The sequence below is a fragment of the Sylvia atricapilla genome, chromosome 9 (assembly GCF_009819655.1).
Source record: "Sylvia atricapilla isolate bSylAtr1 chromosome 9, bSylAtr1.pri, whole genome shotgun sequence".
In the NCBI taxonomy this organism is placed as follows: domain Eukaryota; kingdom Metazoa; phylum Chordata; class Aves; order Passeriformes; family Sylviidae; genus Sylvia; species Sylvia atricapilla.
The window spans coordinates 2,755,829-2,900,007 of NC_089148.1; the positions used below are offsets into that span (position 1 = coordinate 2,755,829).

Genomic DNA, 144,179 nt, shown 5'->3' on the forward strand with positions numbered 1-144,179 from the left:
CTCTAAAAGTAGCCAACAAATTTTGGGCCTACAGCACCTTTTAGATTATCTTCCCATGTAGTCCCTAGAGCTTTCCCTCCACACATGGCTCCTTCAGCTTTGATAGTTGATCACCTGGCACAGCTCCTTGCTGAAAAGGAAGTCCAGCTGACAGCCAAGGGCAATCCCCCTGCTCTGTGTCTGCTTGCTGCCACTTTCTGAAGCAAGAACTGCCAGCAAGCACTTGTCTGAGCTGATAATTGTCAATGATGTATTTGATCTAGGCTAACAGCACAATTAAATTAGGGTTTTAACCAAGTGTGACTGTACATGTTGTTTAGACAGCTCTCTAAGTGTTTTCAATTATGTTTTGTAATGAGAAATTAGGAATAAGCAGTGATAAACTTGGAGCACGGAATCCGTCGTGTGACTGCTCCTTTGACAGCTTCAAGCAAAATAAAATTAAGCGTCTTTCCTCTGTTCTGAGAGAGTCATGACACTAACCTGGGTACACACACTGTTTTAAAATAATTCAGTGATGTGCATTCCTACAGACATTTGTAAATTTTGTATGGGACAGCACAAGGTTTTATACATTCAGAAGTAAATTATCAGTTTTCGTAGTACCAGAAAACAAAATAACTTTCATCTTGTCAACTATTAATTATCTTTTTATTTATGTTATTTATGTTTTATTTATGTTCTGAAAACAGCAGGCTAAAATCCAGCAAGAAATAGTAAAAAATATCAGAACTTTAACATACATCATTAACAAAACATCATTATGAAAAAAAATTACCCTGTACCAATTAAAATCTACACGTTTTGAGGAAAATTATCAAAGTATTTTCCAATTCTGAAAAAAGGCTGGAGGCATTCACGGAAGTAGTCCTTTAAATAAAAGTAAGCATAAGAAAGAGACGTGCAAGTACTCAGTATTTTAAGCTCTAAGAGTAAACAGGATGTGTTTTCCAGAACTGTTGTAATTATTCAAACATCCATCTCCAAACTCCTATAGGAGTATCAGATTAATATATGTGGAGCAATAAGGACACCTTGAGGACAGTAAGAAAAATGCAAACACTTCTATTCTGCATTGATGTGGGAGGATTTACATACCCTTTGTAAGTCTGAATTCCTTGGAATTGCCACATGATGTAATTTGTAAGTTCTTAAAACTGTTCGGCAAAGTCCCACAAGTTCCAAAAGTATTATTAATGCTCTTATTAGTCCTAAAATACTGGTATATATGCTTAGCAATAAGTTCCAAAACTACTTGCTAGCAGTTTTGAGGACAGACCTGTTCTTGCAACTCAATAATCTCGTTCTGAGTTGCTTTCTTCCTTGTTACGGAAATTAAAAAATTTGCTTTGCACTGCTCAGCATAATATTACACTGTACATGTTTCTAAAAGGAAAAGTATAAAAATAGTGAAGGTTTCTGAAGAAATATTAAATGCAAATCTACACAAAAAATAAAATTCCACAGTTCTTGACAAGTTTCAAGTATTCCTTTAAATTTGTACCTTTCAAAAACTGAAATAATTCAACATAAAAAAAAAAAAAAAAAAAAAGCGGGAAGAGGAAGAAATCCTATACCTCTCATTTTGCTTAAGATTTTTGCATGTGAAAAAGTACTTTTTTTTAGTCTAGCTTTAAGTGAGAACTGCAGATGTGGGGCCATTTGTAGAGCTCTCTGTTCCCTTAGTGCTATCTGCAGCCTTAGAATCATCACATATTTCAGGTGGCTCGGTTTCCTCTGGCCGTGGTGGGCCAAGATCAGCTGTGGTCAAATCAGTTTCCTGATCTGATTTTCCTACTTCACTGCAAAATTCAACTTTATCTTCCTGCTGGCTGTTCTTCTTTATTTGTCCATTCTGTGCAGGGTAGGTACTGGCAATGGTGTCATACAGAAATTGGTATTGTCCCTTAAAAATAAAAATAAGTTAGTGTTAATGGTATGCTCAGAATTAATCCGTTCTTTCTTTGCTCTCTTACATTTTAGAAATGTAGCATGTAGTTGGACAAGCAAGACTGCACATGAAGCAGCTTCCACAGTTTTTGGCATAGTTTATGGTTTATTCTGACTTCATGTGTACATAACATCTCTGAAACTGTCTGCATCAGATATCCCACGTTGTCACTCAGTGCCCTTTTGGTTCATAAAGTACCAAACACATGGTTTTTAGAGTACCTACATTCTTAACAACACATGCAGTGAGTCTGGAAAGTCATGTAATAACCTGACAAATCGCTGAATCCAGGTCTGCTCTGTTGGTAACTGCACAGTGTGTGTCGCAAGTCTGTCAAAAGTGTGCCACAGTTCCTCTGGAGTGACTGAAACAAAACAGTCTGTGGCTGCCAGCTGCAGAAGGGATACTGCATGTACATCATGAATCAGCTGCAGAACAGCAATTAATGCAATTTGTAATTTTATACTAGACACCCTTGGCCAAAGGCAGTGCAGAATTGCAGCTCTGGACATCACAGACTCCTTCATTCCTATCAGCAAGGGCCAATGCCCAAATGGTGGTGAATGTAGATGTTCTGTTTAGAATCAGTGTTCCCTAAACAGAAATTATGCCCAAGGTTATGGGGATAGTAGTGACCATGATAAGTAATCTCATAATTTTTTTCTGTTAATTCCTAAGATTTACTTACAAAGGTGGAGACCATTCCCAGCCTGGTGCGACGAAGAGATTTTACCACTTGGAAAACATCTATTACTTCTTCTATTTCTGCACTTTCCAAAAGGGTCATTAAAGCACAAAATACACCAGTCTGCTGTGATCCATCACTAGAAGATGATGCAAAATGTACATGTAAATTTACAAAGTAAAATCAGAAGTCTTCTGACTAAATGTTTCTGACTAATATTTTAGTCTTTACACTGAATTACATTTTCAAAGCAAGTTTTACTGGACTGAAGTTGTCACGAGTATATGTGTAGGATTCACACAGGACATAGTTTATCTAGAGACTCCCTGGACCTGAAGTACCTCTTAAGGGGAAAAGGGAAATTCAAAATTTCAGACCTACAGTCTCAACTATTAGCAGGATTATCTTCTGGTTTAGCTGGCATGCAAGACTATTCCTGGAAATGGTCCTAGAAAAGTGCATTTGTATCCTGGAGTAAGATATGCTCCTAAAAACTCTAGGGAATGTTCAGTAGTGCATGCTGCAAGTGCACTCTGACCTAGCATTTCCCCACTAAATAGGTGCAGCAGCCAAGAGCAGCTGCTTAGAGCACCTGCTCTGTGCCCACACTTGCCCAAGTGTCCTTGCTTTCCATCACTACAATCCAAAAGGCCAAGCTTGAGCAATTCAAGGAATCTTCTAGCGAGAGCTGAGTCTCCAGACACACGGAAAGGCTTGTGAGAAAAGGCAGGCATCCCAAAATGATGGTCGCTGTGTACACCCAGAACTTAGAGCTAGGTGAACGTGTGTGCTGAATTCAGACCCACCAGCAGTGGACAAGGAGTGGGACGCTGCGGGTTCTCCTGTTGTCCTCAGTGACTGGTCTGGCTGGAAGTTTTTGTTTAATGTTGAGAATCATGTTGACTAAATCTTTGGGGGCTTCTGGAACATCACAGCCACTCCACTTATGGTACTGGTACTGATACACCTTCTGAGTGTCTTTATTCTGGAAAACAGCAGAGGACATGTGGTTAATGTTCAGGATAAAATACATATTCACACAGTAACGCTATTGCTGCTGATTCGCAAAGGAAGAATTATATTCCTGAGGAACTGCAGGGTGATAGTTCTGCCTAGTGAATATGAGGTAGGTAGACATCCAAGCTTTGTCCAAAGTACAAAAAACAGCTAATCTCCTGAGACTTCCCAAATACCATCTCAGCAACTCACTAAACAGAAAACCTGAGATAATTTATAGCATTTCTCATGATTGACTGCTGGTCTGGAAGAGAAAAAAAATTCCATTTCTTAGAGCAGGAGGTAACTGCAGTGGGAGATGTTTCTTCTTGTTCTTGAGGCTGTTTATAAATTTTTTTTTTACGTTTAAAAACTCCTTGAAAACTACCTTTTGGAATTTACAAAGAAACTTTTACCTTCAGATGTGTAACATCAAATGCACGTATGGTATAGCTAGGACAAGAGTTGACATCTGCCATTTGCACTTCTATGCCACCATACGTTTGCTTTCCTTCTCCCCAGTACTGTGCACAGAGTTCCTAAAATGGATAAAAGTACAAGCCAGTGATTACCACTCAAATCTCCTTTTATTTTGCCTTCCACATGCACTTAGAGACTGTACTGCCTTTAAAGAGGAGTTCCATTGTATTTTAAAATATAGCATCATACACTTTCCCCTCAGAAATTCGTTAGAAAGTAAATTAAGTAAATGTAAATAACAGAGCAAAATATATTAGAAAATGCAAATTTCTCATCCTATGGAAAACAGTTGAGTGTGGCAAGGGAATGAGAGAGTGCAGTGCAGTGTTTTGTTTGCATGTAGAGGGTATTCAATGTTTCAGTGTGCAGACAATGCCCTCACCTGATCTCCTTCCTTCAGCTCCGTCAGCATAACAATGACTTTGACTTTTCTTTGGAACACCATTTGCCAGAAGTCAGAGATAGTTTCCTGCATTGGTCCCTGTGTTGCAATCATGGCTTTTGGACCCCAGTAACCCTATAAAAGAAGGTGTTTTGTTTTTTTTTTTCTTCAATTAATTTGAAATGTGATTGTCAAACAAAAGAGCTCAGCATTTAAGGAATACCCTGTGAAATAAATTAATGAACCCATTTGTTTATAAGGAAAACATGCCTATCAGAGTAGGCATTACTCTTGGAGGAATTCTACTAACCAAACGACATTAAACCTCCATCCTCCTAAGAAGAATATCACTTCAGACTGACAACAAGACATATTGATGTGCAGTGGGCGAGACCTCGCCCTGCCATTTTTTGAAGAGCATATTTTTAAGGGGTAAAACATTCAGTTTTACACAGCCATTTAATTTTACCACTCAGAAGTTGTTTATATCACACCAAGTTGGTGGACCAGTCAGTTTATTATTTTTAAAAATAAAAATAGATTTACCCTGAATAGGTATCCTAAATGAGCAGCATTTCAAAGGATTCAGGTAAATGGAACTAGTGGTTCCATTAAAATCAGTTATTCCATTCATGACCAATAACTGTTCTTCTTCTTTGGATATATAATGATACCAAAAAAATGGTTGGCTCAAGTTTTCACTGGTAGGGCTTGGTCCATGTGAACAACTGAAGTCACATTTCATTAACAGGGACAATATTAGCCTGGTTCAACTTGTAGGGAGATGCCCACTAATGGAAATATATGTTATCATGAGGCCAGTCTGAAGGCTAATGGTTTTAAACACAGGTGGATTTGCCAATTAGCCATCAGACCCTTCTCCCTTATTCAACCCAATTCTTTTATATTGTGATGCCAACAAGAGAATATGAGTTTTATCTGAAAGCTTGTGAAATGCCTGTAGTGGATCCTCCAAATACATACAGTTATGAAGGAAGCATTGATGTATTTGCTGGATTCCTCACAGTCGCTGTCCTCATCCGAGGACTCATCTGAGTCATGCTCCCCATCCTTACTGCAGTCCTCTTCATGCCTGATGGGCACTCGGTTAAAGTCATCTGCGTGAGACAAAGTGTCACTGTCACAGCACACGGCCCCTGGGTATGGCATTTGTAGGGGGAGGGAATAGAAAAGGCCAGTCCTTTCACAATAGACTGCAGAACCAAGGCCACCTTGCTTGAAACAAACACTCCCAATAAGTCACAGTGGTAAAAACTCATCTCTTCTTTGTTCGTCACCAGAAGAAGTTTAGAATTTTAAAGTGTTGAGAACACTAATCAAATACTACTCTGTAAGGTGATTTTCTAATTTTTTCAAATTTTTTCTAATAGAAGAAAACAGATAAAATAAGGCAAAGTGGGACAAAATAAGACAATGGAAAATACTTACAAGGAATTATGTTGGAATTCCTATTTTTGCTTTTATTTTCCTCCCGAGTCGCAGTGTTCTGTGTCCGCCACCCCTTATAGGAAGGCAATCGCTGAAGAAAGAGGATGTTTGGTACAATTAAAATTAAATTAAAATGGTTCTTGAGATCATTGTCTCCTCAGGACTCTCACATCCAGTCTTCACCTTGCAGTGCCTCACTCCTTACTCTAGTTCTTTAAACTAACATTTAAAAATGTCTGCTACACCATGTGCAATGGCACAGGAAACTGTGTACACATACACAAGTAATCATTCTGTGAGCTCCATCTTTCTTAAAAATATTAACACCAAAGCAGAAATAAAACTTCATCAGTACATAGATTTATTTTTCATGAAGGTAAAGAAACTTTCTGTGCCAGAGAAATAAAATAGCACCTTAATGATCTATTTACCTGTGGTATCTCTAGCTCATGACTACTGTGCAAGTCATTTTTTAACGTAAGTGGGAAGTAAGGGCAAGTGGAATGCAATGCTAATTTACCTGGAACTCTGCCTCTAGCAGAGAAGCCTCACTCGGGTGGTCTTTTCTTTCCAGATTGTTAAGGGAGGAATGCAGTTCTGAGAGACTGACCTCCGTTTCTCCATACTGATTGTATTCCACCAGAGCTTGATGAATAAGGATGTACTGTGACTGGTGTTTCCCATTTGAAAAGTTAAAAATGAAGTTAGTAAAGAATAATAAAAAAAAAGTTATATAATTTTTTAAAATCATCATATTACTCCTGTGATAATATCGTTAGTGTTAATAATATTAAGCATTAACATTAAACAGATATTAAATACCAATGTTAAAGCTATAAAATGCTGAAATAAGTTTAAAAAATGCAATGCATCAGTCCATAATTTTTGTTGTACTTAACTCATTTGAAAATTGCACCTAGGCAGATGCATTTTAGAATTTTTAAAATCTAGTTTGACTCTGCAAGGTCAGTTTTGCACGTATGAATTACATGCCAAAAAGCTGCCCTCCTCGGCTCTCTCTTCTAAAGTCTGAACTTCAAAAGTTGAAGTTTCTAAAACTGAAAAAAATTTTGTAAGTTTTTTTCCCCGCTTAATACTTTTCAGAGCTATATTTTCGACGAGCAGCTTCAGCTGGAGTGAGCAACGCGCTTGCGAGAAATACCGCTCCAGCAGAGGAGAGCTGTGAGGGGAGTTTCAGGGAGATACCTCCACTTGGACCATGAGGCATCGCTGCCGGCGCAGTTTCACGATGTATCCATAGACATCCACTCTGCCCTCCGTGTCCAGCCCCTCCAGCATGGCATCGATCCCGATGTAGGTCCCGGTGCGCCCGACGCCGGCACTGCCGAGCACACGGGATCTGGTTATCCACAGACAGTGGCTCCTCCCTGAGGAGGGCCTTGGCACACTGATAAAGTGTAACCACAGCACTCAAAGCAGAATTAATTAGCAACGCAAACAGTGATGAGTTGGCATTTTCAGTGTCTCTTAGTGAGAGCGGGGCCACCATGGCCAAATATGGTGCTTATAGCCAGAGCAGCCCAACGTTGATCTGGCTGCTTTTCAAAAGTCTGTGTATCCTCATGTTTTATCAACCTGAATTTCCTTCATATCCTTCAGAAAACAGGCCTTGTGTATCTTTTGCTGCCTCATTTTCAGGTACTCAAGTCACAAAATCTGGGATCAAACACTTTTGCCCACTCCCTTTTCTGAATAGCTTCATTTCAGTCATTTAACATAACCAAATTTTTTAAAGAATATGCATCTACCTGCAGTGAACCACGATCGGGCCACTAAAAAAGTTGCTGAGAGCATTAACTCTGCGTCGGAGTTTGAGAAGGAGATGTGGATCCTCAGGGACTCCATGGTCTGGCCAGCTTGTGAACTGGATATGAGTGACATCTCTTCCAGCTGTCCTTTCTCTTCCCTAGGAAAAGTGAAGTGTGATTTTTTCATATATATAAATCTATATATACATAGGTATATGTACACAGATTGATACATAAGTCTGAGTGATTAGATTGAAGCCCAAAGCACGCAGAGTCTTGAGTGGACTTTGGTATGTTGCTGCTTGACTAAAAGAGAGGACATAAATTTTGATTATCATGATTATAAAACCAAAATAGAAAAACCCCTCAATTACATTCTTTTACTGGCCAAGATTTGTATGGGCTGTACAGGCATTTTTCTACTAATTAACCTCAAAATTCTTACTCATAGTTGAATTGTCCAGTTGTGGCAGAGCTATTCATACAGTTATTTGCCATTGTTTCAGTAATTCTACATCACTATTCCACCTGAACTGCACAAGTCTCCACTTTCTTGCCACGGACCACTCTTCAATTCCACAACCAATATCCATTTTATCCTTATTGATATGATGTCAGCTGAACAAAGAGCAGGCAGTTCTAAAAACATCAGCCCTCAACCCGCTGCAATCACTCATTTCTAATGTCAGATTCCTCAAGTGACAAAGCAATATCTTTGTCAGTATTTCATTCTTAACATCCTGATCTGCTCACTGATCACACAAAGTTACAGCTTTCTTTTAATCAGACCACTTCCTGAGTAAATTTTAATGCAATATGAGGCAGCAGAATAGGAATTTCCAGCTGTAATCACAAATCAAGATGGGCAGATTCTGTTACTTTGCTGAAGATCCGCCAGCAGATTTACTCTTTGAATCTGAATGCATTTAGCTATTGTTTAGGCTCCATTTATCATCATGGAAATATTTTTGCAAAAGGCCTGAGCTGAGCATTTAGCCTTTGATGGCAAATTTTGTTCTCAATTACACATATGGCAACTAGTGTAAACTTCAAATGTGTGAAAGAGAGCAATTAACCAGCCCTAATGACTTGACATGTATCTAAGTGGTGATTTAAAAACACTTATATTTATAAGCACACTTGAGATTACCAGAATTTGTAATTGTCTCACTGTACAATTATCAGAAGGGTAGGTGATGGTTATCTATGAGTCACACTGATTTTAGTTGCAGGGGGTTATGCTGAGATACACACAAAGCAGCAATTTGTTTGTATTAAAGAACAAACTAAATATATAAGGAAATCACAGTGTATATATTAAATGTATATATTAAGTGTGTATATTATTTTTTTACCACTTAGCAGCATATTAATAGTTTAATCTTAAATGTAAGTTCCAGAAGATTAAGGAAAAATACCTCATAAAGCTGGGAAATATCTATCTAACTCCTATTTCTTGCAAGGAATTACACCTACATCTAAGTTTTCCCTTAAGCTATATGATGCTTAGGAAAGACAGCAAAGCATCTTCCGTTGAGAAATGACTCTTCTCTTTAAACACAGACTCCAAATAGACACTCCAGTTCTGCCCAGTTCTCACACTTTTGAATCAACTTACATTAGTGATGTGCAGTTTCTGAATGACGTAGTCTGGACACGTTTTACTTTCATGGATCTTCACAATGATGTCCCCATACGTTGCAGTTCCATTCTCCATTGATGGCCAGTACTGGGCACATTTGTTCTAAGAAGGGATGAAGTTAAGTAAGGAGCCCAACAGTGAACTCTCAGAGAACTGAGAGCTAGGAAAGAGCCTCATTTGAAGTAGATGGCAACTCAGAGCAGCTTTTCCAACTTTTCAGTTCCAAATATCCATCAACTCAGGTCTCTGACCTGAAATTTATGGCCGTGGAATTTAACTTCAGATGTATAGGGGGAAAAAGAATCCTGTACACTATTTGAAACAATGAAGAGTGACTGCTGCTGTTGCCTGATGGCTGGAAAAATGTTTACAGCTACTTCCAGGCCTTCTTTTTCAGTCTTCAATGAGAGCTGCTGCTCCTGCCTGCCTATAACATCAGCTTGGGTGTGCTGTAAATCTGCAGGCTGTCAACATCTTTAACTGCAGCTAAAACAGCAGTTCCCCTTCTTCCTGCTGTACCTGGAATAAGGAACAAAAGCAGGCCAGAAGCACCCAACCTTCCGCTTAAATAAGGGCAACAGAGGAAAAATATTCTTTCTAGGATCTACTAAGGACACTGCCAGGATATCAAAATAGACAGGAGAAAAATAGAAACCATACCTTTTCTGACAGGTCTATGAGGAACTACAGTTCTACCTCGAGCCCTTTCTGGATTAATTAGCTGTAACTTGAAAGCTCACCCTCTGGTACTTCTGCTGTGACTAAATTTATATTTTCTGATAAGGCTAGTAATTCATAAGGCAACACTTTTGGCATGCTTTCCAATACAGATTCCAATATAATTAGAGAACAGCAAAGAATGAAAAAAAAAGTACTTAAGAAGAATATGTAATTCAGCACAGCACAGGAATCCACTCAGTTTTCAGAAAAAAGGAGGATGGAAAGATAGAAAGAGGAAAGGATGGATATTTCTCACCCTCTTTCCTTCCTCACAGCGAGTCACCATGACAATAATTGTTGCCTTCTGTTCCCAGATCATTCTCCAGAAATCATCAGTGGTTTCATCCTTGGGACCTAGAAGGAGATAATTTAAGGAACTTTTTCAGAGTTCAGCCACATGAGAAAACACCTGCCTGCTTGATATGCTCATCCACACAATCTGAAGAGCTAACCAGAGATCATGCAAGGAATGGCCCAACACTTGATTCCATTATAGCTGCTGCCATTAGGCTGCAGCATTTTGAAACTCTCACCTGTATCTTTTGTGCATAGCTATGAAATCTGAAAACTTTTGGTGTAAAATTATACAACATGAGAAATCTGCCTAATTTATTAATTGTCACAAAATTCCCTAAGCAAAAACTCATTGACAATTTTTGTCATATTGAATTTCAAAGTGTCCGATTTTCATTTTGCCTTTAGACTTACTAATAGAATTTTATTACTCTAACAAAAATGGGAGAATAAAGAAAGCTTATGCTTTTAAGATTATAAATTACCTTGTGCAGCAATGTATTTTCTTGGTTCTTTGAAGCCCTGTAAAAAGTACATTGTTATCAACTTCTAGGAAGAAAGCATGAACAATCTAAAAAGATTTGCAACTTTAAAAATAAATTCAATATGAAACAATAATACCAGATACATTACAAAGGTGAAAGCAACCCCAGTGGAAATCCTCCAAGGTGTTGATGCTTTAAATGCACAGACTACAGGATTCCTGCCATAGTGTCTAAGACTTTTTTAAAATAAAAGTCACTCACATCAATGTAACTTGCATTGATATAGTCTGATCCTGGATCTCCTGGCAGCTCTGAGAGCTCAACACGGTTATGGTCATCTGTTTGAATAATTTAAACCAAAATAATTATATTATCTCAAGGAAGTGAGAAATCAAAAATGTATAAAACGTCAAAATTATTACAAATACTCACACGGAAGAATATCGATGTAACGGTTTTTGTTCTGATTATGGCTCTTTTTGGCCTCCTTTATAGAAAATTTACTGAAAACTCTAGGAATACTCTGTAAAATACGAAGTTTATTTTATTAATTAAGTTAAGCCTAGATTTAAAATATCTTTTACTTACAGTCAAATGAATATTGAAATAATTTGGCATTACTGAATCTGGAAGGTAGCATTATATTTCATAAGATATTACTTCATATATTTCTTATATCTAAAGTTTAAAAAATTATTCTCCTTAATACAGTTAGCATATATCTCCACAATCACATAGTATTTATGTCCCCATGGCTATGTGGTAAGACAAAGTTTAAAAATATGTATTAAAAGGTACTTTAGGATGAGAGGTGTTTAGACTGCATACTATATACTTTGCTGAAGAACACTTTCAGGGAAAAAACAAAATCATCTTACAATGGGGAGAGATTGGTAGCAAAATTAACTGAGGACTATTTGACCTTAGATAAGAATTCACTCAATTTTCCAGATTTATTCATTTATTACTATAATATTTATAACTATTTATAACTATATATAGTAGATATACGTCAAACATGCCCCTGGATGGAATTCTTCCAGCCACCTGGATAAAAACCTGGAAGTTCAAACCTGAAATTCTTCCAAGAAGAGCCTTCCTTCATCTGCAATCTTCCTCTTGTAGGTGTCCAGCAATAGCTCTGAAGGTATTGGCTCTATGTTGAGAAGCTGCTTGTCATCATCTTTAACTGTGTAAATAAGTCAAGTGTTGACTGTTACTGATGTTGAAAATGTACATTACACTTCAGTAAATGTGATTCTAAAACTGCCAGATAAATTAACAAAACTAAACTCTTTCTTTTAACTTGGTGTATTTGTTTTTCTAAAACTGGTGCTGCCTGAGCCAGCTGTGAGCAAACAGGCTGTGGGAATGAGAGAACTTTTCCAGCTCTGCTGCCTGACTGGAGACATCAGTGCAGGAGGCCACATGCAGGGACACAAGGTGGTGACTGTCATATTCAGGGCACAGGAACTGCCTCAACAACCACAACAGTAACAGCCTCGCCTTCTGCTTCAGTTATGGTCAGCTATTGTCAGTGACTAAAATATAAAATATAGTTAGTATCACCTAACTTTCCACATTTTCTCTAGTTTAGATTCTGAATTGCAATAATTTGCAATATCATCTTGAATGACAAAATAACAGCTGAACAAATTTTGACACCCCTTACTAGGCATATATTAATTTTTCATTTACATTGAAAAGTTGTATTTTTTAATGAATGTGTCTCTAAGCAAATGGATTTGAATTTTAACACAGTCCTACTTCCCATTTAATGTAGTTAGTTTTTGTGAATTTTAGTGTTCTAAATTATTTTTTTTTCTTGAAGCTTTCTGGTATTGACTATCTGGTCTTTCTTCACGGGCTTTGAAATCTTATGCAAAAAGATGCACAAAATTTTCAGTCATTGGGATATGAAAGCCTTCAAAAATTTTTGGTTAAAAAAGAAACAACTGGCTAATGTTGAGTCTCTTGTTTTGGAAAAAGGTGCACAGAAAAGGGAAATTTTGTTTTAAGCTGGATTTTATTCTGAATTTATCATCAGTGTTAAACATATCACAAACGTTGCCTGGGATAATTATAACTGGGTTTTTAATTGAATAATAAATAAGAGTTTTCTAAACACTTATGAGATTTCAGTTCACTTAAGTATAAATACTTCTTCTATGTATTTACTGAAGTATTTTTGCCCTCCAAATAAGGCATCATCATGTTGATACATGTAATCTGTGTATGCAATCCAGAACGCAAATAACCAAAAGGTGGTAGCAAGAGCTGAGACTCCTTTTATTTCCATTTGCTAAATGGAAATAAATATAAATTGCTAAATATATAAAGATACTCACCTGCAACAAGGTTCACGCCTTCAGAAGAATTGCTGTAAGGAGTAAGAAGCAGAGCATGTAAATGCTTTGACTATTAAGATGTACAGGGCAGTAAGTTAACTAAAATCATTTTGTATGAGCACACCAGGGCTGTTGTTAGCCAGCATTACAAGCTGTCTGTGAAACAAGAGGGCTACACCTGGAGTTATGCAGTGGTGGTTGGGATCCTTGTCCTCCTGCCTCGAGGCACAGAAACAAGGTGGCCACATCAAAAACTTTTAGTGCCTGCATGACTTTGCCCATCTCACCTACAACAAACGTGTATTTAATTTCTTCACTGGAGTGACTGCTCACACCACCTTCTCTTCTCTGGCTAGTGATGGAAAACTAACACATATATAAAATATAATAACTTTAAATGCTAAGTAGCCAAAAACAAGTCAGGCTTTCTGGAACTGTACAAGCCAAAATTAGTTTGGCTTCCCTAAACATAAAAGTTTGCATCTGAGCAAGAGCAGCTCCCTGTCCCCCTAAAGTCTGAGTAAGGAAAGGAAAGGGGCTAGAAGAATCACCAAGTTCTGTTGCTGCCAGAGTGCTGAGAGGTTTCAGAGGAGATTGCCCCAGCTCCTGTGTCTCCCTGCAGCCAGTGCCCCTCAGGAGAGCAGCAGTGAGCAGCGCTGTGGCCATCCTCCTATTGCCATCCTCTCTCCTACACAACTGCTGAGCCATCAAGACACTACTGCAATGAGCAACACCTCCCTGAGATATTGTTTAGGGTGAACAAGCATTTAAAAGGGTTCCAGGAAAGTGTGGATTATTTTCATTACTTTTGATTTAAATCATGAAGCAAATGTTTTCCAGGGATTTCTGAAATTTTTTTCACAAAACTAGGGACATCTCATTTTGTACCTTGAACAACAGTAGAGCCAAGAGATTTTAAATCTATTTCATTATATTTGTTTTGTTAGACAAACACCAAAAACTTAGTTTCTTTTAAAAGGATTTAAAGGTAAAAGGGTATATTTTCACAGTATTAATGAAACATCAAACTTACATTTTGCCACTACCCACTGTGAAATCTTGTGGAAAAACCAAAAGCCACCCCCATCCCCCCCTTCCATTTATGTATGAGAGAGACAAACATGAAGCTTACCTGAGCTTTTTTTTGTGAAGATCATAGATTTTGTACAGAACCAGTAGTAAGGCAATTACAGTCACAATGATCAAGAATGCCAAGAATATAATCAAGGCTCTAGAATTATCTGCCAACAGAAAAAGAATACATTTAGTATTTTAAAAGTATTTTAAAACAAAACAAAACAGTACACTCCCTGGAACCGGGGTTCATCAATTTTTGGTTTGGGGTCTTTTTTGATTAAAAAAAATCCCAAACAGGTTGGAGTTTGCTATGCCAAAGTAGAGGAAGGAATTTTATGTTTTTCATTAAGAAAACTTCCTCTTAAATTCTCCATGTCCACCTGTCAAAATGCTACAATTCACTGGGTTCAGCATTACTGTGCCTGTCTCCTGCTCTCTGTGACCTGCACAGTGCAGCTCTCAGTTGCTCCTGATCTGGGAATTGGGAGCCTCTGCCAAATCACAGATGTTCAGCTCCTGAAATGCAGGATCTGAACACAGGAAAATAATCCTAAAGTGAATAATGTCAGTTAGAGAAATTAATTTCTAGTTGCATTCGAATGTTTCCTGAAGAAAGCACAGCTGTGTAATAATTCTGAGTTATGATTAATGACTTGTCAACATGATCTGTTACATTAATACTGAATGGGGATATTTTTCAAATGCAGATCAAATATTAACTATAAAACAGGAAGGTTGTATTTTTAATTAGAAGCAATTTAACTGAATTCACAATTTACATTATTTGTATTATGCTAAAATCTAAAGGTAAAGATGCTGTACATATTTACTTACATCTGGTTTTTATACTCTCCACTACTTCTGGCCCATTAGATTCTCCATTAGACATGTAGATCTGCATGAGTGGGTGACAATAATAGAAATTTTCAGATACGACAAGTAAAATATTCTGCATACAATTCTTAAATAACAAAGCACAATCAATTTTTTAAATTCGTCCATCTACTGACAACATCACTGACAGCAGTGTCTGCTGTCAATCTTTGTATTGGCATTTATAGTTCAGCTCAGGTGTCTACCCAAGTTACAGCAATATCTGGATTCAAAAATATGGAGATGACAGGAAAAAAGAATTCAGAAGAATAGAAAACACACTTTACAAAATAAAATTCAGATGCATCTCAAAGTAAAATCTATTTCATCCTTTATTAAGCCTCTCAAATCTGAAAAATAACCATGCAATATATAAAAACCTCATTTGCTGCAACAGTAAATACTAGTACACTCAATTTGATGTTTTTAGTACAAATTTATGTATGGGTAAGTAATTCAGAGTTTAATTAAACAAGGTGTTTTCTTGCATCATTAACTTTTGGGTAATTTAAATGGTGTTAAAACACTAACTTTGTTTTGCTACCTTTATGTTTTGACATATATTTAGTATTTATTCAATCTTTTAAATTTCCTTGATAGAAATTCCTATCAGATCTAAAAGATAGCTTGCAAGTCAAATATTTCACACTGAGGGTTTTTTTTTTTTCCTCTTGAATCTTCTATAACTTGATCAGAATCCTTTCATTGCCAGCTAAGCCAATAAGGCTTTCTCTGGTTTTTGTGTAAGAATTAAGCAAAATAAGTGCAAAGCAGCAGCCAGAATTTAGAGGTGCAGAAGCAAAATCATTCTGTAAGGAAAACTGCTCACTGTGGTGGATAAAAACCTTAAATGGCACAGAGGTCCTGTGCTACTGCGACAATGCAAGGATCTTTTGCTCCTACAGGTCTCCATCTTTATTTTCCAAATATGTTGCTCTCTGAGCAGAATCTGTTGGCAAAATACTGACAAAATATTGAAATGAAACTGAGACTACTCAAGTTCTCTGATATTGCATTTCTGCAGGTAAAAACAGAGAAGGAGGAAAAGACTATGGGGAATAAAAACAAAACTACTTCCTAAGATTAGCAAAGCTCTATCACTCTTACCGGTTACTTTCTTGTCTAAACTTTACTGAGAGGACCTATCAGGATATAAGAAATATTCCTGCTGGCCATATTAAGGGAATCATACAAGACCACTGGTTTTGCAGGCAACCCCAAAAGGGTGAAATGAGTGACAGAAGAGAAAATTGCAGGAAGCCTTCAGTAAAGTGAAGCGTGTCAACAGAGGATGGCGTATTTTTGTACAGATACAAGGACTGGCTTGTGAGAGGCTGATGTAAGGACATGCAAAAGGGTCTGAACTGCTTTACGCTAATTAATCCCTGAAGAACCAAAAATCTTCATTCATTAAATGGAATATGTTTTAAAAACTAAAATATCGGTCATACTCGAGAAATTATTTTAATCTTATAGAAACCCCAAACTTCCCTCTGAGCCAAGTACAGTCTATTCTGCTTGCATTTTTGTTGCTGTTAGAACCTATGTGGAATAGCACACCAGGGATTGCTTGACAGGTTAGGCACATATGCTTTTTAGTTCCAAAATACTTTTCTACACCAGAGGCCTAGAGATTACAAATTGACTCCTCTGCCACCATATGTGCCTTTTTTTCCTAAAATCAAGCATAATATGTTTAAACGATGAAAACACAGCAATATTTTATATATTTTAATACAATAAGCTAACTTACCTTAAATGTATAATTTGTCAAGTAGTTGAGGTTTTCTCTTTTAAAGTCACATTGGGTTTTGTTTTCAGCTTTTTCATCACTCCCCCAAATAAACATAAAGTCTGCACGTGGTCCAAACTCATTTTGTTTTTTGCACGTAATCTGGACAGCATTATCAGCTGTCAAGGTTTTTCTAACTTCAGCCACTTTTTCTGGTACTGTAGACAAGAAAAAGGGTTACTTGCTCTATTCTCATCATTTCAAAGCCAACATTTCAAGCTGTATGTGCTCACATCTGTTTCCTGTCTTCTCTCAATAACTTCATATATTTTCTTCCTTAAAAATTTCAGTCCCAATTTAACAAGATAAGTAGAATCAATTTTGACTTAATCATTGGCTTATCTAAGCTGGAAAAGATGTGAAGTAGAACTGAAAAGGCTCTACTGACAGTCAGACTGCAAAAATAGTATGATGGCAAATCTCCCTTCCATCTGACATCACTTTCTCATTTGAGGAACATGGAGCAACAGACAAGACAAGAGAAAAAAGAGTTCTCCATGTCAATATTCATTTCAAAACTACTTTAGATTTTCTCCAATGAGTCCCTAGTACATTCTAATACTTGGAACAGTGTCCTTACACTTAAGTCTGGCCTAAAGCCGCAAAAAAATTTAATGATACAGAATGTGTGAAATCTTATCTCTGGATTCAAACTCTAGTTTTGAATGTTGCAGTGAATGTTGCAGGTTTCATACTGAGGGGCACAGCCAAGAGACCTTTCACTGAGAGCTGATAAAACCTTTCAGAAAGTAAATGGGGTAGCCTGTGTAAGGCAGCCTCATTTCAGTAGCCACATCTCAGTCACACCACCATGGAAATTTTCTACAAAATCATGTCAAATTGCAAAACAGAAAATTGGAAAAAAAAACCCAAAACAAACCAAAACAAACCCAAAAAAAACCCCACCAACACCAACAAAACACCCACAAAAAACAGCCCAGCAGCTGCTTTTTTCTTCGTGTGAAGAGCTAAGACCTGTAAGGCTTTATAGGCAGATCAAATATCCCATGTGAGGAGCGGTGGGATATTTGACTTGGCTCAGGGTGAGGTTACAAAATAGCTGATCATTTTTATCCACAGGGCAGATCTGTGGATAAATCTGTTAGATTCCTATTCCACATGCTGCTGAAGGAGCTGTGACAAGGAGAAAGTGAACATTTCTGGAGGCAATGTGTTCACTGAAGATGAAAACATCTTTTATAAAATGTTAGAGGTTTTCCTACTTCCAAGGACTTGTGTTCTACTGATACATTCTTCAGTTCACGAAGCCATAAAACTCTCCCACTTCTGCTTGACCTATTATCAACTGTTTTGACAGTTGGAGAAGGTCTAATTAATACCATTAATTAATGACACTACTTGTTATTTTCTCAAAAAAAAGGGAAATGAGGTTGTTGGCACATTCATAAACTTCTATTGTAGACTTTAAACTTCACCTGAGTTATTAAAATGAGTGGAACTCAGAAAGTGAGGGCTTAAAAGAGAATATGTTCAAAACTAGATTTTCATAGAGAAAAAACCCATGATCATGCTCATATTAGGGCTTTCTAAAAATTAAAGCCATATTTAAATTTGTATAACAGTTAACTCTCAGATCAATCTGTTGACATTTATCATTAAATTAATTTATCACTTTTTTTTTTTTTTTTGGTGGGGCTTCAGGTGAAAATTCTGATCTCTGTAAACTTCAAACTATGCTTTTGAAAGGATAGCCCCAAAAAGATGCACATACCTTTCTGTCAGCAGAAGGGTTAGCACACATTTTTTCATCTTTAACCTAATGTTGGAAACTGTGTACAGGTACATCCAAACTGACATCCATTACAGATGGGCAGTGTTGGTGTAGCCTGGGTCTGCTTCAAGAAAACAGGTAACTACGCAACTGAAGCTACAGGCTGCATGTAGCTTTCATGCCACAAAGAAAAGAACAAACTTTTTTTATTCTCTTTTTGTTTAATTCAGTTTTTTTTCTTAATATTGGGATGTACTGCTTCGTAAAAACTTCACAAGAATTTCAAATTAATTAAATCTTCTTTTTAAAATTATATATATATATATATATATATATATATGAGAAAAATACTAATACAAACTGCATAATTAAAACATCAGCATTAAGTAATTTTAAAAGGGACACTAATGATATGAATGTCAGTACAATTATCTCAGTGTTAATCAGTTTCTTGGCTAATATTAATACCATGTATAAAATATAATGAACTACACTAGGAAAGTACAAATGCTTTGTGTTAGTATCAGCCTAGGTCATAACAGTTAGCAAACAGATTTACCTCCTGCTTTTGTTGTAAAGTGACAGCTTTTAGGGCTACTTTCAAGTATCTTCTTCTGTTTGTTGATTGTATATGTAATCACATTTACAGAACCTTTGGTATAAGGTTTAAATCCATGGCAAGTATACTCAGTATGCTGAGTTGAGTTGATTTTTTTGCAATTAAAGCCTGAAAAATGAAATTAATGAAATTAATGAAATCTATGTTAGGAGCACAGGAACTCTCAGACTTTTTTGCAGAGCTACCTGAAACCACTGTCATGTGTATTTCTATTTTAATTACGTTAACCTGGTGGCTTTGCTTTGTTTACTAATGCTAAGTAAAGGCTGAGGAAGAGGAGGAAATGCATAAATACACAGAGAGTATTTACATATAAAGAGTACATTCAGCCTGGGAAGTGGTAAGTGGGTGTCACTGCACACCCAGTAAGCCTGCCCTGGTGTGACAGCAGAGATGCTGTGGGAGTCCTGCTTTCAGGAGTGGCAAACAGCAGGAGAAAGGAATTGCATGAGAAGCAACACTGCAGCTGGGCTTTGGTGGCCTGGGGAGCCATGGCCTTTCCATGCTTCCTCCTTCCTGCCTGCCCTGTGACCTCCCTGCACCCACACATTCCTGCCTCCATCTCCTACGCTGGCCAAGACAAACCAGCACCAGGCTGGCTCATGTGGCCAGTTAATTTTGGGCTGTGGTGAAATTTGGGGCATGGAGAATGTAAGAGATTATTTGTATCAGAGGAGCACAGGAGCATGACAGTTCCTGTGGCAACCCAGGTTTACCTGCAGAATGTGAACAGAAGGGCTGAATTCAGACTAAAGGATGAATCAAACCAGGACTAACTTAAACTTGATACATATTTATTGTTATCAGGCTCTTCATATTAAAAACCTCATTTTACAGTCCTTGTTTTGAAGAAAAGCTTGCATCAGGAGAACATGATCCCAGTACAATGGATACAAATTTATTCATTAAATGTAAGGTGTCCTAGACCAGCATATCTGAAAGGAGTGGCCATTTAGCAGAAAAAAATCCCCTAGCTATACCTATCTAAACATGTTTATCCCTAACTACCATATGTTTATGCCAACTGAAGGGTGACAAGGTTATGTCCTGACATGGTAAACTGAATAATCTCAACTGAAAGTTCAACTGGAACAACCTTAAAGGAAGGAAAATTAGCATTTGCCTAAAAAAAAAATAAAATGCAGTGTTAAGAGTTTCCAGTAGGATTTGACAGTGCATTATGCTTGGTGCTCTCTCAAACATGCAATTAATTATTTAACAGTGAATATACTTACTTTGATTGTTCACATAGAATATCACAAAGTAGCCATTTATGGGACCTCTCAAAGTGTTATCAGGTTTTGTCCATGTAACTTTTACACTTGAGACATCTTCAGATGTTGCTTTTAAACTTTGTGGTGCTTCTGGAACTGTTGTAAAAGAAAAGTAACAACATTTAGCAATAAATGAAAATAAAAGTATTCGTCTTTTTGCCTACTTTGATTAATTAGATTAAATTTCATTGGATACTGAAGAAAGGTACCAACAACATGTAATATTTTTTGTACTCTATTTCAAGGAAGTATACATAAATATAAACTGAGTACATGCAAAAGTATCATATTACAGTAATTTCATACATTTCAGGACAAGGTGAAAACAGCAACATCACATTTTACTAAAACTGTCCAGTGTCTTCAAACCGAGAATTTAAGACTTGTTTCAGACTAGGTCTGCGCTTTTTTTTTGTGTGTGCGTCTTCATTCAAAATTCCATATAGTTGACCATGTTAATAGTCTCCAAAACAATAACAAAAAATAATCAGAGTCTCTGATTGAAGGAAAGAAAGGCTCAGACTGGATGACTGAGAGGCTGACTGCAATCAAAGAACAACCACGAGGGCAGGAGATCAGAAAGGAGAAACTGAAGGAGAAGATGAGTTTTTCTGAGAATGCTGCTCAAAGTGTATCTTTAACCCCAGGAAACCCAGATAATGGGTTTCATAGTAGGGGTTCCCAGAAATATGTGGAATCTAAAGCAAAAGTAAGCATTATACTCACCAGCATAGTCTGTATCTATGGTGAAGTTTTGGTCATAAACCTCCTCTCCGTTAAAATGCATGTATCCACGGCAGCGGTAGTGACGGTATGGTGATAACCCCTCCAGCATTAGACACTCTGAATTTCCACTAGAGTCTGTAGACACAAGAAGAGCTTTATCAATATTTTTCACAACTCCAAAAGTATGTGGCACCATTTTAACCAAGATTTTTCTCTACCGTATTTATTTGATATAATTTGTAATACACTATCATAATATTCCAATCAGAAATATGTACACCTTGATCCAATGCCCAGATTTCTGGTTCTTACATACCAACTTAGTTTGCATAGATCTTTACTTTTCATCAGTAAAGCTCACGATTTGACTTTCTGAGGAAACAGCTTTCCTACAGAAATCAGAACATGTCTGGCAGAACCCTGGAATGGTTTCCTGGCTCTTCAGCTCCCTGAAGCAGGAAGTCTTCAGCCCCAGACATTCATCACCCATTTCTCTGAGGCACATGAGGCCATTCAGCATCCATATCTGTCCTATCACGCTAGTTGCCACATGTTCAGGCTGGCTGGGTCCAAGAGCAGAGAGCCTGGCCTCACACCATCCAGGAGCCAAGGCCGCCTGCGAGGGGTCAGCTCACAGCACACTCACAGACTGCAGCACTTCCAAACTGCTCAGCTCCCCCTCAGAAAAACAAAAAGGGCCTCAAAGTCTTCAGAATTTGTGTGACTTGTGAAGCTGGTGAAGTCAGCAAAAGAGGTCTCTGGGTTTGAACTTTCCCGGATCCACACTGCGTGGGGATGGTAATCCTCCAACTGGCAATACCAGGGATCCTGAGCTACCCTTCCCTCAGACTGGCACTTAATTTAAATTTGCCAGTCTCTCACCAAAAGATAAATCAGATAAATAAATAACTCACGTTTGAAATAGGTCCCATTGCAGGCAACAGTCACATTAGCACAGGCAAGTGAGCTATTCCAACATAAGGCGGCAGATGTGTTAGTTATGTTGTTGACGTGAAAAGAACCATTGTTGACTGGAAAGGAAGAATTTTATACATCATTGTGACACTGGCTATACTGAGTCTTTAAATAACAGGTCACTTATGTTTTTTGACATGTTCTGCAATATGATGACACAATCCTATAGAATAATATACAAAGAATTTAATAAGTAATGGAAAGTAAAAAGCTTGAAAAGGTTTTTATGAGATAAAAACCACACAGGTATTCAGATTATAAATTAAAGTTTTAGTCCAGATATTCAGCACAAACCCCAATTTTGAAGTGGTTGGTTGGTCTTGCCATTATTTACCACACTGCATGTGGCCAGTAAGTTCCTTTTTTTTCTTTAGAATGAAAAAACTATGGTTTGTTTACATTATTCTTTAAGAAAATACTGAGAAGTTTTAATGTGCAACTTAAAAACGTCTTGCAAACCATGCACAAAATATAAAAACTTTCTGTCTGATTCTCTGAAAAGCAACAAAAAATAGAGAAAGAAACCTGGGGAAGCTGAATTACTGCATATTAAAAAAAAAAAAAAAAAAAAAAAAAAAAAAAAAAGAAGAAGAAGAAGAAAGAAAAAAGGAAACTACAAAAACCCTTTTACACCTACCTTTTGGAACAGGAAAAGAAGGAACAGTATTGTTTGAACACTTGCCATTTTTAACTTCAACAGTGTATTTTTGGCATTTTGGAAGCTCTACTGAACGGTTGCTGGAACTCACAATTATGTTTAGGCCACCACCCTTAATAAAATATTCTATGCCTCTCGTGTGAATTTTCAGAAAAACTTCAGCCGTTTCAGAAATGGTCTCATTTATGTCTCCAAAAATATCTAAAAGAAAAGACACTGTAAATGGACGTGAAAAGACCAGAATTGTTAAATAACTTTAATCTTACTTCTTCCAGAACTGGAAGACATTTTTTAAAATAACCCAAGATGCTAATTGATCAGTTTTAATTTTTAGTGCTTTATCAGCTGTACCAATTTTCTGTATTTGAGTTTATTATCTGGCCACATTTCAAGAGTGAAGGAGAATATGGGGTATGGTTCTTACCACAAGGTGCTTCAGGCATCACTGTGGTAGTTTCTGTAAGAAAAGAAAACAATATGAAGGTCTGTCTTAACAGACTGGGTATTTTTTCCACAGAGCACTGCAGAATGGTGAGCAGTATAGCCCCAAACTCTTTGTTCAATATATTCAACACAAGCAAATGTTTTTAGCACTCCTCTCGCATTTGAAAGAGGGAAGAAAACATCAACTACACATAACCCCATTCTTTAACTAGTTATTTTAGGGATCATGTGTCTTTCACAATTTTCCAATGACATCAAATGAACTAGAAATCAAACTGGTTATTAGTAACATTTCTGAGTACAAAGTTACACAACAATATTCCAAAATCACACATTCTCATAGCAGTATGATAAAGTACAGCAGTTTTCCAGGATATGTATGCTGTGGAGTGGGTAACTGAGCAGTATAAAATGTCACCAAAGAAACAAAATTTACCTGCTTTTTGCACTGCCATTCTTGCCTTTGGAAAGAGATTTATACCCCAGTACAGACTGTTTAATGACTACTTTTACACTGGAATACCCAAGAGAAATTTTTGCTGGTATTTTCTGTGCAGAAGCTTGAGCAAAGAACTTATCCTGAAAACAGTTACTTAATATATCCCAAGCTAAAAGTGTCACTAAAACACACTGAAACCTAATTTTTTTCATAGAAGGTAGCCCTAGATTTGCCTGCCTCCAGGCTGGGAGTCACCTGGCTGGATCGTGGCCATAAGGAGAGGGCAAACTGAGAAGGACCACTGGAGTCACTGAGATTGTTGGAGGAAGAACAGCCACAAGTCAAAGCTAAGCTCGGTTTGCCAAAGAGCAGACAGCAGCCTACAGCTACTCAAAGGACAGTCCCAAAAGATGGAAGTTGTCCAGCTCCTGGATGTACTTTGCACAAGCACATGCATGTATTTTACTGACCTGAGTAATTCCTTACACCCAATGGCAACTAAAATCACTATAAGTACTTGAACTACTAGGTCCCACAAAAGTAATACTGCTGTGTGAAACCAAAGGGAAGACAGTGGAAGACAGAGAGACACACAGATCTTGGAGGTATTCAGACCTTTTTGCTGCCTGGGCAAATTCCTGTGACTAACAAGAGAAGTACTGACACAATAATTGACAGATTTACCCTCCTACTATGTGTCACTGTGTGGAAATAACTTCTGTTTTGCACTTGCTCGACAAGTAACAAATCTTTAATATTCATAAACAGTAAGGTTCCTAAAAACACCCTAAAATTTAATGCCGCTCTATGTTTGGGTTTGATACATTCTAAATTAATTGCCTCATTCAAACCCATCTTCTGTGCCTGATGTATCAGAACTGTGGTAACTGTGTGCAAGTTTGTCACCTATTGTGTGAGTGGAGCTGGGAGTGGGGCTGGTCCCAGTGCTTGCTGGCGTGCTGTCTGATGAGGTGGTGTTGTGCAAGGATGTTGAATTGGAATCATCTGTAAGAAAATAAACAAATGTCAGCATTAAAAAGTGAAATTCATTTTTTCATATGGCTTTGTCGTCAGAAATGTCTTACACTGTAGCACTTCTCTGGTTTAGGTTTTTTTTTTTCCTTAGGGGATTTTTGTAATTTAGAGAAGACTGCTGAAAAAATAATCGTGTTAAGGTGGTAGATAAATAAACAAACAAAAAAGAGTAATAAATAGAAAGCAAATTTTTAGGAGTATGCCAATTACAAATAATTTTTTTACAATGTACAATGACAATTTTTTGGTCAATATTTAGTCACAATTCCAGATGAAGTCAACATAAAAAATAATGGGAAAAACTAGAACATTTTGCTATACTCTTACAGTAAAGCACAGTTATGAATAGCGCTTGTGCTGTTTCACAAACTCTAGGTAGTGCTTTTTTGCCAGATCACCTATCTTCCTCACTATATTTCTTACAATATCTCATTATTTATCTCCCTGTTTAGAAGCCACTGACAGGTTTCTATGTTCTCTTTTAGGCTCATTCCTATTGCTGTTTGCTATGGGGACAGCCTTGTTGGCTGCAGCTGGCATTTTGATGCTCCCGCGGTGAGAGCAGAACCTGGCCCTCAGACAGCAGATCCTGTACCCCTGGCAGTGCCAAAGCACGGACACCTCCTCAGTTTGATGAACACCAGCTGAAAAAGGCCCCCCCCGGTGCTGAACGACTTCGTTTTCCCCTAGAGGTGTGAGGGCAGAGCGTGGCTTCTGAAGGAAGACAGCAAACCTGCTGCAGCATTCCCGGAGGCAGAGGGGGTGAGTGCAGTGAGGCCAGCAGAGATGCTGGTGGGTGCTGGGCTGCTCGGAGCCGGGCTGGGGCTGGGCTCGGCGTGCGTGGAGAAGTGCGTGCTGTTTGCAGGGATGGTACCTGTGGTGAGAGCGACAGCAGGGTTGGTAATGCTTCATCAGTGTGTGCCCGGCCGAGGAGGGACAGAGCTGCCCACAGCACCAGGGTGCAGTGCTGGAGCACCCCCATACTGAGACACCGGGGATTTTTAACGAAGAAAAGGCACAGCAAACATTCTAAGTGCTGGGGATTCAACAGGTGTTAGATGAACAACCAGCGAGTATAGTCTTTTTTGATTATGATTGTGCCTCTGTGCCTTTCATACTAAATGCTCTATTTTAAAATGTAACTAAATACATTACTCAAAACCAGACTTGTCTGATATTCCTGACTGTTAAGACAGCATATTTCATTTTGTTGGGTGAATGAAAAGGCATTATACACTCTGTGAGATACCTGTGTGTGAGGAAAATAAAGAAGAAATTGTTGGGGGGGGGTGGGGAAATCAATGCAGTTCTGCCACGTAAATTGTTTCTTACCAGGTGCAGTCGTTGTCACCTCCCCTGAAAAAGAGAGAGAAAGAGAGAAAAAGTGTAACTTAAACTTTCAAAGAATTTACCAAAAATATAAAAAGACACATTCCTTCCTCCCAAATACCGGCTAAGCTTTCTCCAGGAAATTACACATTTTAAAGTTATATTTAGTGCATGTAGCAACAACCAGACCCCCAAAACATCAAGCATACAGTCAAAAATCACAGAATAGTCTGGGTTAGAGAGGATCTCAAAGATCATGTAGTTCAAACATCTCTGCCGTGGGCAGGGATGCCACCCAGCAGATCAGGCTGCTTGGGGCCCTATCTGACAAAATTCCATCCACCTGTTTGGCTCTTCCTTCCTCCTTTTGCTCCTTTTCTACCAGATCCTTCCCACTATGTTTGTTTCTTGGAATTTATCTCTTTTTTTGTGGCACTGTTTTTTTGGGTAGTACTTCCCTGTTTATAATTTCTCTGTTACTTCAGCTTCCCTACATGGCACTTCACAACTGCTACAGCTTTACTCTTTTGAAAATAACTTCCTTCAACCTTTAAAGCAAAAAGCCCAGTTTAAGTGAGAAATCACAATACTTGTGAGGGATACATAAGTATCCTGTTCATGTGCCAGCATCAAAACCATGTCCCTCATCTCTGACACAGAAGATCAACATAAGCAGATATCCTGGGGCTCCAGAGATTTTATGGACCTGAGAAGCAGCAGCACACGTGTTGGCTGCTCAGTGGCCACCATGGATTCTGCACCCCATATGGACAATTCAGAAGGCTGACAACAGCCAATAAAAACATACAATCAGTGATGGCAATGTCACCTGCAGGGAGAGAGAATTTCTTCGTGCTTGGAACCATCATGAAGTGTGTCTAAGCCATGACAGGAATATGAACATACACAAAAGCTAAAGTCTTGCAAATACTTTTCTAGTGAGCAGCTGAATTTGTTGTGGACATCATGCAAGATCTCTCACTACAAATTACAATTTGGAAAAAGCCAGTAGCCTGATACCTTAAAGAAAAAGTATCAATAGAAGTCAAATGAAGATTGGCTAAAAACAGTAATGCAGCATTTATTTCTTACAGAAGTGGGGAAGGGTGTTTCCTAAAATTTGGTCCATGAGATAAGGACATGGGTCTAAGAGGTTTGCCTGAAATCATATGAAACTGTCAAAATAACATTGCTCTTAATTGTAAGAATATAATCTCCAAAAATGTAGCAGACGACAACAGATTGAATAACGTGTGTAGAAACCACTATATTAGCAGGTTAATTCATTTACATCTATATAGCTTCATTAAAACACAGACCATGCATTCTTTTCAAAGCTATGGAATCTTAGCATGTGAAGTTTCTTAACCTATGAGAAGTTACAGGTAAGAAAGAAAAATATAGGTGCTCTTTTGAATTACCAACGTACCTTCAGCATCTGAAACCTCCTATCTGCAATATTTCTTTACAACAATTGCATGATCTATAACTGTGTGCATTAAACTGCCAAGGAAACCTTGTAAAAGCTAATATTCATATCCATTTATATTTGCCATAAGCAATAAACTTTCAGTGTATTTTCATGGTTTTCAATTCAGTGTTTGAAATCTGGAAGTTAGTCATGCTAAATTCCATAATGTGATTTTTCTTCTTTTCAAATGGCTTATTAGCTAAAGAAACAGTTATTACTCCTCCTTTCCCGAATCTTACTTTGGTTTAGCACATGAAATATACCTCAAGCCAAATATTAACTTCCAGTGAGCATTGACACAGATTAACTTTCACTTAGAAACTTTTCCAAGAGCAAAATAAAACAAGTTGCAGAAAAAGTCCTAAATTAAACTCTGCTCAGATTAGTGAAACACTCAGAAATATCTTCCAAGCTATTTACAGATCTTTGATGCAAACACAATAGAAACAAAAATATATACATCAAGATTGCCTCTTCCAAGTAAAGTGAGATAATAAGAGACAAGGAGCATCATAAGCTTGTTGCTGTTGTGTTTCTGGTTGCCTTAAGATTCCTGTGAAAATAATTTTCCCCATCCTCCCTTTATTAAAGTTAGGACTAATGCTAATAGCTTAAATGTAGTTTATTGCTCACTCCCAGTGAGAGATGCTAAACATTCACATAGAACTCCAGGTTAGAAGAGACCTCAAGAGATCACCTGGTCCCATTGCCTCGCTCAGAGCAGTGTCTTAAAACATTATGGTTAAATAATAGTCTGAGATTGTCCAATTTTCCCCCCTATAGCTGAGCACTGTCATTTTAACAGAATTTCATGGCAGTTTCATGCCCTTCTAGGGTCTCCTGCTCTCCTGTGATTCTATTCCCTATTCTATGCTTCATTATAGCAATGGAATAGGATGCAGTTGAAAAGAATTCAATAGGTGGCACCAGAACACTAAAAAATCCTCTCAAAAAGAAAAGCAAATGCATTTCCCCATGAAACCTATTTGAGAGATACTGAGTAAAATGAAGGAAAATCAAGAAGGATCCCAACACACCAGACTCTGTTAGTCTGAGAGTAATAGGTATATTGCTACTATTAATTCATTTTCCAAAAACTGTCCCTGCACTAACAAATGTCTGAGCTAACCTCAGGCCAACCAAGCTAATCCCAAAGAGAAAACTGTCTGCTCAGGTTTATATTTTAAAACATAACTCTAGAAATTTGATAGCTGAAATCCAAATATACCTTTAAAATGTAAGGAGGATGTCCAATCCCCCAAACACATGCTCTGCAGCATGAAAGCTTGATGATTACCAAACTAAGCGAGTCAGTCTGAGTTGAAATGGGAACTACCCCAAAACTTTTCTCAAAGCTTAAACTGCATCCAACCATAAGACATTCTTAAGATGATATGTGTAGTATAACAAGGATAAGTTCAGATAACCCAAGTGGAAGAATTAGAGCATAGAAAAAGTTTCTACTTCTGCAGTAAGTTTTTTAAGGTTCTTTTTCCCTTCTCTTGATTTGGCCATGAGTTGGTTCCTGCTGACTTACCTAAAGGATTTCAAACCCATCAGTAATGTTTGAGCAAATGTGGCCTTAATCACATGCCCTGGAAAAAGATATAACCAGCAGCTCATCCCAGGGGCAGATGGGAGCCTGGCTAATTTCTTTCATTCTCCTTCCCACCAGTTGGCAGACAGAATGCAGCTGCTGCTTCAAAGAAAGGTTTGAGATGGAATGATAGGCTGCCAACAAAATACAGCTAAAACAAATGAGTTGATCACTCTTTCTCCTGAAAGCCCAAGAAGCTGGCCCTGTGAGTGAAACATGAGAGTACTGCATTATGAAGTACTTTCAATGTTCAACAAGAAGAGCAAATGGGAAAATCGTGAGACAATACAGGCCACCAAAAAAAAGCGCAAACCTCTCAAACCCCTTGGACAGCAGTGTCTGTCTGGGTCACATCTGGAGGTACAGGAGCTGCTGCATCACCTCTGCAGTACTGACTCTGCACTCACTGTGCACAGTGGCTGCACCTGGGTAAGAAGTGCAGCTGTATAAGGAGACAGCTTTTTCCTCTCTTAGGAACATGTTTTCACTTGGCAGGACCAAGCAACTCAACTGAAGACAACTGGGACCTAGAATATGTTAAAAGATAAAAATGTGAAGTCCAGGGTATGATCTTCTCGAGCAGCAGGAAGTGTCAGCACATATTTCCTGTGTGCATGCGCTATTATTAACACAAACTACAGCTGATAAGATGGAGATCCTGTTGAATCAGCATTAAGAGCCTAAAAATGTTATCACGTTTATAGGGGCAGAAACTCATTAGCTGATGACAAGGAACACGCCTTTTAATTCCATTCTGCTGCTTAATTTGCACAGTGAGTAAAATGGACCTGGCATTGTATTTCCTGCTGGACTGGCCAGGAAGAGGCTGTGCCTGCATGGCAGCAGCTCAGGCTGTCTGCTCTGAGCCCAGGATTGCTGCAGGACTGCATTCCTCCATACACACAGCACAGAGCAATGTGGGAAGGGGGATGCCTCTTCTGCTAATAGTGCATTTGGTGTTTTATCTAGCATGGTACCACACCAGCTGGCTCTTCACATCCAGCTGCACTCCTCGTGTCTTTGCCAGAGCTGGGAGGGGGCAGAGGAAGTAATCCTTCCTCTCAGCCTCGTGTCTGTAAAACAGTTGGCGGCTGGGGTTTGCTGCCAGGAAAAATGCTCAGCGATTCTGCAGAGCTGCTGCCCTTTTCCCAGGATCTCTCCAGCCTTTAGTATATCGGACAGACCCCAGCAACCCCCACCAGGCAGCACTTTACACCAAGCAACTAAAGTCGGTCCAGATTCTGCCTCCCCTCTTTTCACAGCTGAACGGCACTGCTTCAGCAGGGTCAGAGCTCTTCGCATCTGCACAGAAAGCAACAGGATGTGGTCTACTTGCTCAGATGGAGCAAAGCTCTTAGAGGGGGTCTCCTAGCAAACAGCACAGACATTGCAGCTCCCCTGCAGGCCAACACTAAATTGCAAAAAAAAAGAACAGTTCCTGGTGGGAGGTGAAGGGTGAGTAAGGCAAGGAGCCTTACAAAATGCTGCCAGCCGCCCTTTGATTTATTTTTAAACTTCAAGTGGGATAGGATGTAATTCACACCTACTTTAAGGCTCCCTTGTGCTGCCAGAACCAGCTAAAGAGGCCTTAAAGTAAATGAGCATCAGGGCCAGAGATGTTACTGTTATTTTTGCTGAATACAAAAAACGGAGGGATCCATTGCTACTTTATAAACAAATCTGGGCAGACCTAAGAATAGACTGGCAAACACTTAAACATCTGAGTAATTCTATACCACAGAGGACTCCTCAAATTTTATAGGTGGGATCACATGTGCTGAAGTCCTTTCATAATCACATTCTACAGAATTACACTTTATTCTTTATCACTAACTCTGGGGAAGAAAAAAACTTAAGCATGTTTACAGTTTCTGGACAAACTGCTGCTTTTTGAAAACTGAGTAAAAGAATGCCATATAGAGTTCATATTAAAAATACCTGAAATTTTTCGTGCTCTGAGTCAAAAAATAAGCTACTCATTTGAGTTTACAACATAGAATTTTCACAGGAGACAGAGACATTTTTGAGGGTCCTAAAATAAAAACCTACTCTTATGGTCATTGAAGAGGAAGCCATCAAATCACTTCTAAGTTATTTATTGTCTAATTGATAAAAGTTTTCATAGCCATATAGCAATCATATGAATTAGAACTAAATAAACATTTTTCACAGGCAATATTTACAGTATTTATTTTCCCCAGAAATTAGGGATAAAATGTTCAAACTGTAAATTTTAATTTAACCAAAATTCTAAAATGTTCTGATTGAGACAGGCCAACTGTTTGCTTTTGATATCTGGATTTAATGTCCATTCCGGCTGAATGAAAGGTGAAAAATTCAAATTAGCCAGCAATCAAGCACAAGAGGAGCAACCAGAAGAAAGGGATGGAATTAAGAATTTATAACTGGCAGATACGAGGAGGAACACAACGTTACAATATACGCTGAATATTTCTGACCATTTTTAAAAAGTATTTGTCTGGTTCAGATTATGCAAAATAAACACAGTTTAATTTTTCCGGAAGGAAATAAAAACACAGAGCAAAAGAGAAATTTCCCTGAAGAAACATTGATTTAACAAAAGTAATACTTGCTACCAATGATACGTAGAATTTCTCAAAACCATAATCATGAGGTAGAACAAAGACCAAGAGCAGCAAATCAAATTCTTTTTACCAACGCCGTTCCTGCAAAGCTAAAATAGCCAGGAATATTGTGTGTAAGCAGTCAGGAGGAGGGGTTTTCCACCAATTGTATCATACATTAAATGACATTTTCAGCCTTCACAGGATAGCTTTGCAGTGACCTGCTTGTACTGCTACAGCTAACGATGCCTTTGCTGCTCTGTGGTTTCTCTCATGCTGTTTACTTCTGCCTTTCGTCTACAGAGCCCTGCTCAAAAGGAAGAGGGTGCAGCATACTGTGGTTTTGAGCTTAAGTGCTTCCAAATGCAAACGGAGTTACCATAGCACCCACATGCCCAAGCAGACTTAGTGCTAAACCACTTCTCTAGTGCACTGTGAAAAGTCCCTATGAAACTCCTTTTCATCACATTTGCATTTGTAATGATTTTCAGTTCCACAGGTTCATTAATATGATACAGGGAGGGGTGGCAATCTTTGGGATGAAGTCCAGACAGCTTTGCAGGGAGTCCTTGTCACCATGTGAATTGTCTGCAAGAGAGGCGAATATCAAACCCTGATGTAACAGTTCCTTCAGCTGTGAAATGCTGGGTACTCTCAACAGTCATTAAGAAACACCTATCCATGAGGAATGAAAGGTTGACTGTGATATTTGTTTGGCAATCTTGTCCTACACGCACAAAAAAATCTGTGTTAATATTTGCTTTGCTCTTTAAAGATTTTCAGTATTTGCGCATAGAAAATCTTGAGCCAGATTTACGTTGTTCCCATGCTAAACTTCTCTGTTCCCCAGGGGCCAGTCCCTCTAACTTCAGTCACGACTTCTCCTGCTGTACCTTCCTTGATCTACCTTGAACAGAAACACTTGCTTCCTATTGCTCTGTTCGTTGGCACTGACAGGATGGTTCAGGATTTGCTGAATGGATATTGTTTATGGCAAGCAGAAGGAGGAGAGAACTTACACCTATTATATCGTCCTCTCAATTTCTACTCCCACAGTTTTTGCAATTGCTGACTCTACTGGTCACAGGGAGCTGTGGAGAACAGCAGAAGGCAGCTCAGTTCTCAAGAGTTTTGATCAGAAACAGAGTCTACAGCTGAGAACTGACAGGCTGTTGGTGAGAGTGTGAGGCAGGGGCAAACTTCTTCATTTCAGGCCCTTCATTGGACCATGGCTTATTTAAATACCTGACTCGCTTCTCTGCTTCTCAGAGACAGATATCTTTGAGTTCCTTCAAGATTAAAGCATTATCAGGTTTTGTAGATCTTCCTGATTGCATATAACTTTTTATGTACTTTTTCCAGCAATAGAAAACGGGTCATTTGCTCTAAAAAACCAACATCAGCTTGGAAGTACTTCTCTAAACTGTCTTTAATTAGCTCGAACTTCAAACCAAAAACAGCTTAGTACCATATGAAGAGTAGGGGAGGCTGCAAGTAAATGATGTTTAAGGTATAGTCCAACCCAAGTCTTTCTGTAAGTCTGTGATTCTAAGATCAGCATTTTAGCCAATGATAATATTAATCCTGTTGAAATCAGAAATACCTTCTGCTTCTCAGAGTTCTATTAGCATGAAATCCTTGGATCAACAGCTCTATACTTACTGGGAGCATTATGTCAGTGAGGACTCTAATCAGTGATTTTCAAAAAGATTCAGCCAGTGATTTTTAAAAAGAGCATTTCTTTCAAGAACTCACATCTGTCTGTGAGTTATTCCTTTTCATAATAACACTTTTTCTCTAGGCTATGTTAAACACCCTACCAACCCATTTGTTTGATTGCTATGCACTGCAGATTTTTTACTGATAAAAGACGTATAAATGTGCTACAGGAGTGCCATGGCTTCACCTTGGCCAAGGGCTGAGGGCAGGGCAAGCAGAGCTGCATGGCAGCACATAGACTTGAGCCAGCAGGACCAGAGTGTGACAAATGACAGAGCAGCAGCCCACCAGAGAGGAACACTGAATAACTGCTGCAAAGGTGTAGCAGCACTGACAGCAGCAGCAGCAGCAGCAGCTGGGGACAGAAAGAATCCAGAGCCCTGAAAGCTGCAGTCACGGAGTACCTCTGGCCTAGTGACACAGATGAATGTAGAGCTGTAGCTGCACCATTCCCAGGGCTTTTCCCTTCACCAAGGTAATTCAGTACTGCTGCAAAAATCACACTTTTCAGACAGTGCTGTGAAAACCACATTTCTGATACTTCAGAAATGCCCGTGGTTCAAATGGGCACACTGGAGTCAGAGTGAAGATCTGAGTGAGGATGTCTTTATCTACTCACAAAATCAAACATCGAATTTTATATAAATTAGTACAAAATTGTGCAGTTCAGGCCTAAAGAAAACTAGCTGCTTTATTCCACAGCAGAAAATACACAAGCCAGTGCTCCAGACAGTGCTGGGTTTTATTGTGCCCAGTTATTCTGCCTGCATGGCCTCAGCCTTTGAAAGATTCACAAATCAGAATATAAATGTGGCACAAAAATTTCCTTTTCCAGTGATCTGTCATTTGTATTTCTGCGACTTCTTCCTCCAAGCTGAACAGGACTCTCAGCAGTCCCTGTGCTCCATGAGCTGAAGTCCCAGCCTCACATCTCCAAGCAGCAATGCTCTAAACTATCCTGCTAGTCTCAGTCATCTCCTATGACCCAGATTTCTTCCAGCATGAAGAGATCCTAACCAGCAGTGGCTGACAGACAACTAGCTTCTCTTTCTTGAAAGGATAGAGAGTACAGAGGGAAAAAAAAAATCATGCAGCTCAGTGGAGAACGGTTCCCATACCAACTCTGCCTGCTGGGCAGCTTCCTCACCCTCCCAGGGCTGCCAGCTGCAGCCAGCAAACTCTCTTCGTTTCAAAGGACAGTGATTTTACTTAGCTACTATCTTCACTTTTTCTTTTTCCCCAAGACATTCAGGCCGAAGTTTATCAGAATTGAATAGCCTTCATCAAGTATGCTACTGAATAACATTTTTATTGTTCATAAAATACTCTGACAGCCAGTATTCACTGACCAACAGCTAAATCACTTGCATACATGTTAGGGTGCAATTTAAAACACAGTAATCTATTCACACAAAATGTTGATACGAAGCATCATGTAAGGGTCAGATTCTACCAGCATTATTCATGCAAAAATAATTTGAAAAGTAAATCATTCAGTGATGCATATCATTATTTTCCAGAAAACCACCTGCTAAAATTTATCATTCATTTTTATTATTTCCCTGGAGGTGTTTAAGAAAAGGCTGGATATGGTACTTTATTCCATGGTCCAGTTGACCAGGTGGTGTTATGTCATAGGTTGGACTTGATGATCTCAAAGTTCTTATCCAACCTAGTTGATTATGGAATTCTGTGAAAAGCAGAAATTACACTATTCAAAATAATCAAAATGTCCCATATTTGATGTGTGACCTGAAATCCATCCTTTCTTAAGCTAGAAGGAGGAAAATTGAGACTGTGACCAAGTCCTATCCAGGAATTCCACTTTCTACTCATTTAACTGCATGAGTGGTTGGAAGTATCCTCCATGTCTGGGGCCTCTATTAACACACCGTGCAAAGTGAAGATAGTGGCATATTGCAATTGAAATTAATTTGAAATTAATTTAAACTTATGGAGTTCACAGACAAGGGATCTGAAAGTGCCATAAAAGATATGCTCACATCCGTCTGATGGCATAAACAGGAACAGGCTGCAAAGAAACTCCTTGAACTCGAGCTTCCCAGAATGCCATGCACACACTTACAAAAGCCTCTCACTATCTCAAAATCTGGATTGCAAAACCTGGGCTCTGTCCCTTCAGGGAAGCTGAGCAGCTGAGCAGGTCAGGAAGGGGCCCTTACTTCATGTCACGTCAGAAGCAATGACGGACAGATTTCAGAAGAGAGCAGAGTCCACACAACTCCTCTGCAACTCAATAAAAACGTTAAGTGAAAGTGATTTCCTTGATCCCCTCTTCCTTCTTTATTTTTCTTTTGAAATCAGATCATTAATTTTAGTACCCAGCGCTGGGCCTTTCACTGCATTTTAAATGTGTTCTCTTTTTTTCCTCTTTCTCCATTTGTTATTTTCATTACAACAAACTGGAGATGTGAGATCCAACTTTAATGAACTGCCTGATAATCACAAGCAAAGAGAGGTGAAAACAATTCATCAAATTTCACTTTAAATCCTGTGCTGATAATCCTTTTCTAAAAGAGTGTATGCTGAATGTTTCAGGAAATAAATATAAGGGCTCAGAACAGAAGGAATCCACTCACAGGAATCGTGATGCCCCATATTCCAGCAAAAATCTAAAGCTCATGTTCCTGAGGATTTGAACAAGACTGATTTCAGTATCTCTTTAAATAATTCAAGGCAAGAAGAACATAAATAGTCTGTGCCATCTTTTTTCCGTCTTTTGCCTGTGGCAAGCAATTCTCATTAGCGTTTCAAGTTTTGGGTTTTTTATTATAATTTTATATTTTAAAAGTATTAAATGAATGGTCTAGGAAAGAAAAGAAAAATCAAAGCCACTAGATAAGGATGCCAGGACAGGAATTTATTTAGGAAAAGAATTGTATGGACCTTTCAATGTATAGGGACCCATGGAAAGCCCTCAGGCCAAAGTTAAGAGAACATCCAATTTCATGCTCCAAATAATTTTACACTCTTTATATAGGCACAGCCATGCACAAGCCAGGAAATTCCACAGACCTGTAAACATTTCTTATGTCTAATAATAAGAAATGTGTATATAGTATCATTATACATCTTATGACAATAACAACTCCCACTTGGAGGTGGGAGGTCAGAACCCAATTTGATTTGTAACACAAGTATCAGTTTGCATACACACATCTCCATAGATGGAGCAGTTTGGAAGTAGTGTGTGTACTGTCTGCTGTGATGACAGATGGAAAAGCTGAAGCAGAAAGACACAAGTATGTGCAAATGTCTAAGTCTGTACTTTTACAGTATTTGGTTGAAATACTGGTGAATGCATGGCCATGTGAACTGGTAAAATTTACTGCTCTTTCATTTTTAATACAGAAATATATAGGGTTTTTTCAGTTGTGTAGACTTAGGCATTTAAAGATATTATTCAGCACCTATTATTTTGCATTTCATACGTATGACCCACAAAATTGATAATACAAACAAACTAAAAACCACAAAACCTTCTGGTAGGTGTTCAAGGAAGCACACAAATTTGTTATTTGTCATTTACTTCAGTAGGAACTAAGTATAGCTTGAAAAAAGATCATAGTTTGAAGAAAGATCATATGAATCAAGACTTCTAAAGAGTCTGGCATGTAACAGATCCCTTAATAACCCCCCAGCAACACACACAAGCAGGAAGTGGGCACTGACAGTGCTTAATTCAGCACTCTGCTCTGTTGGCTCACGAAGGCACATGAGCCTTCTCTGTACCTCCATTTGGTGCACAGAGATCAACACAAGTGTGGGATCATCTGGACTTCCATGGGATGCTCTGCACCAGCACGTAAACTGTTAGTGCTCGGATAAACTGAACTATGATCAAAGCCCTGTACAATCTACAGCACCCACACCCAAACTCTTTGTCAATTTTTTCAGTTTTTATAACACTTGATGCTGAAACTGAAATTTTCAAGGTAGCTTAATTAATATTAAAATTATGAAAGACCATTTTTATGGTGCCAAACATTGGCAAGGCAACTGAGAAAGACGAAGAGACTGCAGCATTTCAGTCAGGATTAACAAGAATATGTTCACGAACTTTGAAAAATCTATAAAAAGGTAAAACTCTAGCTTCTAGATTTCCATTTTGCCAAATAAGACACTTTTGTAGGAAATTCCATGGTCAAGGATGCATGATAGATGCTCTGCTCATCTGCTGCAACCCAAAAAAATTCTGCACTGTTAACACAATGTGATCTTTCTTTCCTTTTGGATATAAAATATGCTCTTTATATATATTTACATAACCAAGAGCCAAAGAAATTAAGAACAGACCAATATCATCTGCAGTGACAACAGCATAAAGCAGTCTGAAACAGTGCAATGAAAGATATGTCAGACTGTTTTTAAGGTTGGCTGGGTCAAAAGAAAGCTTTGCAAAGACTTTTAAACTTTTGGAAAAATAAGGAACACAATGATCAGGGAATGGAACCCTGTAGCAAGGATATAGTGTGCCTCTGTTAGGGTATGAATAGCCAATCCTCCAGGGCCACAGCAGATGGTGTAAAAGAGAATTGAAATAAAGGCTGTCAATTCATTTTTGGCAAATGCATGGGGCAGACAGCCACCCCAAAGGGATAGGATTCTCTGATGAATGGAAATGGACCTTATTAAAAGAATTGTCCAATGAAAGCAAGAAATGGCACTGAGGTCCACAACATCTCCAGCAAGGAGCTGAGATTCCCTCTGCTCAATCCCACATCATGAGTGACTGGGGAGCTGGCAGTAGCAGAGGAGCTGGCTCTGCAGAAATGACTGGCTGATGGTTCAGTGGGATCCCACAACACCTGGTATCATGAGCAACTTCTAATCAGAACCATTGCAATCCATTTGACCACGGCTTTGGTCTACATTACGTGAGGAATACGGTCCTCTTGCCAGAACATTGGCCCTCCAGCCAGGAGTGCAAGTGCTTTTACTTGTGCAAAGGTGCACAGTGCTAAAATGGCTTGACTGCAAGCTTGTTTTGTCTTTCAGTTTTAAGTTACTGGCAGCTGCTAATGAAAGTCATCTTTGACCTCATCAAAGTTAATGAGCTTTGGCACTATACTCCTGAATGTGGTTGTAAAAGTCCTGCTTCCGCCAGTAGCTGTGTTACTGCTTGTTCAGGGGCCTCTCTGCCTGGCTTTGCTGTACCGTGGAGTCGTGTCCTTTTTGGCTATGAGTCATCACAGTCAGCCAGCCACATGGGCTAACTCTCTTTTCAGTTCAAATCACCTTCAGGTTAGATTTGAGTGGTTGAACTATGGGAGGGCTCTCATTGTCTTGTTTCTATCTTCAGACGTTAGGGGACAAAGCCAACAGTCAATGTTGGTGTTTATCCATTAGTCAGCTCAAAGTTTTGCTTTGGCAGAGATACAGAGACATCACATAAAGCAGATAAAACTCACTGCAATCCACCACTTCAGCAGGAAGGGGCAGAGGAATTATTTCAACACCTAAAAGTAGATAAAACCCTTGGTACATGTGTTTGTTCTGTAGTAGGTTTGACAAAATGTCTGCCTCTGTTCCTTCCCAGGCTCTGCGTTAATGCTGCAACAGCTTCTGAAGCATGGCTGACACATGAATGGGCTCAGAGAGGTGCTGCAGGGCTCCACCACCTTGTGCTTATCCACCCAACACTATTCTCTGTTGTGCAGCTTAAAATTGCAAAAGCCACATGTGATTGGCTACTTTCTGCCCTTTTGTTTGCCTCCTGCCCTCCTTACCAGCCAGTGTTTAGGAGCTCCTGATGCGATGCTCCTTCAGCAGCTGACCTCTAAATTGCAATGGTCCCATGTTCCATGGGCTGGTCCCCACCTGCCTGGCTCCTCATTATCTTATCATTGTGCATCTGCTTATGACACACTCCAGGAAACTGGCCCACAACTGTGATGATGCCTCCACAGCACAAATATCCCCACCTGAAAGCTGTGCTTAGTCTCACTCAGTAGCTAGACTGACATCTTCTTGCACCAGTTTCACTAGGAACTTACAGATCCTTCAGACTTGCCACCTACATTGCCATTTAGGAAGCCTTGACAGTTTTCTGGCTCTCTGCCAACTTGATCAGAAATTCTGAAATTCAGAGGTGATAGGATCACAGGGATTAGTTCAGTCTCCTACCACGGCAGTAGTTCAGATTTGCTCACCCAGCAAGCCTGCAATGCATAACCATGTCACTGTGTTTATCTTCCTGGTCTTGATCAGTTCTCACCGGGATAATACAGTTTGACGTCAAGTAAACTAAGAAGCTTAATTAAAATTTGTGTTTCTTTTCAAATAACATACTGATTTGAAAAGAATTTCCAATTTAGACCCAGTCAGCTCCATTTAATAATTTATTGCTAAAGTTTAAATTAAAGTTGCTAACACTCGAGTAATAAAAGGAGAATGTCTACTTCCCTAGTCAGTAACTTCATCTTAGACACATATGTATTTCAAAAATAAAATACAGTTGAATTTTTCAATAATTTTAAGCCGCACATTCAACATCTTTGGTACAATGGTAAGAACAGACATAGGAACTGGGAGCAAATAATGATTACAGATGTACAAGAAGAGTTGCATGAGCTACCAGTTCTGTGAATTTACTCCTGTTCACCTGCAAACCTAATACGGCAGAGAAGTACCCAGAGCTGGTTTTGCTCCTCCTCTGCCACCATCAGGAAGAGTTGCATGAGCAGAGGGTTAAGCTCACAAGGCACGCTTTCAACTGTGCACAGTATAAGGCAAACCAAGTATAAGTTTTTTAAGTCTTTGTTGTTTTGTAACAGCGTTTGGAGTTAATGGACCTTTTTCAATTTCCCGGTAAATGGCTGCCTGCAAGAACTAAGTGGTGTGACAGGATGTGGGTGCCTGAATTTTATCTCCATTTAGCAGAACACTGGTCTTTACTTAGCAAAGCAGCTCTCAGCTTGCACTGCCAGCAAGCACCTTCCCATTCCCAGGCAAAGCTGCCTGTCAACCCACGAAGGAGTAAAGTTCCTCACTGAGGTCAGGGGAATGATGGCGATGTACAGAAGCATTAACCCTTCAGCCTGCATTGTTTGAAGACACAGAATTTTGCAAAACTAAAGAACCAGAAAGTGTTGTTGCCCTAATGACTCTTTTTTTTTTCTTTTTACAATGCTTTTTTAGCTACAAAGCACTACAAAGGCAAAGACCACAATGACACAAAAGTCATCGTACACTATGAGACACCAAATATCTAAGAAAAAAGACTGTAATTTACCTTCTGTGAGCATTGCACAGAATATCCAGAGAATATCCACTGTCCTGGGCTAGGATGATCTAAGTTGCCCAGTACAAATACCCTTCTGCTATTACTATTTCAAGTATTTTTTAACTACTGAAGCTTCATTTATCTATCCAAGGTCCAAAGAGCAACCATTAAAGTGATGATCCCCTAGCTACCTCTACTGCAGCAGCTGATGCTCAGACAGCAGTTTTGTTTTTGGTTTTTGCTTGTGTTTTTTAATTGGAATTTCATATTCATAAAAGTCCTTCAAGAAATGCTGGGTGAATTCCACAACATTCAGCTCTGAAACTTACTCCCTAAAGACAATATCCACCAGCTTCTTTTTTCTTAAGTTCATTCATAAGCTTTTCTTTCCTAAAAGAAAATCTAGAATTAATTAAAAAAAAAAAAACAGGGGGGGGGGGGGGCAAAAGGTTCAATTTCTGCTCTTCTCCAGTGCTCCTAGAAGCAAACACCTTGTGCTGGTAAAGAGTTGGGCCTCCTCCCCACACCAGAACAGTCTGTAGCCAGCCCTGCTTTCTACTGCTGCCTTACACTTTCCAGCACTGAACAGGAATCTCTCTGGGGCTGACTGCATGAAAATTTTGTAAAAAGCCACTTTAGTCTTCTGTTTTATTGCTTCTAGTACTTTTAAACAATCTAGCAGACACATCGAGTTATTCACAGGTCTTCTCATACTTTGGAACAATTTTTAATTAATTATGGTTTATGTGATTTCATTAATAATTTCTTCATTTTGGTAATAATTACTTTGAATTTTATGTACAGTAATAGATAGTATCTTTAGTTAGGATCACTTTAGATGGATTTTAATCTTCAGAAAACCACTAGTACCTACACAAACACTCACAGTCCAGCTTTTTTTTTCTCTGGTTTTACTGCTCCCTCTTCCATTTAGGCTGAGGCACACAGTTGCAGAGTGTGTTGTCATAATTTCCTTACAGGTTCTAGGATTTCAGTTTACATTTGTATACTTTCTTTCCCATACATTCTAAAATGCTTTCTCCTAGAGCTAACTTTCAAACCCTTGTCCCAGAGAAGACTACAGCTCACATTCTGCAGAAATAGTACCGGGGATTTCAAAGGAGATGTAACTTTCACTGTTTAAATTACCCCCAGAAGATAGCATATACACTTGCAATATATTGCACTTATGCAACATAATTACATCTCTCACTTTCTAATACTAAGTGTGCATATATTTTTAGAAGACTAACTCCAAATATTACTCATAATACAGAAGCTCTTTATGGTATATCTCTGCCTTAAACTGTGCAAGGAGTCCTTTGGTTATGGGAGTCAAGTCCTTTGGGAGCTTGAGAAAATGGAGTGAATTAACTGTGTTTCTTTGCCCAATTTTCAGTCTAACTTAATGGTATTTGCATTGAGAATCTACAAATATGTGCCTTGTCCTCACAAAGAAGAATGCAAACTCAATTGGTTTGCACTCACAAGTACTGGGAATGGAGGATTTTTCAGATCATTAAAACAAATCACTGCATCTGCATATTATTAGCTGTGATTTTTTAAAGTAAAATATATTCCCCGTGAAAAAGCATCTACTAAAACATGACATTAAACCAAGTCATGGCTGGTAAAAAGTGGTGGTAAAAAGTACCACATTTTTAGGTAAAAAGTGGTGACTTACTACAGCAAGAGCAAATCAATCACAGGAAAAATTACACACTGACTAACAGTATGATTGGAGGCACCCAAATGGCCTCAAGTTCCATCCTTCATGCATCAGTAGAAATGGATGAATATTACTGTACCAACAAACATGAAAATGCTTCCAAGATTGCAAGTCCAGATCAGGCACCTGGCACCAAAGGGGGGGGGCACCTCCATCTGCCACACTGTGGCTCTTCTCGAAGAAAGCCCAAATGTGCAGGAGAGATGGAAGCAGCAAGGTGTGCCAGGGTGACATCCTGGACAGCCAAAGGGCTGACAGCCAGGCAAGGATGTTTACACTTGGGCGTGTCACACCTGATTTCTCTTCTACCTTATAATTTTTATGCATTTTTTAATGTCATAGTTTTCATTATTAAGCTTTTGAAAAAGATCCCTATTAACAGTTTCTCCAATTTATATTTTTAAAAAAACCCAATAAATAATTCCGTCTGTGTAACAAAATTGAAAATATTAGAAAACAGCAAAAATCGGTTCATTTCAACAAAGCTGCCCTGACAGACAGATCATAACTGCCAGTGGAAAGGAATACAGAAAATTCATTCTGTTTAATTATTAATCTGCTGACAGAACAAAGGTAGTGCAATTGGGTGTGTCCTTGAAATGCCTCTGGCCTTTGTAAGGGGCAGGAAGGGGGTCCGAATTTGTTTTGCAGAAGATGAACAACCCCTGCATCTCCAAAGAATCCTTTGAATCTCCCAGATCTGGAAAATCTGCCTGCTGTGATGTTTAAACCTTATTTTTGTTTCTGAAGCATGCAGACAACTCCTATCCAAATTCAGAAATTGAGGAAGGAATCTTTCTGACTTCCTCTCTTTTCCTCATAGCAAGGCTTCACCTATGAAGAAGGCACAAGCTGGGGTGGTGCTTGCCAACTTGATTATTACATTAATAAATCCATCAAAAACAATATTAAAAAGACTCACCAGTAAGATTGCAAGCACTAAACACTGAAACAAGATTAAGTCTAATTGTTTTTAGCAAAGAATCATCAAAGAGCTGGAATTCAGAAAGAATTTTGGATATAAAAACAACAGCAGGAACATGAAAAGCAAATGTACCATGAGGATAATGAGTAGAAAGACCGAGCTAGGATGTATTTGCAATCAAGCTGGTTTCTCCTCCAGCAACTGCATTGTGAAGCATCTAGATGGAATCTGTGGTCAAGAAAAATCTAACATTTCAAAAGCTCAGCATCACACTCTGTCAGCCATTCCCAGGATTATTATGAGTGAAATCTCCTGTCTCTGTATGACAAGAAGTCATAGGGATTTAGGTTTGAGCTTGTTTTTGAGCTAAAAGCTTTGAAGCACTTTTAGTTCTGAAATGTGGCATCACAACGAATTTTGTGACAGATCATTTCCCTAATGATCACATTTCCTGTAGAGAGACTTTTCATCTTCCTCTATGACTGCACCAACACTGCAACCACCCACACTCCACAACACCTTCCACCTCCAGTGAAAAGGCTCTAATAGTCCCACAGATTGAAAGAGGACTCAAAGAAATGTGTCACTCTTACTTCAGTCCTGGGTCAGAACTCTGCATCACTAGCACAGCTGATCTGTTTTGATTTGGGGATTTGATTTATTTCACAAGAAACTTAGATGGTAACTTCTATAACAATCCCTTAGACTTACCATCATCATGATCATGTTAATTCTCAATTTGCATTTGTCTTCTGCAATGCCACAAAAATTCCAGATCAGAAAATAAATGGAGCTGCTAAACATACTATAAAATGCTATAAAATTACTGGGACATTACTATCATTTCTTTGCTCTTCATTTACTCTTCATCATGTTCATTAAAAAATGCCACCCTCTGACTGTCCAAGCAACCCTTTTATTTGTGCTCAATCTTACACCTCTGACTGGAATTAGGCAGAAATTTTCTGTTGAAGATGACAGCAAACCTCTCCCAGGAAGAAGGATTAATGCCCTCAGGTCTTTGTGCAGTAGTCTTTGCTGAATATCAGATTAAATTCTAGTGTCCACCCTTACTTGGATGACTAGCACTTTATGCAGAAGGTTAAGCCAGGTTTTCTACAACTGGCTGAGGTGATGTACAGGCCTCCTACCATGCTGCTGATTGACCAAGAAGGTTCATTAGATTAATGGTTCGTTTTATAGGTTAATCAGGGTCATACTCTCGATTTGAGTTGTTCAATATGGCTTTTTGCTTCAGTTTGCTGCAGAGTATGTGACTTCCTTTATGAAATTACAGTCACAAACAATCAGCTTCAATGTTTGGATTAAAAAATACTTCTTCTTTTGTCTTCATTTATGATGACTTTTTTTTTTAGCTTCCTACTCAGCAAGAGGTCCAGAGTATTTCCTTTTGTTCACCAGCTTTTCAAGTGACCTTTTGGAAATCAGCTATCTGAATGTTTCCATTTAATGGAAATAATAACTTTTACTTGCTAAAGTGTTCTGAGCTCTGTGGAACAGTAAGATGTTTAGGAATGTGCACTGAAGTCCATTTATGAAGTAGAAATATTTTATATCAGCTCTACGAGGTGACAATTTGCTATGATGAACAGGTGTCCCAAGGCTCTTTTCTTTTGCATTTCCTTTAATAAATAATGTTTACCAGCACTTACTGAAATAAATACGCGATCTGATTTCTGCAAATACATACTTTTCCCTCTAATGACACAATTATTTTGCAAGGTGACATTGTCATAAAAATGGTTTATGGGTCTTTTAAGGAAATCACATTTTTTTGTCCCACTTAAAGATGAAAATGATCATCACTAACATTGTGTTTCACTCAAAACCACTTAGACGTGTGAAATAATCAAGATTCAGGTACATTCCTGAAAGCAGGAATCTATGCTAAACCCTTTGGAAGAATCATTGTGTTTCTACTTGCACACAGAAATCCACGCACTGTAAAAACTGGCAGCCCATTCATGGTTTTTGAATCCTGAATTCAAAATCCCTGAATCTATGGGGTGGCCAAGAGATCAAGCCTTGTGTGTCTGGCCTGATAAATGATGGAGTTTAAATTCTCTATGAGGAATCCCAAGGAATTTGATAAAATTTAAACTAGTGAATAACTTTGCTTTCTTAAGGGCACAGATTTAAATAAGTTTAGACACTGAAACCTTATTAACACTGATTTCAAAGACAAGCTATGTTGTCTCAGGCGAAACTCTCACAAACATAGTTGGAAAGCTTTTCCAGGTAAGAATCTTCTGAAGAGACACTATAATCCTTCCTCTGAGCAGAATTCCTCGCCTCACACCTATAAGAATTGCCTATATTCTTTCTTAGACTGGAAGAATGACAGTGTTCTGCCTACACTTCCTGGAAACTGTGCCTAGGTCTATGTGTCTGCTTTTATCAAAATATCCATCAAAGGTCAGGTAATTTTCCATACTCATCTAGAGATAAAGATGCTACCTATCTTGATGAATCAGTTCAGGAGTGTTAGTGCATTTCCCTCAAAAGGGATCAGATATAATCACTAAGAAAATGAAGTGCATTGTTTCCATGACTGTTTCCAAGCCTGCTTAGAATTACAGTCGTAGCAGATTCCACAGCTTCTTCCACTGTGGCCTCCAACCAGCTCTTCCCTGGCTTTGGAGCTGGTGGCAGGGGACAAGAGGCTGCACAGGAAATCAGTCAGGAAGAGCTAACCAGACTTCTGCACTAGTTCTGGCAGCTGTAAGAAAGTATGAGCATGGGACACTGAGCACTAGTTTTAAAAAAGAAAGGAGACAAAAAAGAGAAAAGAGCGTAAAAAATGCTATCACTGGAGAAATTCTGGAGGATAAGCCAGTAGGTTTTCATCCACTTTAGACTAATGGCAAAAGGTGATTGTGCCTGCAGTACTAATTTACTCCTTTCATGAGAAAGAAACTCCCTGATTTACTGGGAAGGAAAAGCATGCCATTTGTTTTAGCATCAGGGCTTCAGCTGCTACTACAAGTTACCAGTAAGTCAGCACATTCATTGTAAGCCATTACAAAGGTCACAATTTCCAAAACAGGTAAGGGATTCAGGAGCCTAAGTGACCCTCAAAATATTTACTAAAAAAAAAAAAAACACCACCACCAAAATTCAAAAAAACAACAAAAAAGTCTGTTGTCTTCCTCAGCAAAGAATACAAAGACACTTCATTGAAATCAGTTTGTGCTGCAGAGATCCTAACATGACCCAAAGAAACCAATTTTTTTTTTTTACTATTAAATTCTTATCTTGGTATTACAGCAGTAACATAATATTGGCTTGACATCTTAGGAAGACCTGAAATAGTCAACAAATCAGGATGGTTTTTTTTTCTTTCTTCACACTTTTTCTTATACCTGGGCAAAAATATTCAATATTTCTATGCAATATTTTGCACTTATGCTTCCTACTAATATCCACTGTCCAAGTCCTGGAACTGATTAGTGATATAAAAATAAGGCAAACAGTTCAAAACAGATACAGTGCAGTGGTTTTTCAAAGGGATCTTTCTCCTACTTCCATTTCAATTCTATACTCCATTAAATGGGAATTACTGCCCTTTGTCCAAACTGAAACTTAACACATTCTGAAAACTATAGTTCCACATTTCCTGAAGAAACACAGATCTAGTGAAGATTGTTAAAAATATTCTCTACATTCATGTAATTTACTTTTAATGTGGCAACTACTTTTAGATATTTCACTCCTTTCTACAAGAATCAGGAGTGTTTGATAAAGCAACATTTAAAGTCTTTTGTGCAAGGGCTTTGCAAATAAACAACATCAACAAATGCAATGTTCATTTGGGCAGTAATAATTGAAAACAATACAAAAATAATGATAATCTCAACATGATACAAATCATTTTCATGGTCATAAAGACAACAGAAACAATTGTCATCCTCAGAAATAAGTAGGAAAGACAGCTACCAATGGGATGTCCTTGGTCAAGTGGTACAGGAATGTGGTAGCTTTGACTCTAACCTTCTGCAAAGAGATGAATATTTAACCAGACATTACTACATATTTTAATACAAACTAAACAAATAAATCTGCATCAACACACAAAAAATCCCAGAATTTCATTATTAGTTTTCAATTCTATTCCAAACATTGAAAGAGTAGCTCTGAAATAACTTTATGTACTTAATTTACAACATTGATAGAAGAACTTCAGCACAGAACTTCAGCCTGGAAAGTCACAGATACACATGGCTTTTACAGTACACAGAATGTACAATGACTTTTTATAATAAAATCATACACACACAGGATGCTCCAAAGTCACTGTCCAGGGAGTAAAGACGATTACTCAAGAGTGGCAAATATCTATTTGCATTGCCAGTGCAAAACCCTGGTCCTTTTCCCTTCCTAACATTGCTGAACGTTCTCAGAGATGTTTCATTACATGACCACAGAGTGGTCTTTTGGTCCAGCTTAGAACATGGCTCCAGAGCATGTGGTGAAGATATCTTTCACCTGCAGAGCTGATTCTGTGCTTGAGCCATGGAGTTAGGGAGAAAAAGAACCACAAGAACACAGAGATCTCACAGATATGTAGTAAAATGGCGGTTTAGGTAACACAATTAACATTCCAGCTCTCATCACAGAATTCTTGTACGATGTTACAAAATGTACTCACACTAAATTTTACATGCAGCAATCACTGGTCTGCATTTAACAGATTCTTAATTATACCAGTCTGATTGACAGAATTGGTGACCTTTCAAAACCATAAATTAATCTGAGACAAGCACCTCACTCCTTAAAGCACCCCTAACTTCAGTTAGTTTTTCTGATTATTAGACTGATCTTCTCTTTGGGCCATTTTATCATCGCGAGTATGAAAATATATATGTGTGTAGTGCTTAGCTAGAGAAGATGAGCAGCAGCTTCAAAAAAACTTAAAAAGAAGCAAGTATGTCTAGTTGTAGAAAGTTTTCAGTAGTAGTTCTGTGAAAATGGCCTGAACTGTACATCGAGCAACACAGATGTAAAACACTGAAAAGATTTTCATTCTCTTCACAGAAAAGAGAATCCAATAGAGGAAAAACCTCTTTTTGAAGTTCTGAAGAACTTCTTTCAGTGAAGACACTGATTGCATCCACCACCAGTGCAAAGATCTGGTATCAGCCATAAGTCAGCTTTATCACTCTATCATTACAGTGGTCTACAAAGACTACCTTAGAGATCTATTGCAATTTTTAAAAGGTGTGTAGGGTTATTGTACCTGCTTCCTCCCCCCCCTATGGTTATTCAGTATCTTGAAGAAAGGTTGTCATAATAGACAGAGCTCCAGTTTTACAGAAGGATGATATTAATAAACTGTTATTACACACATATTACACAATACAACTCCACTCAAGGCTCTGTTTATGGCTGTATCTTATGATCAACTACTGCATTTTCAAACACAACCATCCCAACTGCATAACATTTCAGAACAAAAACCTTTTCACTCAAACTTGCTGCCATCTAAAACCCAAAAGCCCTTATGACCCTGAAATCCAACACTATAAATTAAAAACAATCAAATCCACAAAAACCAACTAACCAAAACCAAACTAAAACTACTCCACCCTCTAGTGTCTGGTAGATATTTTAAAAATTATTCCATACTGTATTACAGATCCAGGTCACACTTGCATTAATTGCAGGCAATCAATCTCCAGAGCTTGAGAATTCACAGAATTCACCAGGAAACATGATTTGCTTCTTTTCAGTCTAAATAAATTAGGTCAATTATACATCAAAAGCAATTTATTATTGTTATTACTATTTATGAGCACTGAGATATGAAGGCACTGAATGCAACCTAAAATGAAGTTTTGAACCGAAGAGAACAGAATGTGGCCCCTCTCTCCCACATCCAGATGCTGTTCATGTTAGCTCACCTCCTGCAGCTAGAGGAACAGCTACAAGAATGAAGAATCAGGAGGGTGGGATTACATGCTCTCCCATACAAGACAGTAAATGTATGTGTGTGTGTGTGTGTATGTTTGTAACACATCATCTACACATTCTGTTGTTTGTTTTCTGCATTTCACTCATTGGTGGGAGAATGCAATATGTTAATGAAAGGATTAAACAGCTGGAGAAAATAATCATTGCAAATAAATACAGTGCTTTTATATGTGCCCTGATTTTTTTACTGTTTCAGAAAGAGAGGAGCTTTGGAACACCTTAAGTTTTTACCCACAGTAGTTTTATCATTAAGTGTTATCTTCCAGGAATACTTGCACCAGCTATTGACATATATAAAACTTACAGGAGCACAATGTGATGACATGTGCAATACATGGGCCTATGTAGTACAGTTTATATTGAACCCTGGGAATAATTTATTGCATGCTGCTTTGAATGAGGTGTTGTATGTCCCTTTCTCAGAAAAGGAAATAAATAGCACAGGGGATTATGCAAGTTCTCTGGCTGGCCACGTTTGCTGCTATCACTTTTTCCATTACCAGTCTTTCCTCTCACCTCTGAAGTATTCCCTTTTAAGAAATATCCATGCTGTCCAGAATCAGATCAGAAATCCTTTGAGGACAAGACCATACTTAATCCTACATTTGTCCAGCACCTGGCCCAGCAAGAATGCTTGACTACAACGATGGAAAATAGCTCTCCTATAAACACAGAAGTAAGATAGTCACAATCACACTTGTGACTGTGGTTGTGCAACCTCTTCCTGACTTCCTAAGTAGCTCTTTCTTTCCTTTCCAAGTACTCAGTATTCACAACTTGAGAAAAACCTTCAGAAAATATTAACTTGCAGCTGCACACTATGATTTTTCACATTGTTTTAGTGATCAACACATAAAGGTCCTCTGAAAATCTGATCATTTTCTTCTATGTAAAAACAGTTCCCAAGTGTTTTGGAGCTTACAGTCAAAGCCAGGGATATCTCTTCCAAGCAGTTTTCTCAGGGCAGCTAACAGAAAATCAGATCTTGGAGTTTCAAGACTACCAGTAGGTTTAAAGAAAAAAAAAAAATAAAAATAAAGAAGAAAAAAAAAAAAAGAAAGGAAAAAATCTGAAAGATAAAATAAAATTCTGTAAGATACTTGAAAGCCTTTTCAGACTTTCCACTGACATCACCACTTTGGTGAGAGTCAGGTGAGCAGCAATTCTATTGTGAAGAGAAACAGAGAGCATCAGCTGCAGTGAGAGCTGCATGCATTCTGACATGCATTTTGTTATGAAAATGTCTTCCTTGCTTGGTGAGAGTGTGGTTTTTAGAAGCCACGGTGTGCAAGCAGCCCTTCCCTTGCCATTTAAGGCACCCTCCTGCAATGACGACACACTTGATGACATCCACATTTGTAAATGGTTTTCTTTCCAATATTAACACGAAAACTTCAACCAGCTACTGCACCAAACATTTGTCTATTTATTCAGGGCAGTGAAAAACTGCATCTTAGCAGGCCATTGAGCCCTGCAAAAATTACAGCAGGAAGATAAATGCAGCTGATGATTTTTTTATTAACTTTTGGAATAACTGATCCACATATCTTGGCATTTTTCTCCTGAACTGTTCTGTGAGTTCTTATTAATTTAATGCATCCTGTGTTGATTCAAATGGCATTTTTAGGTGAGTTCCATAACTATATGCCTCTATAAATAATATCTTACACATACTAAAACTGAACTATTTTATCACTTCAAAATGCTCATGGTCAAACCAACCAGTCTGTAGAAAAGCAAAAAGTGGTGAATTTGGCAGGCCAAACCCATAGGATTTTATGAAAGTTTCATGTTTGAGTATTATAAAGCCTTGATCTGTTACTGTCAAGGTTAAATATCTCTTTATAGATTTTACATTAATTTCCTTTAGCTGCCTCCCTAGTATTCAGCACCATCCCACTGTAAACCTTATAAACTGTAGAGAGGAAGCTGACACTGGGTTAAGCTGTTATTATTCATACATTTTTTCTAAGAGCAAGAGTATTGGATGTCTCTCAGAAACATCTCAGTAACATAAGTCATTTCAGTAACAGACAAAGACAGCAAAATCAGAAATGTTACTAATGTCTCCTAACGCATATTTCTTTCTGCTCTTTCACATCTTTCCCTTAAACCTCAACCACATTTTTTACCTCAGACTAACACACCAGACTGCAGGTGTGTAGAGGATGTAGAAAGATCTTTCACTTCTGTTGAGGCAGCACAGTTGAGCACAGAAGCATTAATGAAGCTGCAAATGAAGTCAAGCTTTTTTCTGTACTTGTTAGGCAGTCTGAGGTATCCCAAATATTACCCTTCCACTCACACACATCGCACAGTCATGCACATTCCCAGACTGCATTTTGGGAGGAGACACCTTGTGTGCTGCATACAAGAGACCTAGGGCAATAATCTCTTACTGCCATCAGGGACCAAGTAAAATAAATTCCACATCATTTAAAAAATATACATTTAATAATTTAAAGTCTTCCAAGAAAGTGTAATATGAATAAAGAAATCCTCCAACGACTCTATCCAAAATTCATTAAAACTGGAAGATTTCTCTAAGGTGTATACACACGTGATTTTGCATTCATTTCAGACATCAAAGGTCTATCTTAAGAGGTTAATCAAACTGCTGCAGTAGCAGCACTGGTCATCTTTCCTTTGATTATGTGTGTGTACGATTTTACAGTATATACTGACAAAGTCAGCTTGGCCTGCACTTCTCTAGAACAGTTGTTCAGGTTTATAACTGCTACCACTGAGACTCTGAAAACACCTAATTTACTAGACAGGTTTCCTATTGTATTTACCCTAAAGTGTGGATGATTCTTTAGAACATGAAACCTTTTGCAGCTGTGATCTGTTTAGCACACCTCGGCTCATCCACCGACACAGGAAGTGAAAGGCTGGTGGTCCTGTTCTGGTGTCTCAAGAGTTCATTGACCAGCTTCAGATATTTCACCCGTGTTTCACCCAATAATGGGTACAACAGAGACTACAGCTGATGTGATCATGTTTAACAGAATTTCAGATTTGCTGAGGTTAAGCACAGTATGGGTTGTTCTTAGTCAGCACAAAAGTATCAGCTCCCCATTGACAATACCTGTGCTTTAGGACTGAGAAAAAGGCAGAAAATCATGCACAAGTCATTTGCTCCCCTACTTTTGCTTTCTTTGCTCAGATACACTCCCTAAAATGCTCTAATGCACAGCCAGTTTCATCACATTAATTGGTGGTAGTTTACATGTTGCAAGACATAGGCATAGCTATAAATATTTAAGGAATCAGGACTCTACATTTTTCCACAAAGTGTTACTATCTTCAACTTAACAGATGATGAAACTGAGGTCTGGAGAAATGAAATCACCACTTCACACCAGGAGTTTCTGAGACAGCCTAGACTGCAGCTGACTTCTGTCTCTTAGATCTTATTCTAGAAGCCTGACTCTGCTTTGCTATTTATCTTACCCTATTTTTCCCCTACATAAATCTTAACTTACAAGCTTCCAGAAACAGTTCAGGGCTTAATACTATCTTAAATATTTAATTCACTGTTTTGCAGTGTATATGATTACCTGGAAAGGCAACACTAGCCCTATGTTTTTGTAACATCTCAGCTGAGGTTCTGTATTATATATATATCTCTGAGTGTAAAAATCTTTCAACTCCTATAGGACATATGCTTCAGTAAATGAACTACTATTTCCTTATATATTTTACAAAGAGCTTCATTGTATGGCTTCATTTTTCTCTCAGACATCTATTTTGATTATTTCTCTTACTGTCAGGAAAAGAGTCTATTTCAAAAGGCAATTAAAAATATTCCTCCATGGAGTCCACATTTTTGAAACAACAAAAAAGTCATTCATGCCCTACAAAAGGTACCTCTAGAGCTCTTTGCAAGGCAATGGGATTATGAATGAAGAACAGACAGATTGTGAGAGAAGTCTTTGAAACTAAAGAATAGAAACCTAAGCAAGCAGGCCAGCCGAGAAGGCACTGACACAGAGGGAATAACTGCAAGAACAGTACTGCAAAGTAGTGGTATGAAAGAAAAGAAGTGGATCCTGTTAGCTATACAACACTATGGATAATATAAGCTAGCACTGAAGTGCTCACAGCTAGTTTCTAAAATCCTGGCATTGAAGGCCCCAAACTGCTTTACTTGAAAGGGAAAAAAGCCTGGAAATAGATAAAATGTTGAAACAGTTACTGAAACACCACCGAAAAAGACCTGTTTGCAAGTGCATGGATAGCCTGGAAATACATCAGGCATGCCAGCTAAAAGAACAGTCAAGTTGCAGGGAAATAAACAACTTTCATAACTGTATCTGTTATTTTAATCTTGATATTTACAGGAGGAAGTCAGGGTTTTGCCACTCTTTAAAACTTTTTTACTTTTTTTTTTTTTTTTCCCCCCCACAGAAGTTCTTCAGGGCCTAAATTGAGCTTTGAAGAGAGTCAACTACTTCCTCCAAAATATACTGGATGCACTTTGCAAGTTTGTCTCTGAAAGAAAACACTGCTTGGTTTCTGGTTATATACGATTGAAGATAAATCAGTGTGAACGATGGCTATCTCAGGATGCTGCAGGAAGCAGCAGAGCTCGGGGACACTGCTGTCCCCCGGGCAGAGCCGGCAGTTGCAGTGCCAGCAGCCAGCTCGGCGAGCCCATCTGCACTGAGCAGGCACTAACTAACACCCGGCCCAGCCCTGCCTAAGCCACCGCACTTCTGTAACACACATGCTCTGCCGGGGCTCAGAGGAACTCACAGCCACAGAGCTCAGCTCCTGCAGCAAGCCTTGCCCAGCACATCACACCTTCCTGCAGCACTTCTCATTCCTCTCTTGTCTCGGGTTCCACCTCCGCAGCCACGCCCGTGCTGTGCTCTCCCCACCCTAGCCTCCCTAAGAAGGGGGAATGACTCAGGGTAAATCTGCTCTGCGCAGGGGGATGCAGACATTTCAGAGACACTTGAGCTAACCACACCAGGTAGTTCACTGAGTACAAAAAGTCAAGCCCTGACAGCAGACTTCAGTGTGGGCGAATCTCTTCTGCCTTCCTGGTGGACCAGATTTATGCTTATGAATATTAACTCTTAAAGTAGGTTGAGAATGCAAACAGAGAACAAACATTTCCATGGCTTGCTGTTTTTCCCAGCTCCCAGCAGGATACAGTAAATACCCCAATGCAGCTGCACAGCAAAGGAAAACAATATATACAATGTATTCCCACCTTCAGCATGGAGACTGCTGCTTCGTTTAATTCAGACACATGCTACCAGACTAGCAGGCAGATCTGAAGATAGGTCATGGGAGCTGGAAAAACAGAGCTTGATTCCTGAAACTCACATTTTGAAAAGTCACTTCATCCTGTTTCCTCCCCCCATTTCTCCTGCCTTATTTCATTATATATGCGGTGGTTTTAACATACTTGCTGTTGATTTGTTCTTCAGAACCTTAATATATAAATTTAAGTTCACCAAGTTAAAACTAAAGGAAGTGGTTCCAAATAACAAGCCACAAAGAGCTGGACCTTCTTTAGAACTGGTCTCTGCATTGTAGTTTTTCCAGCTTTAGGTCTACACTGGTAAAATGTTCTTCGTATATCAATGTACTGATGTCAGTGAATAAAAATGACTAGCACATGTCTTTTCCCTACTATGTAAGAAGGACCCATTAGTCCAGAACCAATGTCTGTTGTGCTGTCTGCATCAACAGATACACCTATAGCACATCAACAACCCAGCCACCTGCTTGCTATATTTGAACAGGTCTAGGTGAATGTTTAAAAAAAAAAAAAAAAACAAAAATCACATATTTAGTCCAAATCTGTATCTAATTTCAGTCCAGAATCCAAGTTGTCCAGCCCAAGTGCTGCTGAGCTCCACCCAACTTGTGTCCTGCTCGTAGCTTAGGTATGACACCATAATGAAACTAAACTGCTTCCAGTTTAGCAGTTGCTTGTGTCTGGCCAGCCCAGGGAGCGAGCAGAGCTCCCTGTGTGCACACCAACTCCTTGCCTCAGTTCACCGGGAATAAAGTACCAGGGTGGGGCACAACGTGTAAAGCAGGCAATTCGTTGTAAATGATTAAGAAGTCCTTGAGTGCAGGACTCTGGGGTATTTCAGAAACCCTCACATGCACAACTCAACAGAAAAGAACAGTCCTTTAAAAGAACCCGCAGTGAGGCATCTGTAAGAGGACAACATCAGTGGTGATGCTCTTCACTTTCTTCTACCTTAATACATGTTGTCTGCCAGAGAAATTCCCCATGTACTTCATCCTACATATAAAATGAACCAATATTACTAAATTCCACTGCTTAAAAAAAAATTAAGGTGGCCAGACTCTTTCCAAGGATATAGACTGAACCTGTGAAAAAGATTTTCATGGAAAATCAGAGCCATAGGATAAGCTATCTGAAAAGAACATGTAACACTTCCATCTGGAAACTTGCACAGCTGGCTGGCACAAAGACTGCATGACCAGAATTTCAAGTGTGTGCTTGTTTTGGCTGGGGTAGAGTTAATTTTCTTCACATTATCTATCATGGGGCAATTTGGATTTGTGATGTAAAACAGGGTTAATAATCCAGAGAAGTTTTCGTTACTGCTGAGCAGTGCCTATACATTCAGGGCATTTCCTGCTTCTCATACCACCCCACTAAGGGAGGAGATTGTGTGTGCACAACAAACAGGAGAGGACATGGTTGGGACAGGTGACCCAATTGCCCAAAGAGATATTCCATATGGTATCATGCTCAGTGCAGGGAGCTGAGGGAAGAAGTGGGGACATTCAGAGTGATGGCATTTTTGTTCCCAAGTAACCATTTCATGTGATGGAGCCCTGCTTTCGTGGGGATGGCTGAGCACATGCCTGCCCAGGGGAAGCAGTGAATTATTCCTTGTTTTTCTTTACCCTTTAAACTGTTTTTACCTCAACCCATGATTTTTCTCACTTTTACCCTTCCAATTCTCTCCCCAGTCCCACCAGGAGGCAGTGAGCATGCAGCTGTGTGGGGCTGAGTTACCAGCTGGGGTTAAACCACAGCAGCCCTCTTTGGTGCCCAATGTAGGGCTCAAAGGGGTTGAGATAAGAACAGCTTTGATTGGAATGTGTTAGATGGGATTTATAGCCTTTATTGCTGTTTGGCTGCTTTGGGCAGACTCCTGTGCTTGTCCTGGGCTTGGTGCCTTACAGTACATTGGCGTAAGGCTCCTCTGTGGCTGCTTTTTGCTTTCCCTGCTGCTGGTCCCCTCACTCTGCTGTGCTTGGGGACATTTTGAGGACAGCAGTGGTGATGAACAGGGACTGGCAGATGGCCAAGGCAGCACTGCTGTTTCTGTGCTGCTGGACTGGACATGCTGGAACTCCAGTGCGAGCTCAAGTCAAAGGGAGTGTGACCTATGGGGAGTCCATGGGGGAACAGGCAGATCTGGGAGTGTTTCTGGCCATGGAAAAGTCCCCACCAGGCAGGTCCATCTGGCCGTGCCTGTGGCCATGGCTGTGTCAGTGCCTCAGCAGGGACACCCCTGAAGGCATCAGGGCCCAAGGACAGCTCTGTGCTGCAGCAGGGACACCTGGAAGCAGCAGTGGCTGTTCATGAGGCTGTGCTGGAGCCCCTGAAATCGTGTGGCCATGGATAAACCCACAGCAGAGCAGGACACCCTGCAGGGCCTGCAGCCAGGTGGGGCAGGTTGGCTTTCTGGGGGCACGGTGCCTGTGGGTGAGGCCGTGCTGGGGCAGGTCTGTTCCTGAGGGCACTGAGGCCATGGACAGGGCTGTGCTGGAACAGCTGCCCCTCACAGCCACTGTGGTTGTGGATAAATCCATGCAGGAGCGAGTGTGTCCCTGAAGAGACTGGCTCATGGACAAGGCTCCACACTGAGCAGGTAAAACCTTAAGGGACTGCAGTTCATGGGTAAATCCAAGCTGAAATAAGGGAAAGGGGAGGAGTTCGTTGCAATGTAAAACCCGACAGGGAGTGGGTAAGAGATTGTAATAAAAACACCTTTAAATTGTTGCAACCCATGACTTGAGTTTCATATTATAGGAATTACTATAATAAGAACCACCCAAATCTATGGAAGAGAAGCCTTACAAGAAACAGAGCAAGTGCATCAGGAACCCCAACTGAGCTGGCTTTGGTGCCCTACAACCACGAAACAAACCACCTCTCCTGTTCTGAGTATCACCACAACATGGAGCCAAAGCCTGGACTAAATGGACTCAATGGACATGTACTGGACATCTTATGAACACTCTGTAGTGATGACAGACTAAGGGAATAATATCTGTGTATTATAGCAAAGGGTGGGAAGTCAGGTGGTGGTTAGTGTAGGGCATAAGCGGTACGGGATAAAGAAATCTCTCTGTTATAAAGACTGTTTCAAGCACAAACCAAAAACACAGTCCCATACTACCCACTATATCCAAAATTAACACTACCCTAGACAAAACCAGTGCCTGCTGAAGCTTCATACTTTTAGCTTGGGAAAAAAAAAATCACATCCAAAACTATCAAACAATTATTTCATTTCTTGAAATAAAGGAAGTGGCTCAGAAGTGGGTGAAAGATTTTGAAAGCTGTCAAAGTGCTAACACTTTTGTGGGAGGAGGGGGAGAATTTGAAATAATGATCTAATGGAAATAGTGCTTGTTCTGCAAGCATTTCTTTTTCCTAAAGGGAAGCAAAGGTGCTTTTCTGACGTTTTTGGCTTGGGTTAGGGGTTTTTGGGGGAGGGCTTTGGGCACTAGTCAGTTTTTTGGGGTGTTTGATTACCAGTACACATTTCTTTCTTATCAGAAAAATTAGTTGGATACATGCTTTTTATCTGAGGGATTTACACAATGAAAAGGCCTTTGTGTAGGCTCTAACTCCTTCTATTTTATTTGGTTTAATGTAGTTTGATGCTCTTAAAAGTGGCTTGGTGATAACTGGAAATAAGTAATGTGCTACAGAACGTCTGAGCTTGTGGAGAAAGTAAGACAACCTTAAAATTTCTCCTGTTAAGTTTTCAAAATCACTAGGTACAATAGGCTGTTGGAAAATAATTTTAGTAATAACAGAAGAAGTCCCAATGCCCACCTAACACTTACCATCGAGCGCCTGAAAAGTGATTGCCATAAAACCAAAGCCTACGCCACCCTTCTGAAATGCTGCTCCTCCATTAACAAACCCCTCCCTAGGAGACTGCCCAGTGTCCCTGGGCCACAAGGCACAGCAATCTGCACAGCAAATACGAAGTAGAATGGTTCTGTCACCCTGAGAGGAGAAGCAATCTCTGTGCCAAACGACATCATAAAAACAAGGTCCGTGATGTTGTGTACCTGATACTACAGCATGAGATTTGATTTAGTAGAGAGGAGTTAAAATATTTCCTTGAGGCTCTTTGGTTTAGTAAATGTAGAGAGGAACTGGTTCAAGTCAGACTACTGTGTGTGAACAGAGAAAAATAGCTATTACTTGGAATAAAAGGCTGCTACCCATTTATCTGTCTTCCAGCCCTCTCTGTCAGCTAACATGTTGACTGACTGTTGAGGTGGCTGACAGAGCAGACAGTAACCTGCCTTTTCTGGAGAAAAGGCAGCAGTGGGAAGTCTCAGAAGGACTTATAAAGTGGAAACTAGGACAGCAGATTAAAAAAAGGACAGGAAAAGCAAGAGATTTTGTTCTTTTCCGCTACAGTGCAGCATTCACTTGTTTTCTTATAATCTCCAGCAGCTATCAGCCAGATTGATGCAGTGCTGTCTCTGTACAGAGACTTTGAGGGACAAGAGAGCCAATGCTCAGGCTTCAAATGCTCTTCTTAGCTGGTTATCAACTAAAGGCAGATCATTTTGTTGCTTACATCAGTATGAACCTGGAGTGACTATAGTGGCATAAGGGTAGGAGCATGAATAAATTCAATGTAAATGAAAAGAGATTTCAGCCCTGCATATAACTCGCTGCCATTTCATAAAAAATATTTCAAGCCATTTTGTGTCTGCCATCAGCTATCCAAAATTACATTACTAGCTAAACTGATAGAAGATACATATACATAAAATGTTGCCTTTTCTTCTCAAGAAAATATTTAACATGGATATTTTTTTATGTAATACTAAGTATTACCTCAAGACTAATTGTTTTTCTCACTATTCTCTTTATCTGTAACATCTAACATGTTTAGCAAATCGTTCTCTTGGGGTCTGTCTTTATCTCAAAAATTCAAGCAACAAATTCACCTGCAAATTACCTGTGGGGTAATTAAATTTTCAAAAAACTATTTAAGGAGCAGTTTTTACAAGTAAAAAAAGTCTATTAAAAAAAAAAAAGTAATTTTCCGATAGTAGAGATTAATTTACAACTTTCAGAATTTGTTACTAACCCACCTGCAGTAAAAAAAATCAAAACTTGAGGAACTTGAGTATGTAAGCAGACTCTGTGATCAGGGAGTGACTAACATTGATGGGAAGCTTTTTTTTCTTGAAGGATTTAAACACAGAAAACCAGTACTATTACATGAGATGAAGCTGAAAAACTACAGGGAATGGGTTCACGTAAGAGACCTAAATGTATTCTTTTTTAATTCAGCTACAAATGTGGTTGGTTTTTTTAAAGAGTTCGTATAACTCTCACATGGGACCACGCGGGAGACATTTTAGCCTAGTACATGATGCATCAATCTTCCTGACCTAGGTTCTTACACCATTGCAAGCAATTGTATTCTAATTTCTGAACCAAGATGATATTTCTCCACTTTGCAAAGCTTTTCATTGGTTTTACATCTACAGAGGATACTGAGGGATCAAAAGGAGAGAAAGAAATATCAGTTGCGACCTACCTTTGAGAAAAGCATCCTGTCCCAGAAAAGCAACACCAAATGCTAAGAGTTTAAGCCACAAAAACATGGTTATTTCTGGAAATCAGGTGTATCCTTATGAAACAGCATGTGTCTCTCTCTGGAAAGCAAAATAAATGTTATCTGTCTGCAAAAGAATTTCTTCAGAGAATTTGAACCCAGAAGGAGACTAACTAGGCACATACATTGCACTGCCTGCTTATCTGTGAAGGAGCCGCTTCCTCTGTTACCCTAACTAACCACTTGCAAACTCGCAATGCACTGTAGTGATGTCAGAGACAATTACTTCTTCAAAAAAACTTCTTTCAGTTTCCAGGAAGTCAAAGGGGTTTTTCTTAGGTTCCTGCAGTAATACTTAGCTTCCTTAATTCAACTAAAGTAGATTATTTTCAGCTATTTCTTCCTTTGGACTTAGGAGCTACACAAGACTTCACTTTTCATAGCACTGGATTTAGCAAAGTCAATTTTTTTGCCTTTCATGTGCACTTTTCTGCACATATTCACTGATTCCCATAAATGTTATGTATGTTCCTTGAGATTTCTGTTGAGAGAAAGAGAAACCCTGAGTCACCAAACATGTGTTTGACAACACGGACTTCATAAAAATGCATCCTCAGGTCAAGTAACTGATGATTAAATGAAAACTCTTTAAACATGGGGTTATACTAGATGATCTCTAGAGGTCCCTTCTAACCCTAACTGTTTTGTTATTCTGTGGGATATATTTCTGAATCTTTCTACAAGGATGTCTTTCTGGATATGAAAGTAATACACAACAAATAGATAGAGGTAGTCTAAATCTGTTTTCTGTAATGTTTAGAACTGGAGAACCCAATTCTTTACCATGATAGTGCAGGAGGATTGCTGTTGCTGCCATGGACTTGATACAAGGTACAGCAAAGACATTTTCCCTCACTTCATGCACTGAGGCAGCTCTCAACAACTTGGAAACAAATGTCCCTTATATAGTAAACTACAATGGCAAGAAATGTTCAATTGCTTCTCTTGTTGAAGTTCTCCAAGGTTCTAAAAGAACCAGCAGGTTCTAAAGGTTTTAAAAGAAGGGAAGAGAATACTTTTGTGCCGTCTATTCACAAGTCCTTCAGAGACTTCCTAAGCATCACACAGAAAAAAGTTGCATAAATTCACATAATAATTCACAAATGACATGACTGAATAAAATTCCTCATAAGATTAAACGCATCTTCTACAATTTTGCATCAAGTCTTACAACACAGGGCAAAATCTTATCTATCATTAAGCGTATGTCTCCATATAAAACGGCTGTAATAATAATAATATTGTAAACGTGTAGTAAAAAATAATTATATTGTAAATACACAATATAATTATATATTTACATTATAATTGTATTTATACATTATATTATTATTTTAAATATACATTGTATTTACAGTGTAACTGTATATAATACAATAATTATATTGTAAATGTTTAAAAAGTTAGAGCAATATCTAACGATAATGCTCAAACACCCCAGAGACTCCAATTTTGATATAAAATAACTTCATCATCCTGCAGTTGTCAAAAATTAAATCTGGACTACAGCCATACATTGCCTGCAGCACTGACATCTTAGTCCCTTTTATCCTTCCTAGACAAAAGCAGGATACCAGCTGATGTATGGCTGACATGTGCCATCTGATGGGTAGAGTGCATGTCATCCTGTGAAGAATCTCTCGTAAAGGTTCTCAAAAAGAACCAGGCTCCATTCCCACCTGACCTTCCCCAGTAGTTTTATGCAATCCCCACTCAAGTCCTCAAGCTGTGACACCAAGACAAATTCCTGCAAAGCAGATCTTTTCTGGGTGTGTGATATTTACAGAGCTTCCACAGCACTGAAATGTTGCAACATACCCTCTCTATTATTTTGTAAGAACACACACTCCAGTGATCCCACCATTCTAGGTATACTGCTAACCATAAACCACTTACTGTGAAAATTAATGACCAAAGTTACAAATTTACATAAGAAAGACACAGAACTGTTGAAGCCAGTCCAGAGGATGATCACAAAGTTGATGAGAGGATTGGAGCACCTTCCCTATGAAAACAGGCTGGGAAAATTTGGGCTGTTCAGCCTGGAGAAAATTGTGTGGAGCCCTCATCTGAAGGGGCCTAGAGGGAAGCCAAAGGACTCTTCATCAAGAACTGTAGTGACAGGACAAGCAGTAACAGGTACAAGTTGAAAGAAGGGAAATTTAGGTCAGAGGTTGAGGATGTCCAAACACTGGTAGTTGTTCAAGGCCAGGCTGGATAAGGCCCTGGGGAACCTGGTCTAGTGGGAGATGTCCCTGCCCATAAAGGAGGGCTGGGACTGGATGATCTTCAAGGGCCCTTCCAACCCTTAACATTCTGTGATTCTGTTCGAACCTGTAAAGTGTTTTTCCAAACATAAATTGCAGTCACCTTTCTCAAGGTTAAACCCAAAACTTTCCTTTTGAGGGAATGGGAGAATTACTTTATTATACTTGCACATTTAACAACTGACTTTTAAAATAAATCCTTTCTCAGGACAGAGCCTGAAATTTTAATTGGCTAACATGATTATGCCAGTATGTAACTCGAGCAGTATACTTCCCCTGTGCTGGAAAGGATCAAAGCCACAATCATCCACTTGTATTAATAAGGATTTCTAAAATGACATTAAAAATGTGCAGCTGCTTAAATTACCCATCTCTTTGGAAGTCTTTCTCTTCTGTAAGCTATTAAAAGAGCCACCAAATACCTCCAAAAACCCACCCAAACAGTATAAGATGCAAGTCTTTCCTTGTCTGATTCACCTATCTTGAAATACATCAGATTTGTTAAATTATCATAAATATCTCCTATTCCGTGCTATTAAAAACAGGCTCAAAGGGCAATTTTATCACAACTGCAATAAAAGTTTAAAAATGTAAGCGCCAAACGATAATCAATTTTCTTTTCAATTTGCACCTGAAGGCTTTGGAAAAGATCACTAATCTATTGTCTCCTTCCTCATACCAAAAGAGCCCTTGAAATATAAAGAAAAGGAAAAAAAAATCAGAGAAGAAAGTATTAAAGCAGTATATCCTTGCTCCAGATGAGTTTCAAATATTATTATGAAGAAATTCACATCATTTTATATTGAAACTACATGGAAACAATGATAAAATAGGTTGATTTTGTACCAAAGTGATTTATGACATCTGTCATACTAGTTCTGCCATTTGAAAATGGCAGAAATTTCTATGCTGAAGCTAGCATATACTTACAAGTAAATTAACCACTCCAGACTAAATCTAAAACAAACAAACAAAAACAACAACAACAACAACAACAAAAAAGCAAACAACAAATGAAAAATAAAATTAGTTGCATTTCAGAACTAGATAATATTTCACAGGCATACATGCAGACTATATTGAGCTTCAACACCTAAAATACACCACAACTGGCTATGACTGACAGTCACAAAAAAAAAAGGCTCTTACTGAGACCCTGAAACGAAAACATACCATTGAACTCTATATATTCAGATACTTTATTCTTACAGTAGATTTCTGAAACATGATCTAGGGAGAGATACAAATCAATTTATTCTACGGAAAGATGCAGTGAAAATTCTCACTGGTTTTGATTTGCATTGATTATCACCTGATTCAGATGTCCCACATGGGAGTAATAATGGATGATTAAGGAAATGATGACAAAGGTACCATCAATGCTGATTCCAAATTCTTTCTCTTCCAGTTCTGAGTCAATCCTAGGAGTATTCACTCATCCCCCTGAGTAACTTGGGAGGAGGAGTCTGATATTCTCACTGCTAATAAGACCTTGGAGCCAGGAGCTGTGATCCTCAAAACACTCCACACACCCATCTCTGTGCACAGCCTCTCATAAGACATCAGACAAAACTGCTGTAGGTGCTCAGTGATTGATGTCAGACAGTGCAAAAGCTCTGCCCAGATCCCAAACAGTCTTAGAGCTTACTGAAACATCAAGGTCTCTCATAGCCTCCACAGTCCCTGCTAACTTGCTTTCTACCAGCAGGTGTTTCTGTAACTGCTTTTTCAGTTGTGCGGCTCAGAGGCATCAGATTACAGGGTATGACAGTGAGAGGGGGGAGCAAGGACACATGCATGATGCTTCTGCCCCAGAACAACCCCAGCATAAGCTAATGCAGCTAAAAAATACCTTACTATTCTTTGGGGAGAAGCCAAGGAGCTGCTTCCTATTCCAGTGAAGGCCAGAGCAAAGTAGGGAACAGCTAAAAAACTCACCAGTATCTACGCTGAAGGAAGGGAGAGCATCCCTTCTTCAGCCATGTGATATTGTTTTGAGATTGCCCTTTTCTACTCCAAGAGCATTCCCCAAACCATTCTCTATCTCTGCCTGGTACTTCTGAGCCAGGAGGAAATAGACTGGAAAGATTAAAGGAAGGCAACAATAATCAGAGTAAAAACAGCATCTTCATACAGCCACAAGCCAAATAAATCTGTGTCTCAGGTTGGATTGTCAAAGGTTGCCCCCAAAACTGGCCCACCCTGTATCTGCCATCAGATATCAACAGCCACACTTCCCCAGCACTGACACCTACAGGGCCTGTGCCACCCAAAATTGATCATTCCTGGTGCTGTGTTTAATGCCATAGGAACTGGGACTGAAAGATGCCGGTGAAACCTCACTGTTTGGTCTCTTCGTATGATTTCATGCTGCTCAGTTTCACCTCGTGCTCATTTCCCTAAGAGTTTAGCCAGATAACACTGCAGCATTCACCTTCCTCACACAACACAACTTCCAAGTCCAGATTATCAAAGTCATTATGGTTTCACTTTGGCACTCATCACCAAGAATTTTAACTGGGATGTATTTATTTTTTTGGAGGGTTTAATGGCAGCGAGGGTGAGGGTTAATTCAGGCAATGGTGCTCTTCACTGGTACCTAAACCTAATGCAGTTTTGTGTTAGTGTCTTTACAAAATGTACAATGAATTAGTTTTCTCAAGAATTGTATTCTCAAGAACTCACATGTGTTTTCCTTCTGTTCAGAGGCCTTGAAAGGATAAATTACAAACTAAACTAACTAAATAACTAATGAATTCTCAGCATACTCCATACATCATTTGGATTAAAGCAATGCAGACTTCGATTTGCATAATTTCCCTTCTATTGAAGTCATCTCATGTGACTCAGTTACAGTGATACTCAGCACACTGCATAGCAGAATTAAGCAGTTCCACAGAAAATAAAGTCACACGCTTTTGCAAACACTAAAGGACAGAGGATAAATTTATCCCAAGGGCAACTCTGTTTAAATTGAGGGGGTTTACCTACATTATGCATTTTTTCCAGTAAAAATAATTTGACAGTCTTAACTGTGAAAACATTGTTCATGCTAGAAAATATATCTTAACGGCCTTAATATTTCACTGAACATTTGCTAAGGAATCTATTTTTTACATACTTTTTCAGGCTTGTTTTCAATTGCCAAGAACTATTTCCTGAAGAAAGAAAACATTTCTACTTAATGTGTCATATTGAATCAAATTATTTTAAGGTCAAGAGTAAACAATAGAGCTCTTTGTGCAAGCATACTGCTCTGTTGCTATCAACCCTCAGGCAATGATGATTTGACATCTTCACTTCATATGTTGCCTGCATGATCTGTGCTGTACCTGCTCAGGACAGAGAACGGATTCTGGTATCCCTGAGGCACTCTTCACAATCTGGCCCAAAAGGAGCAATAAGCCTACGAGAAGCCCTTGGAAGTGCCAGGCACCTACTTCTTGCTTACACAGAAAATCAATCCAGAATAACAGTGGGCTCAGTTATTGTGAAATGGACGTTCTTGACTAGCTCCTTTTAACATTCCCACTTAGAATTTGCTACCCTTACACCCATAAGCCCTGGGATTTGTTCGATTTGTGCTGAACATCTGCTCCGCCTCCTGGCTTTGAACGAGTGCTGGCTGCTGAGAACAGCTCAGGATTTAGCTTTGTATAAGGTGTTCAAAAATTGCACAGTGAATGAGATCATTTTACATTATAAAACATCAAATAAAAGTTTTTTACCCATTGTGTCTTGCCTTTGTATCCTTCCATCATTCATGTTGAAAGGGAGAATGAAAAGGAGGGATGAAAATTAACTGAATATTTGCTCCCCCTGGACCACTTCTTGAACACTGATTCAGAAGAGCTCTTCAACGGTGGCAGATTTTTCCTCCTCTTAGTCTGATTCTGCTTTTTCCCCCCACAGCTTCACTTCCTAGTACCAACTCCTTGGGTTCTATAAGCACTCATATAACTGTCTCAACAAATGAAGTACCACAATTTTAAAGGCCAGTGAGCTGAATGCTGTCCTCTGAACAATCAGGCTGAAACTGAGGAATACCACCCCAGCTGGAGGTACCAAACAAGCTCCCTCTGTGTAGGGCCACCACCCTTATCACCCTCACCAAATCCACCCTGCCTTCAGCTAAACTGCTTACTTAATTGCTGATTGCTTGGTACTAGCTCATTTCTACCCTCTGGTAAATTTTCCCAAATTATATGCAGAATTATACCCTATTACATAATACTGCAGTAAATGCTGTCTTACCTGCATTATAAAGTCACAGTTGTGCCATGCATGCAGAAGGCCTGACAGAACATGAGTCAAAGCAATAGTTGCACCTGCCAACACAAAAGAGCCCATGCAGAAAAAGGAGAAAATGCTTACAGTCTTCTCCAAAGGCTTTGCATTCTGGTTTCATTGCAGATCACTGGGCATTCCCTTATCTCTTGAACATTGCTTCTTGTGTGCTCTGTACCAAATAAAAAGACCTTTCTGTTTATTCTGAAGCTAATAACACAGGGTGGGTTTTTAATGCTCAACTTTAGCTGAAGCAGGCCAGGCCAGGGTCAGGGTAGGGTACTGAACCCATGTTTCAGGCTATCTTCCTACAATATGCTACTTCTGAACTAACTGCTCTCTAGTGTCTGTTGTAAATGAACAGACCAGCTTGCCTTCTGTGAGTCTCTGTCCTCTTTTCTGTTTTTCCCAAGCAAGTATCTTCTGTGATATTAACTTCTGTATTCATTGCTTCTACCACTGTATCCTGCTCCACCCAGACTGCCTCTCTTCTGAGGTGTCATAGCCTATTACAAGTTGTCCTGGTGTTTTACTATCTGTCAGATGACAGTCCTTATAGCCAAGATTATTTGTGTGCATTTCTCCAGTAAAACAGAGGATTACTCTATAAGCAAATATTTTCCTAACATCCCAGCTATGATTATGTTTTGGATGGACATGCAGTCCCACAGCTGATTGTATTATTGTACAGAAGCCCCAAATGCCTTGGAGCAAGATATTTATAAGCATAAACCACAAATCTTTACCTAGAAGGCTGGTGTGCTTACAGTGATGCTGTCGGTCATCTTCTGATAGCACATCTCCTGCCCTTCTTCACATTGTGACATGATTTTTCTCTCTGGGGCTGTCCAAAAGGGTTAGAGAGATGTCTCCAAAGATAAGCATGTGGCAGGCATTACATCTTCCTCAGTGGCTTGTCAAGAAACTACTGCTATAAATCTAAAAGAGTCAGGAAGATTTCTATAATCTAAACTTGCAATAGTCATCTTTGAATTTGAAACAGTAAGGAAACCAAACTGACCCCACTGATTTATTTGTCTTGTACATCAGGGTCTGTATCTCCCTCCCTCAGTTTCCATGCCTCTAAGTGGTTCAGTTTATTTGTTTCACACACACTACAAGCCATCTTAAAGTATGACAAGTTCATAGTGCTGATACTCTGAAAAAAAAGTCTCTCTAGAGATGCATTGGATGTCTTGGTTTATTCTCACACTAAAAAACAACAGAATATTTAGCAAAGGCAGTAAAATCTAAACTTTAAAGAAAAAGAGTTATGCAAACGTCATTCATGTAATTGCAAATATTTTTTTTAATCACTTCTTGCTAATGGGCATAATTCGAGTCAACTAACAGAAATGCAAAAATCTAGGATATATACTTTGAAAGTAACAATCATGCAAACAGTAGACTCGTGCAAGACAACTTTTGGCAGAGTCAAGCAAACATCTGAGTGATTTACAACAGGTAAGAGAAAAGACAGCATTGGGAAGTCAAACACTGAAATAAATAGATTTGTTTTGTTATTTGGGTTTTATAGCCAATTTCTATTTCACTATAGGACATTTCGTAATAAACACTCAAAGACATTTAGCACAAATTGGCTATTTTAACTGGGTCAAAAAGCTCAAGAAACATATTCCTGAGGCCTTATAAACACATACAGTCTGTGCATACAGTGCAATGGAAGAGCCAAAAATAACTAGAAAAGGATGGTGGAAGGGGAGGAGGGAAAGCTGGTAATCCCATGCCGTGGTATTCCCCAAAAACCTGGAACTCTCAGAGTGTGTAAACCACTGAATCACAAGAGAAGCCAAACAGTATCAGATTCATTCATTTCAAGAAAAAAAAAAACTCTTCCACATTTCTCATAAAACAGGACCCTAAGAAACACCAGAATTTCACAACTATTTTATAATATGTGCTAAAGTGTACGCTGCCAAAAATTTAGTCTCTGTGAAAAAAAAAAAAATAAAAAGCAAAAAATGCAGTATCACTGTTGTTTCTTAAGTTTTATTCTAAAAAGTGATAAAATGTTAACAATATAAATTACTAGCAAGAATAGCTCATTTTTCCCATGCTCAGGCTCAGGCTGATATACTAATTTGGTAATGTGCTCTCACTCCCCAGATCAGCATAAAATATTTGCACATCCTCTTTCTGCCTTACAGCAAGTGTTACTTCCTTCACTTAGTATGTTAGGAAATATCACAGAAGATGAAAGTTCATGCAACAATTATTTAGCAAGATTCTCTGTCTGTTTTTGTCTTCTTCTCATAAGAAGATCCTCTTTAGAGTTTACTATATTCTTTGTTAAAATATAGAGGCCTTATTTTAAATTGATTTTGATGCAAACCAAAAATAAAGTGCCGGTTCCTCACACAAAGTCAGTCTGTCAAGCCTGTAATCTGGTAAACAAAAATTAAGGCTTTTCCTTTAGACAAAGCTATGCTGAGCAATCTGAAACTCATTTTAGATGATATCCCAGCTTAATTTTCAGCTTACTGAGGTTCAGAAAGTTGCTCCACACTGATCAGTGGAGACACATTCTGGAGAGGTGAATTTTCAGAGACTTTACCCCCTTCATCAGCACACTGTCATTTTAGCTGGAGGAGACCAACCACCATGGAAAAATACAGATTCACAAATAAGTCAGTCTAAGAAAAGCAAACAACTTGTTCATTTTCCTTTCCTTCTTCTACTGTAACAGGAACAATTTAAAGAGAGATGACAGCAAACAAAACAAAACCTGGCGGCTGCCCTCCACTGTCCCTGATCAAAGAATCCTTGGTGCTATTCCTTGCTCTCAGAGCCTTCCTTGCTCCCAGAACCTTCTTTGCTCTAAATTTCCCACATCACCTGGAAAAAATCCTGAACTGTCCCACTACTCTTCACAGACAGTTCATCTTCTTGACTCATGAATCTGTAAGGCCAGACTTACATACACTCCATTCTAGCTGGAAATACCTTTCACATACCACAAGGTTTGGGCACCAAAATACCAGTCTTGAGGAAAACAAGCTCTGTGCATATTTTTGCATGAGGAACACAAGCAGGGTGAGAAAAGAGAAGTTCAAAAACAAGGTGGGAAGGACTTTTCTCTGCAGCTTCCACAATGGTCTCTGCTCTACTCCAAGAGGTGACAGGAAGTATAAAAAGTGGTTTTGAGAAAGCCTGGGCTTTATACATGTCCTAGTTCATTTTAACAAGTTGAGCAGGCTGAAAAGGTACATGTTCTTTGTACAACTATTTAACTGTGGGATCTCTCTGAAGATCATGCACCTATACTTACCTATTTTAAATAGTTTTATTCTTTCATTAACATTCAGACTAAGCAAGGGGCAAAACAGTTTGGTTTTCATGATCTACAATAGTTAAATTATGTGAAAACAGTTTTACAAATTATCTACCAATCATCCAAATCTTCTACAACAGTTTATTGAACAAGTGCTCAAAAGAAAAAACAAAACCCTAAACTCCTGTCAAATAGATTTCTTATCTTCTATCCCAGCAAATACCCACTTAAACTACTGATACTACTTTTTTATGTTGTATTTGTAAAAAATGTATGTAGTGGAAGCAAGTTTTGTTTATCTGTAACATTACATATATTTAATACCTTTACTGTTGTGAAGGATCATCAGCAGTGTTTCTCAGGACAGTCAGATTAAGACTATTAGACCAAATAGAGCTATAAAACCCAATAAAAACCAATACAAATTTCTGACTGCTGCTTCTTGCTCTTGCCTCAGCTTGCCCCATAAATCGATGCTGCTCTCGGCTTTCCAAGCTGGTTTCAGTTTCTAGTTCCTATATGATAATCACTAAGGCCCAGAGATGGTGCAGAGCTGCAAAGTTCATAACTCAGGACCTGAATATAACCTTCTTTTCCAGCTAAGTGAAATTCCAGCTACATCAAGTGAAGCCACAATTTCATTTGTACATATGTAGGGTAGCTCTTTGCAGATGGACTTTCTGGAGATCAGCTAAGGCATTTTAATGCACCACACTGAGGGTCCCTGAAGTAAGGAATATTATGGGATCTGAAAACAGCAGTGTTGATATCCTGGCCCTCAATCCCCAACCTCAGTTTAACATACTGCAACACTTCAGGTGAGTCCATGTCTTCTTACCTTTGGATTGTTTGGATGAAAGGATTGATCCTTTACAGACAACCTACCTGTTATCTCAGCTTCCATTCTGTACCTCAGAGGTACCAAGCTCCTTTTCACCAATCTGGCTGCCACAGGTTGCCAGCACTTTCTTATTGAAAGGAGGAAAGTACAGAGATTAATACCATATCTATACTCTCATCTAAGGACTCCATTAAAGATTTGACAAAACCTTTTGAGTCAGATGCCTCAGGTTTTTCTCAATTGATAAGCTGATTTCTTAGCTCTTGTCATGATACATTGAATGATTTGAAGCTTGCACTGAACTAAAGCACACATGACACTGACTCCCAGGTGCTGCAGGACCTACAAACCCTGCTCTGGGGCAGGGGAGAGGTTGCAGAAGTGTGCAGACATTTGAAGTTCTGTCCAATCCAAGTGCTGAGAGCACATCTCTCTCTCTTCCTGGCCCCTGGCTGCTCTTTCAGCTTGTCAATACCTCCCTTTTGACATGATAGGACTTAAGCACATTGTATGGAGCAAAATGATCCACTTCACAGCCCTCCCAATAACACTTTTGGGCAGTAGCTTTGATGGGATGCATTTTATGTCTCAGTGTGTCTTGGCTTGTACTTTAACCCTATATTTTAATCTACCTATGGTATACACAGTTACCAGTACCTCTTCCTCCCCTTACCTGCTGAAGTGCGACGTTGAGTTTTCTATGTTTAAAAAGATATAGCTTTATGGCCATTTCTGCAGGATTTTTCAGAACAATTTGAACACTTTCATCATTGGATGAAATACACTGCTAGTGCACAGATTTGTGTAGTCCTTCTCCCAAACTGGGGAAAAGCACTGACAGAGGCTTTCTTTTTTCCCCAGCTGTCCCTTGACATCCCAGTGCTCAGGGGAAGGCAGCCTTTGACAGCCAGCTCTATACAGCACACTCACATTCTGCTCGAGAAATGCAATTGTGACTGGGAGGGAAGGAGAGGGAAGAGGAAAGCAGAGGAGAAAAGCAGATCAAGGAGCAAGAAGTGGTGCTCACTGAGAGCTCTGCATATGCAAGTAGGATGCTGGCAAAAATCTCAGCAGAGAAAGCACAGACATCAGTACAATGCCATGTGCTTTTACTACGTGCAGCTCCACCTAGATGTCACGCTGCTGTGCCCTACCCTCGGCTCTGCAGGCATTTATGAAGCCCCAAGGAGTGTGTCCAAAAGGACAATGACCCACAGGATTCTCAGTGTATCTATAGGAACACACAGGAACATGTACATGAGTATGTAAGATGGCTGAACTTGCAGAATAGTTGTAATTTTTCAATGGAAGGGTTATTAGGCAAAGAGGATCCTTCAAATGTTTTGCGTTTCATGTTGCACAAACACCTTCGAGCATATACTTGCTTCAAGCAGCTCATGCTGCCCAGCTCAGCAAGGGTAATGTTCAAATCTGCTGCTAAAATTAATGTCAATAGCATTTAAAGGGTCACTTCCTGGAAGCTTTTGGCTCTAAAAACAAGAGCAAATGTATATCTAGCAAGAGACATTGTAACTTAGATTTACAACTTGACCTTGAATTATGCGAAAGTATTTTATAATATTCCAGATTTATGATTTTATTTCCTGGAGACCCTGACTGTAAAAATTAGGCTAGTCTTAAAGAAGAAAGTTCACTTCTGGTTTTCTTAAGAAGAAGGTGTCCTTGAGCTGTGTAATCTCGTAACATAAACCAGACAATCTTTCAAGAAATCTATGTTCTTTCTTAATTGTCTCATAGTTAAAGACTTTAAAACCAAGATGAGATATGTGCTTCCTCACATCCACAGATGCAGAGACACTGAGCAAAATTCTAGGTTTTATTATGCAAATTTCTTGAGAGTATGATATCCTTGTTCTCCATATCCGAATTTTACAAGTACCTTTTCTCTTTCTTGATTTGTAGCCTACACCACCTTTGCAATATAAAATTCCAGAATTTTCAAATTTATATGAAGAAAAATATCCATTCTTAGCTACAATAAAAATTCAGAGGTAAATGCTCTAAAGTCTTATGGCCTTAGTGATGTGTAAACAGACCACTTGTTCTGCAATCATTAAAATTTTCTAGAACAGGATTTCACTACAGAAAATTCAAATATAACTGTTATTCACTTGACAGCTTAAACTGATAATAACACACAAGCTTATACTTAATTATTTCTTGTGTTTAGGAGTCAAGGCCAAAATTTACCTATAAGTTATTGCATTATTTTCTGTTACAGTTTTTCACCTCCCACTTATCTTACAAAAACACAGGGAATGGGAGCACAAAATGAAGAAGCTTCAAAGATTGGAAGTTTACTTTAGAGTTATTTCCCCTTTCTTGGTTTTCAGGAGTAACTATTAAAAAACCTCATATTTTATTTTATTCTTTTCTTCAAAGGGTTGCTGGGAATAAAATTCAAATTATCAGAGGTTCCCTTTCTTATTTAGGGCCACTGACTGACCCTAAGAAAAATGTATTGAGGCATTAAATGTATTTGTTTGAAATACTTGATATTGAAATTCAAACAGTTCTTCAAGCAGAATTCCTAACAAGAAGGATTTGTGACAGGGAGTCTACAAGATTTACTTTGAAGAAAGAAAACGTGTGTTTAAGAGACCCTCAAACCTTCAAAGGAACACCTCCTTCAAAAGGCCCCACCTTACAGCTATAAGGGGTTTTCAAAAGTTATTGTATTTACATAAAGTGGAAAGACTTGCAAACTGTACAAGGCAATTACTGGAAACAGTGGTGTAGTATTGAACAAAATGGTCATGATTTTCCTTGGGTTTTTTGTTTTTTTCAAAGAAATCCATTATTTCTTTCATCTACACTAAAACTATAGACCAAATCCTGTGGTTCTTACTGAAAAAAAGCTATCTTGCAGACCTCCTGCTGGTCTTAGGTGCAAAGAAATTGAATACTGCAGTGAGGTGAAGGACAGAAAGAAAAGGATCTTAAAAATGCAGTCCATAGGAAAGAAAAACTGTATTAAAAATGCACCAAATAAACACCAAAGACCTATTACCATGTATTTGAGCAGCTTTTTTGACATTTCTATGACTACACCTATATCTATTCAGATACATTTATATGCTTGTATATTCATGCACCATTCCACACAGAGCTATCCAGATTAAAAGCCTGTCCCATCCTTCTTTCTTTTAGTTAGAATATACTGAAACGAACACATTCTTTGCTGTCATCAGCTAAGACTTCCCTGAGATAGGACGCCACGGACCATTGTTGCATATAGAGATAGGACTCTTGTTGCATGTTTCACATGGGCTTTGTGAACTTATTAAAATTATATTTCAGGAAGAGAGGGATAGAAGAGGATACACATAAGCAGCAGGTCTAGCTGGGTTGTTCAAAGTAATCAAATTTATTTTGTTGGGGTTCTTTTTATTATTTAAAAATATTTTTTCCCTTCTAGTTTATGAACAACTTTTGCCTCCTGAATCCCACCTTTATGTTTCTCCTCATCTCTGGAATCATCCTGAAGATGTCTCAGAGAGAGGGGTAGAGACTTGAAAAATATTTTTGCAACAGTAGGACTGGTAGAGCTTTTCATCACCATTGCTGTGGACATGATGCATGAGCATATGCACACACCCACCACCACACTTCCACTGAAGATTTTCCCAGATCTGTAACTGCCAGTATCAACTGAAAAAACTGCAAAACATGGGAGAATGAGTGTCTGGTATTCTTGTATGGGAGCTCCCTAGACTTCATCAAAGAAATCTCTTCCCATTAAACACTGCAGTATCATTCAGCCTACACACAATATTATATTTTAATCTGGCAATGTATGCTCATGTAGTAAGAACACTCAACAAGACTACACAGTATCTGAATTCACTTGCATTCACTTCCTTTAGTAATAGGGAATCTATATTTAAATTTAAAATTTTATTCATTTTTGAAACTACCTTAAAGAGTAGAGGCAGCTTGAGACTGTTTAAAATCATGTTGTATACTTGAAGAGGAAACAATATAAAAATCATTTTTTCTACACGTTCACCCCTCCAGAATGTGTCTCCATTGATCAGTGTGGAGCAACTTCCTGAACCTCAGTAAGCTGAAAATTAGGCTGGGATATCAAACTACCATGAGGTTGATTGCTCAGTATATTTTTGTCTGAAGGAAAAGCCTTAATTTTTGTATGCCCAGCATACAAAAGCTAAGAAAGAATTAAGGTTATGTAGCTGCAAAAACTACACAGCTGACCGGGAAGATTACAGACACAAGCATCTCCTAATGATTCCTAGCATAATTAACAAGACAGCTCTGAAATTCTAGGATTCCAAAGTGACATTGCTTCTTTTAGACACTCGAATGGTGAATTCTGAAATTTTAAAAGCGAGGCAAAGGCTTCCATTTATGCCACTCTGGAGTGATCCTGTTTCCCATTTGTATGGGAGTTTGAAACACTTCTGCTGTGAAATATTCTTTTTAATATGAGGGTTTCTTCCAAACACAGAGCCTACTGCCACCTCACCTACTACTAAAACTCTGAACTTTCAGAGCCTGTGTAATCACTGTAGTAAATGCAATGAAATCTTCAAGCCATTTCCCAGTACTTAGACTTTCCTCTGTTGGACTTCTAAAACCTGCTGCTGTGTGGTTGCTGTGCAGAGGCTGTGATTCAGTAACATGACCGAAAACCATGAGCCTGAAAGCATTTAACTGAGCTCTTGGTGATTACAGGAGAAGAAATACAGCCCCTAAGGCTTCTCCATTTTCCCCCATGGATATTAGTGAAAGCTAGAGCACGCTAACTCTAGCAGTTACAGCCTACATGTATGCAGCAGTTTTTCCTCTTTATATGCCTCGAACAAACCTTAGAAATTAAACTTCATTACTTTTTCCCCACTGCTATCTGCAGCTGTTAGACAACCTGAGAGACACCATGGGGTGCAGAAAAAGGACTGGGTCATCTCTGTACCCTCTCTAGGACACAGACAGGCTGTGCACAGACTGCAGTAGAGGCCCTGCCATGCCACAGCACTTCTGGCTCTTGACCCTGTGGGCTGAGGATGCCTCTTTGCTGCTGCTTCAGTGGTCAAGGAAACTGCTGGTAGATGTGGAAAGAAAACATTTTCATCCTCAAGTAGGGAGTCAGTGTGCTCAAACCATGTTCCTGCAGAGAACTCTGGGGGTTTCCCTTGCAAAATTATTTTTTAAGTCAGTTTTCTAAAACAAATAGATTCTTTGACAAGGTAGACTGCAAACCTGCTATGAAGATTTGTAAGCCAAATAACAGGATAACACACACCTAACCACAGGCATAAGCATATTTTCACACAAACCTTTGATTTGTTGCTAACAACCTTATCAGATACTGTCTGAGGAAGGGGAAAGTTGCCATAGCCAAGTCATCCCTTTATATATTTAACCTGCAAGCTTCAAAACAGCAAAATTTTATATAGAGGAAGTCAAAGTTACCGTAAAGAGTCAGGTTTCTGAACTTCTTACCGTCAGCTCCCCTCCCACCCTTTAATTCACACAGCTATTGACACAGGTTTCTATGCTGTAGAGCCTTGTTATTTCTTCAGTATCATCAATACTTGTAATAACAAGTGTTTCACATACTGCAGACCTGCAAAAACAGAAATGTGAGAGAGTCAGAAGAAAACACCGGTATCAAAGATATTACAATGAGAGGAGGTAATTTATACTGGGAAATGTCAAGGAAATGCTAGTGCTTTTCCTGTAATGCTTCAGAGCAGCCCCCAGGGTAACAGCACACATTCCTCTTGGGGTTTTTTCCTGGAGTACATGGGACATAATATGCACATTATGAAAAATATATCAACCTGTTGCTATTACAGCCAGTTTGCACAAACATCCACAACAGTTGACACTATAGTACAACATTTATTTGACATATGCAGGTGAGTGCCTGCTCCCGCACCTCACTGAAGCTCACAAGGAGAAAGCCTTTTATTTTCATCACCATGTCTATTCTATCCCTCTTCTTCCCATGTGGGATTCATTACAAACACGGCTGGAGGAGCCAGGAAAAGGGCTGGCAGTGCCACACCTGCTGCAGGGGGCAGAGCCCTGCCTGCAGGTCAGACCCAGCATGAGAACCTGGGCAGCAGCACTGAGGGAGCTGCTGGAACGGGCAAAATGCAGGAACAGCTGCCCGTGCTATCACAGCTTATTCCATAAAAGGAGAGCTGGTTTTGTTCTGAAGGCAAAGAGGAGTCAAGTGGCCAGAAAGGCAGAAAAAGAGTAATTTCTGAGCCTCTCAGCACTTTACATACAGTGGTCACCTGTTCCTCGAAAAGGGGAAGTGTAATGGACAGATGAACTGCTGTAATGTTGTGGATGCAGGGACACATATCTACAATCATCTCTGCTATTAAGAAGAGGATCTCAGGTGGCTTGGAAGGGGAAAGATCCAGTAGGGCACACTGACAGAATAAAAGCTATTACTTCTTAGCCCTTTACTGAAGAATTTCAATGGATTTAATTTCATTTCAAGAGTGTTTTGAGAGCCAAGACTGTGTAGCCTTTCATCAAGGGTTACCATACTCATAAGCATGAAGCTTCTTTTTTAATGTATCTTTTGAGGTTTTTCAAAGCAATACTTTACTTTTTTTTGAGAGAGACTTCTCTTACAGCCTATGCCATGCTCCGTGAAAGGTTTATTCCATGCTGCTTCTGCTATTACCCATAGTGTCAAAAAAGAGCAACACAAATATTCACAATATCCTCAGATAGAAACAGAGAGAACACTTTTGTGCTTTCATTGTAACCTATTCCAATTTTTTCTTAAAAAAAAAAAAACAAAAGCAAACAAACAAAACCATACCCTAAATAAATAAATAAATAAATACCCAAAACGAAACCTTTCCAGGCATTTATTTCAAAGATAAAATAGACAGCTGCTCAGAATTGCCAAACTGATAATAATTTGCCTTTAGTTTTAATTCCAGCAGCTCCTATCAGACCACATATTTACTAGAGCAAACTTTTCATATTAACACTAACTGCATGTAAATGAAGTTCCATTTAATGTTAAATATATATATTTAAAGTCATTCACCTCATTCTTGTTATGACTTCAGAATAGCATAGATAAGCAGTGAGGCTCCCCTTTAAATGCTGTGTGATAGCAAAAATCCTGCAGCTCTCTGCAGGGCCAGAAAATATTCCCTGAGATAGACAAGGATCTTCCAAAATGCTCTTCTGTAAAATCTTTTGTTCCTCTTTGTTCTCCCAGACAAAGTTTGACCCGCAGAACTTTTGTGCCATAACCGCAGAAATACAAAGCCACCACCCCACACAGAGCTGTGAGGGAGGCCCACAAGGCGCTCTCCCGCCGTGGCTCATGCTCCACAGTTCACCGCTACAAGCGTTATTCTTGCCAAATATGCAACTTTTCAGTCTTTTACACTTCCAGGACAGTGACATCAACCACCTCTAACCTATCTTTGGATCACCACTCCTGTTATTCCCATCCCACGCTAAGCAGAATTCCAGCCCATCCCGGGGCTAAAGCACAGTGCGGAGCGGAGCCTCTCCTCCCTCCATGGAGGCGTTGTGAGGGCGCGGGCGGCTCCGGCTGTTACCAAAATATCAGAAAATCGTATAGCAGTAGTTATGCTAAGGCTTCTTGGCTAGCATTAGGGCACTAGGCCTTGGGAAGGTAGCCTGGGAAGGTGCTGGGTCTGTGGAAACAATAATCAAAGGGATTAGCAAAGCATGAAGAACATGCTGAAAGGGAAAACCGTCTTAAAGATAAAGTTTGAAATATTACTAGGAGGGGGTCTAGTGACGGGGGAAGGTAAATTTTGGTAATTAACCTATAGTTTTAAATAAGACAAGCATGTAGAATTTATTACTTTAGAAGTCTGTTACCTAGTAGATGAACGTCATTGCTTTATCAAAGAATTTTTCTGTTTGTTACGTAGTAATTTTTGTAAAAAGGTATAAAAACCTGAGTCTTGATGAGGGTCTTTGGGAATCCTGATTTGGGACGTTGGTCCCCAGGACCCCGGGCCCCGAATAAAGCACGACATAAACTGACTCCTTGTTAGTTTGTGTTTTAACTTCGTTCCGGGCAACACGGCCAGCCCCGGCCCCTGCGGCCCGGCCCGCGGGGCGCCTGCGGCTGCTGCCCTCTCTCCTGCTCCGCCGCGGGCACCCGCAGCCGGCGCCGTGCGGGACGGAGCGGGAAGGCTGCTCCGGGCACGGAGGGGCCAGGAGAGAGCCACGTCCGTGAGGGACCATGACGGGCAGCAGCCACCATGAGGGCAGCAGCTAGCCATGAGGGCAGCAGCCAGCCATGAGGGACAGGAGCCGTGAGGGGCAGAAGCCGTGAGGGGCAAGAGCCGTGAGGGCAGCAGCCATGAGGGGCAGGAGCTATGAGGGTAGCCAGCCATGAGGGGCAGGAGCCATGAGGGGCAGGAGCCGTGAGGGGCAAGACCAAGAGCCGTGAGGGACAGGAGCCATTGAGGGCAGCAGCCATGAGGGGCAGGAGCCGTGAGGGGCAAGAGCCGTGAGGGGCAAGAGCCGTGAGGGGCAGGAGCCCATGAGGGGCAGGAGCTATGAGGGTAGCCAGCCATGAGGGGCAGGAGCCGTGAGGGGCAAGACCAAGAGCCGTGAGGGACAGGAGCCGTGAGGGGCAAGAGCCGTGAGGGGCAGGAGCCCATGAGGGCAGCAGCCAGCCATGAGGGACAGCCGCTATGAGGGGCAGCAGCCATGAGGGTAGCCAGCCATGAGGGCAGCAGCCGTGAGGGCAGCAGCCAGCCATGAGGGGCAGGAGCCGTGAGGGACAGCCGCTATGAGGGTAGCCAGCCATGAGGGGCAGCAGCCAGCCATGAGGGTAGCCAGCCATGAGGGGCAAGAGTAAGAGCCGTGAGGGGCAGGAGCCATGAGGGTGAAGTGAATAAAAGTAAGGGACTCCTAGTTGTTCAAGTGTTGGAAGTTTGGTTACTGTTACTTGTTATTGTGGGTGCACTGGTATCCCTAGCAACTTACATGCCCCTTACCTTCCCTCGAAAGTTTGTATCCCAGACCCCAGTTTCTTACCCCTTGTATTGTATACCCCTTGGCCTCTGCTGCTTCCTTGCCCTCCTCGGTGGAGCAGCAGTGGTGTAGGCTGTCCCTCGAGCTTCCCCTTCTTAAATCAAGGCATTTAAGGAGTTAATATCATGTCCTGCCCTGGTCACTTCTAACAAGGGCAGCAGCCGGCCATGAAGGCAGCCAGGCTTCCCACGGGGCCTGCACCACAACTCGGGACACTTTAACACACCATCATGGTGCTCAGCTTCATGTCACTGGCAAGTGAAGTATTTGAAAGAAAAGCAAAACTAATTGTGAATTCTGAGCTTCTTTTCAAGCTTGTAAGAGGGACAAATGCTGTACATTAAAATGTACAGCACAACACTAGCAGAATTACCCTCTACAGAAGAAAACCCAAGTCCCTACGAGCCACCAAGAGAATGGAAAAAAAAAAAAAGAGAGAGAGAGAAAAGTTTACACTGCACAAAGACTGGACAATAAAAATCCTTCCCCCTCTAAAATGAGGAACTGCCTGAGACACAAGACTCACTACTCTCACAGCCACATGACAAGCAAGAGAAAAAAAGAACAGAAATACCAGAGACATGATGTAAAGTGGTAGATAGGCTAAAATTAGTTGATCTGATTTCTTTTACGAAGGGAGGCTAAGTTCTATTTTTGTTTTTTTTAATTACACCAAAAATCGTAGAGGCCACCGGAAAGTGGTAGAGATTTTTAAATCTCAATACACACGTATGCTAACATAAATATACGTACATGTTAATGTTCAAGAACAATAATTAAAAGTTGGTTTTACAAAGTAAGGAGAAAAACACCCCATTGACCTCCGAATTGTATCAGAATAACATCAGGAAAATGTACAGACTACCTTACCTAAAGCAACTTCTACTCTAGTCTTAAGAGAAAGGTTGCCAATATTTCTAATTTTTTCCACCCTATCTTTTCTCTCTTACCTTTCCAAATAAAGCTTTCCTTCTTCCTATTGAAGTATTAATATTTTCACTACAAGAAAGGAGATTCTTATTCCCTTTTCTCACTTTCAGTTTAAGCCAGTGTTGCTGAGAGCTGGAATGAAATGCAATGAAATGATAGAGTAAAAAATTAATTTTTTTAAAATTTTAAAATGTTGTCAAAAGAAAATCAATTAAACAACCTTAAGCTCTACACAAAGCAGCAGCACTTAACTACAATGCAGAGAACCACAGGTTCAGCTCCTCTAGGCTGCAAAGTTGAACTGTTTTCTTTGTAGTGTCTTTTTTGATCTTGTTAAGTCTAATTTGAGGAGGAGATGAAATTTTCTGATACACTACACTCAGTTTTCTTCAAGTGAATGTTGGGCTGTGACACGGATGTGACTTGTTGGTTAGCCTGCACAGTTCAGAATATACTTACATGGCTCCCCACTTCCCCTCCCTGCCTGCCTGGGTGCATAGTAATACAGTGGAGAAGTTACAAACTTCTTTTGGGAAAGGCAGCAATATGAAGGAGCAGAGAAAGAATAAGGGAGGAGGCACTGTCATGGTGCAGAAGAATGGGAATGAAGACAGCTAATAGATGCGCTGGGGAAATTAAAAAAAAAAAAGAGAATTCTTTGAAATGAAGCTTCTTGCTGGGGGTGGCTGTGATGGAGTTAATCACGTCATCACAACCTGCACCTTGCAACTACAATTGTGCTGATAGCACACCAGTGTTCGAGGTGTTGCAGAACAGGGCGTGCAGGGTGTCAAGGCTTCCTCAGCTCCTCAGCTCTGTCCCCCACGGGGCTGGCAGGAGGCTGAGAGTGGGCACAGCCAGAACAGCACCACAGGGCAATCAAAGAGATGCTGTGTGTCACACAGAGCCAGGCTCAGCCACAGAACTTTCCACAGTACCCGTCCTCTGGAGGCTGACTAGGTACTGGTCTCTGTGTGGGCAGTGAGAAGTGATTTCTTTTGCTTTGTGTCCCCCTGCCCTTTCCCTTCATTTTTAAAACTGCTTTTATACTTTGACCTGCAAGTTTTCTCACTGTTGCTCTTCTGATTCTCTCCCCCATGCCACTGTGGGGGAGTTTGTGATCTGCTGGCTAAGGCGATCATACTGAAAATAGGAAATAACCACAACTGTAATGACATCAAATTATAAATTAACCTGGAAGTTAGAGACACAGAAAGTATGGCTTTTTTCAGCTGCTTTTTCTTTTGCACTTTTTAAAAATTAATATTTACTCTACCTTAATCTCATGGGTAGTGAGATTTAAAAGAAAGAATGTTTTTTTTAATTCTTAACTTTTCTCCTGGATGTTAAAGAGATCTTTAGGAAAAAGTAATTAAATATACAGCTCACACTGGCTGTCTCTGAATGTGAAACCCCCTATAGCTGCAAACAAAATTACTTCCATTAAAACTCAGGCCAAATCTAGGGAAAAATATGAGCTGGTTTAAAGTAGGTGTTCAATATAGGGTCATCAGAGTGCTATGCCAGCTGAAGCTGGGGCTGTGTTGCAGACTTGGCCAGCGGTCAATAAGCTCACCCAGACAGTGTGGCAGCAAGCTGCCTCTAGCAATATTAAAATATTTATTCATCTTTGCATACCTTTTTGTTCCCATATTCTTCAGGCCGATGGGTGAAATTCAGGCTGCTGAGGTCAACTGTGGTGATGTCAACAGAGTGCAACTGTCAGTGTCAGAAAATGCTGCAGCAAGAATCTTAGCTTGCAGACATAATTACAACTTCAGTACAAAATTCATAACTTTTTCTTCTAATGTAAGCAATCAGGTTGTTTGAATTCAGAGAGAAAAGGCCAGGATGCTCAGATATATGTGATGGTTTTCACTGTAGACTTACCAAATTGTGTACAAAGACCTTTTGCTAAAAGCAGCCCATCATTCTTTCTCAGCATGACAGATCCTACTGCATTTGAAGGTGCTCCACTTTCATGAGGAACAGTCCTCACCATGCTGCAGGAAGCCATGCAGGTGTGCACCCTGTTTTTCCTCACTTAGGCCTGTCTAGAGCAACAAAACAAAAAGCACATAGACCCATAAAAGCACCTGAGGCAGCTGCCCTGCCTGATGCACTGCTGATCTTAAGGCTTTACCAGTGAATCAATGTTGCATCTTTGAAGCTGGAGCCTGAACAGAGTGTGCTACTTAGCCGTCATAGCAGCTCATTTAGAAAGAATTCTGTTCATAATTATTAAAAAAGAGATTTAAAGAGTATGTGCCTTGGGAAATACAGCCACAGAGACAATACATGGGAGGCTTTCAAATTAAACATGTTTCATTGGAAACTCTGCCTGCTGCCCTCCTACATACAGGAGAGTCTGTGCACACACAAACCACAATAAAAGGATGTCACAGCACCACCTTTCCTGCTCAGTGGTAGGTGGATTGAGAAGGTGGTGAACTTGTGCTAGGTAAGGTTCAATCTGAGCTACAATAAGCAGGTTTTTTTCCAAATAAAATAATCTGAATTACCTGGGGTGAATTCAGCCACTGGCCCTGGCCTTCCCACTGCAGGGATAAAACAGCAGCTGCACAGCCTGCACCTAAACTCAAAATGCCTGATTTAGAGTGTTTCTGCGGTTCAAGCTGTGGGTGAGCAGGGAGAGCTCAGCAGGGTCTCTCATCTCTTGTAACACTCTTCAAGAGCTCTTGTTCAACAGTTTTGCTTTGAAGGAGTAAGAACTCCAGAACTGAGCCCATTTTTCCCTTTCTGTTAGTGGGGATAACCAGAAAAGGCTCAAGAAATTCTGGAGGCCAAGATGGAGAGACAAAACGCTGAGAAGAAAAGGAATTCTTTTAAAAAACCCAAACCCCCTTTTCTCTGCCCTCTTTCACTTCGGTAACACCTCTCCTGCCCCCATCACCCGTCACTACATCAGCTTCTCTTTTCTAATTAAATGAGTCTGGAGCTGACTCGGAAAGCAAGCCAGCAACTACGACACAGAGAAGTTCCTTACTGGTTTGTGTGATGAAGTAGGAGCCTGTTTGGCCAGTCAGTGGCTTAACTGACTTTATTTTAATGAATTGTCCATGAGGTGGGGATACATAGAGGTGCCATGTCAGCATAGTCTGAGGTCATCACCAACATCATCAGACAAGTGTGAAATTAGTTCTAAGTGGCTGCACTTTGTGTGGAGTCTAACAAAATGTGTATAAGCACCAGCCAAAATAAATTATCCTCTTCTACCCTGCAGATGTGCACTAGTACCTGCCTGATGCTGTGAGTGCCACCCCACTGCATGGAAACCAGCCACAAGGAAAATTATAAACTGAGACTTTTTTTTAAATTCAGAAAAATATTAAAAGTGTGACATGCAGCTCAAATGATCTGCATAAGGAATATATTCATTTTTTCACAATGGAAGAGCTTCATAATCTCTTGAAGATTGGATCTTTATCCCATAAAAATTCATCATATAGAAGCATTTTTTGGGAAATACTAACACATTGTAAATATCAAAATTCAGATCATTAGTAAGGCCCAAATAACATAATTATAGTATTGAGAACTGCTCTGAAAATTCAAAGGATCTCACCCATAATGCTTTTAGCCAAGTCCAGGAACTGAAATGGTTTAATTTGCCAGCAGTTTTGTAGCATTTCTCGAAGCAGTGAGACATGCTTGATAAGCCCCTTTGCCTGGAATATACTTTTGATGTCTGAGATGAGCTTGACATTTCCACTTACTATTCAATTTTTAAGTAACTTCTGCTTTAAAGTTTTGAGCCCAAGTTTCCTGCCCCAAGTAAACCAGATCTCTTCGTTTTTTACTTTCATTTTCCACTTCTGCTTTTCTTTGCCAGCAATATCACTAGTAGCTGAATCCCAGTGGCAAATGGCTTCCTAACCCTACCATTTCCACATTTTCTGCAGAATTGATCATCACTTCTTCTGTGTCTGATTAAAACAAACTTCAAGGCTATGGATTAAAATCTAAAAACAGTGTCATCTCTGCTGTCCTGCAGTTAGAGTGAACCTCTGGTTTCAGTGCTTGAGATGAGCAAGCATCTCATGTGGTTTCTGGATGAAGAAATAAACTCAGTGACTTATACACTGTTATAAGCAGAGCTTGAGTGAAATTTGACTTTGCAACATCACAGAATAGAAAACAGAACAAATTCCTTTTCCAGGTCTAAGTGCTACAGTCAGGGCACTGCCAAAGGCAGTAGCAGGGCAAGAGGCTTTGCCTTCCATTTTTTCTCAAACCTGGAACTAATTGGCAGGGGAAAAAAAAAAGGCTTCATAGCAGTAGAACACATTTCCTCATCAGGATCAGGTAACAGCCTAGCACAGCAAGGAAGTAGCACAACATAGCTGCCCTGGGAAGCCCTAGAAAACAGAGGGCCCCAGAATAAGAACATTAACAGAGAGCACCAAGTAGTTTTTATATAAATGTATTTTTTATAATATATGCAGAAATCATATCACATGTATAAATATATATAAAATTGCAGCACAAAAATACAATTTATATCAGGAGGTGATCTCCACTCCTGGCAGAGCTCTATCAAGAATCTTGAATAAATATATTTTACTCATGCTGTGAGGTATTTTTTTATAAAAATTAATCTGTTATAGTTATGCAGTGTGATATGTCCCTCTCCTGTGCAATGGCTGAAGTACCTGTAACAAGTGGGGTTTTTTTGGTTTTTAAATGAGGATTCAGAATATGAACATGCTGCTTATTCATGCAGCAGCTCACAAACCACTCTCCTTCTGTAGGGAATGGGATGTGCATTTACAGCCATGCTCAGGCGTTCATTTGACTGTTGTGTGCATTATGACTTGGAAGTAAAACCTAGGCCACCATTCATACCTTCCAAGAGTCTGGATCTTAGAGCTAACCCCACAGTTTCTCACTCCATCTCATCTCCGCTCACCTGCATCATGGCAGATTACAAGGCAGCATACCTCAATCACTACATGCTTTTTTAACTTGAGTCCTCAATGAATTAATTCCTATTGAAAAATTTACAAAGTGAAAATCCCAATAAGTAGTGTTAAGAAGTAACATTAAACAGAAGCCTGCAAGCAGTGCTTAGTGTTCAACCAAAATTAATTGTTGACTGAGCCTAACTCTTCACTTTGAGGGGAAGGAAGGAATTTCCTTTACTAAAAGGATATGCCAAGAAAAATTTTTCCCCTCAGTTCCTTGACAAGATTAACTGCATTCTGCTTCAGAAATAAGAGCCTAAAAGAGAAAGAAATCCCTATTAAAATAAAATCCATACTGTGCTCTTTTTCCCCACAGTATGTTAATCAGACACTTCAAGTTCTCTGTGACCCTGAGGAGAGGAGGACATTCCTTTCAGCCTTGCTGCTGCGTTTTTCTGACTGCACTCCCAGGCCTGTGCACCCAGCAGCAATCCAGGCACAGCCAGCTGGGTTGGTACAATCTGGAAGCTTGTTGCAATAACACACAGAACAAAAAAACACAAGGAAGAGCCTGGCAGCTGTATAAAACTCCCTCTGAGCTCCAGTCTCCACAGAAGTTCACCAGCCTCACCAACCAGCATGACCAGCCAGTCTCAGGGAATCCAGCAGCTTCTGCAGGCAGAAAAACGTGCCAAGGACAAACTGGAGGAGGCCAAAAAAAGTAAGTAGCTGGCCTGGATTTACTATACTTCTCAAGTGCAAGCCCTTCAAAATTACAGTAGCTCACACACAGAAAAAGATTATTTCGTCTGTATACATACACTAGTGCTGTGCCTTGACTGCAGCCAGGTATTTACTCAAACCTGAACATTCAGAGTTTGCTTAAAATCGTATGTGCTTGTGTGTACGTGTACATATGTACATGTGCCATGTACATTAAAAAATATTTTCTTTTTAATACTCATCCTGTCAGCTGCATTTGTTCTTCTTTTATCTCAATGCTGATAATGTCATTACTGCCTTGCTATTTCAATTAAAATCCTACATGCCTTTGGCTGCCAGCTCTGGAGGACCAGACTCCAAAATCTTTATTTTTCTTTATAGGTCTTGCTCAAATTTTTCAGTGTTCCTCTTTACTTCCAAAATCCAGTAATTTTTCTCCTAACTGAAGCTGGGCTTCAAAAAATATTAAAACTAAGGGGAGACTTAAGCACCCTGATAGTAATCACATCACATTAAAACCATAAGCACTTTCAGTACTGTAATAGATCATTCACAGAAGTTTTATTACATGGAACAAGTAATTATTCTCCTGAGTGCAGGTACAACCACGAGTCATTGATCTGCACTAGCCCTGAAACATTAATATTGTTTTCTGGAGTGATTTTGCTTTAGAAGCCAGCAGCAGAATGCAAAGAAAATGCATGACAATGACGTCATGTGGAGCAAGAGCATGATTAAAGGAATATACTTTGTTTTCCAGGGAGGAATGGAAGCTAAACAGAATAATTTGTGTCGTTTCCACATCCCTTGTACAAGTGAATCAGTGTTGTTGTGTGTTGATTAATTTTTAGTGTGATGTGTCAATTTGTACAGCAGCACACAAAAATAAGTAGAAAGGCAAGTCCCTCCCTAAGCATCCAGCCACTGCCTGTGCCTTGCAGACACAATAGAGATTAAAACAAATCCTCCCACATTCATAAAACAGAACTCTCTCAGGCAGAAACCTAAAAGCAAGGGACAGTTAAGTAGTGTTTTGATCTCTTATACAGCCAAACTAGGAGCTCTGGGAGGGATATTTTTTCCTTTCTCATGTAGAGCACAGGAAATACACTGCTCCCTCAAGGCAAGAGAGCACACGACCTGGAAAGGCACAGCCTCAGTGGAGGGAGAAGGAGTTTGGCCTGGACATAGACTGCAGAGTCAGGCCTTTAACTATCATAGCTTGAAGTGAATTACACTTTACTTATGGGGTTGGGGGTTGTTTTTCTTGCTTTAATTTCATTTGTGTTTGTTTTTAAAACCAGAAGAATCACTTCAGCTTTTTTTATAACAGTCCATTAAAAAGGAAGGTTCATTAATTAAGGAGCTCTAAAAATGAAAAGAATCATTATAATATAAAAGTGATGACCAAAGATGAATGTGTTGCAGAATCCAGACATAGTTATGGATGTGTTTATACCACTCTGCAAAAGACACACTCCCTTGTCATCACTCAGCCTTACTTGGAGTGCTTGTGAAAAGAACAGGATTTCTTACAGATAAAGTATCTTCAGACCCCTCTGAGTCAGAAACTTGAATTAAACCACTACCAGTGTTTACCTCAACACTAACACACTAGAAATTATTAACCAAGTACAGAAAAACAGCTATTAAGAATTTTTCTATCAGTAAAATTATTTAGAGTAAAAATATATCATCACTGTGCGTTTCTTTTATATTACTTTTAAGACCACAATTTTCTTGCATTTATAAAAATTATTAAGGAAAATTAAAATTTCAATACACAAGTTTAAACATAAGAAAACAGCTCAGTGACCATGAGAGAGGAACAGACTTCCCAGAGGCTGGGGAACCTCCATTCTCAGAGACATTCAAAACCCACTGGATATGGCCCCAGTCAAGCTGCTCTTGCTTCCATCAAGGAGTATATCCTATAGACTCCTTCCAGCCTCAGCAGTTCAGTGTGATTCCATGAAAAACCTCAAGAATTTCCAAAATTAGCAGACCAAAGGCAAACAGTTTAAATAAATCCACCCTGGATAATTATACCTGGACAACTGTTATATTTAACATTGCAATGAGTTTGCAGCGAAGCTACAAAACAAAATTAAGAATTTCCGTGTTGTTCCTAATTTAAGTATTTTTCATATCACGGTCTCTACACCACCCTAGGTAACTGTGCTGGCATAATTTAAATACTGTGGGACAAGGACAAAAAGGGATTATTTTAGAGGCGAATCTGGCTATTCTAAACAGATTTCTTCAGCAGTCTCTTCCCTACGTTGATTCTCCAGTTAGATCAAAACAAAGGATTGCAGAGTTTGTCTCTGAGCATAAAAGCTAAACTAAAGGGAAATACATGAAATGCAGCAGATCTGTGCAGTGCAGCTGGCTGACCTGGCTGTACACACACAGCTGGGTGGAACAAGGGTGGAACAAGGAAGGAGGCACTGCTTCACCCCAGAAAGGCCAGCTCAGATCCACCCGGCACCAGTTGGGATCAGCAGCTGCTGCTCACTGCAGGTCCGGGCTGCCAGGGAAAGCACGGAACCCTTCCAGCCGTGCCACGGCTGCCGCAGCCCTGTGACCTCCTTTGTCACCCCACGCAGGCACTGCACAACACCGCATCACCGATGGGCCGGGCTACTGTGCCGACACCGGGACATCAGCTGGCAGCTTTTCATTGCACACACCAGGAAAAGGCATTTGCAAGGAAATGTGACTAGCAAAACTACCCTGAGGCAAAGCCTTCAGTGTTTACAGTTGATACCCGCATAACCAATCAAAATGTAGTGTGAACACACATAATATTGTATATAAACAGTTAATGGGCCTAGGTTTTGCTGACATATGTGCAGTTGTTGGTAAAGCAAAAGCCACTTGAAATAGCTGAAAAAAATTAGCAAATAAAATTATATTGATATACACAAAACAAAGTAAAAAACACAGTGCTAAAGCTCCTCTATACGTGCTTTTTCTTACTTCTTGCTCAACACCCTTTTTCCTGGCTTGATATCATTAGCTGATATCATTATACCTGAAAAATTATTAATATTTTAAATAACTAATTAAATTAACAGGTGCAAGGCTAATATTATTAAATTAATTAAACACAAGCCAAACCAGTCTGCAATCCTTTGGCCTTTTGAACATGGTGCTGCTCAATCTATCATTTTTACTTTAAGCACAGTTTGGATCCCAGAAATAACTGAACACAATCAGTGCCAGGACATCAATTCCTGAAAATCCTTTTGGGTAAAACAAGGGAAGCAAATGTGTTGTGAACACTGGGCTTAGCAAAACCTCTTCTCCTATGGATTTTTACAATTTCCCTTGAATTACTCATGCCTAATAAAAAGAAAACTCAGATGAAAAATTATAGAAAATCAGATTTAAACCAAATGCTAATCAAAATAAGATATTGTAAACAGAATTATATCCATGGCACTCTCTTGGAAAATATCCAATACATATTTTATCTACTGAGAAAGCTATACATCATGCTCAGCTGCCTCGACTCTATTTTATTAAAAGTACAAAATAGTTTTCCCAGAATGCTCATCCCTACATCCCATTTTTCAGACATGTTAGCAAAGGCAACTGAAATGGTTCTATTTTAAGGAAATATGATTAATTTTTGGCAACTTCTTCAAATGACTTGGTTTCTATGCAGAAATTCAGCTAGAAGCCTAGATGATGTGTTTGAAAACAAAACTCCAATTTTAGCATTGCAGTTTTTTGGAAAGTAAGATAACTTAGTGTTTGAACAAATTAGAATGTAACATTTTTGCCTCCTACTGTCTTTCTTGTAAGAGCTAAAAATCTCCAACAACCTAAAGGACACCAGTTCTTGTGGATCTAACCAGAGCAAGGTGTTTGATTGACACCAGAGAAATACGTAGAAAGAAGAATACAGCCTTTCTCCATGCTAATAACACTTTCCCGTGTTAGGCCAGAAAATCCTGTACAGTGCTGACTGGTCACAGCAAGTTTTTTAAAATTTGACCAATTTAACATGATCTTAACATTTCTAGGCTGTGGGCAAGGAAACCAGGCGTAGCACAGCTGCTTTGTTGTTCCCCATCTTCAAGGATGAAGAGGACCTTCAAGCTTGGCCACCACAGCTTGACCTTTGTGGCAAAAATCTCTTCAAACTTGAGGCTTTCTGTATGTCACCTCTGTGAATCTGAGGAAATGTCACAGGGCCAGGCTGGTTTGCCTGTCCTCCTGCACTTCTTGCTCTCTTTTTGCATGATATTGGCTGAATTTCAGTGCTCTGCCAGCCTTCAGTGTGTAAGGGTTGATTTCAGCTTGGCTGTGCCCTGCAGAGAGCCCAACCCAGGAGATCAGTAAGGCTTTGAAAAGGCAGTCCTGTATTGCACAACGAGGGTAGCAGACAAGTGGTTAACAACAGACCAATTAATTAATTTTGGTTTGTCTCTAGTGGAACAGCAGGTTAAGCTCTACTTTCTGCTTAACTTAATCAGGTGCAGCATATGCACCATCACATATGTTGGCAGTTGCCGATTCTGTCCACAACGTTGTTGAACTAGCAGTAATTTACTCACAGCTTTTCCACTTAATTAAATAGGAAGCAGCAGGTTCCTGCTGTGCCAATCCTAAAGGCATCATGGAAAAATGAAATGGCTGCCACCCTACAGTGGCACCCTGTGTATTGTGCTTACTCCAGAGCACTGCCAAGACCTGACACGTATGTAGATATATATATATATATATATGCTCTTTGGTTCACCGTCTACATTGTCAGAGGCAACTGAACTGTTGTTTTATAGTTAATCTCTTTCCATTTTGTGCATCTTAAACGGATATATTTATCTATCTGGTGGCCAAATATGCAACATATTTACTACAGATGGCCCCCCAGATGGAATTTGAAATTAAAATCCCACTGATTTTGAAATAATTTAATTTGCTATAGAGATCCAGTTTCTCAGCTGGTGAAATTGGCAAAGCTTCATCGTAGTCACTCCCCCCCCGACTGCCAGCTCCAGAGAATCACCCCCCAGCTCCACTCCTACAGAGTGGAAACCCTACAAAAGGCTGATCAGCTCCAAATTTGGAGAGGAGAATAAGGGAAACTTCAAAATACAGACCTAAACCTGGTTCCAAAATTTGTTGTCCAGATTTATGTCAGACTCTTACACAGATCTGTCAGTTCACTTGTCCTGGTCCCAACACTTCATACAGTGAGTGGCAGAAGCTGGGGGAAATCAGTCTTTCTCAAACAAATACAAACTCTGGAAAAATGCCCACTAGGTTTTAAACAGCCTCTCTCCCCTTTGTACATACAGTAGCTCAATGGGAGAAGGACTCTGAGAAATATAATTTCCCTCATAAGAGAGCCCTGCGCTGATGGACTGGGAGTCAATAAAGCTATCTAGTGCCTTGGTAGGCTGCTCCCTCCTGTAAAAACCCAGTAAACAGGACACATAAGGTTCCACAAAAGCCAACAGTTCAGGAATCAAGACTTAAAAAGTAATTCCCATTTCATGCATCTCTCTGCTTCTACTCACCCATCTGCAGGTAATTATTTTGGAAGGAGCCATCAACTGGAGAAGTAATTTCCTGCTGAATTGGGTATTTTACCCAGGCTTTTGCTGAATCCTTGATGTATTAGAACAAACAGTCTTCCTCCCATGCTTCAGCTTCCTCATTATGCCATCCTCAGTGGAAGCAAGTTGCTACATGACACACCTGATCAAGCTTCAGAAGCCCAGCTCAGGTGTAACCAAACCAGTGTAACAGCTTGGAGAAATGTCAGAAATATTTATGCTCATCTTCCTAGCTTAGGCAGACAATGTTTCCTAGGATTTCAGGAAAGAAGAAAAGGTATCTTTTGTCTTCTGTGCTTGAATTAAAAGCCTAAAAATTAAAAAAAAAAAAAAATTAAAAGCGCTTATTGCTCAGTGGTGGTGTTAAATAGGTTGTTACAGTAAGTAAATAAATCAATGTGCCACATGAGATCAGGATGGCTCTTTCAGTTGCCTAGGCTGCCACTCTCTCATTCTTGTAACATTCTAATTTAACCAACTAATCAGCTTTTCAGCCACTGAAGATATTTCTCCTGTTAAGAAAAGGGAGCAAGCTTATTCCCTCTCTTTCTATAATTCTATGTGTACAGCAGAAGGAGACCCCAAAAATCAGCATCGGCCCAGGTGTCTCAAGTTTAACATATTAACATTCCATACAAGAGGTTTACAGTTAGAAAATTACTTTTTCCTCACAAGGAAGTATAGCAGAATCCTGCAGAGATCCAGCAACTTTATCAACTTCATAAATGACAGAGAAGCCCATTGGGGTTTTATGACGTGCTCTTCAGCTCCTTCATGTAAAAATTTAAACATCACATTTCAATCAAGCCGTTTACTCTTTACATGACAACCCTGCTAGACCCAGGAAGTACCTTACGCCCAGTCCTGCAATGACTTATGTGCTCTTGATTTGACAAGCCCATACTGTTTTACCCAAAACAAAATAACTACTCACAGCAAACAAAATTAGATATGTAAGCAAGACTGGTGAGGAGGAAGGCTCTAGCTTCCACTATATCCTAGAATGTCTCCTTACAGGTCACCTTCTTGTTTAAAAAAAAATTTAATCCCTTTCATGATTTCTGTGCACTGGCAAAGAATACCACTGACTTCTTTCTCTTAATCACCCACCTCTGCATTTAACAAAGGTTAGTAGGAAAGGGTGAGGGACAAAAGGAGAAAGCCTGAAAGTTGCAACTCAGCTTGGTAGTGGTTAAGACATCTTGCATTATTTTGGATATCTGCCAGCTCTAAGCAGAATCCAGTTGGTGTGGGATGAAGGCATTCTGGCAACCGATCAATACAGGGAATCTTACAGAATAACGTCTTTTCCCATCCGTGACAACTAAAATCTGTTATCTGGCTGCTACTATTGCTGATGAAGAAAAGATAGATATTTATTTAATCACCAAGCTGTGACTGGAAAAAAATGAATTTGTGTTGAGGGAAGGCGTGTACTTTGTTGTCAGCAAAGCAAGAAGCTCTTCCCTTGATGTGTGCTTGTGCACAGGACATTGGTCTCAGAAGAGGGGTATTTGCATGACTGGCTAGCAGTCAAAAAGTATTCTAAGTAAATCACTTTGTCTTTTCTGACCATTCTGGTGCAAATAAATCCAATGGACAAGACTTTCAGCAAAGTCAATGTTCTACTATGCCAGCTAAAATATCTCTGATTTGGAGAGATTGATCTTTGGGGCTACAGGGATGGTATGAAATAAATGCTTCTTTCTTCTCCCTCTAGGAAAGGGTAAAAGACTGAAACAGGCCAAGGAAGAAGCCACAGCTGAGATAGACCATTACAGACTACAGAGGGAGAAGGAATTTAGAAACAAGGAAACAAATGTAAGTAAGAAACCCATGTATGTGCTTTTGTCATACCAAACTGCTCAATGGTGAACCAAATTGTTTCGAAGATCATTACATGAAGACTCCTTCAAACCAGTGTGGTCACACTGATTAAACACAGGGCTGTCATCTACAGTACCTCTAGGCTTCATTTGGACTTTTTCACAGGCTTTGAATGCATTTGTTGAAGAAATTGTGGACATTCACCACTAAAATGGTCCAGACTCCATATTTGGTTCATGCTTAATGCTTTGAAGACATATGTCTCTTAAGAATAATACTTTTGGGTCCTTTTTGTCTAACCACAGGCAGACCTAGTTCCTGTCCTGAAACTGGAGGATTCAGTAAGTTGGATGTGTCAGTAAAAACAAAAGTTCAAAATGTTTCTTTCCATTTCTGTTCCACTTCAGCTGTCTCTTTTCATTACATATATATGACCGCATCCTTCATCAACTGAAATCACCAAAGCTTTGGAGTTTTGCACTGTTTCTATATTAAAAGTGGTCTGACTTGATATTTTCATATCTGAATAAAGTTTTATACATTTATGGCATCTTGCATTTTTCGCTAGTATTTCCATGAAATTCACAAACCATTCTCTTTTTACCAAGTGACCTTCCGCCTAAATTTTTGGTCTTGTTTTTCCCCCAGCTTGCATCATTCAAAGGCAGAGAAAGTACTTGTGCAAAAACGGACACACACAGACAAAAAAAGCAAGCCAACAAAGTCAAACAAAATCTGTTTTACAAACCTGTCACTTCAGCCACACTTCACATAAAACACTTTCCAGCAAGGATCACAAGCCTTAGGAACATCTGTACACACAAAGTCTCTCTCTGTCATACCCTGCCAAACCCCAGACACACTGTCACACAGGCAGGCCAGGTAGAAATATCTCAAATATACAATTTCAGTTGCTTATTGACAACAAAACAAAGTAAAAACACCTCTAAAATTTGTTCACCTTTTCAGTCAAGCCAGATTCTTGTTCTAGGTCTCAATAGCAGAAGAGTAAAGATGCTGCTTTGTTGTGAACTCAATTTTTTCATCACAACCAAATTTAAGCTTCAGGGAACGGCCACTGTTTGTCGACTGAACGTTTCGCAGAAGCAGGACGTAGCACATATTGCTCCTCGAGTGACAGCATGTTGTACAAGATCATTGCAGTCCTCCTCCACATTCCCTGACCCCATTGTGTCGAACATTCATCTACCCAGACAGATGCCATCAGTATTAACCTGTGTCTGGGAGGCAGTCAAAGCCAGTGCAGAGGGAGCTCTGATGCCCAGTTCAATTTACTTTCTCGGGTATTTGGACACAAGTATTTTTAATTCTCTGTCACAGTCCCCTTTAATGCTGTTTTTCCACTTACTTTGTGCCACTTGTATACAAAGAGGAACAAATTTTTTTATAGTATGAGATGCTTCACATCCATCCAGAATTAGCTACAGCAACAGAAAAATAATGAATGAGGTTAGAATGGCAATATGCAATATCTTTTTTCAAAACATGAAAAATTTTTTGCCTGGATCTCAAACCAATTTTTCTAGAGTTCATAGGGTTTTCACTTGGTGTCTCATCTAACTCTGAGATGTGCAGCCTAGTTCTGAATTTTGTGGCTTTGGAGCCAGTGTAATATTTCAGCAGCTTTGAAATTACACTAGCATAAAACTTGTATGGGAAAAATAAGAGACAGAGCTTCAAGGTCAGTAGAAATCATAAACTAAGCAGAGTTGTGCTTGCATTCTGCAAGAAAAGGGTCCTCAAATTCAGAAGCAGGAAAAGAGAGGGAAAAACACATAGAAGAGTAAGAATTTGCTATCTCAAATTACAATATTAGCATGAGCTGAGAAAGCAGGTCTGCAGAGGCTCTTCTTAAAATTATAATACTTTTCTTGAGTGTTTTCAAAAGTATTTAGTAGCTGGATAACATGCAATCATCTGGGATCTCTAGAGAGTTACTTTCCCCAGTGGAAAAATTCAGTTCCATAAATCTGGTCTAAGCAGTGCAACCTTTTCCACACACAACCCTTGCAACTTGTCTAAAAGTTAAAATAAAATGTCCTAAAATAATTATTAAAGAAAACGCTAATCTTTTCCCAACACTTATTATTACATCTACAACCTACATTTCTTCCAAACTGACAAATGGTTTACATCTGGATTATAGACAAATGTTTTGCTACGTTGCCAGGTACTGATAAATGGAACAGGGAAGGTGGCTTATCCAAAAGATGCTTTCCCTTCTTTTAAGGATTAACTTGGGCTGAAACCACACAGAAAATCGAGTTAATGACCCCTCCCTTGTTTCTGGTCATGCTCTAAGCACCCCACTAATATATCACAGGTTAGCTCCACCTGCTAGTCCACCCCAGAGAACCGTGGCAGGAACAAGAACAATATGTTACTTATTCCTTTCTTATTCTGCCAGCATGCAGAAATGTCTTCTTCTCTCCACATGGAATTCTTTAGCTGGAAACCAATTTTTGTGCTGGTATCTGAAGGACTTTTCCATAAGGGAAGAATTCAAGGGATGTTGGGGAAGTGGGGGAGGAGGGAGCGAAGTCACAGATTTGGAACATGTGCATCTGTTTATAACATAACCTTGCTAAAATGTTCAGTGAGTCTAGAGTCAATTAAATTCTAAGCGAATGTCCTGATATTAACTGTGCCAGGAGATGTCTGGTATTTCGCCAGATAAGAAAATGTAACATTAAAAGACCTTGTCTGAGGCCTGTTGAGGGTTATACATCACTAACTGCTGAAGACATTTGAAGTACTCTGAAACTGTAATTATGCATTTTCAGGAAGGCTTTTCCATGTTTGGTCCTTAGCTGCACTCACAGGCATTCTCAGTGAGGCCAAACGAAGGCACACGGTGATAGAACTTAGCTGACTAGTCACTAAAATAGAAAACAAATTAAAATGAGCCATATAAAAGACAAAACATACACAATGTTTTTCCCATAGCGAGCTGGGAAACTTTCACTTCATAGGGAGATTGCCATTGCTAATGAGCATATGAGAGTTGCCTTTAATCCTGCTTCTATGCACACAGTTGAACCCAGATCAAACTCTCACTGTTTGGAAGCACTGTGACGTGTTTGTGTTATGCTTGTGCTACATGATGAAGTACAATAAACGTGGTCATATATAACCTCTCATTTTGCTCAGAAGTCTTCTGCTTTTCAGGTAATGGGCTCCCAAGGCAACCTCTCTGCCAAAATAGAAGAGCAAACAACAGAAGCCATCCGAAACCTTACGAGCAGCTACCACAGGAATATGGAGAACATGATGAAAAAGCTCCTGAGCACCATATATGAGATCAGCCCTGAAATTCACCCAAACTTCAGACCTGAAGTTTAGGATTCACTGATGTGCTGTGTTTGTAAAAAGTAGCCTTCTTCCTTGATAAGCATAAATACTTCCTCATGCATTGTTTCTGTATGTGTGAGAAAAAAAGAGCACTGAAGCCAAATGCACACAATTCCATACAGGCTTTTGATGTGACAGGAATTATACAGGGTTTCACAAGCATTTGTTGGAATATTGTTTCTTGTAGCTAAGCCCCTGTCATTTAGACAGGGGCAAGTCAACAACAGCAGAATAAATGATTATTTGACACCAGCAGGTTTTCAGTGGGAGTCTTTGTTCCTTTTGTCTTATAAAATGTTCTGTACTTGGATGTTATGTTGCATAAAATCTGCTTATCCCAATCTTTACTGTACTTCAAGTCACATGAAATAGAATATCACAAAAAGCAAAAATGGAACATTTTTGTTTTCCTTCTGACACATGGAGCGGTGAGGTTATGGACCTTAGAGGAACATTTGTTATTGGTCAAAAATAATAGGTCAAAGCATTTTCAATTTTTCTATGATAGTTTAAAGCAAAATACAGTTAACCTGTACAAAATTATACTTAAAAGCCATACTTAAAGTATTTCCCTAATATTTAACTACACCACAAACTTCATATAGCTTTGCTAAGTCTAAAAAATGAGAATGGGCATAATCATTATTTATGAAATTACTATAGTGCAAGGGGCAGGCTAGCCCATCTATTATTTTCTATACAGTTCCCCTGAAAGCACAGGAACCCAAGAGATCCAACTCTACACCAGTTATGCTAAATGGTACCTGAATCCGCAGGTTGTTCACAATAGCATCAGCTATCAGCTACAGCTCGTTTCTGTTACCCTAAGCGACCTTGGGTAATACTTCCCACTGCAATAGCACAGATTTCCCTTGGAATAAATTCTACTGAAGTTAGGAAAATACAATATGATCTGTGCTCTCAAGGTGAAGCCCATTCAGGCTGATGGGAGGCTGATGGCAGGCACTGATGAAGTGGGGATCTGACACACACCTGCACTATGAGCTCCTTTAATGCCTTGTCTCCACTACAAAATTACACCAAATTAGAAAAGAAGCTTGAGAAACTGCAGTGACTAGCAAACAATAGCCATGATTTTCAGTCCATGTAGACACAGACAAATCATTTCAATTTCACAGCAGCTAGTCACAGGCAATCTCCTGTTCCAGCAAGGTTTACACAGTTGACGTGCTGTCATGTGTAAAATGACCGTAAAGCTGTAGTCAACCTAATGTCAGCAAACATGACTCCTCAAGGCTGTGCCTGGATGCTACATAATCTCCAAGCCCTGATTGTTACAGTCTCCTGTGCTTGATTATATTCTCTGGGGACCCAAAGATGCTGAGGAATGGGAAAGAAACTAGAAATCCTATTGACACCAGCTGAAAGACTCATTTATTTTAGGAGCGTTTTGAATCAATGTGTGGTAGGTTTTGATTTACTGACAGGATGAAGGCACTGCTGTCCCAGCCTATGTGCAGGACTCAATGCAGGCACCTTCCTGCACAGCTTGGGGCAGTCAGGGCTGCCTCACAGCCCAGGGGCACATGCCTCCAGCTTGGTTCATGGCTGCAGCCCCAGTGCCGTGCTCAGCTGTGAAGCACAAATCTTCTGTGAGCCTAAAAAGTCACCAGCGTAGACACTAACACCTTGCAGGGTCTCACTGCAGTGCTCAGGACTGCTCTGCTTTCCCTCTGGGCTACCTCAGCACCCTTGCCTCCAGCTATCACTTCTAAAAGTACAGAAATGTTGCAGGTTCAGCTGCAGAACTAAAGCAATGGGGCATCCATTGCCAGCTGCATGGGATAAAACACCCCCACCTTCCCCCCAGGGTTACAGCAAAATTGCCACAGCCTGGCAGGCAGCAAAATCAAGCAGCGTCTTCTCAGGAGGCAGCAACCCAAGTTACATGGAGTAAAGGTTTGTCTTCCTTGTTACCCTGCTTCTTTTTAGGGCAATTCTTCTCTTCCTCATTCTTGACAAAATCTTTCTTCTCTCACCAGCTGCTTCTCTTGTAAAGCTTTTAAGGCTGTCTGTACCCTTCTGGTCCTAATGGCCACGCACACATCTCTTATTTAAATATCCTCTGCCCTGCAGTCACAGCCATGACTTGCCTGTATCATTGTTATCACCTGCATACCTGTGGTACACACTGACTATTGGGTTATGAAACTTTTTAGAACGTGATTATGTTCTTGAACTTTGGCCAGTTTGTGGCTACTGCTCATGAAAAAGGAATGAATTTTATAAGATTAGGTCTTTGATCTCTGATAAATCTGAGAGCTTTTAGCACTCTGAGCATTTACTCTCTTTTACATCCAGTACTACTTCTGGACATAAAAAAATTTAGTCGTACCATCACTTTTATATTTACAAAGGTAAGGGTCAAATTAGACTTTAATATAATTTGTCAAGATTATATTAAATTAAGATCATAAATTACCAGCTGCAGCAGTGGAATACTGGGGTGCCAAGAAAGCGCATGCTGAGTTTTTAAGCACACAAAATATGTATGTGGCAGTTACATACTCATGAGAATGGCAAATGACAGTTCCATGCAAAAGAAAACAAAGAAGGATGGTTCATTTCTTTTTTTTTTTTTTTAATCCATTAAAAAAGTTAAAAATGGTTACTCTGGATTAGGGGTCACCTACCAGGGATGATTACAAATGCCCTTTGATCTCCTGGGCATATTCCCAGACCCACAGGAGCCCCCAGTCCTCACAGTGCCCTGACACTTCATTACCTAATAGGCAGCAATGCAGTTGCCAAATAAAATGGCAACATGTCACATGTCACAACCAAAGAGCTTTTAAGAAATAAAAAGCCACATATAGATAGCACACATATGAATATTTCTCTTTTGTTTCATAATTACCATTGGAATCAACTGCAAAACTCCCACAGTGTGACTTTATTAGGACTGGAATAACAAACTTGAGTTTCTTAGCTTGGCCCAATTCTTCACTGGCTTACAAGACAGGGGTTAACAGTGCTCTTTCTGTCCAGAAATGAAGACCTGTATTAATCAATAAATTCTAAATCCGCTGATTAAAGTATCTCAACTAGTGGAAAAGGTCATACCAGTGGAAACTATAAGAACTCTTTTATACAACTCAACATGGATTGGGCTGAATTTCTCTGGCTGTTCTCTCTCAAAATTCTCCTTTGAGTTATAATATATGAGGATGTAGTTACGTGGTTCCCATTCATGGGTGATGAGGGAAGATCTCTAAACTCATGCCAGTAGGACAGAATATTTTTCAAGTCTAAGTAAAGTAAAATGAAACAGACATGAAGAAGAATTAATGCTATGCTCTGTGTTGAAGCTGTCTAGTGACTTTCTCATTAATTTCTGGAGAGTTTGGAAGGCAAGGTTTGGGAAATCAGTACCAGATGTTAATCCATTACATGGATTATGATATTAACTGAAATTTTTCCATATTAAAATATACTTGGAAGTTCATACAATCTGTAAAACATAAGTTGTTCTTGTAAGTCATCATATGTAGGGTATAAGTGCATGTGTATGAAGTTTTAACAGAACAAAATATTTCAGTCCCTGACTTAAAAGACTTTGTAGCTCCAGGGCTGTGAGGAATGTTTCCTTGTAAATTGGGACAGGATGCTCTGCTGTTGCAGAACTCAGGAGCCACCACAGGGCAGGTAACAACAGACTGCCATGACATACAGTCACAGGAGATGGGAACCTGCAGATCCATACTTTCACACACAGCCTTGCCCAGAAGCATCCTCAACTGCAGACAAAGCAGGAAAGACATCTATGTGTGAGGATGTATTGAGCATCCCTGCAGCAGGGGACAGTGTCAGACTTTTGGTGCAAATTTGGGCAGGGTCAGACATCAGACTGAGTCTGGGGCTGAAATGTAAAGACATTGTTAGGCTATTAAAGCTATACCTTCCATCATTTGCAGTGGCACTGGCTGCTAGCAATGCTGACAGGCAGGTAATGCTGCCATCAACTGAAGACGTGTACAGGAACAGTTCTTACAAAAGAAAGAATGAACCTTGCACCTGTGGTCCATAAATGGAAATACATTATGTTCAACTGGAACTTCTCTTAACTGGATGTATCTTTCAACTATGGATTTGGGTTTTTCTCAAAATAACAGCATGCCGACTAATCAAATGTTGTCAAGACACAATTCTTCTTCAGCCTCAGCCACAAGTCAGGCTCGCACTCTAGGATGTCTTCACCAAAAGACTAACTCATGGGAATGGTACCCAGGAGTGGTATCCAGTGGTACCTATCATGGTACCATGATGCCACGTGGCATCTCATCACCCTCTTCATGCTCTGAGGCAAAGAACATGGCCCTGACTGTCCAACAACTCACTGCAGAGCCAGGTGCTATTGAAAACAAACATAAGGGGAGGAAAGGGTACCAGGAAAATATTTGGAGGTGACAGCATCAGTTCCAGGTCTTTTCTCTTCCAGAAGCTCCTCATAGCCTCATGTTGATTAAGTCAGAAACTTGAGCATTATGTAAAATTATGTTCTGCTTCATGTATACAATGCATATTCTTCAAAATAATTTCCTCCAGCTGCTCATTGCAATAGAGGGAATGCCTGTTCCCCAATACACGAGCATCATATATTCCTGTCAGCTTCACTGTGGCCTGTTCTTCACAGATTTGATTATTCCGCATTTTATGGTGCTATAAGGCACTTCATACTCTGAGTCTTCCCCGAGGAACATTAAGGCTTGTTAGAAGTACATGGCCCAACCAGTATTACTACAAAACACTTGGAAAATGTTACATTGGAGTACTATTAATACATTCTATTGCATTTGCACTACATGACGGCATGTGGAAAATCTGATGAGTTGCAAGCTTATTAACTTACTGAGATTCCTCATGGTTTTATGAAAGATATGCCACAACTGAACTACCTGACCCTGGGTGATTCCTGGAAGTTCCTCTGGCCCTCGTTCTGATTTATTTCCAGGGTCATCAGACTCCAATATGCTACCAAATTTCCGTAACACTTTTGGAAATACAGGATTTTTGAGTAGAGCTGTGTTCCAAAAACAAGCTTCCCACAAAATATGCCAGAAAAATTACCTCAAAATTTGCTATTAAATAGACCTTGCTTTAAGAAACACAGTATTTAAAATGCACCTGTAACAAACCAAAGAGCATAAACGTTAATATAAAAGAGATCATCAATGTCAATATAACCTAATTTGTATAACCTTCTCTATATAGTTCACGTAAATATTTAACAATCCTGTGGCACTGACTTATTGTAGAAAAGAGACAGAGAGATAAAAACAGATATATAACATAAATATAATCTAACCATGTGTCTGTGGCAAATAAATCTAGCATTTTGTGTCAGTCTCGTTTCCACGCAGACTTACTCACAGGAAATGAGCAATCCCATTGCTGGCAGTGGGATGATTCATACCTGTGTTTTAAATGGAATAAAGTGGAGGCAGCTCGGAGTGCAGAAGTGAGATGTAGCAGCAAGGACAGACTGCCAGGGCACGTGGGTGCTCAGAATTGCTCCTGCCATGAATTCTGATCCACGTCTTTTCTCCAGGGGTGCCTGCCCTGCGCGTCACACCAACACTGCTGTTCTACCAGTTCATGAACACACAGACTTGACTTTCCAAAAACCTGGCTCCCCAAGCGGCAGGAGGATATGTTCTACCTCTTACTCGTGGTTTCCCAGCTGTTAGCAGCAGCAAAGACTTTATTAAACAAAATAATTGTGTCTTATAATAGATTAACATTTCTTAACAACATATATACTAAGATGAGCTTCAAGGAAAAAACCCAAGTATTGTTTCCTATTAACGCTTAACTGCTCTGTCTGTATGTGCTATGGGTAATGTTTCTTATGGCACAGGCTGCCAAATCCATTCAGAATATTTTCCCTAATGCCTTTTCCATTCAGCTCTGGAGTAAGCAAATTAGCATTCAGCACTTTTCTCTTGTTTCTAAACTGTTTTTCTTCCACATCCTTTGGAGTCACCCACAAAAGTGACATTAAGACAATAATTTACTCCAAGGTGAAGAGTCTGCAAAATCCTCACTCATTTCCATAAATACACCCATTTCCAATTCCTACTAACTTCTACAATTTCGACACATACATTTATATATATGAGCAAATATATATGACCCATATGTATCCTTCGTATTCAACAAGTAATTTTTATTTTTTATTCAGTTTCTCTTTCTGAACGTAATTACTTACCTACCTCAGAAAAATAAACAAAACCTACTTTTCTGCTTTTTTGTGTCAAGTTCAAGCCTGATTCACCAGTTTCCACTTAATCAATTCACCATAAAGGATTTTGGACCTGGAAATATTCCTTCCAGGCTTTTGATTATGTAGAACTATTGTGAGAAGACCACCACCAAAGACTTGATTGTCAGCTGCTGGGAATCACTGGAAGTCAGATGACACCAACAGGGTAGCAATCAACACAGTTTTGTGGAAATCTGTGAGCTCTGCATCTGTCTCTGGCACTTTCTGTGCTGTGCTGTTCCACAATGCCCCAGCACGTCTGCTGCTCTGCTGATGCTATTGCTCCTATCTGAAACCAGATTCAGTAAGAAAAAAATACCTTATGATGGAGAGGGCTGCCAGCCTAACAAGGCACAAGAACGATGAGTGCATGGTCACAGTTTGTGCCAGGTCTATGTGCAGGCACTCTGCTGCCCAAAATATCCCATTGTTAATGACACAGGCTGCAGGGTACACTGGAGAACTAAAGGGAATTTCAAAGTGGGAGCGCCTCTCAGGAAAACTGGTACTTTCTGAGAGAATTTTCCATGAAGTTTTTTAATCAGCTCAAGCTTAAAACTGTGCTGCTCTATTATTTTCCATGAGAACAGCTGTAATAAAGAGAACTGATTGTGAAACACGCTGCAATACCCTCTGGACCAAGTCTGCTTGAACAGAACAAATGGATACAGCCATGTTCAGTGAAACATGAAAATTTGTCACAGCTTTGATCTGCACAGAAATTCAGTAATTCCACAGTAAAGCATGGTGTTTAGAAATGATTCACTTGTTTGAGATGTGACTCGTTCAAGCACTAAGACCAATATTTATACTCTTTGGTGGTTAAGAAAGATGTCATATTCAGAAGAAAATATGTTCTACACAGAAGCATGTGGACTTGTCAGCAAACACTGAATGTCGTCATATATACTAATATGTTATTAATTACTTTGGGCATAGTAAAATAAAGTCTCTGATGTACTTCAGAGCGAAAATACCTTTCCTCTTCTTGAAATGGAGAGCTAACTTGTATCCTACACACTAACATGGATGCCAGCATTCCTCAAAATCTTGTGCAGCTTTTAAATTAAACTTGAGATTCATTCTCCATTACCACGTGGAAAAGGTAAGATTAAATGTGTCCTCATTAAGACAGCATGCAATTAAAATTCAAAGCATTAACAAAAATGGCACTATGCAGTTTACAGTTGACTTGCGGACATAAAGTTTAATGAGCCTCTTTGTTTTCTCACCCCTCTGCAACTGGTTCCAATTCTTTTAACTATTCCTTTGCCTTGTAAATTCAGGTCCCTGTGAGGTGAAGATCAGCGTGAAGGTGTGTGTAGCCTAACGAGGGTGTCTGAGTTTGTGTTTCAGTGCCCTGTTTCCCCCTCAGCTGCTCAGGTGAGACTGGAGCATACAGAGCACCAAGAGCAGCCGAGGGCAGGAGTCAGCCCAGAAACTGGCACTGCAGTGCTTACAAATGTTCGTGGAGAAAAGAGCATCAGTGGTACATACAAGGCATTGGCTGACCTTACAGGCTACTCCTGGTGTTCAGACTTCAGCGTGTCTATGGAAGAGCTGGGAATTGAAAGAGCACTCTTGACATGAACCTATAAACGAGAGGAAGCACCCTCCAGCAGCATGGGTTTATAGGAGGTACAGTTCTTGACTTAAAGCCTCAGGCTACTGCCCTAAGGAAATTGCTGGATGTGCAATATCCAGCTCCTGTGCGCAGCTGGGGCTGCCACCACCGTTGGGGTACTCTGTATTTTTTGTGTATTTGTTCTAATACAAATGAGTTTATTTACAAAAATCACACTGCTGACATGACTGAAAACTTGAAGTCGTCTCTCCATAATGTTATATACAGATTTCATCTGCCTTTCACGGGATCTCTGCTGAAATTAAACACATCTTCCTCATCAAGGTAAACCCCACATAAAGCCCCACATAACTTTTCCTGGCTTCTCAATTTCATCAGGCCAACATTTTCTCTCACATAAAATGCAACCTGCTTTTCTTTATGTCTATTGTGTACCCTAATTTATTCCCACCATAACCTCCTTAATTTCCACTTAACTTATGCGTCCAGCAAAAGTTAGAATTGTCTTCTAATTACTTTTTCAAATAATTATCTTCATGCTTTCTCTTTCTCTAACACGAATTCATCATATATACACACCACATTGCTTCATTTTTCTACTCTACACTCCTAGTAATCCTACCAAAAGAGCATGGCAACCCTAAAAGAAAATTGTTTTACAAGGCTACTACCCAAGAGCATCTCAATTTCTTTGTTTTCTGACTTCTCTATTCATCTGTTGCCACACTGTGCTACAAACTCCTGAAGACAGGAACCATCTGCCCTTCCAACCTCAGTTTCATGTCTCACCCACACTGCAGTCCTGGTCCATGACTGTGGTACCCAGGAGATACCAAACACAAATTATGACTATGAAACAACAGAGTTTGTGTAGGCTTTGATACAACAGAATGACTGAGGAACGTTTTAAACTGAGAAGCCATAGGTAATTCTAATTCGTCCCTCTTACACTGGGTAGAAAGCAAAAAATATTCCTTGTGTTTATCCCTGGGGTGGGATTATAAAAAAATTCCCATTTGCATTGTTTTTACTGAAAGACTTTAATTTAACAGGTCTGACCTGGATTAAAAATAATGACCCTCCAAATTCCAAACATTCTTCATGCAAATACTGGCTGTCCATTTATAGCATAATTCAAGCCAGCTCTTAACTTGTAGCTGGCTCACCACCACCTGCCATTAACAGCTTGTTCAAAGTTGAACCTAATTGTACAAAGAAAGGAGGAAACCATCAAAGTTATTTCTTAACCAATCCATCATCTTTTATGCCTGTCCTCTAAGTGTGCCACTGCACTGCTGGTAGGCAGACTAATCTCTCAGGTATATAAAGGGAAGGGACTTCTGCTTTACCATTACTGCTGGCTAATCCTATTAAAATAACAATATGTATACAATAATTAGATGTCAGAAATAATGGCTGCTGCTCTAGATCTACCCTCTCCTTTTTTTATTTGACTCTGTATTTCAAGAGAAAGTGATCCAGTGGCCTCTAGTTCTGACCTTTGTCAAGTATTCCCGAGATCTGCAGCTCAGCTTTTCTAATCTTACCTTGACTTCTCTTCAGTGACCCCCTATCCCCCATTACAGACTTCCCCAATTACGTCAATATTCACAGAATTCCCTAAAGCACCGCTACATGGAGCACTATTATCTCTTATCTATTTTATCTATTAACCTTAGGAACACCAGCAAGCTATTATGGGTGATCACTGTGCCTACAGAAAAGGGACAGAAAAGGAGCTGTGCTTTAAAATCTTATGTGGAAAATGTTTGCTATTTTGAATACATTTTGGGTTTTTTCTTCTAAAGGAAAAAATAATCAGATATTTCAAAAGCAAAGCCAAAATTATCTCAATTAAGGCTCTCAGCTCTTCTGCATTCAGTGAAGTACTTATATTTTTTTAAAGATGTTTCCTCTTGATTTCCCCCATTTTCTATTGCTCACTCTCCTTAGAGAGCCTGTCAAAAGACAACAGCCACCTGGGGATGGAGGTGTCCTGGATCTCTAACTCCAGCTCTGTACCCTGTTTTCCAGGTTGACTGCCAGGTTCTTAGGTTGGTGATGCTGAGCATCTGTCTGGGGATGGGAAACAAACTCCTGAAGAGCAGGCTGCTTCAGGAGAAATAGATAGTTTGGGAGAGAAGGAGCAGTCAGCTCAGAAAAGACAATAATAGCATGAGGCAGCTGGAGGAGAGATCTACAGGAGCAAAGCTCATCCCTGTTCATGTACCACCAGCAGAACCAGAAAATTATTTATTTGTTTCCCAGTCAAGGTGTTTGGCGCTTTTGGAAATCTGAAATTTAGAAATTATGTATATAAAGACAATTTTGAGATCAATTTTCCCCACCCACTGGTGGTTTGGGATTTTTTAAGTTGCAGATTTGCCCACATGATCATATTGTGTAATATTGTTGATTCCAGATAAAAGGGGAAAGAATTTGTCTGCTTCAGGAAAAAAAAAAAATATCAAAGCATACATTTTGATCTGCTGTGTTTTGATACTGCTATTTTTTTTTTAAAAAAAGGAAAACCTCCATTATCTTCCCATTTTCCAAAAAGCTAAAAATGTTTTTTAAAGCTATTTTTCAATCTGAGGGGGAGAGCAGGGACAGAAGTATACAAATGCTCCGAGCACAGGGGCAAGGAGAAATCCTTTGGCCTCCACTGTACTTTTGGAATGACATTTCAGAGATACTGATCTTATTCCAGCTCCTACAGAGACAGGAATATATATGCCAAAGTAGTCAAGGCAAATTAGAGGTGCTGAGCTTTTCTGGTGAGGAAAAAAAGGTCCACGTATTTTGTGATTTCTGTGTTTTAAAATGTTATTTAATCACAATTCAATTCTATTTTGAAACGCAGTGCAGAATTATCCCCGATCAGGACTCAGTGCTAATTCCATCTCTAATCAGCAGATGGCACCATGAACTCGTCAAAGAGGATGGAGACCAGAAAGAAGTTATAAATCTATTCCCCCCAAAAAGTGAAAAAGAGTAAAAGGAAAAAAATATACACCAAACTTGATATACATAAATCAGGAATTAAATTCAGAGGGTGTAACTTTCCCCTCACGCCACCCCTCCAAAAATAAAACGGGCTGTGGAACAGGCTGTGTGCCACCCTGGTGCACAAAGAGCAGCTACACCTACAGTGTCCCCAGCCTTGCCCTGCCACTGACCTACATTGTCTCGTGGCTGACTGGGAGACTGGAAAAAAACCAAACCCAAACCCAAATCTGAAACGATCTAGACAAGCACAAATGAATAAATAAAATGCCAACTTTCCTTCTAACCTCCCCTTGCTCTGAGCAGCACTTCTGGAGGAGAAGACCTCTCCTGGCCTGGCAGGGGGACCCAGGAGCAGCAACACGCAGGGGGCTGAAGAGAGGAGAAGCTGCAGGCAGAGCTGCAGATGCAGAGGTTGAGCAGCATGGGCACAGAGTCACAGGGGGCCAGAGCCCACCCAGCGAACCACAGCTGGCAGCAGGAGGTGCACAAGAGTTTGCAAGGCTTTTTTCTTCCACTCAAACAGCAAAACTTCTGCTTGGAATGAATTCAAAGGCTGCTAGAGGCAACCTCTTCATGACCTTCCCCAGCGCCCCACATCCCTGAAGGAGCACAGCATGAGCCCACAGCTCCAGCAGAGGCAAAGGAGCAGTTTGGTGTGTCTGGGTGTCTGCCCTTCCCCTGGCCCAGCCATGCTCATCCCTGCTGGCAGGATAACTCTCCTGGCAGGCCTGGAGCTGGCACCCACCTGGCACCTCTTCACGCCCACAGGGCTTTGCTGTGGGCACGGCGTGCCATGGGAAGGTGGTTCCTTGGCTCAGGCGCCAAGGGACGAGCAAGATGTGCTCACCCCCAGCAGAAGTCTGCTGCCTTAAATATGGGCTTCTCCATGCTCTTACATATGAACAGTGAGTGTGAAAATCCTGCCTGTCCATCTGTTCCTTAAAGGTTTCTTTCTTTTGCTGCGTGTAAGAATTTCTCCCCAAATCTTCTTCGGCGGCACCAATCACATCAGTGACATTTATGGGTTAGGTAAATGGTCGGCTGCTGACATCATCTAAGCACAGTAACAGGCACAGTTAGGTTGTCTGTGGATAGCTTTAATGCTGTGGACTTCAAGCTCCATTTCTCCTGTTCTCAATGAGCAATAATTAAAACGTGCAGTAACAGAAGTATTGCTCCGAGAAGCAATAGCCCTACCATGCAAAACCCAGAAATTCTCCCAACAGAAGAGAGCATTCGATCAACAGTTTCAACCATGGCACAGAAGTGAAAACTCCTATATTTAAAATTTAAGAGAGGAAAAGCAGCTCAACCGTAAAAAAGATGAGCTTACCTTGCATTGCATGCAGTCATCTCGTCTAAGGCCCAAGGAGCAGATGCTGTAAATTTTTGCCACTTCAGACTCTGCACGTCTGGTTGTTGCCAAGTGATTTTTCTTCCTGGCCATTCCTTGCTACTTTCCCAGCCTGCCTAACAGGCACAACTCAGGAATTACCAATACCTCGGCAGTGACACAATTGATTAAGTATGAGCAATACCAGCTTGGGTTTTGCATTCAGTCAGAGCTCTGTAATGGCAGCACAAGGGGCCTCTCTTGTTGAGCAAGAAGGGCTTTATGTCATTTGTCCCTAGAGCAAGGCACAAGTGATCTTGACGGAGAAGGCAGCGAACATACTGTCAGAAGCCATATTCACAGGGAAAAGGCAGAACAATGGAGATTAAATGACAGGGCAGAAGCAAGGAATTAAATCATCCCCGAGGCTCAGATATTCCAGGCTTCCCCATGACACCTGCAAGAGGCACAGGGGAAGACCTGGAGCAAATCCCTATGGAAGTCTTGCTGTCTGTGCCAACAATCTGATGGAAAACCTGCGAAATCGCTTGTGACTCTTCTAAAAATCATGGGCCATACAACCTTGTGTCCAGCTGCACACTCACTTTTCAGCCAGTTTCCAGTCTGAAAACTGGACTGGAAAACAACAGTAGAATTGCTTTGAATCCAACTCTTTTTAACTCTTTCTTTCTCTAAAAAGCATAACTCCTTGTTGTGGTTTAACATAATTTGGTTTTTAGTTGGGGAGGGAGTCCACGAGCTGCAGAAGTGGCTCCCTGTAAGGACCATGGCAGCTTCCTTTGGACCTGAAAAAGCCAATCAGCCAGCTAGTTTGAATATTGACACCCTGTTAAACCGCTCAAAAGAGCTGAAAACACCTCCGTGGATAACACATTCGGACATGAACAAAGCTGGGGAAAAGCTCTCGTGTTTCCCACCTTTGAACAGGTCACTGGGTGCTGGTTGTGCCAGCAGGTGTGCCCCACAGCTGGCAGGGCCAGCCCAGGCTGTGCTGTGCTGCAGCACCGGCCCCTTCCCGGGAAGCCCGCTGGGGCCCTCCGCAGTGGGGCCCAGCCCCTTCTGGGGGACCCACAGGTTCTTTTTTTTAATGGCAGCACCACCAGGGCCATCCCAATACTGGGGGCAACCATGTGGCTGGGGCCTGTGCTGGGAGTGGCCCAGTGGCCAGCACTGGCGGCGGCCCCTTTGTGACTGCTGGCCAAAACCAGCGCGGCTGGGGCAGCGCTCGTGGCCGTGGCTGTCTTGGCATGGCTCACAGTGAACTTTCTTTGCTTAGCCACTTTTTAGCTGCTGACAGGACAAAAGCAGCATAAGCAGCAGCTTTTCTTTCTCTTTCCTGCTCCCCTCATGAAGAGAAGGCACAGGGTGCTGGCAGAGACCACATCACCAACAGAGGCGTGGGGAGTGATTTCCCCGATGGAGAGCCTGCATGAGATCAACCTTTCAGCACTGCAGAACTCCATAAAAATTGTTTTGATTGATCAAGCTTGAAGCAAAAGAACCTACAGACACCAATTCTTTCCTGAATCAGGAAAAAGGAAAGGGTGAAGACACCTAAAGAAAACAGTATGGGACACTGAGGTCAATGAAGGAGGAGTCAAATTCTATATGGGAGGAGACTGAGGAGATACCTTAGTTTTGGCCTGAAATTCTCGTGTAAGGCTACGGTGAAGATACCACTGATATATCAGACTTTGGTTTTTTCCCCTGTAACTTGTGGAATACACTGGGGGGATGTAGCATTCTAACCACAGACATGAACAGAGGCACCAGTGCTGAAGTGAGCAGACGTTGAAGTAACTGTGACCCAATAAGAAGTTTGAACAGAGAGAAACAAGAGATGAGAAACTTTGCCCCGGCAATAGAAGAAAATCTCTGTTTCCCAGAGACCGATGAAGAAAACTTTTACTTTTTTGCTACAACATCTCATCCTTAAAATAGTACCCCATAAGTTGACATGGCCCAGGAAAGCAGCTGTGGGAAAGCTGCAGGGCATGACAGGGACTTTCACACTGCAAACAGATTTTCCTTTCCTGGGCGACTGACTCGATTTGACATTGAAGCCATGAGACAACTGTTTCTTGTGGAGAAGTCTCCATGGCATGGTAAGAGAGACTCCTCTCCCTAAGAGAACTAAAGAAAAACTATTCTAGAGGTGGTAAATCGACTGAAAGTCCCAGGTTTTGTTTACATCGTCAGTGGGAAAGAAAAGAGGAGGTGGGGGGAGAAGTGTTCTCAAGGTTTATTCTGATTTCTTGCTATTTTTTCTTTTAATTCTGTTAATAAAGCTTTCTTTATGCCCTTTAAAGTTTGAACCTGCTTTGCTCTTCTTCTAATCCTTATCTCACAGCAGAAAATAAGTAAATAATTCTAGTGAGTGCTCTTGCATTTGGCCAGCCCTAAACCCACTGCCTGCCCTCCTGTTGTACTAGTGCAGTTCACTTCCAAGGGGTGAAAAGAAAGAAAATAATTGCTTGCTATAAATCAGAGGAGATTGTGTAGATCACTTACACCCTTCTAACTTGGTAATAACTAAATTCTTCCAAAGGACAGGAGGCACCCTGAACCCACACCTGCCCTTTCAACAGTGCCCCCAAACCACCACGGCAGAGCCTCCGGCACACGAGTATCTTTTTCTCCAGATGCTTCTGTGCTTACGTGGGCCCATGAAAGATATTTTGGCTGGGAAGACAGTAATGAGAGATTATGGATTGTCACCTGAGAGACACAACCACAGTTCCAGGCCCAGTGCCAAGGAAAAGCTAAGTTTTCCACAGACAGGGAAAGAGTTGTGGGGAAAAAGGGAAAACTAGAGGTCTGCTCTCTCTGTAGCAGCCTAATAGCTACCATATCCTCCCAGACCAGAGGGAAGATACCTTTGCTTCAGACGTGAAGACAAACCCCTGGTCTAAGTCAGATGGAAAACTCAACCCTTGACATTGGCCTTTCCCAGATTTGTGCTGAGAATGGCACAATGACTGTGCAAGAGTGAGCAGCAGCATGTCAAAGTCTTGGTCAATAAATTCAAAATCCAATTTCAGCAACTTACTGCTTCCTTATATTGAATAGAAACATTTACTTTTGTGGAGCAATGGTTCAGGCTGGCTATAGGTCTGTGAAGCTCTCCTTGCTCCTTTTGATTCAGTAATACATGGGGATGATGGGCACTGCTCATTTTACAGCTGTTTGCCTTTCTGCTGGTGTGCTGCTACCTTGCTGCATCTTCAGATCATCCCTCAGGTTGGTACAAAACTCAGGGATCTCGTGATCTACTGAAACACTATAACGGTAATCTTGAATTTTTACACAGCTTTTCCATCTCTTGCCTGTAAAATGGAAATGACAATAGTAATTACTTAATACCAGAAAACTAACTGTATTTGTAGGCAGTCTGTCTGTGTCCCGTTTTCCAGAAAGCTTCAGGTATGAATCCATTCAGGTACGAATCCATTCTCCTGTTCCTCATTATTTACTTATTTTCAAGACATCAGGGCAGGAAAGGCCACAGACAACTGGCATAGCCCTGTTGCCAATGTCCCATTGCCAACCTTCTGAGCTTGCAGGGAGATTCCTCTGCTGTTTTCCACGGTTACAGGGCTGTGCTAGAAAGAAGACATGTATGTTTGCACAATATCAAGGATTGGGGGTCTTAGTTGAAACATGAGGCTTCTAAACCCCACCAGTACAAAAAAAAAAAAAAATTTTTAATTGGTACCAAAGAGTCTGTAGGCCATGCTCAACATCTTCACTAAAACAGCATCCTGTGCCCGCTTAAAACAGAAAAGAAAGTTACGAAACAGGAGCCACCAGCTGCTTGGGAGTCAGCCTGAAATACTGCAGCTGCAACTGCTGCTCTGCTCAGACAAACAACAGCAAGCTGATGTTACACAATTCAGTTGCAAGGGGAAAGTGACCAGCAGCAATGTTAAATAATTTATTTCATTCATTCACATTTACTTCATTCATTATCAATATGGGACTGTTTCCCTTATGCTTTGCTTGTCACCAAAACGGGTTTCTATGCAGTTTGCTCCCAGCTTCAAGTCGGATAAAATCCTTTTAAAACTAGCAGCTTAAAAGGAGAAAAACTAAACTCTTGGGCACGGCTTTGGAAAATTACCATCATTTGTGTCACTAGTAGGATATCACTGAGGATTTTGTTTAGGCTAGTGACTGAAACACATCTTGGAGCCCTCCAGAGCACGTGTCCCTCTGCACAGCTGCTGCTTTCCGTGAGGCTGGCACCCTCCTGCTGCCACCAGCACACCTCAGCAGAGAGGGACGTGCCTTTAGCACCGCTCCATGCCTTTCTAAACTGCTGATATTGCCAGCTCTCCTGTACCTGCAGCTGCTTGTTGTTTAGACAGCTTCTATAATATTAGAGAGCCGCAGTGACTGCTCTTGAGCCTGGAGCAGTATTTTCACTGTAAGCACTGCTGCTCAGCCCTTAGAAGTGGAGCTAAGTAATTCTGGGAGAATTTTATCTGGGAGAAATGTAAACATGGTGTGCGTGAATTTTCATTAATATTTCACATGATGAAAACAAGGCAGAATTCTCAGATTGTATTGAAATTTAACCACTACCTCTGGTGATAAGCAGCCACACCAAACCCACGACTCTCTTCAGTTCGCTCAGTTTAAAATTATTGTGGATATTTCTTTGTGAACAGCTTTTTGGTTGCTGGACCTTCTCTCAAGAGTTTAGTTACATATTTTGATTTATAACTGAAGTCTGAAAATGTTTGTTTTTTTTTTAAATTCGCTGTCTGCATTCCGTGCTCCAAAACACAGAGTCACCTCCAGGGCCCTTCTCAACCTGCACTCCCCTCACCTCTGCAGCTGCCCTTGCTTTACTGCACCTCCTCTGGCAGGGCTGCACAAGGCACAGGAGGAAAGTCACCTGGCAGCAGAGACATCCACAGGAGGTGGTGGAAACAAGTCCCACCAGCCTCAAAAGGCTTCATATCTACCTGCTAATTTTACAACAATTCTCCAAAGGTACCCAGGGGGTGGAACAGCCAGAGGGTTGAAATATATTCACAAAATCATATGAGCTCTCCCTCAGATTAATACCAGAGTCTAGGGAATTCAACCTGAGAGGCATGGACACCTTCAGACTGCAGCCACAGAGCTGTGGACAACTTGCCAAAATCCTGCATTTCATTGCAAAGGAGCGTCTAACTCCTTGAATGGAGCACTGAGCTAATGTCAGCATTAGCCCAGAAACATGTAGCTGTGTAACAGCAATTTGAACTGATTTCAGAAGCAAGCTGAGAGTATCATACTAACAAAATGCACTTTTATGACCTAGTCCACACCTAGTTTTAGACACCTCAGAGACCCTTAATGGTTTGGGGCTTTTTTCTTTGTGGGGGTTGTTTTCTGCATTTGGTAATATTTCATTTACAGGAAGGTTGAAGACTTTATGCCAATATATGCACTTGCACCATATTTCTTTAAATATGTTCCAGGAAATGCCATACTGATGAACTGCTCTGTAATGTAATCCTTCAGACTGGAGCAATTCATAAGATCCCAAGAACAAAAAAGCTTTTTCAGCAGGTATAGTTAATCAGGAAGTGAGTACATGCCATATTAGTATCCCCTCAGGGTTTCCAGTCCTTAACCAGAGCATGGCCAGTTTGTTGTTTTGCTGGGAAAACTGTCACAGGACAGACAGACTCATTAGAGTTCCATTTCCACATTCTCTGGAGTTCAGAGCAGAAGATTTGCCATGTCTGCTCCGAGATCTTTATTGGTTGTAAACCGGGACAGACTTGAAGGAAAATTCTCAGCCCTATAGTCCAGAAAGTTCACAGTGTAAGAAACAATTCACACCAAGGATAAACTGTGAAATGCATTCCTTAAAGTGTTTTATTATCATTTTTTCTTTGAGCCTGGTAGTGGAGGTAGATATCTCTTTGACATAAAGCCCTTTGTCCCACAACCAGTGTAAAAGCTCCAGGGACAAAACTGCAAATTGGTTTCCAAATCTCTTTTAGGAATGGCTTAACAATCAGAAGAGGAAATGTGATATTCAAATCAAATGGCTAAATTTTTCAGTAATAAAGGTGATGGGGCGAGAGCTGCTCTAACAGCACAAAATGACAAAACGCAAATACTCCAGCACTGAGGGGCTTTGCATGGGCCAGCATCTGCTGAAGTCACACATTCCTACCAGCTGGCTTTGGTAGGGAACAGGGCTGCAGGGGAGCTCCTAGGGGACAGAAGCCCAGGGGCCTGATGTCCCTCCCCCAGCACAGCAGTCGATGGTGAGCAGCTCTCTGGCTGCAGCTGCATCCCCCAGCACATCACCATAAACTCCTTCTGCCCATCAGCCTCCAGCAATCATCCACCAGGGAACGCTTCTTCCATCACATGAACACCCCAAAAAGCAATAGTTTGAGGACACAGCAGCTCTAAATATTGCCCTTTCCTTCTCCCTGCTGGAGCAGACTCCATTTGAGGAGGATAATGATTTCCATCAGGCTGGCACATGGGGCAGTCACCACCCCAGCACTGAGGCACACGGCTCTCTGGAGCCTGGCAGGATGTGGCACAGGCACCTGGGCTGCACATGGCAGCAGAGGATGTCTGCACAGACACTCAGCCCAGCTCATCTCAAACACCACTGCTTCCAGAGACTCCGCTGATGAGAGAGTACAAATATACCTGTAACCAAACTCAGGTTTGTTCTCAATTAGCAGAAAAAGGTTTCTTAGTGTTCATATTAAGCTATTTTTGGACTAGTACAGTTACTTCGTGTTCACTTGCAAAAGCAGAAGACTTTTATAGATTTTTGCCAGAGAAGTAAACCAAATGTTATCAGGTGACAGCATAATACAAAGGCACCAAAGAGAATGGAGCAATGCCTATTTACAGGAGCAAAGGATCCAGCCTCCAGCTTCCTCTGTGCATTCGGATTAAATGGACACACTGCAACCTTTCATCTGGTGTAAAAAGTACTGGAAAATCACTGTTGGTGCAAAACCAGCTGAGCCTTTGTACTGGCTTGTCCTGTGGAGCACATTGTATGCATTTGTTTGGCCCAATTCACTAAACAAGGCACCCAACCAAACACCACGCCACGGGTGTGAAATCCAGCCACGTGCTGCATAAACCACTGCTCAAACCCCCAACTGTCAGTGTCACTGGCACTGGGGGCAAGCTGGTGCTCTGAGATGTGGCCACTTGTGGGAAATGGGTATTACTCTGCTTGTCTAAGGGTCTGTCAACATAGGGGAGATTTACTGAGGCAATTATCCTGCCTGTAACAGGGCACTAACCTGCTACAGTCACACTGATGCAACTCTTAATGCTGAAGTACTTATCTGCAGTTCAGATTAAATTGCTTTGAATGCAATATAATTATTACACTGACAGAATCATAACAGCAAATATCCCTTTGCAGACAAGTTCTAAGGAGCGAAAGGCTTTCCTGCCCTGGAAAAGATTAGGCAGATACAAATAATGAATCATCAGATTTTTTTTTTCATGCTCCTATTATCTGTCTCTGCTAACAGCCTAGGTGTCAGGGAGCTTGAGCTAATGGACTGGGCATGGGTTTAGGACAACGAGTGTCTCGTCTCTGGTTTTCACATGCTGAGTGACAGCAGGTAAGTCACCTGCTCTTTTTGCCTTTGGGTTTGTTAGCAGCACCAATATTTTTCTGGCAAGTCAGAAGAGGCAAAATGCCAATTAAATAGTCACTGTCTAATTTTCCTATTTCAAATGGTTTTTTCTTCTTAACACTGATTAAAATAAACAAGATATCTATTGCTCCAGCATCCCACGTTACCTCATTCCCCACAGAAATATGCCTCCTCTGCTCAATGGATCTGATGCTGACAGTTGCACATGGTTTGCAAATTTAGAAGCTATCTGAGCTCAAAATTCAGGTCCTTTGTGGGAGTCTAAGCAGTGTAATTCTCTGGAGACAGATAAGGAAGAGCAAAACCACATTTGATACCATACTGTTGCCTTCAAGCCACAGAGGAAGAAGCTCTCTGTTTCAACACAGCATTTTACCTGCAGCGCTGCAGAGATGCATGTGGTAACCTGCAGTGATGCATGTGCCATCACAGATCACCAGAAATAGGTCTTTCTACACTAGGTCACCCTGCTAGATGACTGGGACATGCAGTAGATCACAATCTGATTGAAATGACCTTAAAGTCTATTTGCTGATTGGTCAGTATTGGTCTAGTCTCAAAAACCACACCTCACCACAACCCAAGTGCTGTGCCACTGTTCCAGACCCTGATGGGCTGCAGAGACAGCAGCACTGGCTCACAGAAGCCCGTGTGCCTCTGGAGACCCTGACACAGCATCTCTCATTCCTTTGTCAGCCATGGCTCCCTATTCCCATATGGTCTTCATAGGCACCAAGCTATGCCCTAACCAGGAGCCTTTCAAAATCAGGGGACAGATAATGTCAGGTATTTGAGGGCTGGATGCCTGGGCCATCAAAATTATTTCAGCCTTTCTTTGGGGTAGCTAAGTCTGAGTGTTCTTTTCTGAGACTGCTTTTCTTTGGTTGCTTAACTAACAGGTGGGAGTTAGGGGCAATCTTCCTTCTGATTTCCAGGTGCCTGGTGGCACACAGGGCTGTGGGCACAGCTGCTGCAGGTTCCAGCAGGTGCAGTCACCATGAGAAGCAGCAAAGCTCCACGAGAAAACCATGCTGTGCTGCAAAATGAGCACTCAAGAGCTCGGCTGCTCTGTGCCCTTCCCTTTGGGTCTGTACCCTGCACAAAGCCCTGTACTGAACACACACTGCACTGCCCACGTTTCACAGGGATCCTGCCACGGGAGGAGTGTTTCAGAGGCAAGGAGTCATGAGAAACTTCTAAGCAGATAACAGCTTGACATAAATGAGAGGAAGACAGTACCCCCTTCAGACCCAACTGCAAATAAGTGAAAAAAGACCGTGCTCCCAAGGCAACAGCCTGGGACAATTCAGATTAAAAGCCAGTGATGTGCCATTATACTCCTGAGAACACCTCGGGATATGAGTTTTTCCCCTAGTATTTTTGAATAGCAAAGCGTAAATCGTGTGAAAAGGTATGTGTGTCCTTCTCCACCCAGCTGGCACAGGCCGTGGTTAACAGCTAAAAGAGATGATGTGTCCAGTGAAATGCCTGTGAGAAAAAAATGTGGGGAATGTGCCAGCACGTGAACATGAAAATATCAACCTTTTTGTTCCTTCATAGCATGGAAAATGTGCATCCACACTGCTTTCCCCACAGCAGCTAAAATGAAAAACACTAGGAACATCTCACACAGGAACAGGTTTTGATAAAGGAAAGCAAAGGTGAGGATACATAAAGGTAGCATTTGCATGCTAGCCATTGAACAGTTTCACACACAGAAATGTCTCCACGAAGTCCTGGACTCACTGAGATTTGAAGTCAGTTTTATCAATTGAGAAGAGATGAGATCTTCCACTTAAGAGGAAAGGGATTTCAAATTAAATCAGTGGTGATAACACCTGGAGATTTCCCGTATTATCATATCTTCGCTTTTTTTACTCAAAAGTATCCTGAAATACTGATGTTGGGATCTCTCTCAAATATTCACAACTTAATAAAGTATAACAGTCATATGCTGCAAATACTTCACATAATCAAAAAACCATTTAATGAAATTGCAGGTACTAAAACGTGCACACTCTTACCTGACAAGCAGAAAAAAATCGATTTCATCCATGTGGACCACATTTTCAGGCACGTGATGTGATTCTTGAGGTTGCCTTCTCCAGGGCCAGAAGCTGGACTTTGATGATTCATGTAGATGCCTCCCAACTCAGGATATTCTGTGATTCTGTTAGCAGAACGAAACGTTTTAAAATCAGTATTCCCAAAGCATCTAAATGTATGACTCATGTAAGTGTTGCAGTGTACAGCTTCATGCTTTTGAATGAGGAGGTTCATATTTGCTAAACGAAAGAAGGATACAAGTCTTGGAAGGCATGGGGGAAAGTCAGAGATATTAAAGCCATACAACAGAAAAAGAAACAGAGCTCACACAAGGAAAGGGATGACAAAGATCAGCATGACATGACTACCTCGCTTTTGGGGTGCTTTTAAGACAAGTATTAGATATTCAGGAGATGCTGAGTATTTACCTTCAGAGAAAAATCAAGTCCATCTGAAGGTGCCAGACAATCAGCCTGCCCTTGAGTTTCACTTCTACTCTGCCAGGAGATATTCTGCCTCAGCAAGCCTCTAAAAACCCTATAAAGACAGAAGGTGCCTTACTCCAGGACACGTGGCTATCACAGCATTGGGAGTCAAATAAATATCTGGAAAAGTCATCGACCACAATGGAAACACTGATTTCCTTCAAGGTTTTTCTGAAGCTTGTTTTCAATTCGGTGCTTCCTTAATTTTTAATCTCTGGCCTGGCACCCCAGCGCTGAGTAGGAGCAGTGTGGGTCATCCCAGGCAGCATCTCGAGCTCCAGTGCCCCAAGCAGCTGCTCCAGGCAGGAAGGGAGGCTGCAGATGAAGGGCATTGTGCACTTTTTAGGCGTAGGTTGTCAGCGAAGTTGCTACGCCTGACACTTTTTTGGTGCGGGCACTCGTTCCTAGGAAACACTTTGGTAAACAACTTTGAAGTCAAAATGAAAAATTACAGCCTGAGTGCTTTTTTTCTCTTTTATCCACCGTACCCTCATGACTGTACTTGTCCATTTAAATGGCAAAGCAGTGCTGAATGCAAACAGCCTCCTTCTGCAGGCTGTCTCCACAGTTCAATTACCAGTGCTTTAACACTGCTAATTAGCATTCCTCAGAGCTAGATCTCTTTGAGTGACAGGTAACCATGGAGAGTCACAATCCTGTAGGTGATCAGCAAGAGTCTGACTTTTCTTTTTAATTAAAAATTAGAAATGCCTTAAACAAAAAATAATAATTCACTGATTTATGCTATTATCCCAGCGTTGCCAAGCTGGTGAGAATAACATTAGTGTAGTAAAAATGAAACAATTTTTAAATGAATAGACCAGGGCGATAGAAAGGAGAGCAGGTTTATTATCTGTAACAAGAGAATGTACTCATAATGATGGTACAAATAGTAGACACTTCTCCAGAGAGTTGGCATGGAGACCAAAAATAGGACACTTTCCTGAATGTGGGATGGGATTGCCCCAATTTATTTTAGATTTTAACAAGATAGATAGATAAAGACTAAGTCTCTTGCACAAATAGAAATTTCATAGGGATATCGTTTCAGTAAAATTTAACCATGAGTTATATTGAGAGATAATACTGCATCTGGTCCAAGTGGGAGCCAGGACTGGAAATTGAATCATCCGGATAATCAATTAGTGAAAATTGTTTTCAACGTAACTATGCCATTTCCCATCAGCTAATGATCCAGGTCTCCCTCCAGAAATGGACTCCAGCAGCAAAAAATTCATATTTTTGAAAACGGCAGTGGGTCTAAGTCAGCAGTGTTGACCTAACCAAATCTGAATGTTATTCATCAACAAATGATAAGGAACATTTTAAAGCTGAACATGCCAAAGATAGAAGGATGGATATATGAATATTAGTAATTATGAAATATTTCCCAAGACCAAGTCATGTCAACTCAGCAAACTCATTAATTGTAGGTTCTAATGAAAATAACTGCATATAAGGAAACAGATGACTGAGCAAAAATTATTACAATAACCAAGAATCACAGTGCAGAATTCTAGCCATTGTTCATAGGCAAAATCATGGCTGTTAATTGTGAAGAATCTATTCAACAAGGGATTTTTAGACCTTCCCCATATAATTTCTTTGCTATATGCAAAAAAATCCAAAAACCCCCAACCCCCAAAATCTATATGGTTTGTTTTCATATGGAGGTATTTACATCTTTAATTTAAATGAGAGTAAGATTTGACCTTATACAGGAAGCAAAAAACTAAAGACAATTGGATCATATAAAATTTTCTGTCAGATTGCCTTGTCATACTTCAATTTAAAATTGAAAGTTAACCAAAAAGTTAATTTCTACAAGTCCTGGGAGGAACACTTTCCTAAAAACACAAGTAAAAAAAAAAAAACCAGATAGCTTTCCAACTTACCAAGTATAAATGTATAATAGGGAGTAGTAAAATAAATACCTCATTTTCAGCTCATTTATTTAGTGTTTAAGCTTACAAATGGGTAACGAAGTATCTATCTATAGCTGTGAAGATGTGCAAACACCAGAGCTAATCGTGGTTTTACTGAAGTTTATAATGCAGTTGAAGAAAGAAAGAAAAAAAAAATGATGAGACATCTCTGAGTCTAATATTATCTTTCTTTTTTTTTCTGTATTTACAAAAATATCAGTCGCTGACAGATTTTTTTACCTCCACTGAACGCTCTTAAGTTTTTCTGTTTGAAAGAGAAATTTTACAAGCAAACAAATCAGAGATCTGGCTTTGTGCTGTGAAGGAATTTGAAGAGTCAAATTCAGTTTGACTCCTTACTGGTTATCCACACACTCAGGCACAAGTCTCCAAATTTTTGTAATCTTCTTTTTACTCTCATATTTCAAGGAAATAATAAATACAGTTTTATTATAAAGCTGTTTTGCTCTAAACTCAGTCTGCTTGTGTATCCATGTAGAAGGGTTCATTCAAATACTGCAAACTTTAGTCACCAGCATGGACAGAAAATTCTTAATTAAAGACAACTAATTAGTAGAAAATAAGTCTCAGAATAAAGGCAGCCTGCTTTGGAGACCAGGTTTATCAGCTTGCTTTGAAAGCTGTTCTGCTTTCCCTAATCTCGACTGCAGTGCAAGGGAAGCACCAAGGGGGAAGAGATGGTTTATGCAGGAATGGGGTAGGAAAATAAACCCACCACTCTCTCTTGCCACAGCTGCTCCTGTCCTTGCCCTTGGAAAGAAACTCTTCTTTGGCTGCTAAACTATCACCTACTTAAAGAGAAAGTAGATTTGAGCAACTACAAAAATCACAAAGATTCCTGTGAGTAAGTTCCAGATTTAAAGAGGTAACAGAAATAACCATCATCTGAAATGCTGAAGAATTTTTTTTTTTTTAAATAAATGTGTTTGGTTGAGTTTATTAAAATCATTGAAAATGAAACTTAATATAATAATACTGTGCTATTGAACAATTTATATCCTCCTTGCTTCACTTGCCTAAATAATCACCAATAATCCTGGCAAGTTTAAGGCTTCAAAGATTAATTTCCTATCCAAAGAGGATTAATTTGTTTCCCTTCATGGTGGTAAAGCTATCAACATGCTTATATCGTACTAACAGGCTGTAATCCACTCTCTGCAGCATCAGAAATTCTGAAGTACAAAACAAGCTCTCTGCTAGCTCTCAGCTGAGGGATGAAGTTCACTGACAAAGGGAGCTGATAAATTCCCCCCAAAATGGCTCTCAGATTTTCTCAGCAACGTCTCTCAGTGTTACAGCCTCCACGTCTTGCCAAGCTGGAAGGACTGCCAGCTGGAATATCTTGGTTTCTTTTCCAAAATCTTTGTCAATATCTTCATCGCTCTCATCTCTCCCCCCAAATAAATCAATGCAAGCAATCCAATTACCTTCACCAAGACTTTAATGTGCTCCTGTTACCAATTCTGTGATTGATTCTGATGAATATTTTGGTACTAGTAAATATTTATAAAACTTCAGAATTTTATATAAGCTATTATTTCTCTTCTTTTTTGACAGAAACCCTCTGGCTATGGAAACTGGCTGGCATTTTTCTGAAACCACACTCTGCTTTTCTTCTTTCAACTTTTGCTTCACACATCTCAGAAACAAAAATAACCTCAACCCAGTCCAGTCTTCCCGTTAATCTACATGTAGGTAGGTATCATAGGGCAATATCAACAATATTTTCAACTTCCTTTTTTTCAAGGGTCTGTAATCCTTCACCAGCCTTTGACTGCGGAGATAGCTCCCAAAAGCAGGAATCTTCACAGGTGGTGTTTTAACACGCTGTCTCTGTCCCTGCTGTGATAACCCCATCTTGCTTTCACGCTTTCTTTACACTTTGAAACGTTTACAATTTGATACAACCCATTTTCCAAATAACATCGTTGAGCGTTTTAAAAATCTGCTGTTTAGGAGTCCCTCTGGATGAGCGAGCGATTACACCGCTGAAAATACTTCCTTCAAGATAAGAAGCAAAACCTCCTGAAAACATTAAATTATTAAAGTGCAAAGATTGCTCTCCTGAAGAGCAGAACATAATTGTAACACACAACGCGAGCTGTGCTCGCTGCGGAGCCGGGGCTGGTGCGGCTGCGGCCCCTCGCCGGGGCTCAGGCTCGCCCTGGGGGTGCCCAGGCTGGACCCTGCCAGCAGCCCTCGGCCATCCCTGCAGGCTGAGCCACAAAGCACGCCTGTCACCTTCTCTTAATTGCACCCTACGCTGCATTTCCATCAAGCTCAGGAGAGCCCTCGGGTGCGTTCTGCTGCTGCGCTCAGGAGCTGCACCCTGCCCGCGCCCAGCGACGAATCCACTCTGCTCCTTCCTCTGCACAGCCCAAGAGGTCACAAGTTGACTGCGGCACTCCCTGTTATTTATTTTCCTGTTATACCTTGAGTTAGGTCATTTTTGAGTCATTTTATACAGATGGCAAACTGAGACTGGACTGCGGATCTGCTCTCAGGCTTCCTTGTGACAGCACACGTAGGAATGGTGCTGTTTGCATGTGGCTAAATTTTGGTTAAGTATGCATGGCACAAGGAAAAAGAAGGTGTAAGCCAGACATTCAAGAAAATAACTTTTGCATCTCTGTTTTCAAAGAGGCTGCTGGAAAAGCTGCTGGCAGCTGCAGAATTCCTGCCTAGTTTGGCTACTCCTTTCAGACTTGGTGTCAAAATGGAAAATTGCAGCGCTGTCCAATGGAGATGTTGCATTTTGACTTTCCCAGGAACAGGGTATAAAGTGGAAGCTAATGAAAGCCTACTCCAATTTTTCCTTTGGCAGCAAAGAGTTTGAAACACATGTGAAGGCCTAGAAATAAAAAAAGTAGGATGCATCTTCTGATTCGAAACAAGAGGAATTAATTTAAAAAAAAAAAAAAAAACAAAAAACAAACCACATTATCACAAGACCGCATATTGAGTTTAAAATGTACATATTCAGGTAGCTGTGCACATGTTAGAAAAATTCCAAATGCATAGGGGATAAATTTAAGTTTCAGCAGTGTTAAAAAGCTGTTTGCTACTTACTTATTTCGGCAGGCCTTAAGTGATTTTTATACTCAGCAGAATAAGACAGAATGTATTTCCTTTAGGTACAGCAAATGAAGTATCTTGCAATGAAAGGCTGCATTGTTTTGTTCAAACTAAAGAGAAATAGCTGATGAGTGAATAAGAGCATGATCTAAAGCCTATTGAAATCAATGGAAAGATTCTCATTGACTTCTCCAGGCTTTGGATCAAGCCTCAAAAGAGCAGCTATTTCTCTCTGATACAGCAAGGAATCAATTCCCTCTCCCAGCGGTACTCTAAATAATTCAATATTTTGTCTCAGATCATTTCCTAAGAAAAATGATGAGGATGTTGTTTAAGTGGGCGATACCCTGAAGTGACAGAGTTTCCAAAGCACTCAGCCATGTAAAGCCTGCTCTGGCTGCACAAAGGCAGGGCTCTCGGAGCAGCCCCCGGACCTCGGGGCTCCATCCAGCCAGCCCAGGGACAGCACGGTCCTGCTTCTCCTCCCGCTGCCCAGGGCACACCGAGGGGTTTTTTAGCTAAATCGCAAGGAATGCCCACACCGTGACAATCCCTTAAAGAAGCAGCGTTGTTTTGCTTTTGCAGTAAAATCGTGATCTCTTTGCACAGTCTCTTTCGATGTGCACGGAAGGGCAAAAATTGCAATGCTGATCATGTTGTTATTTACCAGCAAAATAGATGCTCTCACCATTCTCCAATGCTTTTGCTTTATAGAGCAAAACACTGTATGGAAATGATATCTTCCTTCTCAGCTCTTTTGTTCCACATGAAAAATTAATCAGTACAAAGCAAACCAGCATTAGCTTGAGGAACTCTGCCCCAAAGCTCAGCAAAACCTTACTAATTTTTTACTCTCCTGCCATAATCCGGTGGCCTTCTGCACACTAATGCTTTTCTCCTGTAAACTGGAGAAGGCTGCTGCAAGCTGCTTACGGGCAGTTTGGAGGTGAGGCACAGGATCCACGCTGTCTCCTGGACACAGAGGCTGACAGCCCAGCTCCCAGCTATGCTTCCTTTGAGCCAGCAGCAGAGCAGTGCTGGGATGGATTCTCCACATTTGCACAGAAGGACAATAATTTGCAATACACAGTTTTAAAGCAGGGAGGGATAATCCCACTCCTCCACTCCCAGCTGGCAGCTACCTAGAAACAGCTGACAAATGGGCAGGATGAGATTGGTACTGAGCTGTAAGTGAGGCGATGATCCCCCTTCCACAGGAGTTACACCTGCAGGGAGGAACTCGCCAGCAGCACCTGTGATGACTGCAGAGATGGCAGCTCTGGCACATCCCTCTCTTCGCTCCCCAGACAAAGCACAGCCACGCTCTCATCAGCATTTGTGGAGAAATACTAATCAGCACCTGTCCAAGCATGATGCTCCTGTTTCCCTCCCGGCCTCCTTGCTGCCTGCACGCAGCTGTACTCACAACCCCTGCCCGCTGTGCTTACAGCACTCTCCAGCCCTGTACTGCCAGTCCCAAAAGCTTCTCCTAACTCCTGCGCAGAGCCTGGGAATCCTTACACACAGAGAGAAATTCGCTGCCAAGGGCAGCTTCCCCTGCCAGCTGTGCCATAAGAGCAGGAGAAGGCTCTTCCCCTCAATGGGGCTGCTGAGTTTCAGATGGGTTCTGGAGATGAGCTGGGTGTTTGTGCCAAAGCCCACCCCGCTGCTCAGCCGGGCCAGTTGGCTGCTGCTCACCGCTGGCACAGCTGGGACAGCCACGGGGCATGGCTGACTGCCCAAAACACTTGAGAAGTTGTCCTCACAGCCGGTACAAAACACACCTGCTCTCCTCTCACACACCAGGAAGCGTCTGGTCTTGGCAAGACCAGAGAAGGGGATCCTCAGCATCCTTCCGCCACCATTTGCCTAACACTGCCACAATACAACCTGGCTGGCCACCCACCCCCAAAGTACCTTCTGCTCCAGTTTCAAAATATTTTATTTGTTAAATTGAGCTGCTACCCAGAAAAAGATACCCAGAATATTTTTGATGCATCCTTCAGTTTCCTCAGAAAGTGCCCTTTTGATTTCTCAGGCATCGGGACATTTAAAAATTACGAATCCCAAAGATATGACAATAATCATAGAGTGAAAAACAAACAGCAGCCAGACTTCTAGTCAGAGAAAAAAAAATTCTGTAGATAGATAAATGAATGTATTCCAGCAAATTTGATTGTTGCTTTTATATTATTGTCATCAAATCTCATACTTTTCTGGAAGAGTCTTTAAAGTAATGCAGGAATGAGCCTTTCGTTCTGTATCTTTTCATTTAAACAGTATTCCCAAACCTTTCAGCTCAGATTCCTCTTCCCAAATCGATTTTTTCATTAAACAATTTATTACAATACCAAGGGGGATTTGGCAAAATAACGTACTTAGGAGTCACTGTACAAAAAATATGAACCATCTATTTGATTTGCTGTGTAAACCTACAAAGATGAGTTAATATCAACATCACCCAGCCGTTTGAATTGCAGTAACAAGGCTTTGTGAGCAAACTCTGAGACTAAAAACAACAATTTGAATTCCTTGGTTTAATCCACATTTTAAATTGGGTTTTAAAGAGAGCATAAACAGCCTTTTACTGTTTTGTTATGAACAACAGACAAGAATAAATATTACAGCTAGAAGCTTTGTTTTAGTACAAACAACTTAAACTAGTTTATAAATGAAGCATTTCACCTTCTTGCATAGAAATTTAGGCACTACACACAGAAGACACGCATTTCTTCCCCCCTTACCACAAATGAGCACCAAACTGAGTCTTTACCCCCTTTCATTGTGCTTTAGACTCCACATCTTGGCTGTCACACTGAAAAGACCATGGCACACATCTGTGTGCATCAGTAAGGCACAGAGTAACACCTACGTGTACCTCCAGCCTGCACCTCCAACCATTTCATTTAAACAACAGGATGAGCCTCTGCCACAGTCCCGTGAGTGAAGGAGAAGGGCAGCATGAGAATTTAGGAGTTACACATATCTAACCACAGAAAGAAATTAGCTGCTAAAACACCACTTCCTTTTCTAATGAGCAAATTTATACAGCCATGAATCAAATAAATTTGAGAGAGCTGCTATTTATTACAAGCAAATTCAAAAAATGCTCGGAGCATACAGAAAGCAAATTTATCAGGGAAGACACTGCATCCAGTTTTCAAATGTATTAATCCCTGGCTGAGACAGGGGAGAAACGTTCAGCTTTTTCTTTAACCAACCTTGGCCCATGTTATTAAACACTCCCCCCGCTGTTGATAAAAAGCAGTGGCACAGCAGACCCCACACTGGCTGTCTTTGCCTCTTGTCTACCCCAGGCATGGCTCTGCCTTTGGGAGGCTCCCAGCCAGATCCCACACTGCCAGGAGCATGTGGATGCCCGCTCTGCTGCCAGACACACAAAACCTCACTGCAGCCCCTTTGATTATGTACTTTCTGTCCCTGCCTCCATAACTTTTCAGAAGCTGACAGAGCCTTTACAATTTAATTGGTGTTGACACCTTTTGAAGCAATGCCTTGAGGCGCCGAGGGTCATTGTCTACTTTATCCTGCTTTTCTGCGCTGCCTCCATTTGGCTACCTTGCAGCCTGTGGTGCTGTGGTGGCCCCTGCACTCCTCATTCATGTTTGTACTTGTACCGAGTCCCGGTACAAGGACCCTTGTTAAACGCCCAGCAGGCAGCACTGAATAGAGATTTTGACTATCTGGGATTTGAAGGCCTCTAGCAATAAGGGAGAAAGCCTGTAAACACAAAAGTATCCCGGTAGCAGTGGGGCGTTAACGTAATCGCGCATTTATGCCACAGGACCTCAGGACCAAGCTCCTTACTGTCGATTCACTGGCTATTAAGCCTTGGTAATTAGGTAGTTTTCCGTGACTTTTCTTTCATGGGATTCACCAAATATCATTTTCCATATGTCCCTTTTTCCCAGAGCAGCTATGCACCCTCACACATTCAATGAGCCAGGCAGATGGTACCACGTACCAGCCTCTGAGCAGCCAAAGCCAATTCAGAAGAAGAAAAAGGATCTGGCGTGGCATTCCTAAGGCTGCTCAGGAAACCTGGATCCAAAAAAAAAAAAAAAAATCACGGAGGTCGCACAGCCTTGTGATGGCAAACACATCTCTCCAGGTTCAGCCCTGCAGTGCCTGTAACCAGTGAGAGATTTCTGGGCAGTCACATCCCCCAAGCAGCATTAGCACAGAAGGTGAACAGGACAGAGCACTTTGAGAACCATCTTTCACTTCGTAAACAACATTTAATATGCATTTCTCTGATGTTTTCCAGGTCTAAAGAATTAAGACCCTCAAATTTCCTACTGAAAATGCAAAGGACTCGCTCACTTCATTTGGACCTAAGTGCCAGTCATCTTGGGGCCACATCTCAGTAAAACTCAGCCTCAAACATTGTATTAAGACAGTGAACGATTAAGACCATAACCAAATAAAATGGAAAAATAACGTTTTGGTTAAGTAAATATTTCAGTCAAGCAAGATATTAAAGCATGGCCAGAATGACCTCAGTGGTAATTTCCTACTTGACAAATTCCCTGCCCTCCCAAAAAAATAGTCTTGCTCATCAAACCCGATGGCTGAGCTTTGCATTTTCCAGCATTCTCTCTGCCACATTTCAGACTCTGCTTTTCCACAGTCACTCTGAACTCCAGCACTTCACCTAGAGAGCTCTGACAGATGAGACCTGTAATTCCACTATGGTGCTGCCAAATCCTCCCACGTTCAATATCATTTGGTCCTTTGCCATCTGGGGGATGCTTGTCCCTGTATCCACGATGCCATCAACCCCTTGCTTCTATTGTGGAAAAAAGCAATCAGAAGCAGGCCCCTGTGCACACCTGCATTCCATGGAAACTGCGATCTGACTCCAGATCTTTACTACTTGTTACCTCTCTTGCAGTCACACTTCCCAGCCTCTCATTCACAGCCCTTCTCCTTCCCTCTGTCCTCAGCCTGCTTGAAATAAAGCTGCAGCTCTGGGCTCTGTATCTGAACCATTGCCATTGTGATACATTTCCATTTGCCCAGCTAACCTGCAACCACAAGTTACCAAGATCTAGAACAAAAACTTTTCCACACGCAGAGCTGCATTCAGCTGAGATGAAGGACTTGCCTTTCTCGTGCTTTATGAAATCTCTTTGCATCTTTCCGTGTGCTTCTCTGGCATGGGACTTTATGGAAGTACATCAAAGTCCAAGAAACAGGGCAGAAACACACTGTGCAGGCACAGTGGAGAAAGGAGCATCTTGGAGAGGCCAGGCTATGAACACAGACTATAGAGATGCACACAAACCACCTCCACTGACAGGTGCCCTCGTTCACTGAGCTGAATGTAAATAATGCCAAGAACAGCTTCCAGCTCAACACACTTCAGGCAGCTCTGCCAGGAGAGATTTCCCTTGGCTGACAGAGGCAAATGCCTGGTGCAAACACGAGTGCCCCACCAACAGCATGAGAGTGACACTTTGCTCCTGGGCAGCAGAGAAAGTCACTGGATGAGAGTTGGTTACATCAACCCCTGTATCTGCTTCCTTGAAGGCTAAAGGCAACCCAGAAGTCATCACAGCTGAGAGCACAGCTGGGGCAGAACTTTGCCTTTCTCATATTTTCATCATCTCATACAAAGTCTGCAGGCAGGGATGCTCGCTAGGAAGTAGAAAGTAAAAAAGCTGCTCTAGACCGGCCACTCCAGCTGAAGTTGTCACTTGCAATGCCCAAACCAAAGCCATAACTCTTTCCTCATGGAGGCAAGGACCTTACAGAGTCCATTGCAAGGTACAAGAGATTATCTACGTACAGAAACAGTCACGTGTCTGGTCAGGTGAGAGGCTAACCTCCCTTTTTCTCTAAGTGACTTTTGTGCCCTTCTATTTAAAAAACCTTAGTGAAGCTTGCCTTCCATTATTGTGCTCAGACTCTTTCCAAGTCCCACCACTAGATACCCACCCATTCCAGAATCATGATGCTGATTTAGAATATTTGGTATTTCCCTAATGATTCATTCAAAATGGCACAATACACAGGAACTGTTCCCTCAGACAGAAGAGTTTTCTGTTGTACGTTTGTCTTGTTAACAAAGGGCTACGGAGAAAACACAAAATTGCATTTCTGAAACATTCAATATCCCTCTTTGGTTGCTTTTTTTCCTTGTTTGGTTTTGGTGATATTTTTCTAAATCCCCTGTATTCTCTCTGAGATGGGCAGAGCAAATTCTGTTCAAGGACTTTGACACACAGAGGCTGCTGAGCCAAAGGAATCCCCATGTCTGCCCTTCCTCCAACACCCTTGATGGGGTTGCTCTCTCCTACAGCTTTCCATGCCTCAAACACAGGCAGGGCTGTCCCTGCTCTTCTGAGAGCCAGCAAGGGGAGGTTATATTGAGGTACAGCCCACATCCAGCAAGGCACAAAGGCTCCCCCAACATCTGCTACTCAGACTTGTATCCTTGGGGCTAAATCGTCATGCTGATTACAATGAGCTCCAAAATCTGCTCATTTTAGGGAGAAAAGAATTAAAAAGGCCTAAGTAAATTTACAAGGGGACTTTGCTGTCCTTTGGGTTAGATTTATATCTGTCCTGGTTGTGGTCCAGGAGTTTACCTCTGATCTCCAGCATGCTGAGGATGAAACTGTCCATCTGAATCTAGTTACCAAAAAAAGCAATCCTGATCCTACCAGGCGTCAGAGGGGAGAATACAAATGAGAGAAGGAGCCACCCCAGCTGATTGGATACACTTCTAAATCCTTTCCTTTCCGCATCCCGCATTTGCTCTTTATTAAAGCAAAAAAATAATAATGCACTGTTTACTTAGCGTACAGGGTAGCTGTAAAATTTAATTAATCGCTGTAGCTTAGCTTGCTGAGATTTTTCAATGAAAACCACTATAAAATGTAATGTTTGCTATAAAGAAAACCCCTCAAAATTGCCTGACTTCCTGCTTTGGTATTGTACCTTATGGGACAGGACGCTGCTGACGGTCCTGATTCAGCAAATCACTTGGAAATAAGCAGGTACCTAAGCCAATGGACACCAAAGTGTGCATTGATATGGTTGGCTTGGGATGACTTAAATTGGTGCCCTGTAGACTGGCTGCTTCTGCATTTCCTGCCCCCCTCCAAGGGAGTCTGAATTACCTTTCTGAATATTTTCTTTCCCACTTAGCAATTTCCAAACACAGGGTCAAAGCATAAGCCTCTGTTTAATAGTACCTTACCTCATTAATATCTCATAGGTCTGGATGAGTAGGTACTGCACAGTGTGCTATTGTGAACAACAACTGCATTTAGGATTACTGACCTAGGAAAAGCAAGATTCCCCACCCCAGCACTTGCCTGGGATTTGCCCCAAGGTGTAACACAATAATGCATGAGGTGGTACAAAAGGTCAATGATCTATCTCAAGTGCTTATTTTGTCTTCTAGGTAATTCAGTTTTATCGCACAAAAATGTATTCTTACAATCTGATAATCTCCCCAGATCTCCCTTCTTCTAAATCACATATGCTAGAAGACAGCAAATATTCCTTTTCCCCCCCACTAATTTACAGCCTTAAATAAAGATTAGCATGTAGGGATGGGCTGAGCACACAAGGCTTCCTCCCCCTGCAGGTGTTATTTTCCCTGTTCCAACCTGAACAAAAACACCTCACGGGTTAATTTTTTCAGTTGCAAGGAAAGGCAGAAAGGAGAGGGCCCTTAGTGAGGTACAATAACATGTGCAGGTTTTCTTGGATCAATTGCCAGCATTGACACTGTATCCTTCAGCTAGCAGTCTGTGATGAATGGTACCCTGTAGCATTGGAGAGAGCAACAGCAGCCAGGCAGCCTGGGTGACTGCGTGCCCTCCTAACTGGCTGATGAATCAGGAAACTCAAGAGAGACTCCGAGTGTGGGAGCTGGAGTGGTAAATGTTTTCATCTTTCTCTTTTATGATCTTCCCTTCTGCGTTTATATAGGACATTTTAGAGATTGAGCTTTGTTACAAACTATTAGCCCAAGGCAGTGGGTTGGGGACGTGAGATCTCATGGAAAGACAGAGCACAAGAAAGTGTGAACAACTGGAACTACATGTGATATTAGTGGTTTGTTGTTGGAGGAATTTCTGTTTGGATTGTAGTTCAGACAGTTGCCTTGATGTACTGGAATGAAAATCAGCACCCAATGTGCCTAGAGACAAACCACGGAACTGTCAAAAAATACTTGCCTTTTTATCTCCCAGAATCTTGAATTCAAAATGAAAAGTCCCCATTCACCCACAGCACAAAAAATGCAGCTCGGCACTCACAACACTGCACAGTACTAAAGGAAACAAGAAGAAACAACTACCCCCAAGAGCACCAACACGAGATACTGGTGTATCTGACTTGCATTGCTCTGGCACATTCTGCCACTGGAGAGCCTCATTTCAAGCAATCCCACCTCTGGTAATGGCCAAGAGCCAGAGAAGCACCCACTCAGATTGACCAGATTTCAAGTTGGAATTCTGGTTTTGTTCTGCATTTTCTCCCACACGGTGAGAAGAATATGGTATTTGGTAAGTATGCCGTGACCCATATGTGAGCAAGGCTTTAACCTGAGCACGACCGGTTTGTTCATCTGTGTTGCAGATTCAGCCCAGCCTGGTGTAACCTCTCTATTCCCTGGGAGCCAGGCATCCACACAGGCCAAGGGTACGGGCTGGTGCTTGCACACCAGCTGAGCTGGAAGCAACACCGTGTTTGTCAGGTGCTTAAAACACCCAGCTCCAGCAGAGCCGTGCATGGAGGTTGTGCAATGGCTTCCCAGAAAACAAACAAAAAAACCCACACAGGTGCTCATTTAAATAGCTGTAGGCCCTCTATGAGTGTCAGGAATTTCTCTGGCCTCTCAACTAACTACAGCTCTTAAACTACCAAGATGAGAGAGTGGGCACGAGGAAAACAATACTTTTCTTGGCACTGTGTGCTTGGAGTGGCCACACGGAGGCTCCTGGAGAACACAGACACAAAAATCTACATGGAGAGTCCACAGAGAGAGATGAATACCTGGGGACACCCCAGGAACATTTGAATTCTCTGATGGTATAGCAACCTCATTCAAACATTATAATTTAAGTGAAGATTAGTAGTGATACAATGCTATGAGGTAAGTATTTCCTTGGGTTTGCTAACACACGTCAAGGTGGGAATCACTGTGAGACTAAGCTCATTCCATGGGCACATGACAGAACTGTGTTAGATGGCTGGTAAGTCTTACAGAAGCTCTAGAACTGACCAAAATTTAAAAATATTGTCTATAGATTGTTCCCTTTTTGTCCATGTAATTGTGAGAAGATTAGTTGTGAGATTTCCTTCCTGCCAAATAAATGGCTTGTTTTCCTCTTGAGGCAAACCAAACTGCCTACTGGGAGAGGCCTGCAATGGAAATGGCTGAGGAACAGAATTCCCAGTTGTGAGGAACCAAGGGCTTTAGCCAAAGGGAATTGTTGTTTCCTTATTATGTTAATCAGTTTACAAAATATGAGACCATAAAAGAAAAGGAGAGTTCCCCTTGTTAAATATTTGCCATTAAATCTCTGCAGGACTCCTACCATAAGTCAGAGAACAAGAGAAATCAAGTCATTTCCTGCTCCATGGTGGACATGATGACTGCAGGATGGGACCAAAATTTTCACCCTGAAGCAAGTGCTAAAGACGGAGCCGTCTTCTCCCTCTGAGTACATCTTTGATGGGTGTAGTTTCCACCCCTCTTTTGCTCTCCTTCATTATTAAATTGCTTCATAGGAAAACTTGAGATCTGTGGACTTTTAGTGACGGGAAATTGAATGAAGAAAGGCCAGGTTGGATGGGGCTTTGAGCAATCTGGTCTGGTGGAAGGCAGAGGAACGGGAACTGGATGTTTAAGATCCCTTTCAATACAAATCATTCCATGATTCTGTGAATGTTCACATTTAGAGTCTGATTTTCAAAAGCATAGGCTACAATTAATGAATTTATTAACACAGCTTTATTTTCTAATAGAATTATTTTTGCAATGTTTTTGAATATTTTTAGACCGTATTTCTTTTTCTGCCCTTGCTTATGGGAGTGGGAAATTTTGAGTCAACTAACAAAAGTAACTATGAGGTCCTTCAAACAGATGAAATTGAACGTGCATGTTCTTCTGGGGGGAAAAAAAAAAGAAAACCTACCTAAGCCACGAAACCACAAGGAGAACCACCATTTTCACACTTAGGTAGAAAGGCATTTGAAAAATTGTAATAGTAAACCCCCAGGCAATGAAACAATCCTCAGGGTTGTCAGCAACTTAGGAGACATTCAGTGATGGACTCTTGAGCGAGAGAATCCCACAATGGAGAGTATTTGACTGCATGGTCAAAAAAAGTCATACAGGCAACTCTTGGAGTCCATGAGGATTAATGATACACCTTTATATTCTACCTCAACAAGAAAAAATAACAAGGAAAAGTCTTCCTTGGCCAACCACACCTATCAGAACATTTCCCCATCACCTTCCTAACACTCAGACGATGAACCCATTGACTGTGTTCATCCAGAAGAGCAGCAACAAGGCGAAGGAATGAAGACATCGGTGAAGACAACAGAGGACAACTGCAATATCCAGTGGCTTGGCCTGACAAATTGGAGATCAGGGTGCCTTCAACAAGCCAATATTCTGACTGGTGTGGGTCACTCTAAGTAAAGGTCGTGTTTTGTTTATTTCTACTGGAAGAAATGTCTGTGGAGGCCAACAGAAGAACCCAGCAAGCGTGAAAAATGTTTTGGTTCCAGTTGCAAGTTGCTCTGGCAACCATGGGATATTCCAGGAATGATTGCCCATAACAAAGCCTAAACTTGCCTAGAATATATTGACATTTCTTATAGCTCAGGCACACCTCATATGTAAATAGTCTGTGTCATTTTCAATAGAAATACTAGAAAAACTTGTTCTCCAAACAAGGCCAAATAAGGTGGTCAGAAATACTTCGGACATGAAAATGAAGCTTTCCTCTAATTCCAACAGATGGTAAAATTCAGTGGCCTTTGGCCCTCAAAATCTGGTCCCTAAAGCAAGTCACAGTGCTGCAGCACTAGGGTGATGAAAGTAGCTGTCACCGGTTGAGTCCTGAAGTGTCCCAACAGCAAACAGAAGTTCTGAGTTCACAACATCACATGAGCTTAGGAATCAGGGCCAGACGTGACCCATCTCCTCTAACCTGACTTCTGTCTGGTGGTATCCCACCTGCTGGCTCAGTCTGGCAGCTGGGTGAAGGCCGCGTCTCCGTTAACTAACAAGAAGGTGCCACAAGGAGGGAAGAGGTGAAAACATCCTCATTGACCTTGAGGATCTCAGTTACTGTGATACAGATCCTGGAGAGATTAGGGTCAAAACACACCACTGAAAAAGTATATATTTGCAGCCTTGAACTTTAGCCATGCAGAAACCACCTTTTCACCTCCAGCTCTCTACAATTTCAGGCCAGAGGAGTCTGGTTTTGCCACTGGAATGGAGTGGACAGAAATTCACATTGAGCAAAGCTCTTATGCAGAACAACCAATTGTCCTCCTGGCCTAGAGACCCAACACTGTGCACGTGGAAAATGCAATAATGCCACCATTAAACAGACTCAAAGGCTCATTATTCCAAAGCAAAGATGAGGCACAGTGAAAAATGAATACTCACTATAGTTGCTTGAACAAGCAAAAGATACCAGACTTGGCCAGGTCAGTCCTGAATCTTTTCGAAGCACTTGGAGCTTAATTTTTTCTGCTATGTGTCAATAAGATCAAACTTCCAGAGTTAACCTCTCCATTTGCATGACAACGAAACACAGGAGAAGTCACACATTTATCAATGTAGCTTAGAAAAGATGACATAATAGAGATATATTCAGCATTGAAAGTAAAACAGAAGGACTAAATAAAAGGACTCCACCTGCTTTTAATTTGAACCCGCAACACAAGGGAGAAGTTAAAACTCAAATAGGTACATACGTTCCTTTGAAAAGCTAGATCTGTGCCTGAACAAAAGAAAGAGGCTTTTCACTTACCTCCTGTGGTATCAAAGAGCCCATTAAAAACCAATAAAATATTATGAAGCTTTTTCCCTTTGTGAAAAAGTTCAATTAATATCCTTCAGCAGATGATTATTGATTTTTATAAAGCAATTTACAGGCTTCTAAAGTCATGATTATTCAACCCTCTGGGGGCCAGAAAGGAAGAGTTTTCAGAAGTAGGAATCATATTCTCATTTCCACATCAGCACAGCCAGAATTTACAGACTTCTGGTTTTTGGTTTGGCTTTTTTTTTTTTTTGCCCCCAGGATATTTTTGTTGTTGTTGATGTTGCAGTGTTCCAGCACAGGATTAATCCTTTTATTCTCTCCTACCTGAGACAGATTTCTTTCGTGATCTGTTCTTGAAGTATATTGCCTGTCAGATATTTATCCGCTGCTCACGGCTGGTGGGTTGGATGCTCAGCAGAGTAGACTTTGTGTCAGAAAATCAGCAGCTGCTCATATATCACAGTGGTCATTAGCAGAGGATCATTCTGGACCTTTGCCCACAGCACCTTGCTATGGCAAGAGAAAGGCTATAAAACCCTAGGCCCTGTCAGCTGTTGTCATTTAGGTGAGAATTTATCAGGTCTCAGAGTGCCCTCTGACTGGATTATTATGAATAATGAATGAAGCTTTATGCCACACTGAGGCATTAATAAGACTGGGATGACTGGGAGAAATTCAGTACAACATCATAGCAGTAACTTTCTGCGAGCGAGTACACAGCTGGTGGGCTCGCTGGATTCAGCCCGTGTTAGACACTGCCCCCGAAATGAGGAGCTCATTTAATTATTGAGCAAGGAGCACAATGCTTTTGGTTTAGCCCATGGGTGGTATTACTGACCTGCTCGCAGAAAGCATGCAACAAAAGGCTTTCTACCCTCTAACCAAACTCATTTACTGCTGCTGGATCACCGAGCCCTCCCCAAAATAAAAACAGTGAATGTCAATCTTCATATTTACTATTAACCCAGCTTAAAAAAAAAAAAAAAAAAAAAAAGATATGTAAGGGCAACCAACAATAATTCCCTAGAATCTCCTCACGCAGAAGTCATCTAACCTGTTGGTGATAACTCTGGGGATATTAGCAAGGATTGCCAATTTTCTTCCTTGTTTTTCCTCAGTTCCTTCAATATGTATCCCTACGGTGCTCAAATGAGAAACAGGGAAGGAAGGAGACAAAAAGGCAGCCACTGACCTAACTTGGAGAGGAAAACAAGCAACAACAACAAGACCAGCAGATCCACAGCAGACTATTGGCAATAATCTACCTCCTGGTGTGGCAGCTCCAGCTGCACTCCAGAGGAATGAGCCCGCAGAGCTGACAAGCACTTGAGGCTGTCATTTATCTTGGTACCAGCTCCACTAGGAAAATTATTTTATAGGGCTGGACACACTTTTACAGACTCTTTAATACCTTAGGTGCATAATATTGTTAAAACCTGAGGCTCCCAGTATCTCATATTACTGCGCTCTCAGCAAAAAGCAAAAACTGCATGGCCTCTTTTAGATAAACATGTTCTCCAAACTGAGTTTTTTCCCCCTTTAATCTGGCATGCAGGACAGCCCTAAGTGAGGGAAGGAGGAGCCGGCCTGAAGGCCACCAACTGGTCAGACAGAAAGATGTAATTGAGGAGGAATATTTCAACTCATTCCTCACACATGGGCAGCGCTAGGACTTGGCCTAACTCTCCCATCAGCCTCTCCATTAACTGTTTTTACGGCAGAGCCACTGATGCACAGCCAGATATAAACACAGAGAACCTTCATCTTTTTCAAAGGGAAAATGCCTTTTTGGCAGGGTCTGAAACCCTAGGAAACACCCACTGGAAAAGGTTCCATTTCCATCTTGGCCACACGGTGACAACTGGAGAGCAGAGAGCCACGAGGAATGGCAGACTGGAGTGACACCAACCATGGGCAGCTCTGTCCCCTGCCAGCAGGGACAGCCTTGGGCACACAGCCCAACCAGGACTTCAGAGCAAACTTGTCAGACAAGTTTAAGAAGCTTTTCTCCTAAATATTATCAACTTGGGTACAATATCAACACTGCAAGTTTTAAAATATACTCTAGCGACTCTCAAAGCAAATAATAGGTACATTAAAAGGCTTTGACTTGTCCCAGCTCAGTTTCTGCTCTTTGATCATATCTGCTTTGACCTCACTGACTCTCGGGTCGGACCCATTTTCAAGTATAATGTTCAAGATTTTGTTATGTAAGAAAAAATCTGACCAGGAAAAAGAGGGAAACACCCACACATACAATTTTTTGGAATGATACACAAGTTCTTAGGACAGCAAATTTCACTGTAATAAAGGAAGCCCAGTTCAGTCTCTGTTTTGTAGTGGCAATACGGCCCCTTTGCCACATTTTTGCTACTTCTTTGAGAAAAGCAAATTGTAAAAAGATGTCAATCCCTTAATTCCTTTATTATGTAGAAATAATGTAAAATGTTTTGTTTTCATTATTTCAGTGCTAGACACCTCTAGTTAAAGGAGAACTTGGTGTAATCTGGAACTCTGAAACCCCACTGTACAACTACTGAAATAGCAAGATTCCTATAGATTTTTCATTTTACTGGGTTTGAAATATTTATCATTACTGTCACTCACTGTATATTTTTTATAATATCTTCATATTTTTATGGCTTTGATCTAGAATGCCTCGTATTTGCATCCTGCCACTTTTGTTATGTATAGGGAATTTAAAGATGACAGTGCAGTCATGTATGGTTTTTAAATTTGTGGATCTTTTCATTTATTAGTCTTTCTCACAATGAGTCAAGAATGTAAATAGTCTATGCTTGATTCACATTGGTGAAAAAGCTTTGAAAAGCTGTTTAGAAAGCTAGGAAACAAAAAAAGAGAAAATTCAGTTTTCTAATTTAATAATCTTTATGTCTTATGGTGGTTTCCATCTTAGTAAGGGATTTTGTGTGTTCATAGCATTTCTTCTGTAAGGACCTCCTGTTTTGCTAAATGCAGACACAGTCCTATTTTGTAGGGGTAGCAGCCTGAATGGGAGTAAAAAGCAGACTTCCACAATTAATTGAAGCATCATGGCAACAGGCTTGGGGTTTTGGTTATTTTGTGGGTTTGTAGGGTTTTGGTTTTTGTTTTGTAGGTTTTTGAGGTTTTTGGGTTTGTTTTTTTTTGTTTTTTTTTTTTTTTTTTGTCTTTTGGGGGCTTTATGTGGTTTGGGGATTGTTTTCTTTGTCTGGTTTTAAGGAATCTACCTGGGTAACAACAGGAACTGCGTGTTCAGCTCACCTGGATTTCCTGAGAGTGTCACAGGCTGAGCCTCATTTGTGATGTTCATGGTGAATAACTTTTTATTTCAATCTGCTGAGGGTTTTCCCCCACTTTTCCCCATTACTGCTTTCTCTGATGAGTACCCTGTGTGGTGTTTGGGGACAGCAGGTGCTGCTTAGCCCATTTCAGGGGACAATATCTCAGCCCATAAGAGAAGTGCCTGCCCAGTGCCACAGGGGTGGGTCACAGTCTGTGCCCTGTGGTGCTCCCTCTGTGCAGAGAACGTGGAGCTGACATCCCTGATACCCTCCTCCCACTGCCCCTCCCTTGGCTCGCAATCCATCCCAATTTCCCAACGCTTCATTTGTACTCTATTTCCAGTAAAACGTTCAGAGGGCAGGGCACCTGCCCAGCACAAGGATTGCTTTGCAGGGAGGCTGTGGAAGCCTCTTTGCTGAGGGGACAGGCAATGGGGCAGCACATCCTGCTTTTCTGAGATTCTTAGAAGACAAACAGAAAAGTGTTTGCTTAAAGCATAATTATAAATAGGCTTTTAAGCCTATATAAATCTTATTATGAAGCTTTTTCCCTTTGTGAAAAAGTTCAATTAATATATAAATAAGCTTTTAAGCCTATATAAATCTTATAAATTTAAAAGGCATCATCTTTTCAACAGCAGAAGAGAGCCAGAAACCTGCCCAGTCTTGGCAGTCTGAATCCTCCCCGTGTAAAAATAACAATCACCAGCGGCAAACATGTTTGTAGTACTTGCAGGAAGTTAATTTTAGTTTCTTTTGTGGTTTTTAAAAAGCCATTTGGTATTACAGATGTCTTGCTGCACAGTAACACTGCCAGTGACACCTAAAATGTGGGACACTAATGAAACATAACTACACTTCTTTTTTTGGCTTCTTTTCCTTTTAAAGGCCCTGCACCATGGTAGCAGTGCAGTTTTTACTGCATTTACTCCTAAGCAGCTGTGATGTTTCAAGCTGTTCTCCTGTTTAACAAACGATTACCACGATTCACTGTAAAGTGATGTTCAGAGGCAAACCATCCCTCCCCTCCTCCCTGGGGGTCTCAATGTCCAGGACTTACACTAGGCAAAAGAGTGATTCTTGAGGAAAGAAGGGGGGAAAATCTTTTATTTGCAAATAATGGCCAAAAATGCAGCCTGAGGAGCAGTGAAACAATTTGTGAATTCACCTGCATTTTGACGACTGAAACCAACTAAACACATAAAATTTAAGTTGCCTCCTCTGAGCAATGTTGAATTTCCACATGGCAACTCTCCCACCTTTTTTCTAGTGTGCCATTATAATGGAAAAAATATCTTGGGAATATTTCAGCAGAAAACCCCCAGCTCAGGTGCCATGCTCACAGTAAAGTGTCCTGTACAAAGTCGACCCTTTTTATTCCTTCGAGCCACCCAAGATTTGAGTGTGTCTGTGAGCACCAGAAACAGCCTGTATGTCCACACACGCACCTTTGGAAGGAAGGATCCACTGGGGAAACTGTGAGATCCAGGAAACAAACCTTCCCCTCAGTCCCCATCCCTGCACACCAATCATCTGGTACCTTGTGGCAGAGGTGCTGCAGCTCCTGGCTCTCCCCAGGCTGGTTTTTGGTGTCAGTGGCATTCTGCATCATTCCATGGGAGCTCTGTGGGTCTCCTTCCCTAATTCGGGCCAAAAAAAGTGATACAGATGAGTCCAGCTGAGTTTCACAGAATAGACCCTGTTGGAAAGGGGGCACAGTGTGTCCCCTGGTCCCACCTCCTGTCCAAGGAGTCACCCCAGAGCACACTGCACAGCTCTGCAGCCAGACACTCCTGGGTTATCTCTCTGTTATTGGACACACAGTCCAGCTTTGCTTTGCATGAAATCTACAGGCAGCCACTCTCATTTTAAAATGAGGCTCTGCATGCAGGGAAACAACACTTTGTGTTTTTATTTTTGGGGTGCATCATCTAGGAGCATTGTTATTTCCACCTTTTGATTGCAACTGAGTTAATGGACACATGTAAAAACACAAATACTGCCTAACCAGATTTATTTTATTATCAGCAGTAATGAGTAGCAATCCATTAATTTTAAAAGTTGAGGTATACACTGTAAAGTTAATGAGAACCCTGAGTCAATTAAAATAACAGCAATTAGGCATTTTATTGATTTTTTCAGCTATCTTTTTTCTGTAGCAATTTTGTGGCACATACCACAGATCATCTGTGCGGTATATTTCAATGCAGATGATAATTTCCATTTAAATACTGTTTTACTTTATTATGACTGAACAAGACATGCTGCTTTAAAATTTTTGATTTACTATTACATAGCTAAATGATGCCATTTATATGATTTTTGTAAAGTTTAAACCTCTTATCGAGCTTAAAATTTCTTAGAAGTTGGATTAGGAGACTCTGGGATAGGTGGAAGAAGAGAATAGTCTTTCCCAGCCCATATTTTGTATGTGTTAATTCAAGGTTCTCTTCTAGAGAAGAACTTTTTTCCCCTAAATTTATTTCCAACTACTTTTGTTTTCCTTGAGGGACCTTTGAAACACTATATTGCTACTTTTCATGTTTTTTATTTGCCCTCTGGAACAATAAAGGCTCAAAGGTTCATAAATATGCATTCTGTAAATGTATTATGCTGACAAAGTGTTGCTCAGATAGCTGCTTTTGCCTTTAGGGAACGAATAAGTTTACAGCATGCTTAAAAAACAGTGTAAGAGGAAAGAGAGAGAGAGGGAGAGCTGTGTCAGCGTGTGGGCTGAAAATGGAACAAAAGAGTTACCCTGAATGCACAGAAAAGAGAAAACAAAGTTAGGTAAGACACCACAGCTAGCACCTTGCAAGTAGCAGGGGTGGGGATCTGGAAAGTGATGTTCAGAGGCAAACCATCCCCCTTGAGAGGGCACCATACCTTGTTTTCCAGGATAGACAAGAGTTCATAAACCAAACTTTTTTAGCTAATTTTGGCACAGGAATCAGGGTCACTCCTTTGTTCTTCCCAAAGCATTCAGTTCCTGGCAGAGTCCCTGTCCTGGTTCGTTGTTACCCAGTCAGACACAGATCTGCTTCAGTGATCTCTGCCTCTCTGCAAGCACAGGGCTGGTGCCTGGCAACACGGACACTTTTGGCAAGAAGAAAACACGTAGCAGTTGGAAATACCATTTGAACACACACCTCCAAACTGGCTCAGTGACGCTGATGTGACAGTGGGCTTTGGCAGATGAGACTCCACACCTGGGAGCTGGGTTTGCACAGCAGGGTTTTGGTGGAGGGGAGCGACAGGTGGCTCCTGTGAGAAGCTGCTGGAAGCCTCCCGGGGTCTGACAGAGCCAGTGCCAGTCAGCTGCAGGCTGCTGGCCAAGGCCGAGCCCACTAGCACTGGTGGTGCCATATCTGGGATAACATGTTTAGGGGACAGGCAGGAACTGCACAACAGAAACTTCAGCCAGAGAGAGAAGAGAGAAGAGGAGAAGGCAGCAGTTCTGCAGACACTGAGTCACTGCTCCACGAGCTGCTCCAGGAGCTGGAGCAGAGATTCCCCTGCAGCCCAGGGAGGTCCATGGGGAGCAGGAATCCACCAATAAACCTGGAGACAGGAGCGTTGCACAGTGCTGCTTCTTGTCTCCTGAGGATGCAATGCAGAGCCAAGGCGGTCCAAGCTGCTTCCATTCCCACCTGGAATCCCATGCACACACACAGACGTGCTCTGCCTCCACTCTCCACAGGACGGTGACTTCTCCAAAAGTCATTATCTGTACTTATGGCAAAGCAAACATGCCAGTACTGCAAGGCTGCTGGTGATCTCTTAGCCCTACGGATTTTAAACCCCTGACAACTCATATGGATAAAATGCAAAGTTGGTACCCCCAATTTTTTAATAATCTTTGAGCTACTGGCTCAATGTCTTTTAAGCAGATATATTTTCCTACTTCATTATCTCAGTTTGTGTCTGGTTCTTTTCTTGGTGAGTGTTATGGGATCACTATTTTATATACCAATACTGCCTACTAAACTT

The 144,179-nt window shown here is 40.6% G+C and overlaps 2 protein-coding genes across 4 annotated transcripts; one reads left to right on the forward strand and one right to left on the reverse strand.

The window, feature by feature from the left end:
- Nucleotides 1-618: 618 nt before the first annotated feature.
- Nucleotides 619-60,512, reverse strand: PTPRC (protein tyrosine phosphatase receptor type C). Of its 3 annotated transcripts, XM_066324608.1 has the most exons (31): nt 60,455-60,512; nt 60,252-60,369; nt 26,178-26,201; nt 25,579-25,719; nt 24,717-24,815; nt 23,352-23,384; nt 22,907-23,128; nt 22,209-22,325; nt 21,295-21,429; nt 20,530-20,664; nt 19,235-19,402; nt 16,905-17,101; nt 15,113-15,173; nt 14,334-14,442; nt 13,202-13,233; nt 11,927-12,042; nt 11,286-11,376; nt 11,115-11,191; nt 10,854-10,890; nt 10,331-10,428; nt 9,331-9,456; nt 7,713-7,870; nt 7,150-7,285; nt 6,464-6,613; nt 5,944-6,034; nt 5,479-5,612; nt 4,495-4,629; nt 4,049-4,171; nt 3,443-3,621; nt 2,640-2,775; nt 619-1,906 (listed from the first exon to the last, which is right to left on the reverse strand). In XM_066324608.1, the coding sequence occupies exons 2-31, from the start codon at nt 60,316-60,318 to the stop codon at nt 1,634-1,636; spliced, it is 3,600 nt and encodes a 1,199-aa protein (XP_066180705.1). In that variant the 5' UTR covers nt 60,319-60,369; nt 60,455-60,512; the 3' UTR covers nt 619-1,633. The 3 variants fall into 3 exon arrangements, with proteins under 3 accessions (XP_066180705.1, XP_066180704.1, XP_066180706.1); XM_066324607.1 differs by lacking the exon at nt 60,455-60,512 and having other exon boundaries at nt 60,252-60,448; XM_066324609.1 differs by lacking the exons at nt 25,579-25,719; nt 60,455-60,512 and having other exon boundaries at nt 60,252-60,448.
- A 25,860-nt stretch (nt 60,513-86,372) lies between these two features.
- Nucleotides 86,373-97,724, forward strand: ATP6V1G3 (ATPase H+ transporting V1 subunit G3). The gene is made up of 3 exons (XM_066325542.1): nt 86,373-86,640; nt 93,936-94,036; nt 97,232-97,724. Exons 1-3 carry the CDS (start codon nt 86,559-86,561, stop codon nt 97,403-97,405), a joined length of 357 nt encoding a protein of 118 aa, XP_066181639.1. The 5' UTR covers nt 86,373-86,558; the 3' UTR covers nt 97,406-97,724.
- The last annotated feature ends 46,455 nt before the right edge of the window (nt 97,725-144,179 follow it).

Coding starts and splice junctions, on each gene's coding strand:
- ATP6V1G3 (XM_066325542.1), top strand. CDS start 86,559: ATGACCAGCCAGTCTCAGGGAATCCAGCAGCTTCTGCAGGCAGAAAAA. Junction 86,641..93,935: donor ACTGGAGGAGGCCAAAAAAA/GTAAGTAGCTGG, acceptor TTCTCCCTCTAG/GAAAGGGTAAAAGACTGAAA. Junction 94,037..97,231: donor TTAGAAACAAGGAAACAAAT/GTAAGTAAGAAA, acceptor TCTGCTTTTCAG/GTAATGGGCTCCCAAGGCAA.
- PTPRC (XM_066324608.1), bottom strand. CDS start 60,318: ATGTTTTTGTGGCTTAAACTCTTAGCATTTGGTGTTGCTTTTCTGGGA. Junction 7,871..9,330: donor AGAAACTGCACATCACTAAT/GTAAGTTGATTC, acceptor CACTTTTCCTAG/GGAAGAGAAAGGACAGCTGG. Junction 1,907..2,639: donor TGGGAATGGTCTCCACCTTT/GTAAGTAAATCT, acceptor TTTATTTTTAAG/GGACAATACCAATTTCTGTA.